We start from the raw sequence: 121,896 nt of genomic DNA, 5'->3' as shown, positions 1-121,896 counted from the left end.
GGTACCCAATGTGGTCGGTGTGCAGCTTGATTTTATATATTTTACAGAGGCATGATACATCAATCAAATACATTTAAGATATACATCTGTTTAATTCAGAAAGGCAGGGCAACTCAAAGTGGGGGCTTCCAGGCTATAGGTAAATTTAAATATTTTCTGGTTGACAATTGGTTGAGTTTATCTGAAGACCTGGGATTAATGGAAAGGAATCTTCAGGTTAAGATAAAGGATTGTGGGGACCAAGTTTTACTGTGCAGAGGAATCTCTTGGATAACAGACTTCAGAGAGAGAGCAGATTGTAAAATGTTTCTTTTTTTTTTTTTTGAAACGGAGTCTTGCTCTGTCACCCAGGCTGGAGTGCAGTGGCATGATCTCGGCTCACAGCAATCTCTGCCTCCCAGGTTCAAGCAATTCTCGTGCCTCAGCCTCCGGAGTAGCTGGGATTACTGACGTGTGCCACCACACCTGGCTAATTTTTGTATTTTTAGTAGAAATGGGGTTTCACCGTGTTGGCCAGGCTGGTCTTAAACTCCTGACCTCAGGTGATCCGCCCACTTCCGCCTCCCAAAGTGCTGGGATTACAGGCGTGAGCCACTGCAGCTGGTCTAAAATGTTTCTTATCAGACCTAAAAGGGTGCCTGGCTCTTAGTTGATTATCTCCTGGATCTGGAAAGAAAGGAAGGAAAACAAAGGGGGAAATGGATTCTCTATAGAATGTGGATTTTTCCCACAAGAGACTTTGCAGGGTAATTTCGAGGTATGGCAAGGAAATACATTTTGGGGTTAAATATTTTTTTCCTTGTCTCATAATGTTATGCCAGTCAGATTGAAAAGTAAGTCACAATATATAGGGTCAAATAGAACCCATCCGATGAGGATTATGATTTGTAGGGCATGACTCCTTAGACCCCTTAGGTAGGAATTTGAGCAAGATAGAAAAATAGAGCTTAGTCCTCATCTCAAATCTCATAGGACTTTACTTTTTATTTTTTATTTTTATTTTAATTTTTGAGATGGACTTTCGCTCTTGTTGCCCAGGCTGGACTACAGTGGCACCATCTTGGCTCACTGCAACCTCTGCCTGCTGGGTTCAAGCGATTCTCCTGCCTCAGCCTCCCGAGTAGCTGACAGGCACCCGCCATCACGCCTGGCTAACTTTTTGTATTTTTAGTAGAGATGGGGTTTCAGCATGTTGGCCAGGCTGGTCTCGAACTCCTGACCTCAGGTGATCCACCCGCCTTGGCCTTCCAAAGTGCTGGGATTACAGGAGTGAGCCACCTCACGTAACCCAGCACTTTACTTTAAAATCATCTGCCATTGAACTCTGAGTTCCTGAAGGACAGGACTGTAATTTATTCCTTGTTTTATTCTAGTTTAGCACAGTGCCTAGCCTGGCACGCAATGTTGATCATCAGCATGGTAGACAGAACAGTGGTCCTCCCCAAACGTCCCCATCCGAATCCTCAGAACCTCTGCGTGGATGTCCACTTCCTAACCTGTGAGACCTGCTTCTTTATATGGAAAAAGGGACTTGGCAGGTGTGCTTAAGTGAAGGATTTGTGTTTTTTTTTTTTTTGAGACTGAGTCTTGCTCTGTCGCCCAGGCTGGAGTGCAGTGGCATGATTTTGGCTCACTGCGAGCTCCGCCTCCCGGGTTCACGCCATTCTCCTGCCTCAGCCTCCCGAGTAGCTGGGACTACAGGCGCCCGCCACCACGCCTGGCTAATTTTTTTGTATTTTTAGTAGAGATGGGGTTTCACCGTGTTGGCCAGGATGGTCTCGATCTCCTGACCTCGTGATCCACCCGCCTCAGCCTCCCAAAGTGCTGGGATTACAGGTGTGAGCCACCGCGCCCGGCCTAAGTGAAGGATTTGAGGTGAAGAGATTCTCCTGGATCTTCTGAGCAGGCCCAGTGTAGTAATCACAGGGGCCCTTCTAAGAGGTAGGCAGGAGAATCAAAGTAAAGAGACAGAGACGCCATGATGGAAGCAGAGATTGGAGTGACGCAGCCACAAACCAAGGAGCGCCATCTAACTCCAGAAACAGGAAAAGCAAGGCGATCAATTCTCACCTGAAGCTTCCAGAAGGAACTATCCCCGCAGACACCTTGATTTTTGCCTCATAAGACTCATTTCAGACTTCTGATCTCCAGAACTAGCAGAATAAGTTTGTGTTATTTTAAGCCACTACATTTCCGTTATTTGCTACAGCATCCATGGAAAGTGAATATACTCAGTAAGCATGTGTTTGTTTAAGTGAAGGAGGCCCTGTGTGGGAGGGATGTCAGCTGGCTTGGAATGTTTGAGAGACAGTGTTCTCCAGAGCAGTCAGTGCTCACCAGTGACAGCGAGAGGGTCAGAGAGCCCTTAGGCAGTGACAGAAAGAACGAAAATGAGGAGATGGATTTGGGAGTCATTTCAGAAGCAGAATCTGCGAGACTTGGCTTAGTGAGCACGATAGGAGTCCAAGAAATGACAGCAACTTCTGGCTTGGGGGCATAGGTACATAGGGTGCCCATCAAAGTGAGGGAACAAAAAAGGCAGAGTCGGTTTGGTTAAGAAAAGTCATGGGTTGGGGCCAGGCTCAGTGGCTCATGCCTATAATCCTAGCACTTTGGGAGGCGGAGGTGGGTGGATCACCTGAGGTCAGGAGTTCGAGACCAGCCTGGCCAACATGCTGAAACCCCATCTCTACTTAAAAAAAAAAAAAAAGTCAGCCAGGCATGGTGGCGGGCACCTGTAATCCTAGCTACTTGGGAGGCTGAGGCAGGAGAATCACGAACCCAGGAGGCAGAGGTTGCAATGAGCTGAGACGGAGCCATTGCACTCCAGCCTGAGCAACATGAGTGAAACTGCCTCAAAAAAAAGAAAAAAAAAAAAAGCCATGGGTTAGGTTTGGACTTAGGCACGTGGGGTGGCCTGGAACCTCCGGAGAACAAAGTTTCTGCAGAAAGCAAGGCAACACACCGGGTCTGATACCTGAATGAGAGATTGGCAGGGGCTTATGATGGTCACAGGTAACCGATGTCCTGGAGATGAATGGGATTTCCTAGAAATTGTGATGTGAGATGAGACCTGGCAGAAAACACCAAAGTTTAAAGGGCAGGTGGTAGAAGCACAAACATTGGACAACGGAAATATTCGGGGGAAAATTTGGAGAATTTTTTGAAGGAAGCAGAGGTCAAAAGTACAAGGCTGGGCACGGTGGCTCACACCTATAATCCCAGCACTTTGGGAGGCCGAGGTGGATCACTTGAGGTCAGGAGTTCCAGACCAGCCTGGCTAACATAGTGAAACCCCGTCTCTACAAAAAGTACAAAAACTAGCCGGGTGTGGTGGTGCGTGCCTGTAGTCACAGCTACTTGGGAGGCTGAGGCAGAATTGCTTGAGCCCAGGAGGCGGAGATTGCAATGAGCCGAGATTGCGCCATTGCACTCCAGCCTGGGCGACAGAACAAGACTCTGTCTCTAATAATAATAATAATAATAATAATAATAATAATAATAATGTAGCAGTAAGGTAGGGCTAGCTGTGTATGAAAGTCATATCCCCTAAATGACGAAAATTTCCAAAAAGTCCAGGCTTTCACATTTAGGCAAAAATTCTTGTCAGAAGCAAAGCCAAAAGAATAGAAAGTATCGCTGCTTGTAATGGCAATGACCTTAATTAACTTTCTCCAATGTGCAGGATCAATGCCTTGTGTGGGGATTAATTTATGGCCTCAGTGGTTGCAATTGAGTGAGACTGAGAAATGAAGGCTTGGGGAAGCCAGGGGCAGCTGCATCCCAGCCTGAATACCAATCATTGGTTTAATAGATATGTTCCACATCATAGGTTTATTAATACCTTGTCTCCACTTCTAATCATTTCTGAAAGTGGGCAGGGTATAAATTAGAAATGGATTTGTAAATAAAATATTTGGTCAAAATGGAACAAGTCACACTGGCAGGGGAAATATTGCGATAGGCTGTGATTAAAATCCGTCTTTACCGGCACAGCCAGAAAAAAAAAATAGAGGTACACAGAGATCCTTGAAATTTTCAGTTTAAGGAGGAACTAAGCACCAAGCCACTGGAGCAGGTCCTACCGTGTGCTGGCCAGAGAGAGAGGGAGCCATCTCTTGGTTCTCCCAGGAACCTGGGCAGAGGCCAAGTGAGGATTGGTAAGGGCCCTCATCAGACAGGTGGGAAAACAGCAGCCTTGGTTCTAATTTAGGTTGGTGCAAACATAATTGCAGTTTTTGCCATTACTTTTTTTTTTTTTTTTTGAGATGGAGTCTTGCTCCATCACCCAGGCTGGAGTGCAGTGGCAGGATCTTGGCCCACTGCAACCTCCGCCTCACAGGTTCCAGCGAGTCTCCTGCCTCAGCCTCTGAAGTAGTTGGGATTACAGGTGCCCACCACCTCGCCTGGCTGTTTTTTTTTTTTTTTTTGTATTTTTAGTAGAGACAGGATTTCACCATGTTGGCCAGGCTGGTCTTGAACTCCAGACCGCAAGTGATCCACCCGCCTCTGCCTCCCAAAGTGCTGGGATTACAGGCATGAGCCACCACATCTGCCCAGTTTTTGCCATTCCTCTCAATGGCAAAAACTGCAATTACGTTTGCACCTACTTAATAGTTTTGATATGGTGTTAATTGTGGAGATTTTGCATTAATTTTAATTTTTTAAAAATGTCCCAGTCAGTGCATCCAAAACAACCAAAAGCAGGGCCTGAAGCAGAGCATGAACCCGTGTTGATAGCAGCAGTAAATCACAAGAGCCAAGAGTTGGAAACAACCCAGCGTCCATCAGTGGATGAGTGGATAAACAAAATATGGGAATACGTAGAGTGGGATATTGCTGAGCCTGAAAAAGGAAGGGAGTTCTGATACCTGGTACCGTGCAAATGAACCTTAAAGGCATTAGCAGTCGAGGGAAATGAGCCCGTCACAAAAGGACCAATACTCCATGATTCCGCTGATCCCGAGGTACCTAGAGGAGTCAAACTCCCAGAGACAGAAAGTGGAAGAGTGGCTGTGGGAAGGAGAGGACGCAGAGTTAGTGCTTGTGAGTTTCAGTTTGGGATGACGAAGAGTTCTGGAGATGCACGGTGTTCAGAGTTGCACAACAATGCGAGTGTATTTAACGTGATTGAACTCTACACGAAAATGTGATTAAGATGGTAATTTTACGTTATGTGTATTTTACCACAGTTCTTAAAAAATCACACTTAAGTCTGGATCTTGATGAACTAGTTGCTGGTCCTGCCTCTGCTGCCTTCTTTGCCTCACGGAAGATGATGGATGTAAAAACGCTGAGAAAGCCTGGGCAACATGGCGAAACCCTGTCTCTAAAAAAAAATTGCAGAAATTAGCCGGGTGTGGTGGCACGTGCCTGTGGTCCCAGCCACTCGGGAGGCTGAGACAGGAGGATCGCTTGAGCCCAGGAGGTCAAGGCTGCAGTGAGCTGAAGTCGCACCACTGCACTCCAGCCTGGGCAGCAAGTAAGACTCTGTCTCAATAATAATAATAATAAAATTAATAAAAAAACAAAAAACGCTGAGAAATTGCAAGTGTGACAGGACATCAAGGTGTGCTGTGGGTCAAAGTCACATAGTTCCAGGAGGCGAGGTGGTCGGATCACCCGAGGTCAGGAGTTCGAGACCAGCCTGGCCAACATGGCGAAACCCCGTCTCTACTAAAAGTACAAAAATTAGCCAGGTGTGGTGGTGGGCGCCTGTAGTCCCAGCTACTCAGGAGGCTGAGGCAGAAGAATCGCTTGAATCTGGGAGGCGGAGGTTGCAGTGAGCTGAGATCATGCCACTGCACTCCAGCCTGGGCAACAGAGCAAGACTCTGTCTCAAAAAAAAAAAACAAAAAAACACACAGTTCCCACAGCAAGGAATGAGAAGCCAGTAGCTTCTGAGGCCAACCAAGGCTTCAGGGCAGATGGCACTGTTTGTTCTGTGGTTGGGCTCTGGGTGGCCTTCAGAGCAGGGCCTGCATGGACCCTGAAGTGAGGCCTTCAGTCCCTGGCAAAGCCAACCATTTTCCCCTGTGGACATCCTTCTGGCAAGCAGCATTTGGCGGGTGGGGAGTAAGACGTTTTCCCTCATTGGTTTGGTCAACTTTATTTTGCTTTGCTGCGTTGCCTCTTTCTGGGGCAGATGCCAGGATGTGTGGCTCTCTGGCGGCCAGCCTCCAACCCTTTGGTTTGTATCGCAGTTCTGGCTGTGCTGAAGTATATCTTGGAAGAGTTAAAAGCCTGGGAAGCCGAATGTATTCTGTTTGGTGGATATTCCATTCAGATGTGTTTTGGGGGGACCGACCCATAGGCATCCATGGGGAAGTAGAAAATGCATGCCAAGGCCCCGGGCATGGTGGCTCACGCCTGTAATCCCAGCACTCTGGGAGGCTGAGGCAGGTGGATCACCTGAGGTCAGGAGTTCGAGACCATCCTGGCCAACATGGTGAAACCCCGTCTCTACCAAAAATAAATTAGCTGGGTGTGGTGGCCGGCACTTGTAATCCCAGCTACTCGGGAGGCTAAGGCAGGAGCATTGCTTGAACCCGGGAGGCGGAGGTTGCAGTGAGCTGAGATCACACCACTGCACTCCAGCCTGGGTGACAGAGCAAGACACCATCTAAAGAAAAAAAAAAAAAAAGAAAAAAGAAAAGAAAAGAAAAAATGCATGCCAGTCTGATTCTGCTAAAAGTAAAAATAGTAATAAAAGAATAATATTGGAGCCAGGCATGGTGGCTCACACCTGTAATCCCAGCTACTCCAGAGACTGAGGCAGGAGGACATCTGGAGCCCAGAAGTTTGAGGCCAGCCTGGGCAGCATAGCAAGACTCCGATCTGTTAAAAAAAAAAAAAAAAAAAGGCTGGGTGTGGTGGCTCATGCCCGTAATCCCAGCAATTTGGGAGGCCAAGGCTAGCGGATCGCTTGAGCCCAGGAGTTAGAGACCAGCCTGGGCAACATATCAAAACCCTGTCTCAACAAAAAACAAAAAAAAATTAGCTGGGTGTGGTCTGCGCACGCTTGCAGTCCCTACTACTTGGGAGGCTGAGGTAGGAGGATCACTTGAGCCCAGGAACTCGAGGCTATAGTGAGCTGTGATTGTGCCACTGTACTCCAGCCTGGGCACTGTACTCCAACGTGAGACCCTGTCTCAAAAAAGAAAAAAAGAAAAACACCAATAATATCAACCTCCAAAATGGTTATCAATGGGATGAAGTTATCGCTCTTCCTTCTTACTCATAAATCATGGCCCCAGCTCCCTGGCTGGCCAGGACAGTCATCTTCTGATTCTCCTTTACCTGGAGCAAGTTTGTTTCCTGGCTGGATCTTTGCGTCTTTGAGTGAGTCTCCTCTGACACCCCTCCTAGCCCAGCCCACACCCCCGAGATACCGCAGGCGAACTGAAATAATGAACTTCCCCTCAGCTTTTAGATGGGACCAGTAAGAGGTTGATATGGGGGCTGATGGTTGTAGTTTTCCTCCAGAACAGGCGTAATCACACATTTTTCATACAGGGTCAGATAGTAAATATTTTCAGCATTGCGGGATGGAAGATCTCTGTTGAAACTACTCAATGGTGACGAAAGCAGCCATAGAATGGGCGTGGCTTGGTGTTAATCTAACTTTATTTACAGACATTGAGATGTGAATTTCTTATCATTTTCATGTGTCATGAGATATTCTTCTTCTTTTTATCTGTAAATTATTTTATTTTTATTTTTTATAGAGATGGAGTCTTGCTGTGTTGCCCAGGGTGGTCTCAAACTCCTGGCCTCAAACAATCTTCTTGCCTCAGCCTTCCAAATTACTGAAATTACAGGTGTGAGCCGTGATGCCCAGTTCCTTGATTGTTTTGGGGGTTTTTTTGTTTTGTTTTGTTTTTTGAGATGGAGTCTCACTCTGTCGCCCAGGCTGGAGTGCAATGGCGTGATCTCGGCTCATTGCAACCTCTGCCTCCCGGGTTCAAGCAGTTCTCCTGCCTCAGCCTGCCGAGTAGCTGGGATTACAGGCACATGCCACCATGCCCGGCTAATTTTTTGTGTTTTTAATAGAGATGGGGTTTCATCATCTTGCCCAGGCTAGTCTTGAACTCCTGACCTTGTGATCCACCTATGTTGGCCTCCCAAAGTGTTGGGATTACAGGCGTGAGCCACCACGCTTGGCCTTTTTTAAAAAAAAAAAATTTTATTTATTTTTTTAACAATTTAAAACTGTAAAAACTACCTTTTGCTTGTGGGCCATACAGCAAGAGGGGGCAGGCCAGGTGTGGCCTATGGGCCATAGTTTGCCAAACCCTGCCCTAGAAGCGTGAACTCCAGTGGGTTCTCCGGGGTGCAAGGCAAGGATCCCATCTGCCGATCATGTCTGAACTCCACTTTGGAAGCCTGGGCAAGTACTGCGGGGTTTTGGAAGGCAGAAGAGTGCAAATCATGGCTCTCCATGTGGCCCTAAGTGTCTAACTGCTAAGCCCTGCTTCCTGATGTTCTTCACAAGAAAAATCCAACATCAGAAATCAGACACTGGCTGGCTGCTTTAGCGCTGTGTTGGCACCAGGTGCGTTGCATGCCAGGCTCTAGAAATAACCCCTCCTATTTTTAACACCCTTGCTTCATCAGAGGGTTTCTAGTTTCTCCCGAAAACAATCTCAGGGCCTAGAGATACGAGTTGGAATTCAGAGCCTCTAAGCCACGTGCGTTGCCCTCTTGTCCCCACAAAAGACCTCAACATACCCGGGTGACCGGCCTTTCCTTCTCATTCGGCGTCAGGGGAGCCCCTGATGTGACTGGGAATCCGAGCGATTTCTATGCAAGGCTCCAGGAAAGCATGAGTTTTCTGAGAGCTTTTTATTTCAAGCCACAGTCAGATTCTACCCAGTTAAAAATGCTTCCCAGGGCTCCTGGAAGCCAAGGAGGGGACGCTGGGCTCACCAGAGAGGGTGTGTTTTATCACCGAGAAAGAGACAGGCTGGCTATTTACACGGAACACCCAGCTGGCAAACACAGGTTGTCCCTGCAATGTTCATAAAGGACAACTGGAGGCAGCTTATCAGAGGCTGGTACAGTGGGGACACCTCTGAGCTCCAGGGGAAGTTGGGCCCCTGCAAACACCTGTCCACCTGCTGGCTCTGCCTCCCCCAACTGTGGCCAGGTTAGGACTCACGTCTTGCTCTATTCCCAGGGGAGCCTGCGGCAGCCCAGAGGAACTCAGAGAGAGGAAGCAGCCTGCGACTGTTGCAGGGGGGCAGATGGGAGCAGGGTGGGGCTAAAATTGCTCCCGCCTCCTCTCTGGAAGGTTCCAGGCCAAGACCCCGCTTCCTGGGGAAGAAGCCTGAGGGTCGCTAGGGCCGCAGGAGGGTTAGTGCTCGGGCTCAGCATCCATGCAGGACTCCCATGGGTTCCGGGGCATTCGAGGCAGGGAGAACAGCAGGAGGGCGAGACCGCCGAGAAAGAGGAGGATGAAGGCGGCACAGGCGCAGGCAAAGGACCAGGAGTAATAGTACTCGATCCAGACGGTGTCCTCACTGTCAATCATGCGCTTCACCGACTGCCGCATGACCTCCACCGAGACGAGGATGCAGAGACCTGGGGGCAGAGCCAGGCATGCTCAGGGACCGAGGGGCGTCTGCCGTAGCCACCAGCCCCATCCCAGCCTGTGTGCATGGAGGAGGCGGTGACCTTGCCTTGGGGGAAAAGCTGCCTCAAGGCAGGTTCTAGATGGGAACCTGCAGAAGGATCCATTTGTCCACCCACCACCCTATTCCTGCATCCCTCAGAAGGGCAACCATGTGGCCAGGTGTGGTGGCTCACACCTGTAATCCCAGCACTTTGGGAGGCTGAGGCAGGAGGATCGCTTGAGGCCAGGAGTTTGAGACCAGCCTGGCAACATAGTGATGAGCCCTCCGTCTCTACAAAAAATTAAAATACAATGAAAAATTAGCCAGGTGTGGTGGTGCACGTCTGTAGTCCCAGCTACTAGGAGGCTGGGGCGGGAGGAACCCTTGAACCCAGGAGTTCGAGGCTGCAGTGAGCTGTGATTGTGCCACTGCACTCCAGCCTGGATGACAGAGCGAGACCCTCTTCCTCATCCCCCAAGAAAAAGAAAGAAAGGTGACCACGTTTCTTTCCTTCTTTTGTTAATCATTCTCTGGGCAGTTTCTTTGGGGCCTTGAGGGTTGAGTCGTGGAGAGGAATGGACAAACCGCCAAGCTCTGTCTCCCTCCAACCCACCTGGAGTCGCTGATGGCCTGGCCAGGTTTGCCCCTGGATGGGGATGGAGCCTGGGAAATGCCCCTCACCCAAATCTCGCGGTGGGCATGAGGGTGGAGCGGAGAATCCCCCGCGACATGGTCCCCCGGCCCCGGCGCTCAGGCAGATCCCCCAGTCTACCTGCAAAGGCATAGAACATGGACGCGGGTCGCAGCAGATAGTCCCTCTTCTTCCCGAGGGACAGGAGGACACAGAGGCTGCCCAGGATGATGAAGCCAAGGCTGAAGATGGCGATGGCGGCTGCCGAGATGCTGTACTCTGCAAACACAAGGGACACCCAGCATGCGGCCTCAGCATGGGAGCTCTTGTCATGGCTCGTTAGGGACCACACCATGCACCACAGTGTGTGTGTCAGTGTCTGTGTGTGTCATTGTGTGTGTGTCAAGTGTGTGTCTCTGTGTCTGTCTTGTGTGTGTCATTGTATGTGTGTATCTGTGTGTGTGTCAGTGTCTGTGTGTGTCATTGTGTGTCATGCATATGTGTCAGTGTGTGTCTCTGTGTCTGTCATTGTACGTGTGTGTCAGTGTGTGTCTCTGTGTCTGTGTCATTGTACGTGTGTGTCAGTGTGTGTCTGTGTGTGTCACTGTGTGTCATTTTGTGTGTCATCATGCATGTGTATCAGTGTGTGTCTGTGTCACTGTGTGTCATTTTGTGTGTCATCATGCGTGTGTGTCAGTGTCTCTGTGCGTCTGTGTCTTGTGTGTGTCGTGTGTGTGTATCTGTGTTGTGTGTGTCTGTGTGTGTCAGTGTGTGTCTGTGTGTCTGCCCACTCACCCTGTGTGCAGCTGTCTGGGCGCAGGCAGGCACGGGTCTGTACTCCCGACAATGGGTGTGCGTCTGAGCTCTGCGGATCCTGAAAAGCTCCCAGAGCCCACCGCACCCTCCTGGTACTCAGGGAGGGATTTCTAGGCCAGGGAGGGACTCAGACTGTCCCTGCAGACTCTAACTATCACATGCCACCAAGAGCCACCACGGGGCTTCTGAGCATTTGTTCCACATCCACACCTCCCGTCACAACAGCTGCCCTTGTGTAGGGGCCTACCAGGAGGTGCTGCTTCTGCAAACGCTCCCTGGCCCCGAGGTGTGGAAGCTCCGGGCCCTGGAGATGGAAGGCGGCTGCCTGGGGCCTCCGGAGCGGGGAGCTGACAAGGCTGTTGTTCAAATGCACCACAGGCTTCTTCTCATCAGGCGTGAGGAAGTCAGTGCTTTTGCCAATGACTTTCTGGCCCAGTGGTGCACAACACAGAAGTCCCCTCTTGTCACCCCAGACCCCTTTCCACCCAGGCTCACCCTTCTGAGTGGTGAATTCGAAGATCTCCGAGCTCTCGCCGGGGTTAAAATGCCTGAAGTAGGAACAGTTCTTCTCTGCAAAGGAGGAGACAGACTGTGAGTTGAGGGGAGCAACCCGTAGCAAGGACAGAGGCCTGGCAGAGAGCGTGGTGTCATTCTGCTCGGCATGCAGGGGGCTCTGGCAGCCTCTCTTCTCCCCAGATCCTTAATCTGGGCTGAAACATCTGTCTTTGACCCTTAGAACAACATCTCAGTGGGATAATGAGGTTGCCTGCAGGGCTGGGAGGTCTTCAGGGAGCTGAGGCTGGATGAGTCTGCAGGGCAGACGGCCTGTGGGTTCTGCACCCCATTAGGCAGACAGGGTAACCGAGGCCCAGGCTCAAGCCATTTTTCAGGGTGTGCAGGGTGCACAATCAACAAAGAACCAAACAGCAGTCTCTGTTGGGGCCGATTCTGCCCCCCCAGGGGACACTTGGCGATGCCTGGGGTTATGGTGGTGGTGAGAGGGGTACACCTGGCACCCAGCCGGTAGAGGCCACAGACGTTGCTGAACATCCCAAGACACACAGGACAGGTCCTCCCAACATGGAATGATCCAGGCCAAAATATCAAGAGTGTCAAGGTTGAGAAACCCTGGATCAACCCCAAACCTGGGACTGTGTTTCTCATCAGAATCCAGGCACACCCTGGTTCATTGGTGGGACCTGGGAAACAGTGTTTTTCAAAAGCTTTCTGGGAGAGCCTGATGTGCAGCCAGGATGGGAACCCTGCTCCAGGCCCCTTAAAATGCCCTGCAAAGGGCTTTTTCCGAGTGGCCATTGGGATGGCCTGGATGCAGATGGAACCCCTACGAGGGCTGAATGTGACCATCATGTGGTTTCACTGGGTCCCTGGTCTTTGCGAGACAGCCCAGATGAGACCTGCCCCCACAAAGCCGCTTGGCCCACCTGATAATTGTCATAAAAGCTATGGAAAGTCTGTGGGCAGTAGGAACGCAAATCTGAATTTGATGAGGGAGAGGGGAGGGGCTCAGCACAAGGAAATTCATGCTGATTTAAAATATAATTTCATTTCCATTTTTCTCTTTCAGTCTCTCTCTCATAGCTAGGTATACTATAAAATCAAAGCACAGGCCGGGCGTGGTGGCTCACACCTGTAATCCCAGCACTTTAGAAGGCTGAGGCAGGAGAATTGCTTCAACCCAGGAGGCAGAGGTTGCAGTGAGCTGAGGTCGTGTCACTGCACTCCAGCCTGGGTGACAGAGTGGGACTCTGTCTCAAAAAAAAAAAAAGCACAGTCTTATTTCTTGCTAAATACGGTTTATCTTCTTTGCTCTTGATTTAGGAAGTGGATGAATGGGTTATTTTATATTATGTTTCCTTCCAAAACTAAATTAGTTTGCTTTTTATTTGTGGAGGCCCTTCATTGATTTCTTTTCCTGTGGATCAGTGACCCTTAAATAGAAAAACATCTCTTTCTCTAGTTGAGATGGTGTCTAGTTTGCCAATTCATTTCTTCACTTCCAGGCTTCATTTAGATGCTCATAAGGCGGTTGATGCCTAGTTCTTTCTGGAAATGTACCTGCAGTGATACCAAGGCTTTTCTTTGGGATGAAGACTTTCTTTAACCGGACCTAAATCATTCTTCTTGCACCTTAAGCCTGTGGTCTCATACCATGCCCCTCCTTCCCCCCAGAGCCAGGGCTGCTGCCTCTCCTGAGGTTGAGGAAGCAAATGACCCCTGGAGATGGGATCTGGTTTAGCAGCAGTACCCATTCCTGGCATAAACAGCCTTCTCTGTGTGCTTCTATATTTAAATCACTTTCCTTTTGAACCGCGTTACCTGGGGTGTCTGACTGCTGGTGGTGATGTCAGAATTGGTGCTCTGCTATTCTCTCTGGGCATCCGGTGCTATTTTAAAGCATAATGCAGATCTCTTCTATTTGTTAGATTATTGGCTGTAGATCTCTCGAATCACTGCTTCAAAATGGCCCATGCTATGTCATAAGTCTCCATGTGTCTCCCTCTGGACAAAGAAACATTTCTGTTTCTGTTTCATTCTTGAAGGGCCAATTTCAGTTGTCAGAATTGACTGAATTCAAGTGTATTTCATGGTCAGCTGCCTCCCTGACTGCTCAAAAGCCATAAGTTAAAATCCTTCCCAGCGGAGGGCCCTGAGATGAGGGCCATGGAGTGCCTTGCTGGGGGCACAGCTGTTTGCACCTGGTGGGTTGCTGAGGTGACTCTCACACAGGTAGCATTTGGCTCACCAAATCCCCACCAGATAAACGCCAGGCTCCGCCTGGCTGCTGGCTGCTTGGATAGAAATGATCTTAACTCAGACACAGGGGTAGGCTACGTGTCTGCAGGAGCCAGGTTGTGAGCTTCTGGGGGGATGCTTTTCTTTTGGTGGTCCAGGTACAGTGTTCCTCCTCCCTCTTCTCCATTAAGTGTCCTCAAATGGAGGGAGGGGGCCTCCAGTGGGTAGGATTCCTTCTCAGGGTAACAGGAAGCCTCAGCTTCACTCTTACATGGCTGAACTGGGGGCCTGAGGACTGATGGGCTGACCTCTCCCCTTTCTTGGGCTTAGCATGTGAAAAAGACCGGTGTCTCCTGCCCTGAACCTGAGAGAAACATCCACTCCTGGGCTATGTGGCTGCCCATTGGAGACCATAAACCCTTTCATGGTCTCTAATGGCCCCTGTAGGGGTGGGGGCACGTCAGACCCAGGCCTCATTTAGGACAAATCAGGCCAGGCATCTGCCCATGTTACTCAAGAGGGTGCAGGGTCCTGTTCAGATGGACAGACCCTACTATGAGCCCCTTCCCTCCCTGCCCTGTTCCTGGGTCTAGGTGGATATTATTTGGGAAACTGAGCATCCAGGGCAACGTAAAGAGGAAGGACATCCGAGGTGGACCCATCTTAGTCATGGGTCAAGAGGAGAGGGACCGTGACGGTCCTGTGCAGACTCTCAGTCTTCCTGCCTCTGCCTCTGGGATGCCCCTCTCTGCCCCGCTGCCCTGGCTTCCATCACACTTACACAAAGCTCAGGGATTGCAGCTTTGCTTCCGACTAAGTCAGCAAAGATTCCAATGCCAGGATGATGATCTGGGGTGTTAGGAACTCTGAGGTCGTGCCATTCTCCTTTGTCTCTGCAGATGGCTTATGCTGATTTTAATCTCCTTATTTCTGTAAGACTCAGCGGTTTAAAAATATTAAATGGGTTATTTATTAAAAATATGGTGAACTCAGCTCTCAGACTTGACTGGGGGATGGAATAGTCTGGCTAACCCAGTGTTCTGGTTAAGGGCATCAGTAACTGTGCAGAACCATGTGTAGTGTGCCAGTTTCAAAGAATTAGAGCAGAAGCCACATTTAGCTCCAAGCTGAACTTGAGTTAATAGGGATCTTTCTTTGATAGTTGGAACAGCTGGCAGGATTAGTGGATGCCTTGGGTTATCACTGAGAATGTATCAGTGTGCCAAGTGACTGTCCATGGAGACTTTCATATATTCAAAGATACTTTGTGGATTTGTCCAAAACCAAAGAAACTGGTACTTTAGGGGTGCAAGGAAGCCTCTAACTTGCATTGATGTCAGTGTTGTTTTTAGCCTTTTGGTAAAAGAAGTTCTATCAGCTCCCAACAGTGGTTTCTCTGGGCTGTGTCTCCTTCCACATCTCTGATTGAAGAATTTTATAAAATGGGCTGGAAATCTCCAAGACCTGACCCTAGAGCTTCAGAGCACTGCTCTTCCATGGGAGAAGCCTGGCTTTGGCCTAGGCCTCTGGCATGGACTTCTGTGGGTGGTGAAGTGAGCCCATGAAATTCCTGGGGTCAGTAGTATCATGCTCTTTTATACAATCCCAGTTCCCGCACTGAGAGAAGATGGACCAGTAGGGAAAATGGGGCACTAGGCAAAGTGGGCCCTGGGGCAACCTGCCTCCTTGCCCTAAAGAGGCAGAGTCTGAAAGAAGCAGCACTTCACCCAGCCCAAGGGCAGGGGATGGCCTCTTTGCGGGTTCATTTGGACTTTCAGAACACATAGTCTCTCCTTTGGGAGAGGCTCCTACTCTCATTCTGGAGGCATTGGAATTGGTCTTGGATGTTGATCTTGTACATGGAAGTCCTTCTAAGACTGTTTGGAGTCTAAGACTGTCTAATTTGGAAAAATTAGACAACTCTTGCCCACTGAGCCTCCAACATTTTAAGACTAAGTGGGACCTTGAGAAGTCTGCTCCACTGCACCAGCTTCTGGTCCAGCTGCCCTCAAACTATGCCATGTCAAAAGCTGGACTCCTTGTGTTCACTTGGGTCAGAGCTTTTAGGAGCTGTGTTTTCATGCACAATAGAGGGTGTGAGAAGGAACTGGAGGGAAAGGAGGCTCTGGATTCAAGACTTGAGTGGAGAACCTCTATTTGTTAGCTGGTTAGCCTGGGGAAGGCTATGCTCAGCCTCCCTGTTCCTACCTGTAGAATGAGACCCACCTGTAGAATGAGAACCACCTGTAGAATAGGAACCACCTGTAGAATGAGAACCACCTGTAGAATGAGACCCACCTGTAGAATAAGAACCACCTGTAGAATAAGAACCCACTCACTGGGTTGTTGTAAAGTAGTTAATGTATTGACTAAAACGGTGAATGTTAGGGTCTGAGTGTGAGTCCTGGCTGCTCTGCTCATCACCTGTGTTACCTTGTCAAATATCTCAACTCTCAGTGGTTGATTTTCTTTATCTGTAAGATTGGGATGATGATAATAGCATGGCCTTCACGGAGGTTTCTGTGAGGATTAGGTGAGCTAATATATGTATGTCATCCCACCACCTTCTGGCCTCCATAGATTTGGGGAAAAATTGGCTGTTCATCTTATTAAGGATTCCTCATATGTGGTGAGTTGTTTCTTTCCGTTTTTAAGATTCTCTGTCTCTATCTTTCAACAGTTTGATTATCATGTGTCTAGATGTGGATCCCTTAGAGTTTATTCTACCTGGAGTTCATTAAGCTTCATAAATTTGTCGATTTTTAACGTTTTTCATCCAATTTGGGAAGCTTTTGGACATTATTTTTCACATACCTTTTTTGCTCCTTTCTCTCTTTCCCTCTCCTTCTGGGACTCCCTTTACATAAACTTGATGGTGTCCCATAAGTCTCCGAGGCTCTCGTCATTTTTCTTTATTCTTTTTATCTGTCTGTTCCTCAGACTGGCTAATCTCAACTGACTTATCTTAAAGGTCACTGATTCTTTTGCCTGCTCAGATATGCCATTGAGCCCCTCTAGTGAATTTCTCATTTTAGTTATTGTACTTTTCAACTCCAGAATTTCTATTTTGTCCTTAAAAATAATTTCTGTGTCTTAATTGATAGTTTCTATTTCATGAGGCATCATTTTCATCTTTAATTGTTTTGATTGTTTTTTCTTTGGATATATTTACTATAGCTGATTTAAAGTTTTTGTCTAGTAAGTCCAATATCTGGCTTCCTTACAGATCTATTGACTTCTCCCTGCCCCATGTATGCCCCTTATCATTTTAGTTCTTTGTGTGTCTTGTATTATTTATGTATGTATTTATTTATTTAGAGACAGAGTCTTGCTCTGTCACCCAGGCTGGAGTGCAGTGGCATGATCATAGTTCACTGTAGTCTCTAACTCCTGGGATCAAACAATTCCCTCACCTAAGCCTTGGGAGTAGCTAGAATTACAGGCACATGCCACCACTCCTGGATATTTTGTGGGGTTTTTTTTTTGTTTTTTTTTTTTTTTTTGGTAGGGACAGGGTCTTGCTATATTGCCCAGGTTGATCTCAAACCCCTGGCCTCAAGCAGTCCTCTCACTTGGCCTCCAAAAGTGCTGGGAATACAGGAGTGAGCCACCACACCCAGCCAGTATTTTTTAAACAATATAATGTGGCAACTCTGGAAATCAGTTGTTCCCCCTTCTTGAAGATTTGTTCCCGTTGTTTGTTTAGTGACTTTTTTGAACTAAGATGGTAAAGTATGTGTTTTTTGTCATGTGTGATCACTGAGATCCCTGTTCAATTAGCTTAGTGACCAATTATAAATTTCCTAAAACGCTTGGCAACAATGCCTCTCCCAGTCTTTACTGAGGGGCTCTGTGCATATGACTTTCATGCTCAGCTAAGCCACCCACATCTCTGCCTTAGCCTTCACTTCCTGCTTGAACAGAGTCTCAAGATAAGGCAGAGAGTGCTTAGGGCCTTCTCAGGTCTTTCCTGAGCATGCATATAGCATTGTGCATGCATGTGGCCTCCTAGATTCCCAGGAATATGTTGGAGCTTTTCAAAGCAACTTATGGACATTTCAGTCTCCAGTTTTTTGGTTAGCCTGTTGTTTTCCCTAACTGTTATCTACTGCCTCAGACAGCCATGATGTTAATCAATCATCTCTAATTATTTTCAACAAACATCCCCAGGGAGAAAGACTATTTGCACTGGATGAGCTCAGAGTCAGGTCAAACAGAAACAGCTTCTCAAGTGGGGGTTTTCAGGGAATCACCAGACAGGTCAAATAATGACAACTCTCTGGGAATGGGCCTTTGATCCAACCCCATTCTCTCCCCTCCAGAGGCTACTGGGATGCTGATTTTCACTGTGATTACGGAATGTTGGTTTGCAAGGTTACCACAGAGCTGGGAAAGGGAAACAGGAATAAGGCAAGTTAAAACACCACAGAACTCACTGGTCCTCCTGAGATTCACCCATTTTTCTTGCTGGATTGCTGCAAGACTTTGGTTAATTTCCAGAGTTCTGAAAATGTTGATTCTGACCATTTCTGCCAGCCTTCTCATTACTATTATGGAGAAGATTATTTTTGGAGGTTCTTTTTCTATCATTTTTTTTCCTGATGTCTTTCAAAGTTAATATATGTAAAGCGTTTACAACAATATTTGGCACACAGGGCTACATGTATGTGCCATTATTATTATTGTTGTTAATAATAGATGACGGGCCACATATGAACCCACTTCCTCCCTCCAGAGAAGAGTGGTCCCAGGGAGCACAAGAAGGGCAGATGGGGAAGGAGAAAGATGTCCATTTGCAGAGAAAAGAGAGGGAAAAAGGCAGGAACATATTTTGGAAGATTACTGGGGGAAAGGTAGTGCTCAGTGTCACAAGTGTGGGAGGTGTGGTTCATAGCTGGTTAGGCTAAGAAGGCAAAGAGGTAGATCCTGTCAGGCTCAAGGCCAAGCAATGCCTGTTGGCCCCCTGCAATTGGTCCAGTCACCTCTCACCAGCCTGTCTCTTCCTTGTGTGGATTCTGCTCACTGCCCAGTCTTCTGCTCTGACTTTAAAAGGCAGATGGTTCCAAGGACGGGTGAACAGGACTGTAACAGCACGTCCCCATGTGTGGTCCCTGAAGAAGCTGCCTTGCCCTGCCCTGCCCTGCCCTGCCCTGCCCAGGGGAGTTGGCTGGAGGCTGTTCCTGTTTATGGGTGTGCTCAGCAGTGGCCAAGGGGCATGGGCATCCGGGCTATGCGATACCCTGCAAGCACATGGCCACACCTGTCACTCTCAGCCCTGGGACTTGGTGTTTCTACAACAGCTGGGCACTTATGAGTCTTCTGGGCCTCCAGTGGGGCTGAACAAGGGAGGGGATCTCTGGAGCAAGCAGGAGGGAAGGAAGAGGGAGCAGAGACAAGGGAGGATGGGGTCTGTGCTCTTTGCCTCACAAGCAGACTGCAAGATCTTTGGGGACTTAGCCCTAGTGTCCTTGAAGGACAGGTTTCAAGGAACACCTAGTCTGATAAAAGAGGAAATAATCCTGAAAACCAGGTGGGACATCACACTGACATCACTCTGCTCCACTGCCACTGTGGATGGGCGTCTGTAAGCCGAGGAAGGGATCTCACGTTGCTGAGAGTCAGTCCCATATTTTATAGAGGAAGAAGCAGAGGCTGAGATGAGCTTTGTCCTCCCTGGATGGTCATTTGAGGGTAGTGGGCAATGGCGATTAGATCCCTGGCTGCCTGGTCTCCATGAGCACTCTTTCCTCTAAAGTGCTGTATTTGCTAAGAATCCAGAAGCCTCTGCATTTGCAGAATAGAGGCTAGTCACGCGACTACCAGGTACTCCTGAAAAGGACCTTACCTTCAACGTGTGGTTCGGTCACACGGTAGGAAATCGAGGAATACGCTTAAATTACAGGGTGAGGAAATGCTTTGTAACTCTGACAGGGTCTGAGCTAAGACAGGATGCATAGAGGACTGAAGTCCTGACAAAAGGACAGGTGGAGGTCGGGCATGGTGGCTCACGTCTGTAATCCCAGCACTCTGGGAGGCCAAGGCAGGTGGATCACCTGAGGTCAGGAGTTCGAGACCAGCCTGACCAACATGGTGAAACCCCGTCTCTACTGAAAGTACAAAAATTAGATGGGTGTGGTGGTGCATGCCTGTAATCCCAGCTACTGGGGAAGCTGAGGCAGGAGAATCGCTTGAGTCCAGGAGGCAGAAGTTGCAGGGAGCCAAGATCATGCCACTGCACTCCAGCCTGAGCGACAAAGTTGTCTCAAAAAAAAAAAAAAAAAAAAAAAGAAGGTGGGGGCAGGTGGCTCACCTACAGCCTACAGCCATGTCCTGCTTCACAGACATTCAACCTGTGCAGCTGCTCCAGGCCCAGAGCCCACAAGGGCCCATGTGTGGTTTCATGTGCTGCTGTCACTGCCTTGAAATCCTTGGTAATTTGGAGCAAGGAACCCTGCATTTTCATTCTGCACAGGACCCTGCAAATTCCATCGCCTATGCTCTCTCCTCTCCTGCCTTGAGGCCAGGAACAAACCTGCCAGCCCCATGGGTCCCCCTAGCCTGAGGACACAGAGCCACCTAGCTTTTCTTTGCAGGGAGAGAGTGAGCAGGTGGGGCCCAGAAGTCCCTGGGCTGGTAGAGCTGCAGTTCCTTTCTTGAGCCTGCCCAGCTCTCTGCTCTGGGCAAAAAGCCCCAAGGTCCAGCCAGACAGAAATAGCTGGGACAAACGCCCTCGTCTTACAACCCAGCCCCAGCCACCAGCACCACACATGCAATTCATATCTTCTTCCCTGGGCAGAAAAGGCTGGGCGGCTGCCCTATTTCTAGGCAGAGAAACCTGCCTTCCTTCGCAAGGGCAACTTTGCCAGGGGGATGACGGGGAAGAGCAGGAGGTGGGGATCGGGACGGAGGGTGGGTACGTTACCCCCGGGCAGGGTGATGGGCCCGCAGGTCTTGCTGTCGTCCATGGGGATGCGCTTGGTACAAATCCGCCAGAGGCCGAAGTGGGCCGCCTCGCAGGTAGTGTTGTGGTGCTCCATGTGGGGGCTCAGCACAGCCCAGTGGTCGGTTACCACGGCTGTCATGGCCAGCACGATGCCTGCCAGGATGCAGAAGAGGGTCACGCGGACCTTCAGCATTTTGGTCTGGGACATGGTGGTCGCCGAGGCGTGGGTGCCCTGGGCAGGGTCCGGCGGCTGCGTCTCCTAGGGCAGGTGACAAGCCGAGCTTGGGGGGTGGCAGTGGTTGTCGAGCTGGGAGTGGCCACTAAGTTTAGTGTGCCTGGCTGAGCCAGAGTGGGCTGGCCTTGGGGCCGAGGGACGCGGGACGTGCTGAGCAGCTGCCCAGACGCGTCAGGGGCCTGAGGGAGGCTGCTATTAATGCCCATCTCCAGGCGTGGCACCGAGGACAGCTTCTGCTCGGGTTTCAGGGTTTTCTGCCCCTCTGGGAGCCAGAAATACCCCAGTGCGGCGGGGCAGGGTGGCAAGGAGAGAAGGCTCTGGATGGTAGATTGAGGCCTCTGTGAGTAGCAGCTCAGGGTGCCTGAGTTGGGAGAGGGCGAGAGGTGGGCAGCAGGGCCCCGGGGGTGGGGATCTGCCTGCTCTGGGCTGATGGGAAAGGGCAGCCCAGGCCAGGGGAGGAGACCAGGAGCTGCGGGCTGCACGGCTGTCCCGGGCTCCCACGGGGTAAGCCTGTTACCGGCAGGGCAGTGAGTAGGTTCTCATCCTGGGATCTGAGGGGCTAGGATTCTGTCTAATGACATCCCGGGAACCCAGTCCAGGGCCTGTGGAGTCCACCTCTTAGGCAAGCGTTTTAGCCACAAACCCCACGGCATCCCCCAAACCATAGGAAGGTTTTAGGTGGTTCCCAGGTCTGGCCTTACCCAACTCTGATCCCTCCACGAGAACATTACTTCCTTTTCAATTCTCTTTCCATCCCCAAAACTGGGTCCAGAGCAAAGCTCTGTTCGAGGTCAGTGTCATTATTGCCTGTAAAGTGTCCTTTGAAACAAAGCGAGAACGGCCCGAAGAGGACGAGGAATCCTGCTGGACTTGGTCATTCTGTTTTTCAGGGCACTGTTTGGTTTTGCCTTCTATTAACAGCAGGTGATAACGACTTTCCAGTTATGTTTGAATTTGAAAAATAAGTGTGTGAGTAAAAAAGAATGAATAGGTTGATTTATAGGGGATCATTAGGAGCTCATGGGCGTGCAGAGAACACAGAAAGCCCGGGATCGACCACCCTCCGACGGTCCTGTGCACCCGCCTGGCCCCCAGGCTGGTCTCCGAGGCTCCAGCCTCTACATCTCTCCTGGGTTGTGTCATCTCTTCCTTCTCGGCTCACAGGGTGGCCCTTTTTGGGTGTAGCCGAGAGGCTGACGCATGACCAGGAATAGCCTCCTGAGCTGGGTGGGGCCTTGAGCTTCAAAATCCTGGCCTCAGATTGACACGATTTACAGAGACTCTGCCCATGTGGACAGAAATGTTTCGGCCTCCAGCCTTAGAATCACAGAAAGTTCATGATGATGATAATCAGAACAGTGGCTCATCTTCAGTGAGTGCTTACTATCTACCAGGTACCCTGCTAAGCCTTCATCCATTGTCACAGTTACTCTTCACACCAATCCACAAGGGGACTACAACGGTTACTGCCATTTCACAGACAAGGACATGGAAGCTCAGAGACATGAAGTCACTTGTCCAAGGTCACACAGCGAGAAAATGAGGAATCCAGGTTTCAGGACCCAGAGCCCAAAGTCATAACGAATGGTTGGAACTGGGAAGAAACTTCATGATCTATTGTGACAGATTAGGAATCTGCAGCCCAGAGAGGAGATGTGAGGAGCCAGGACTACCTGGTGAACAGCCCCAGGGCTGAGCTGAACCCTCGCATCTCCAGCCACTGGCTTGTGCTTATTGCAGTTCCATCCAAACTTCCATATTTTTAAAATCAGTCTCTCATACATATTACAATCTCCTGAGAGCTTATCTCCCCACTGTTCTCATCTCTGCTTCCCTTCCTCCCTGTCCCCCCACCTCTGTGTTCCCTGTGGGTGCTAATCCATCACAACTGACTGATCACTGACTGACTGTTGACATATGCCACCGCCCCTGCTTCAGCTCGTGGAGAAACTGCCTGTCACCAGGTGGGTAGACCATCTCCATGGGGAATTCCCAGAAGCTGGGACATGGCTGCAGCCTCTGAGCCCTCTCTTGTTGTTTGTGGGGGCCCAGCTTCAGGATCCTGGCACCTGGGGATCTCAGGAGGTGCTGTACAGCTTGATTAGACCTACTGAGTGCCAGGCACCCAGCAAAGCAGTAGCTGGGGAGCCAGAAGAGGGTTCCAGTGTTTTAAGACAGAAAATCTAGAAAGAAGCTATTTAATTTTAGCATTACAAGTAAATACAGTGTCATTGGAAAAATGAAAGTGTCTTTTGAATTTCCTGGTGTGGTGGGGGTGGATGCCCTAAGCTCTTCGGTGCCAAGAGCCTCTGACGGCCTTGGAAAGCACCCTGAAAGGGCCCAGCCCAGAGGGTGCACCCAGCGCCAGCCATGATGACATTGCAGGCCCTTCAAAGATGCCAGGCCTTGGTGAGGACAGCAACCAGGAACTTCTGCTGCTCTTTCCCTCCATGGGGGGCAGGTTTGTGCCCCATGCAGGGGTCCAGAGTCCTCCGCCCCAGTGCAGTGAAAGCATTAAAGATTGATGGCCTCTGCCTTTTGAAGTCATCTTTGTGTAAGTCGCACCAGGAGACCCGCAGCTGCAGCTACTGCGGGCAGGTCCACTTTCTCTTCCCTGTTTACTGAAAGCTCCCTCAAATACACCTTTTCTGCTCACAGAGGTGCTGCCGCGCTGCCTGCCTGGTTCCCCAGGGGCCTGGAAGGGCCAGGAAGGGACTTCAGTAGCCACAGGCATTTGCTGAAAGTTGGGCAGGGCAACATCCATGTCCTCCCCCAAGATCTCACCCTTTCCAGGGCAACAGGGAGAGGAGCATCTCAGGGAGGCAGCATGCGAGAGGGGGACCAAGCTAGAGGGTGATGGAGCTGGCCAGCCCCGAGCAAATCCCTGCACTGCTTGGCTCCAGCTGTGCACGTTCCAGTAAGTCATTAGCCTTTCTAAGCTGCCTCTTGTAAAATGAAGGCAACGGGCCTGGCTGCGGAGCAGGTGGAAGGGCTGGAGGGAGTGCGTTGGACCAGCTTAGCCATAGTAGGCGCTATGGGCTGAATCATGTTTCCCCCAAGTTCATATGTTGAAGCCTAACCCCCAGTGTGATGGTGTGTAGAGGTGGGATCTTTGGGAGATAATGAAATGAGCTCATGGAAGTGGGGCCCTTGTGATGGGAGCAGTGTCTGTATTAGTCTGTTCTCACACTGCTAATAAAGACATGCCCAAGACTGGTAATTTATAAAGGAAAGAGGTTGAATGGACTCACAGTTCCACATGGCTGGGGAGGCCTCACAATCATGGCGGAAGGTGAAGAAGGAGCAAAGGCACGTCTTACATGGCGTTAGGCAAGAGAGCACGTGCAGGGAACTGCCCTTTATAAAACCATCAGATCTTGTGAGATTTATTCACTATCGTGAGAATAGCAGAGGAAAGACTCACCCTCATGATTCAATTACCTCCTACTGGGTCCTTCCCATGACACAGAATTATTACAATTCAAGGTGAGATTTGGATGGGGACACAGAGCCCAACTGTAGCAGTGTTCTCATAAGAGGAGACCAGAGAGTGGCCGTCATGCATTTAATAGAGTACTGAGTACTTGATTCAGCGAAGGACGTAATGGTAAGAAATCAATCGCCCTGGATGCCTGGTACTCACAGTGTTGTGGGAAATTTGGGGGGCTCTTTCCTGTTCTGTTCTCCAGATGTTGATGCTTACTTGTACCCCTGAGATGTTTTTATCCTATCTGCACCAGTCCAACTCCCTTTGTTTCGCAACCCCCCTCTGCTAGCCTCCACTTCTGGCAGCTTTTTCTGGCTGCCCTGCCACGGTGGCCATTTCCCTCCCCATTGATCCAGGACCCTCCTGAGGACTCCAGAACATACAGGCCAGCCAGGGCTTGGGCCATAGTTAAGTTGGGGCACAATAAGGCCCACGCTGGGATTTCTGTCCTGCCAAGCAGAAGACCCACTCCCTCCCCTTGAGGAGTCCACAAACTGTTAGGGCAGCTGAGATCATACTGGGAGGGGCTGTGGGGTCTCCTGGGACAGAACTCAGCCTACGTGGAGAGGTGTGGAGAATAGGAGCTCCAGGCAGGACATGGGCCCCTCGGGAGACTTGAGCCCGCAGCTGGGGTTCTCAAAGTGCGCCCTGTACACCCCTGCAGGAGGAGAGCAGGCAGCCCGTGATTTAAAGACTTTTATGTTTCTTTTTTTGAGATGCAGTCTCCCTCTGTCACCCAGGCTGGAGTGCAGTGGTGTGATCGCAGCTCACTGCAATCTCCGCCTCCAGGGTTCAAGCAATTCTCCTGCCTCAGCTTCTCAAGTAGCTGGAATTATAGGCATGTGCTATCATGCCCAGCTAATTTCTGTATTTTTAGTAGAGACAGGGTGTCACCATGTTGGCCAGGCTGGTCTCAAATTCCTGACCTCAAGTGATCCATCCGCCTCGGCCTCCCAAAGTGCTGCAATTACAGGTGTGAGCCACCATGCCTGGCCTAAAGATTTTCATATTTCTTTTCATGAGGATCTGAGTTATATTATTAATATAATTTCTTTAGGCCAAGGTCAAATTAAAAGTGACAATTTAAAGAAAAAGATGAAGCAAGTAATTGTACAGGTGGTGCCTAGGATGTGGTAAGCATCATGCCAGTGTCCCGGGGTGGCTGCTGTGTGGAGCACGCAGCTGTTAGGGAAAGCGCATATCCTTTCTGGAAGTGACAGTCATAGCCTGGAGCCCCAGCTTTGCTGTTGACTGTGTGTGTGCCTTGTGAGAGATGGGTCACCTTTCTGAGCCTGTTTCTTGCTCACAAAGAAGGGAGGATCATAACTACCTTGTAGGGTTATAGCGAGAATTAAATGCGGTAATGCATGTGTGCACATGTAACACGCACATGAAGACTGTGATGTATGTTACTTCACAAGAAGCTTCATGGGACTCTGAGAGGGCTGGGCACCTGCAGTGTTGGTGCCCATGGCTTGGGCAGCAGCAGGAAACATCTTATTGAGCAGGTCAGAGTCAAAAGATAATGATGATGATTTTCTAGCCAAGAGAATAGAAGTTTGATGAGAACATGCAAATCCCCATTGACTGTCCGCCTCACTGCTCTCACTCTGGGAATGCTTCTGGAGAAATCTGATGATGACAGTGGTTCCTGCAGAATGGGTAGTGATGGAGCTAGGGAAATATTATTTTGTGACTGTTGTTGTCATTCATTCATTCATTAAACACTTACTCATCACTGTAGGGCTATTAGAATGTGAATAAGACATTGAGTCTGCCCTCTAGGAGCCCACAGTCTGGTGGGAGAGTCAGGCATCAACTAACATGAGTCTGCTCTGATGGATAGCAGAGGGCATGCTGGGAACATTGGTGTTCAGTGAAGGGTTAACTCAGCAGGCCTGGGTTGTCCAAACCCTACACATTCCAAAGAAAGAACTGGCCCTTAACTGGCTCCTGGGAGATAACCTCTATGCCCTTGGAATACTCTACCTGATAAGAGTATTTTCACCTAGCTGGAGTCTTGGACCGCACCAGATAGTTTAGGCTAACAATGTGATTGATGGTAAGGGCCCTGGACCACCTCAGATAGTTTGACCTCTGGGATGGGGGACTGAATACTGAGTAGCTAAGGTCAGTCACATAGGCACCGCCCCTCAATAAAAAACCTGAACACCAAGTCTCACCTCAGATGAGCTTCCCTGGCTGGCGATACTTTGTGCATGTTGTCACACAGCACTGCTGGGAGAATGAAGTCTGTTCCACTCCCTTGGGGGAGACGACTGAACGCTCACGCCTGGTCTCTCTTGAACTCTGCCCTCTGCACCCCTTTCTTGTGCTGATTTTAATCTGGATTCTTTCTGCAGTAAACTGTAACCATGAGTATAACAGCTTTTCTGAGTTCTGTGAGTCCTCCTAGTGAATCATTAAGACCACTTGAGGGCAGCCTTGGGGACCCCTGGCCCACTAGGGTAGGGACAGTGACACTGGAGGGGGTAGTCAGGAGACCTCATGGGTGAAATGGAGGCTGAGTGGGGTAAGGACGGAGGAAGGAAGGACCAGCTGGCAGGGAAAGAGCAGGTGTGGAGGTTGTGGGGAGGAGAGGTCCAGACTCTAACCTGCATAAGTGGTTAGGTCTGGGCAGGTGAAGGGAGGCAAGGGGGGGGACAGAGAGACAGGGCTGGAGAGATGGGTAGGGATCAGACCTTGCAGAGCCCAACAAACCATGTCAGAAAATAGTGTACTTTTGTCTAAGAGTATCTGGAGCTGCAGAATGGGTTTTTTTGTTTTGTTTTGTTTTTGTTTTTGTTTTTGTTTTTTGAGACAGGGTTTCACTCTGTCACCCAGTCTGAAGTGCAGGAGGCGATCTTGACTCACTGCAACCTCTGCCTCCCAAGTTCAAGCAATTCTCCCATCTCAGCCAGGACTACGGGTGCCTGCCACCATGCCCAGCTAATTTTTGTTTTTTTTTTTTTGGTAGAGATGGGGTTTTGCCATGTTGGCCAGGCTGGTCTCAAACTCCTGGCCTTGAGCAATCCACCCACCTCGGCCTGCCAAAGTGCTGGGATTACAGCGTGAGCCACGGTGACCAGCGTGCAGAGGGGTTTTAAACAGAGCATTGATATGTCTACAACTACCTGGATGATATGATTTGACTGAGTCCCCACCCAAATCTCATCTTGAATTGTAATCCAAATTGTAATCCCCATATGTTAATCCAAATTGTAATCCCCACATGTAATCCTCACATGGTGGGAGGTGATTGGATCATGGTTTTCCCTCATGCTGTTCTCGTGATAGTGAGGAAGTTCTCATGGGATCTGGTTGTTTGATAAGTGTCTGGCGCTTCCTCCTCCTCTCTCTCTCTTTCCTGCTGCCTTGTGAAGAGAGTACTTGCTTCTCCTTTGCCTTCTGCCATGACTGTAAGTTTCCTGAGGCCTTCCCAGCCATGTGGAATTGTGAGTCAATTAAACCTCTTTCCTTTATAAATTACCCCGTCTCAGGTAGTATCTTTATAGCAGTGTGAAAATGGACTAATACTCTGGACCAGCAGCAATGCAGGCAATAGAAGGGGTTGAGATGGAAATAACAAAAGCCTGAATGAAGATAGAGATGGCAGTAGGAACCAAAGCAGGAAGGGGTCTACTGGGAGGACCCACAGGTGGGAGACCCAAAGGGATTTGGTGAGAGACTAAACATGGAAGGAAGGAGTTGGGATTTCAGACTCAGAGGCCTGGGTGGACAGTGACGCTACTGACAGACGAGATGAGCTGGAGGAGAAAAGACTGAGTGTTCAGGAGATGGGTTCAGGCTCAGGTACTGTATTCATTAGATACAAGCCATGCTTCTATCACAGTGAGACCCCCAAAGGCAGTGGCTTAACCGGGCAGAAGCATGGCATTCCTCTCTTTCAAGCAGTGTGGCTGGCAGGGTAATTGTCTCCATCCAGTCATTAACGGAACATGGCTGCTTTCTGTCTTGTTGCTCCACCATGCTCTGGGGTATCGTCCTTGTGTGCAAGGCCAGGGTCACTGACATGGCAGCTCCAGACCACAAGAAGGGGGAAAGAGTGGGAGTTCAAACCAAACAATTTCCTTATAAGCAGTGGACACACTGGTTGCACAAAACACTTAAATTGTTGAGAACTTATACCTCTGACCATCTCCAAGGGCCCCGGAGATTAGCTGGGTGGCCATTTAGCAAGCTAAAGCTCTCTATTACCATGGAAGAGGGGAGAACAGATTTTGGGAGACAAGGGCAGTCTACCACAGACACACCAGGAGGAGATCTGGAGCTTGGGGAAGGATCTGAGTTAGACATATGGACTTGGTGGTAGTTGTAATAGTGAGAGGGAATGAGGTTACTCAAGGGAAGTGATGAGGTGAAGAGGAGAGGAGCTCCAAGAGTGGAATCCGGGAGTTCTGTGGCCTAAGATATAAGGATACAGAATGGAAACCAAGCCAGCAAAGGAGAAGAGAAGGAGAAGGCAGAGAAATAGAGGAAACCAAGAGGGTAGGGTCTTAGAGGTCAGAAGCAGAGGACATCCCTAGAAGGCAAGAGTGGCTGATAAGTTCTGGCACTACAGAGGTCAGGATTGAAACATGTCCATTGGTTTTGACAACTGGCAGGTAAAAAATCAAGGCAGACTGCAGTAAATTGAGGAGTGAAATGGGAGGTGAGGAAGGGTAGACAACACGTGTAGAGCTTTTTGTGAAGTGCTTAGCTTAGAAGGGAAGGAGAGGCATGAGGGAAGTTTGGCATTTGCCGTGGTTTTTTTTTTTTTTTTTTTTTTTTGAGATGGAGTCTCGCTCTGTTGCCCAGGCTGGAGTACAGTGGTGCAATCTCAGCTTACTGCAAGCTCCACCTCCTGGGTTCAAGCCATTCTCCTGCCTCAGCCTCCCAAGTAGGTGCGACTACAGACACCCGCCACAACGCCCAGCTAATTTTTGTATTTTTATTAGAGACGGGTTTTCACCTTGTTAGCCAGGATGGTCTCGATCTCCTGACCTCGAGATCCACCCACCTTGGCCTCCCAAAGTGCTGGGATTACAGGCGTGAGCCACCGCGTCCGGCCTGGTATTTGCTGTTTTAAGACAGAAATGCAAGATTCTAGGGGAGGAGATGGGAATGACCAGACCTCAAATGAAAGGGCTGGCGATGGACAGAAAGAGGGAGGTGACCTCCCCCACTGGGATGGAAAGGACCGAGCAAGAGATGAGTCATGAGGGAAACCAGTCTATAGGTGGTGGAGCGGTGGGGAGGTGAGGGGATTGCCATCTAAAGGCTTCTGTTTTCTTGGTGACCTCAGAAGTGGGGCCAATGTCTGAGAATAGGAGATGGAAATGATGTGTGGAGGGTTTCGTGGAGGTAGTGAGAGTCTGAAATAGCTGTTGTGAGTATCGGGGTGCCCACTGACAGGGCTGTTTTAGTCTGCTCTTATGCTGCTAATAAAGACATACCTGAGACTGGGTAATTTATAAAGGAAAGAGATTTAATGGACTCACAGTTCCACACGGCTGGGGCAGCCTCACAATCATGGTGGAAGACAAGGAAGAGAAAAGGGACGTCTTACGTGGTGGCAGGCAAGAGAACTTGTGCAGGGGAACTCCCATGTATAAAACCATCAGATCTCATGAGACTTATTCACTACCAGGAGAACAGTATGGGAGAAACTGCCCCCATGATTCAATTATCTCCACCTGGTCCCTCCCACGACACATGGGAATTATGGGAGCTACAATTCAAGATGACATTTGAGTGGGGACACAGCCAAACCATATCAAGGGCATTGAGGATGATAGCTGGGGTGCAGCATAGTACCAGCCCCGTGCATACACATGGGATTGTGTTCATTGGCTCTTGCTTTTGGAACAAATTACCTCAAACTTAGTGGCTTAAACAATACAAATTTATTATCATATCAGTTCTGGAGGTTTTAAGTCCTACTGAACTAAAAATGAAAGTGTTGGCAGGGCTGTGTTTCTTCTGGAAGCTCCAGGGGAGACCCCTCAGATTTCTCACCCTCTAGAGGCTGCCAGTGGTCCTCAGCTTGTGGCCCCTTCCTTCTTTGAAGCCAGCAGTCCCAGAACTCTGACCTCTGCTGCTCTGTCAGAGCCCTCCTCCAACACTCCTGCCTCCCTCTTTCCCTTAGAGGGACCTTTGTCCTTCTGTCTGGGGCCACCCAGATAATCCAGGATAATCCGAGCATCTGAAGATTCTTAATTTAATCACACTCTCAAAGTCCTTTTTGTCATGTAAGGCCACATATTCACAGGTTCCAGGGATTAGGATGTGGACATCTCAGGGGACAACCATTCTGCCTCCCACAGGCACCAATTTACAAATCACTTGATTTTCTCTAGTGTTACCCTGAGGCTCAGGTGCAGAGATGGAGAAAATTTGAGAGGTGAGATTGGAAGAGGGTTGGGGATCTTCTAGGAGACAAATACTAGAAGAGAGCCCAAGGGAACTGAGGTGTTGGCAAAGGCGAGGTTAAATGATGCCTCACCATGGTCTGGACTGGTTAGGATGGCCCTGAAACCAGGAAGCATTGATAGATTGGGAGAAAATGGAGGAGTCAAGACCTGGAGGCTTGATGAGGTTGAAGAATGGGTGTCACGGTGGAGAGGGCATGGAGGAATCGGGAGCATTGGAGACTGTGGTCAGAGAGGAGAATGATGGCCCTGAAGATTACACTGGGACAGTTAGGGGTGATGACAAGGTCAAGGTTGGAGATAAAAGTCAATGGAGGTGAGAAGACCAGAGAACTGTGTGGTCAGGAAGTCAGAGTGGTTGGCCCCATGGACATCGATGTGTTGTGATGGCGGCAGTATTTGGGGTACAGAGGAAGGCTTTAGCCAAAGTGAAGTCTTTGATGAAAGTCAGGGAGAGGCCAGGAAGGAGCTGGGGAGATGATGGGGTTGAGAAAGGGCTCAGGATGGCCAACTTAGACCCTCAGAGGAGAAAACTTTGCCCCAGGAGGGTGGAGGAGTGATGGTTTGCAGGTGTCAGCATCCCCCCAACCGCCACCACCAACTCTCCTTGACTGCAATTCCAAGTGCAAGGACATGAGTTCATAACCATCTGTTATCGTTGACTTCTATTCCTGAGATTGCACCAGCTGTTTTGTTGCAAGCTGCAAGTTAAAAAATACCTGTCTCAGGTGTGTCTGCCCCGGCCAGTCCCTGGAGTCTAAGGTCCCTCAGATCCTTTCTCCCTTCCCATCTGTGTATCTCTTGGGACTGAGTCTGGGGCTGGGCTGCCGGGAGTGCTATATTGGGAACCTGGGCAGAGAACCTCTACAGAACGGGCAGCTTTCACCAGGGAGGACGCAGTGTCCTTGGGTGAGGGCAACTTTAGGGCCTTGGCGGCTGTGGCTCCGGCCGGCCTCCACCCTGCGGGAGGACAGGCCTTGCTCTCTTGGCTGCCCAGGGGCCCACACCCCACCCAGAAGAGCCTGTGTATCTTCTGGCTCATTGGTGAAAAGCCACCTCAATGACACCACCCAGAAGTTTGAAACCAGCCGTTGGTACTGGGGAGGTGGCCAGTGACCCAGATAAAAGCCAGAAAACCCGGCCTTGGCCAGAGCCTGGCCTCCCTGCCCCCTGGGCCTCCTTCTTCTTTTCTGGCGGCGGGGGGTTGCGGGGGAGGGGCACAGCGTACCCCAGACCCAGGGACATCTATTTACCCTAACTGCCCACAAAGACTAATGGGGGGCTCTTCCCCTGCCTCCCCACATCAAGAAGAGAACATTTTAAAAATGTTTTTATTTAATTAAAAAAAAGACAGAACAACCAACCCAAAACCAGTAGTAGGTACTGGAGTCACAGGTGCTTAACTGGCGAAACACACAGGGGTGGGGGCGAGGGGGCGGGTCGGGAGGAGGGAGAGAAGGTGGGCACAGGCCACCACATCCCCCCGTTGGGTGTCAGGTCTGAGATGCAGCGGGAGGGCCAGGAATGGGCGGCCCAGGGCCCAGGGTCCCCGGAGACCCAGCTGGCCGCGGGGAGAAGGCTGAGAAGGCCCGGGTGTCTGAGGTGGTTTTGCTCCCGGCTCGTCCCCTTCTTCCTACTCTTTCTTGGTCCCTAGGTGGGCCCTGCTTACTCTGCCTGGGACTGGGCAAGAGGTAGGATTCATTGGAACACAGCTTTCTCCATGGAATGATAGAAACTTCTGGGGCAGCGGGAGGGGAGGTGGCGGATGGAGAGGAACTAGAACAGCACGGCTGCCTTGCTTTTGGAAATCACAGAAGAAAAGTCTCGGGGCCTTGCTGGACAGCGGGACTGGGGAGGGCGTTCCCTGCCTTCGGCCTGGTCATGGCAGTGGAGGTGGTGACAGGGCTGGCCTAGAGCAGGTGAAGGCCTTGAGCTCTGGTGCTTCAGCATCCGCTGCTGGGCACACTTGGACATGCCATCAGATGATGCCAACCCTGATGGGAGCGAAGGCTCTGGAGCACAGCACACAGGGGCCCTGGCAGGCCTCATTTCAGATCCCCAGCACACGGCGACAGTCAGCTGGGGCCGCTACCGGTGGATGCGTCCTTTCCTGGGGGCAAAGGAAGATGGGATGGACGATGACATCATCACTAGGCCGAACGGACCTGGGTCTGAACCCCAGGGGGCCGAGTCCACCCATGGGCTGTGAGCAGGTAGCTGAGGCAAGGATGCGCTCGTTATTTCCAAGCACAACAGCTACCAGGACTACAGGCGACTGTTCCAGGGTGGATCAAGGAGTCTCAAAAAATAAGAAACAATTTTTCTTTAGAAAGCACATGTTTTATACAAAAGAGGGTTAAGTTCCATGTTCTGGAGAGTTCTTCTTCCAAGCCTGCACACGCCTCCACGCTCTTTGCTTGCTTCAGGAGGGGGAAGAAAAGAATGGCTGGAAAAACTGTAAAACACAGAAACCACTTCCTCAGCTCCGGACAAAGTGCTGAGATCTCCCCTCTGTAGGGAGGAAGAGAAGCCCAGCTCGGTCCGTTTATCCAAACTCACTCCACTCCGTCCTGTTAGGTGGTGGCAGAATAACTTACAATGACAGGAGTTGTGGGGCCAGTTGCTGCTACTTTTTAAGACAAAGAAATGAAGGTAAGTTGCTCTCCTGGCGTTGATTTGCAGGAAGTTATGATTTGTAACCACCTAGGAAATGGATGTTTGTTCTCTAGGGTTTTTATTGGCCACTGTTCACCCTTAGGTCTCCCTTTCTTGCACAGAAGTCCAGGCTCCTGTTGCCAAATGCCAGTTGGAGGGAGGTGTCTGTCCACCTCTCCCCCGGGACCCCCAACGCTCAGGGGACAGAGTTGCTCCTTGGGTCTATGACAAGGGGCACGGCAAGAGGTCACGTGGCCGCCATTCCCCTGACCGATGGAACCCTCCAGACTCTGAAGTCCAGTCAGTGGGTCTGTCCTGCCCATTCTGAGTGAGGCAGAAACTTCCAGAAGCAAAGAGGATAGCCAGCAACAGCCCCCAGCCTTTACCTGGGCCTCCTCCACAGGCCACGGCCTCCCCAGGTCGAGGGAAGCTGGCCCCGGGACAGCGCAAAGGCCAAAGCACCAGTTGGCTGCAGAGCTGTCTTCAGGATCATAGGCCACTGCCAGAGTCTTGGAGAGAGGGAGAGATGGAGAGGAAGGGAGTGAGCTTCGGTGGTCTGATTTCTGGCTCAACGACGCAGGAACCTCAGGTTCAAAAGCAGCTGACAAGAGCCCAGAGACCGTCTTCTTGGCGTCCGGCAGAGCCTTCTGGTGGCCCGACACCCAGGCAGGGAGGGAAGGCCCTGAAATCCCGTTTTTCTGGCAAGATTCGTTTCCAAGAGGAGATAATGGCTCAATTTTGTCTTCCCAAGTTGATCAAGGCCAGGCAGCCTCAGGAAAGCTCTGGGGCTTCCCGGGAGATTTCAGAGACCCTGAGGCATCAAAACACCCTTTTTCGGGGAGGGGACAAAGTCAGCCTTCAGCTTCTTCTGCAGCCCCGGGTCCGGTCTCCCAGCACAACCTTCGTGCAAAGCCAGCCCACGCCACCTCTGGAGGCCAGGGAGGGCTGCATTTGGCTTTAGTTCATTGTTCGTCGTCTTGAGGATCACATGCCATCCTGTGTGACAAAAAGAGCCGTTCTGGGGAGAGGCTGGAGCGGAGAGAAAGGGCAGGCGGCTCACACAGGGGTCGTCCGTCGGTTCAGCATGCTGACGTGGAAACCTTCCTTCAGGTCCTGCTGGAAAAAGTCATGCACCTGCAGGAAGCTGGCCTCCTGGTCGGGGCTGTAGCTGGCTGCGGTGGTCACCTTGAGGGGCTCCCTGGACAGCGTGTACATGGACAGCTCCCCCATGGGGATGGCCCCTGTGATCTTCAGGCCCATGGGCGACACGTCCCTGGAGGGCGAGGCCTCGGTGGACCTTGAGCTGGACCTCGAGCGCCGTCGCCGGTACCTGTAGCTCGGCATCCTGGCATAAGGAGAAGAGGAAGACGCCTTAAGGAATTCCCGTTTGGTCTTAAACCTCAACTCTTTATTTTTCTCAATGTAAATGTTTACAGCCAGGACGCCCACGGTCTCAGCCACAATGAAAGACAGAGCTCCAAAGTAAAAAGACCAGCCGTAGTTGTAATGGTTCTTTTTGTCTTCGTCCCGCTTGTCACTCGGGTCACCTGTGTTGCTGGAAATGTAGACGATGATACCGATGATGTTACTGAGGCCTGAAAGGGAAGCGGGGAGCGGGGAGCGGGGCCAGGGAGGGAGAGAGGCAGAGGTTAGACCCACAGTGGGACGGGCAGTGTAGGGAACAGGTGGACACTCCCCTCTCTGATGAGTATTTCTTTATTCTGGTTGCTAATTTTTCTTTTCAGTAATTAATGTTGAATGGGTAATAGAGTACAAAGTTCAAATGAGGTATACAATAAAACACACTCTCAGCCCCCAGTTCCCCTCTTTAAGGCAACTACTGTTGTCTTCTTTCGTATGTCCTTCCAGAAAAAAAATTTCTCTCTTCACACACACACACACACACACCCCTATTATTTCCTTTGCACAGTACTCTGGCTGCTTAGTTTTTCTCTTAACAGTACATCTGAGAGACGGTTCTGAATCAGAACATGGAGAGCCATCCCTGTCTTTCTAACTACGTGCGGCACCGCCATACAGAAGTCTCACGACCCACCTAACCAGGCCTTTACGGGAGATGTCTGGGTGCTCCCTGCCCTCTGCTGTGACAAGGTTGCCTTGGACACCCTTGTGTCTACAGCCTCACATGTGCACATGGGTACAACCACGGGGTGCATTCCTTGCAGTGAAACTGCTGGGCCATGTGCATTGAAACACTTAAAATACATTTTTGTTTGGGAATAATTTTTGATTTACCGCACAGTAGCCAGGTCCAGAGAGTTTCATATACTCCTCATCCAGCTCTCCCTAATGTTAACATTTTACGTTATGTGGAACATTCGCCGCCACAAAGAAAACAACCTGGTACATTACTTCAGACTTTACATGGATTTGTTTGTTTTTGTTTGTTTGTTTGTTTGTTTTTTGGAGCCAGAGTCTCGCTCTGTCGCCCAGGTTGGAGTGCAGTGGCGCGATCTCGGCTCACTGCAACCTCCGCCTCCCGGGTTCAAGCAATTCTCCCGCCTCAGCCTCCTGAGTAGCTGGGATTACAGGCGCCCGCCACCACACCCAGCCAATTTTTTTTTGTATTTTTAGTAGAGACGGGATTTTATCACGTTAGTCAGGCTGGTCTTGAACCCCTGGCCTCATGATCCACCTGCCTCGGCCTCCCAAAGGGCTGGGATTACAGGCGTGAGCCACCACACCCGGCCTCGTTTGTTTTTTGAGACAGAGGCTCAGTCTCAGTCTGCTGCCCAGGCTGAGTGCAGTGGCACGATCTCCGCTCACTGCAACCTCCGCCTCCTGGGTTCAAGCGATTCTCCTGCCTCAGCCTCTTGAGTAGCTGAGATTACAGGCACGCACCACCATGCCTGGGTAATTTTTGTATTTTTAGTAGAGACAGGGTTTCACCATGTGGCTAGGCTGGTCTCAAACTCGGGACCTTACGTGATCCACCTGCCTCAGCCTCCCAAAGTGCTGGGATAATAGGTGTGAGCCACCACGCCCAGCCTTTACTTGGATTTTACTGGGTTTGTACTAATGTCCTTTCTCTGTCCCTGGATGGATTCAGGATATTACATTGCATTTAGTGTTTTAAATTTAGTCACTAAGTGCCCTCTGTAAGGGTACAAATGTCCCAACAGCCTATCATGAATATTATCAGACTTCTGGTTCTTTGCCAATATGGGAAGTGAAAAATAGCCATTGTTGTGTTTATCCAATTCTCTCTTATTCTAAGGGAGGTTGAACAGAGCCACACTGGTGGGGTTTGAGTTCTGGTTCTACCAAATACCAGTGTGTGACTTTTGGCAAATTACTCCCACTCCTTATGCGTCAGTCTCATCTGTAAAGTGGGAGTAACTGTGGTCCACACCTCACTGGGCTGGTGTGAGGATTAAATGAGCTGATATATACAAAGTGCTCACAACAGCACCCAGCACACAGGGCGCCTGACGTAAGTTCAATTACCATCCATTGCGTTTTTTTTCTGTTTTTGTTTTTCTTTTTTGAGACGGAGTCTCGCTCTGTCCCCCAGGCTGGAGTGCAGTGGCGCGATCTTGGCTCACTGCAAGCTCCGCCTCCCGGGTTCACGCCATTCTCCTGCCTCAGCCTCCTGAGTAGCTGGGACTACAGGCACCCGCCACCATGCCCAGCTAATTCTTTGTATTTTTAGTAGAGACGGGGTTTCACCGTGTTAGCCAGAATGGTCTCGATCTCCTGAGCTTGTGATCCGCCCGCCTCAGCCTCCCAAAGTGCTGGGATTACAGGCGTGAGCCACCGTGCCCGGCCCATTGCGTTTTATCATAAAGTGCTGTGTTGTGTTTGTCTCTGCACCGTCCACGTCCTCTGTCCATTCTCTGTGGCACCCACCCTGTGTGGAAGGGTTAGAATATCTTCTGCTAAGGGGTCCAGCAGTCCTGCCCTGAGCACACCAGTCCTGGGTTTCAACTCCTTGTCTCTTCTGTTGTGTTCTGTAAGAACCCTTTCCAACATGGTTTTTTTTTACCCTACTAGTTCGCTTTTTATTTATTTATTTTTTTTGAGACAGAGTCTTGCTCTGTCGCCCAGGCTGGAGTGCAGTGGCGTGATCTCAGCTCATTGCAACCTCCGCCTCCCAGGTTCAGGTGATTCTCGTGCCTCAGACTCCCAAGTAGCTGGGATTACAGGCACCTGCCACCAAACCCAGCTAATTTTTGTATTTTTTGGTAGAGACAGGGTTTCACCATGTTGGCCAGGCTGGTCTCGAACTCCTGACCTCCAGTGATCCGCCTGCCTCGGCCTCCCAAAATGCTGGGATTACAGGCATGAGCCACCGCTAGTTCACCTGTCTCCCCTCTGATCTCTCTCTTGCTGCTTCCCTAGCTTTGTGTTTTCTTCCCCTCTCTGTATTCAGCACGAGTTGGAAAAGGGTTTCTTAAATAACAACTCCATGAATTCCAGTTTCCCAGAGAAGTCTTGTGTCTTCTTCTGACTTTCCCAGCCTTGGAAACTGTCCCTCTCCTGTGGCACCTACCATTTTCCACCTCGAGTTCTTTAAGAGCCTGTCAGACCTCCCTGCTAGGGCTGGTGGCCTGAAGCCAGGCCCCACACATGACTCAGTGCCTGCTGCCCTGCTCAGTCCCCATCAGTGCCCCATGCGCCAGGGAATAAGCCAATGTCCCCTTGCTGGCCTCCCCATTGCTTCCTTGCAGCCAGCCGCGGCCACCTTCTCTGCCTGGACTCATTTTCTTCGGCTAGGGCTCTGGGTCCAGGCTCCAAGTCCCTCTGGTGGCACCAAGCATCTGGGCCTGCCTTTGAAACGGCTCCTCCTGGGGGCACGGGCAGCTGCAGGGGGCACCTCGAAGGGCTTTGGAGGCTGGCAGCCCTGGGCACAGCATGTCTTTGCCACTGTGCGTGTGACTTCAAGGAAGCCACCTGAGCTGCTGGACCGCCTGTGTGCCTCCTCCGCAGGAGCAGGGATGGTGGGGTTGGGCTCACAGAGCGCTGGCATGGCCACTGTGGTTTCTGATGTGACTGGAGTATTCTCTCCCTGCCGTGGGGAGGACGCTCTGGGGCAGTGTTGAGGGGTCACAGCCGGGACCTCCTAAACGGCTCACACCTTTTGAAAAATGACTGCTTCAAGGAGCAGGTGGCGGGCACTGGGGCAGGAGAGAGAGAAAGGAGGTGGGGGGAAGAAGGGAAGGGCGGGGGGACCTGTCCAGGAGGGAGGTTCATGCTTCTCCCAGGAGACCCTCAACACAGGCTCCTCTTCCCAACACACACACATGTGCACACACACACCACACTCCTCACACACACCATAGTCCTCACACACACAAACACACCACAGTCCTCAACACACACTCCTCAGACACACATATACCATAGTCCTCACACACACACACCACAGTCCTCAAATACACACACGCACACTACACGTCTCAGACACACACACACCACAGTCCTCAAATACACACACCACACTCCTCAGACACACACACACACCATAGTCCTCACACACACACCACAGTCCTCAAATACATACACACCCCACAGTCCTCAAATACACACACATACACCACATTCCTCAAATACAGACACACCCCACAGTCCTCAAATACACACACATACACCACATTCCTCAAATACACACACACCATGCTCACACACACAAACCCACCAGTCCTCAAATACACACACACACCACATTCCTCAAATACACACACACCATGCTCACACACACAAACCCACCAGTCCTCAAATACACACACACACCACACTCTTAACACGCACAAACACACCACACTCCTCGCACACACAAACACCATAGTCCCCAAATATACACACCACACTCTTCACACACACAAACACACCACAGTCCTCAAACACACACACCACACTCCTCACACACAAACACACCACACTCCTCACACACACAAACACACCACAGTCCTCAAATACACACACACATCCCACACTCTTCACACACACAAACACACCACAGTCCTCAAACACACACATACACCACACACACAATCACAGTTCTCAAACACATACACACACCACACTCCTGACACATGTACAGGCCCCACAGATCACTCGCAGATGCACGCACTCCACACACACGTCTATTTATTGCGCTGGAAGGAAACAGATGCTGGAATGGTGTAGAACCGGGGCCCGGCACCTTGGCTCCCCAATGGCGGCTGCAGAGCTGGAGCCAGCCCCTCTAAGGCTGCAGTGGCTGCGGGTCCCAGGATGTGAACGGAAGTCATCTACCCTCTCCAGGAGAAAGGGCGAGGGAATGCAGGACAGGACAAGGGTGCTCTGGGAGGCCCACGTGTGCGGCACCACGCCAGGCCTGCCCATCTTCAGCCAAGGTGGCATGTCACTGTCACCCACAGCTCTGTGGCTATTCCCCGATGGCACTTTCCGGGGACATCGGGCATGGCTCTGAGGTGCTGCTGCCTTCTTGTAGCCAGGAGGGTTGGGGCAGTCGGGATGGGCGGGGGCCGCCTGCTCTGCCGAGCTTCCCCGCTCACTCTTCCCAGGGCACCCTGGACTTCTGCTTCCTCTGCAAGACGGCCACTCATGCCCATTCCGGGCCCTCGCCCTGTCTTTACCTGGCCAACTCCTTCGAGTTTTGGCATGATTCCCGTGGGCACCTCCCTGACCGCCTGACCCAGCCAGGCTCCTGTCACAGGCTTGTAAAACTGCCAGCTGAACCCCACCCACCACTTTGCACACCTGGACTTATTTTCCGGTTGAGGTGAAATTCATGCAAGATAAAAGTAACCCTTTTGAAGGGCACAATCCAGTGGCTTTTGGCGCATTCAAAATGTTGTGCAAGCATCCAAAACATTTCTGTCACCCCAAAAGGAAGCTCTGTTTGGCAGCTGCTCCCCATTCTCCATCCACCCCCAGTCCTGAACATTGGGACTTTACAAGTCAGTTGCATGTGGCGATGTTATGTCTGCATTCCCCTCTAGGATGCACACTGCCTGGCAGTGGGGACCACACGAGACAGGCACTCCTGTGTCCCCAGCTCCCGGCCCAGCACCAGCCCGGGCGGGCGGCTCACCTGCAGCCACGAAGAGGATGCCGGCACTGAGGACGATGTTGTTCTTGCGGCTGTAGATCCTGCCAGCACCGATGCACAGGCCACCCAGCAGGAGCAGGATGGTGCTGAGGATGGGGAAGACGCTGGAGGCTCGCACGATGCCTGGCCGGGGAGGTGGGGGGCACAAAGCAGAGGGCAGTGAGATCAGGTGCCCTCCCGGGCATGGCTGCGTATGTCTCCCAGGAACCTTGCAGCTCCAGGCCCTTCCCCAGGATTTGAGATTCCCATCAGGACCTGGAGACTCGAGGTGGGCCAGTGCCTGGGGAGGCTCAGGGCCATTGGATCAGATGCAAGTGGGGGCTCCGGGCCTGCCCTTCACCCTGGAGTCACATCTGTCTACCTCTTGTTTAGTCTCTCCCTGGGAGTGGGCACCAGGGAGACCAGAGTAACAGCCATGAAAGCAACAAACCGCATCACATTTTTGTGGCACTGCACAGCCCCCTAAGCCCTTGCATGAACGCAGTCTCCGTGAAGCCCCTGGAAGGCTGGGAAGCAGTGTCCACAAAGGGTGGCCCTGGTCAGTGGTTGAGAGCACACGCATCGGCATTAGGTGGGTCTGGGCGTGGGCCCTGCTGTGGCATGCTGGCTGTGTAGCCTTGGCCAAGTCACTTTCCCTCTCCAAAACTCAGCTTCCCATCTGTGGAATGAGGTTCCTCATAGCACCAGTGTCCTACACATGTGCTTGGTTTTGTACATGTAAGGTGCATAGCACTGGGCCTGGCCATTCTATACCTTGATCATCATCATCATCATCAGCCCCTAGGTGATAGACAAGGATGTGGGACCTCAAAACCGGCCTGAAGTCGCAGGGGAGGTGTGGCTGGGCCGAGAGGGATGCTCGTGACCCACAGTGTCCACAGAACCAACTTTGTAGCCCTGACACCAGGGCTCTGCCACTGACTAACCTCGCTCTGCCACTGATTAGCTGACCGGGGACAGCTGACTTTGGTGACCACCTCAGTCCCCTTTTATAACTTGGGAATAGTAACATCTACCTGTAGGGAGTTGAATTGCAGCCTCCCTAGAATATACCTGTGTCCTAACCCTTAGGACCTGTAATTGATCTTATTTGGAAAAAGGGCCTTGGCCAGGCGCAGTGGCTCATGCCTGTAATCCCAGCACTTTGGGAGGCCAAGGCAGGCAGATCACCTGAGGTCAGGAGTTCGAGACCAGCCTGGCCAACATGGTGAAACCCCGTATCTACTAAAAACAAACAAAAAAAATTAGCCGGGCATGGTGGTGGGCTCCTGTAATCCCAGCTACTTGGGAAGCTGAGGCAGGAGAATCTCTCGAACCCCAGAGGTGGAGGTTGCAGTGAGCTGAGATTGCGCCATTGCACTCCAGCCTGGGCGACAAGAGTGACATTCTGTCTTAAAAAAAAAAAAAGGGCTGGGCGCGGTGGCTCACGCCTGTAATCCCAGCACTTTGGGAGGCTGAGGCAGGTGGATCACGAGGTCAGGAGATTGAGACCATTCTGGCTAGCATGGTGAAATCCTATCTCTAGGAAAAATACAAAAAATTAGCCGGGCGTTGTAGCCAGTGCCTGTAGTCCCAGCTACTTGGGAGGCTGAGGCAGGAGAATGGCGTGAACCCGGGAGGCGGAGCTTGCAGTGAGCCAAGATCGCGCCACTGCACTCCAGCCTGGGTGACAGAGCGAGACTCTGTCTCAAAAAAAAAAAAAAAAAAAAAAAGAAGAGGTCTTGCAGATGTGACTCAGTTAAGAATCTCAAGCTGAGATCATCCAGGATGAATCCGGTGGGCCCTAGATCCAACGACGAGCATCCTTATAAGAACCTTAGGAGAAGACACAGGGGAGAAGGGGCTGTGAAGACGGAGGCAGAGACCCAATGCTGCTGCCATGGGCCAAGGAGTGCCAACCACCTCCAAAGCTGGGAGAGGAATGGTCCTCTCCTAGAGCCTTCAGAGAAAGCAGGGTCCCCCAACACCTTGACTTCGGGCTTCTGGCTTCCACACCATGACAGTGAATTTCTGTTGCAGGTCACGCAGTTTTGATCATTTGTTACAATGGCCTTGGGAGATGAACATGCCCCATTGGAGGGTTACTGTGAGAAAATGTCAAGCACCCAGTAGGGGCTTAGGGTGCCCCTCCCTTAGCATCTGGGCTGGGAGGAAGGCGAGAGGGAGGGAAGCAAGGCTTGGGAAAGGAAAGCCCAGAGCTCGGCCTTTCCCAAGCACCTGCTGTCTCCCAGCCCCGTAGAAATCTCGGCTGCATGGACCCTTGGTGGCCCCCGCAGGGGACAGTGAGTCGGGCCGCACTGGCAGGCGCCACCCTCCCCAGCCAGCTGAGCGGGTTTCAGGGCTGTCAGCCTCTCCTCTGAAGGCAGGGTTTGTCTCCTTTTTTGTGAACGCATCAGTGTGTGTCCCTGCTTCACAGAGAGGAGATTGTCTGGGGGCATTAAATGCAGTTCTTCTCTCCGGTGCCTCCTCCTCTCCGATTCCTCTCTGCCTTCTGGCAGCAGCGGGCTCTGGGATGAAGTTTCCTGTGTTTCTGAAATGTGCCTCTGAGCTGTGCTGGCCAGAAAAGTTGAGGTCAGTCATCCCCTCAATGCCCTCGTTCTGCAGACAGGTCAGAGGAATCCGAAAGAAGGAAGTCCATCCAGCACTTTGGGAGCCCGAGGTGAGTGGATCACTTGAGGTCAGGAGTTTGAGACCAGCCTGGCCAACATTGTGAAACCCAGTCTCCACTAAAAATAGAAAAATCAGCTGGGTATAGTGGCGAGTGCCTGTAATCCCAGCGATTCAGGAGGCTGAGGCACAAGAATCGCCTGAACCCGGGAGCAGAGGTTACAGTGAGCCAAGATCGCGCCACTGCACTCCAGCCTAGGCAGCAGAGCGAGACTCCGTCTTAAAAAAAAAAAAAAAAAGCCCAGTTGCTCTAAGATCACTGGATGCCCAGGCTTGGCTCAGAGCCATCCATCCTGCCCAGATAAGTCACACAAGCACCTATGCCTTGCCACACAGACTCATTCCTGAGCTGTGGATGTGCAGATGCCAGCTGGGATTGCCACGGACAGTGGTGCAGGTCGGGCACAGCGCAGGTGGCTAAGGGGTGGAGGGATGAGTGAGGCTGAAGTCCAGCCCGTGCCCTGCTGGCCATATCAAGCCCTGGCAGAGGATCTGCATCTGCCAGGAGACAAGACACTTCCTTCTAACTCACCCCCGGGCACACTGTGGACTCCCAGCAGCCCTGACACCAGCCCCCTGCGGCCTGGCACAGAAGTTATCCACCTAACTGGAAATGCAGACTTGGAGAGGGGCACCAGGCCCAGGGCAAGGTGGGCAGGAAGCCCTGGGACCAGCAGAGCCTGTGGAAGAGAAGGTAGGCAGGATGTGGGGTGGTGACCCCCTCAAATCTTGGGCTGTGAACCTGCAAATCAGCAGTGACATCGTAAGAGCTCAGAGGCCTTCAGGGGGCTCTGCAACAAACAACACAAGCCCAGCTTCTGTGGAAGGCTTCAGAAAGCATGGCTCGGGGCGGAGTTCCTTCTTGAATTGTCAAAGACTGGGTGGGAGCAGCGCAGCCTTGGATCTACCAGGGTTGGTGCTCCACGCCCACGCAGATGAGCTGGCCTGAAACAGGCATCCTGCAGGCAGCCCCACCATGGAAGCTTCTGCTGCCTTCTCCAAAACACCCATTCTCCACCCGGAGGCAGAGCCCTGTTTTCTTTGCTGCTGTACTCCACATGTCTAATACAGTGCCTGGTACATAGCAGGCCCACAATAACTTTTTTTTTTTTTTTAAGATGGGGTCTTGCTCTGTCATGCAGGCTGGAGTGCAGTGGCACGATCGTGGCTCACTGCAGCCTCAACTTCCTCGGCTCAAATGATCCGCCCACCTTAGCCTCCTGAATAGCTGGGACTGGAGGCATGTGCCATCACTTCTGGCTAATTTATTTTTATTTTTTGTAAAGATGAGGTCTCACTATGTTGACCAAGCTGGAACTCCTAACCTCAAGCGATCTTCACGCCTTGGCCTCTCAAAGTGCTGGGATTACAGGAGTGAACCACTGCATCTGGCTGCAATAACTTGTTAAATGAATGAATAAACGAACTCTCATGAACCCTCACTTCTTGCAAATATCAGCCGCCAGAGACCTCCCTCCTGTGCTTCTACATATTTTGAGGAGCCATAGTCTGGACAGGGACCAGAAGACAAAATATTAGAAATCAGGGTGGCCCTGGAAACACATGCCAGTTGTCTGTGGTGATCATGACCTTGGCCTGTCTCTGAAAGTTGCTCAGCCCCTCCGGCTTCAAGCTCACAGGCACCTGCACTCTGGAGATAAAAGGATGATCAAAGACACATGCAGAGCTTGGTTTTAGGGCCAGATATCCCTGTTTCTGCAGCCACCGAGTGGAAAAACACCTCCCTGTTGGGAAGTCAGTTCAGCCCCACCCCGCCCTGACTTCTGCCAGCAGCAGAGACCACAGGCCCGAAAGCCGTCAAGCTGTCTCTTCCATGTGCATCTCTGAGCTTGTTAATGAACCTGGCTGCTTTCCCCACAGCGTACGCTTAAGGAGAACATGGCCTTCCCCAATGAGCTCTAATTGCGGTTGTGCTGTCACCATCATTATATCTGGGAAAATCACTCTGCAGCCCTCCCCGCCTTGCGCCCTCCCCAGAGGAGCTGGAACAGCTCACTCGTTTTTGTTTTTCTTGCTCTTCCAGATCCTCACTCCATCCTGCCCTGGGCCAAGCTGACTGTGTGGACCAAATCCTCGGGCTTCCGCCTCTGGCTTTTGGAGAAGGGTCTCGGCGAGGGAGTTCTGCCCAGCTGCAGGTGAAGGGGTGGCATTGCTTCCCAACAGCCGCAGCTCCTGCCAGGCAGCCCTGTCCCTACTGCTCCCTCCTCCAGGCTCCCATGCCTGCCCCCCTCACCTATCCAGGCTGAGGAGGGTAAGGGCTCCCGGCTATTGCTGGCCCCGGGGTGCTCTCCAGCCCTTGTGGGTTTCCCTTAACCTCACCCGCACCTTTGTAAATAGTCCTTCCGTAAACATCCTTCATTCATCCTGTTTGACTGTAACATCTACTTCCTGCTGGGAGATTGGGAAGCCATGTGGGGTGACCTCTGGGCTTCTGCATCTTGAAGCCAATCCATAAAGAGACCCCAGCACTCCGGGACCATGAATGGGACAGAGACAGGCGAGTAAAGAACAACCAGCACCAACGCCCATAACCTCAGGGGAGCTCCAGTGGGAAATGGAGAGGGAACGGTTTGTTTCTCTAATGCCTCTTTCCTTACAGTCCCAGGGTTGGGCCATGGGCACATCTGCCCCCAGAGCTTTAAGAACCACCTGATTGCCCTGGATTGGGCAGAGAAAGGCAGATTCTGAGTTGGGGCTGATTTTCAACTGAGCCATCCCAGCTAGGCTGAGCACCAAGGGCCTCTGTGGCTGGTTGTGCAGACGTGCACTGTACAACTGGAAGGATGTTCATACCATAATTTATGCAGGTGACATCCCTTGAGTTGTGCAGTGTGCAACCTGCACAACCATCTCTGGCGGCCCTGTGGAAATCTCATTTGCTTGGTTCAGTGTGGGCCCCCGGTAAGCAGAACGAGAGCATAGACAGGAGGAGGAGGAGGTGAGGGAGGAAGGATGGGAGGCAGAGCGGTGGCCAAATTAGTTCATGTTCTGGGCCTGGTCGCAGCAGCCTGACACTGCCCCAGGCTCTATGGGAACCGCGTGCTGTTCTATTTCACCAGATGACTCAGAATCAAAATCCTTTCTCTTAGAAAAAACGATCCATAAGCAGGTGCAGAGTGAATTGTGCTCTCTCTGAGGATGCTGGTATTGATTCTCCATCAACAAGGCTGGGTCTGAGCCCCAGGGGTGCTGCTGTGAGCTGCTCTTTGTGTGTCTTGGTTAATGTGAAAGGGGAAAATGACTCCAAAATGGTGCAATTTTTCTATTTGCAGGCTCCTCCCTGGCTGCTGCCAGGGAGGTATTCACAGGCCCAGGGATGAGATCTGGACTTAGTGTGGGGGCTGGGTTTGTCATTTGGGATTGAGCTTGTGCTGTGACTTCCGGGCTTCAGTCTGCGGGCCACATGCAGTCACTGGACCCAGGAGCAGGTGGGGGCTCCCATGGGCAGAGGCGGTGCTGAAAAGACTTCAGGACCATATATCAGAGGCTGCTCCCTGGCACCTTCCTCGCCTTCTCCCCTGGGTCTCCCAGCACCCCAAGAGGCTGTCTTGGTGTGTGACTGTATCTGATTTTTCAAGACTGGAATGGAAGAGAGTATGCAGGAGAGGGTGGGGAGGCCCCATTGTGCTTAGAGAGCCACACCCCTCAGGGAGGCCCAGCCTGGGCAGAGCCTATATCTTTAACCTTCCTTGCTCCAGCCCCAGCTCCAGCCAGTCAGTAACTTTGAAGCCTGCCATGCCCAGCAGGCTTTCTGCTCAGGTCTCTCTCCCCAGGGCACAGGCCCATCTCCCCAGGGTACAGGCCTCTCAGCCAAATAACCGCATTGAGATACCCAGTATGTCATGGCAGTGATGAGCAAAACTCCATCCTCCAAACTCACAATGTCTGAATAAGTAAGACAGTGAGTGGACCATCCCAAGACAATCACCCTCTCCATGCCCAGTGTCTCTCTTTCCTCCGGCCGCCTTCCCCCACCCTTCCGCCTCCCCACAGAAAGAGAGTCCAGGCCTCCTGACACTCACGGAGGAGGTACTCCGAGCTGTCGTGGTCGTAGTCATTGTCCTCTGGGAAGTGATTGATCCGGAAGCAGTGCCCTTTATAGATCCCTGGAAGGAACGAGAGGAAAAGAACACTGTAAATGCTGTCTGGGTTCACTCATCCGTTCACTCCAGACACGGTTGCCATGTGTGTGAGCCTCTGTGCAGGTCCTGGGGACAGACAGAGAAGAAAGGCAGGCTCCAGCGTTCCAGTCTGGTGGGGGCACGGGAGAGACACACAGAGAATGGCTACACCGGGAGAGATATGCCCCAAAGGTGACCCTAGTTATGGTCCAAGGGTGGACGCACGTGAGAGTAATGGGACCCGGCATGAATAACCATTGAGACAAGAGGTGCCATGCAGAGCTGCCCGGGGCAAGCAGGAGGTCGGATCCCTCTACCCAAGGGACTCTTAGCCGCATCTTGAAAAAAATAAAAAACAGGCTGGGCACGGTGGCTCATGCCTGTAATCCCAGCATTTTAGGAGGCCGAGGTGGGTGGATCAGGAGGTCAGAAGATCGAGACCATCCTGGCCAACATGGTGAAACCCCGTCCCTACTAAAAATACAAAAATTAGCTGGCCGTGGTGGCGAATGCCTATAGTCCCAGCTACTCGGGAGGCTGAGGCACAAGAATTGCTTGAACCCGGGAGGCAGAGGTTGCAGTGAGCCAAGATCGCGCCACTGCACTCCAGCCTGGCGACAGAGCAAGACTCTGTCTCAAACAACAACAAACAACAACAACAACAACAACAACAACGAATTTGCCCACTGGGAATGGGGCACAGGGGGCTTTCCAGGCAGAGAAGCAAGACATGTGAAGGCAAGGGTGGGGTTGAAGTCTGTCTGTCTGTGTCTTTCCCTCTCTTAAACCATAGTTATGGCCGGATGCAGTGGCTCACGCCTGTAATCCCACCACTTTGGGAGGCTGAGGAGGGCGGATCGCTTAAGCCCAGGAGTTCGAGACCAGCCTGGGCAATATGGTGAAACCCCATTTCTCCTAAAAGTACAAAAATTAGCTGAATGTGGTGGGGTGCACTTGTAATCCCAGCTACTCGGGAGGCTGAGGTGGGAGGATCACTTGAGCCTGGGAGGTGGAGGTTGCGGTGAGCTGAGACCACATCACTGCACTCCAGCCTGGGCAACAGAGCCAGACCCTGTCTCAAAAAAACTCAAAAAACCACAGTTATGGTGACTCCTTCCTCAGGTACACAGCTGGTGCAGATTCCAATCCCCTCACTCAATGCGGTTGAGGGAAGAGAGGATGGAGCAAGAGAAACTTCCAGAAGGGCTGAGACCATCATCTGCTTGGTTTCTTCCTCCCTACTCTGAGAAGTGGCTCTCATGGGGTGGGGGGCCAGACCCCTGGGTAGCTTCGTAATGTAGGACAGGCCAATCCTCCCTTCCAGAATCTTCTGCCCTGCTCTCCTAGTCCTCTGCTACCCTGAAGTCTGAGAATGGCCACCACAGAACTGGACATTGGTTGCCAGGGGCACAGGGTGTTGCCGCCACGTCCTATCCATGTCAGACAACCCCTTCCCCCGGGTCAGCCCCCCTGCTCCTGCAGCCTGGGAGCCACAAGCTCATCTTGACACCAAAGGAGCAGTTTCCACCTGGGGCCAATTCCTTTCCTGCAGCGGCTGCAAGCGCCCCCTGTTGCCTCAGTCAGTCAGGAGCACAGTCCTGGCGGCAGGGTCCGGGTGCACGTCCACCTCTCATGCTTCCAACCAGGAGAGGTCCCTGGCGAGCTGGGAGCACGCTGCCCTTCTACCTGGTCACCAAGAAGCTGATTACCAGCTGCCGTCCCCAAGCTCTTTCCTCCATTGGGCCCCTTCAGCTGCTGCCTCCAAGGAGCTGGAGTGTTCAGTGACAACCCTGATTCCTGAAGGTCCATGGGCCCTGGGGGCCAGCGGTGGGGGGCAGGATGGTGGGGAGGCAGAGGGAGGGTCTCAGAGGTGATGCTAGGAGTGTCCTCTGCATAGGATCCAGCATGAACAACGTAGTTATTAACTCCTCGGTCTCCTCATCTGTAGAATGGGCAGAGCCACAGCCCTTATATCCTGGGGATCTTAGGAGAATTACACCACGTCATACTTGAAAGGCACTTAGGGTGATTCCGGGCCCATGGTGGTGGCTCAGAGTTGGGGGGTTGCTGCTGTTGGATCTAGAAATGACCCACCCTCGCTCCTTCATGAGTGGCTGAATTGGTGGAGAACCATGAGGGTTTGTGAGCAAGAGGAAGGAACTCCAAGACAGGCTGGCCTCAGGGTGGTGGGGTGGGGACACAAAGGCCAGAGTGGGCCGGCTACATCCCCTCTCACTCCTGGCTCTCCCATGGCAGGCTCAGAATGTTCCTGGAGACCTGGAGTAGGCATTTTGCCAGCTGTGGGTGGGTGAGACCAAGCTCTTTGCTGTTCCTCCCCTTCCCCACACACCTTTTTTTGGGCTACTTCATAGGTCTAAGCAAAATCACCAAGTCACACATGCATGGTGGGACCAGTGGCAATAAGAGGTTGAAAAAGAAAAAGGAGTCCCTCTTTCCCGATTTGCTCTGCAGCGGCAGGCTGCTAAGTCCACCGTGTGTCTTCTCAGATGCTCCTTCGTGGGCACACCCTTCCACGTATATACGCGTGGGGTTCTGCCCATCTTAAAAAAAATTACACTTGTCTTGAAATAATTGTAGAGTCACATGCAGTTGTAAGAAATAATACTGGAACACCTACCCTTTATACTCAGCTTCTCCCCATGACAACATCGTGCAAAACTGTAGTGCAATATCACAACCAGGACGCTGACATTGACAGTCAGGATACAGAACACTTGGTCACTGCAAGGAGTCCCCACGCTGCCCTCGCACAGCCCCACCCAAGCCCTCCTGCCCGTCCCCTCCCTGACCCAAGGCATCCAGGAACATGTTCTCCATGTCAATAGTTTTGTCATTTTGAGACTCTCCTACAAATGGAATGATACAGCATGTAAGCTTTGGGGACCGGCTGTTCTCACTCAGCCTAACCCCCTAAGGATTCATCCAAGCTGTCATGCGTATCGGTAGTTTGCTCCGTGTTATTTCTGAGCGGAATTCTGCGGCATGGATGCTGCATTGTTTGTTTCATCTTTCACCCACGGAGGGACACCTGTTGTTTCCAGCTATTACTAACGAGGCGGTGGAGAAGGGCACAAGCTGTCTTCAGCCCCGTGGAGAGTGAATGAGATTGTTCTCTGTCCCTAGAGCCAAGAATCTGGGATATTTCCCCTAAACATCCTAAGTCAACACCTTCAGCTATTTCTTTCTTTCTTTCTTTTTTTTTTTTTTTTGTTTTTGGAGATGGAGTCTCGCTCTGTCGCCCAGGCTGGAGTGCAGTGGTGCGATCTCGGCTCACTGCAACCTCTGCTTCCTGGGTTCAAGCAATTCTCATGCCTCAGCCTCCCAAGTAACTGAGACTACAGGCACGCACCACCACCACTGGCTAATTTTTGTATTTTTAGTAGAGACTGGATTTCACCATGTTGGTTAGGCTGGTCTTGAACTTCTGACCTCAAGCAATCCACCCACCGTGGCCTCCCAAAGTGCTGGGATTACAGGTGTGAGCCACTGTGCCCAGCTACCATTTTTTTACTGGCGGTTTCAAGTGCCTTCTCCCTGGCTCCCTCCTCTGGGCTTGTTCCCAACTCTTGGTGCCTGGAGGCACAGCTCCACCACCAAACCCAACGTTCAGGCTGGGTCTGACCAGCTCAAACCACATTGGCACTTTCTTCTCTTCTCTGGACTCCATGCTTCTGTTAATGGGACTGGGTATCGCTGTTGACTCGGTCTCCTAGGATTTTTTTTTCACAAAAGTTGCCTCACCTCCCCCGAATCTGTTTTTGTGGAGTAGAATGCTTGGCGCTAAGGACTTCACATTTATCCCTGTCAAATTTAATTTCGTTAGCGCTGGCCTAGGGCATTTAGTAAGGAGAAAATGAATAGCTGATGCAAGGAGTAAGAAAGAAAGCCATTTTCAATCCACTTCACATGTGTTCGCTCTCCATACATGGGCCATTTGCTGTGCTATCTATTAAGTGATATTTAGGGTGGCTAATTGTGAGATCCTGGCTGGCTGGGCTGCAGGAATGCTGAGGTCGCGAGGTGGAGACAGGGGTCGCTGGGCTGTGCTCCCAGAGACACTGTGGCCCTCACCTTCCTGAGGGCCAGGAGACCACTAGCGGGAGACTTTGTTAGTCACTCGGCCTCAGGCAAGTTACTTCTTCATCTAGAAAACCTAGGAATTGGACCAGAGGGAGACGGTCCTGCTTGAAGATTCTATGACTATTTTGTAAATAACAGGCACGGGGTGTGTGCACAGGTGTGCATGCCCCTTCATGAGCAGGTACAGGCTCGTCTGCACACGTGTATATCCCTTCATCTGCACATATCAGGGGACACTTTCATTAAAAGAATATTTCTTTTTTTTTTTTGAGACAAGTCTCACTCTGTGACCCAGGTTGGAGCGCAATGGCATGGACTCGGCTCACTGCGACCTCCACCTCCCGGGTTCAACCAATTCTCCTGCCTCAGCCTCCCAAGTAGCCGGGACTACAGGTGCATGCCACTAAGCCTGGCTAATTTTTGTATTTTTGGTAGAGATGGGGTTTCATCATGTTGGCCAGGTTGGTCTTGAATTCCTGACCTCAGGTGATCCACCCGCCTCGGCCTCCCAAAGTGCTGGGTTTACGGGTGTGAGCCATCACACCTGGCCTCATTAAAAGTATATTTCTATGGGCACAGGAAGCATCTGGAAAGAAATATCCCCACATGTGTCCAGTGTTTTATTTCTGAGCGATAGAGTAATGAGCAAGTTACATTTTTCTTCTTTACATTCCTCTGTGTTTTCTGAATTTCCTACAGTATCTGAAAATGAACCAATAAAACTAAGAAAAGAGACCAGATTCTTTGACTCCGAGTGAAAATGAGGTGGTGTGTCTGAAATGACAGCAGATGCACTTGGACATGGGAGCTGGGAAGCGAGGTGTGAACCCTGGGGGCCAGAGGGTGTGTGGGCAGCATTTGAGCCTCTCCTTCCATGACCTCCGTGAAGGTCATGCCTTGGGGTCATATCCCCAAGTACAGTTGAATGGCCAACCCCCAGGACCCGATGGGTTCCAGGGACATAGGAACATTGGAAGAGTCCAGGCAAACGGGGTGAGCTGGTCACCCTGTGAGCCATTTCAGGGGCACTAAGCCTCCATATGGGCCACCTGAGGCCATCGTCATTAAGGGAATCCTGGAGAAAAGCATGTCAGAGGGCAACTTGCTGATGGTGCTCATTCATATAATCCTTTGTCATTTGCAATGCATTTTCAAAAGCATGACCTCATTTGATCCTCACATTCACAGCTGCCACAGGCACCTACTGAGGGTGTATGGTCACCCTTCTGTCCACCTCGTACCTCTTGGCCTATCTTTTACCCCAGCCACACATGGCTGCCGCGAGCGACCAGCTCTGTGCAGGTGGAGCCTGCTGACACCTCAATTCAGCTGCACCAGTTACTTCTTGCTTTCTGCCCACAGCACTGAGTAGGTTGCCTGAGGGAACGACTCTGCACTCGCGCACGTGCAACTGGAAGTTTGAGGGATTAACCACCCTGGGGGAAACCTTTGAACAGTGGAGGACGGGATGGGAGCTGGTGGATAAAGGTCCCCAAACGCTGTCCCTTGGTGGGCAGTTCTGAAGTCCTTTCTACACTGCTTCTGAAGGGGTGGGTCCCAGCAGGACCAAGCCAGGTGATCATCAGCCCAGGACATCCTTGCATTGGCTCTCCCCTCCCCGATGCCTGGTCCCTAGGATGGCCACCCAAGATACACCCCCTGCATGCCAGCCCTGGGCTCAAGCTATGATGAAGGCTGGGCGTGTTGCATGCTTCAGCCCATTTCATCTCTGCAATAATGCTCCTTTGAAGATGGAGAAAGAGGCTTAGAGATGCTGAAAGACCTGCTTCCACAAGGCTCACAGCAGAACGATCAGGCATTCTACCCTAATGTAAAACAAAGTCTTCTCTGCTCCATTTGACAGAAGAGGAAAGTGAGGCTCAGGGAACACCTGGTCCCCTGCACAGGGCACCCTGGAATCCAGCCTCTTGATTCCTTGTCCAGTGCTCCTCCCACACCGCCCCAATGCAGCCTTTCCAAGAATCCTCTATAGAAGCAGGGCTGGGGCTCTACAGGAGGTGAGGCCCAGCTGGTTTTTCTCCCCAAGACAGAAAAGGAAGAGAAACCAGATAGCCACCAGGTGCACTGGGTTAGCTTCAAGGAAACAGCTGTCAGGTGATGAAGAGCGGGGTATTGGGAGTCTCCAGGCCCTGGGAAAGAAGGCAGCCTCGGATTGGCTGGGGCTGTGGAAGCCAGGGAGAAGGCGGCCCAGCAGCACAACTCCCCTTTAGGATCTAGGAGGGGACGACTGTGCATAAAAAGGAAAGAGAAGGAAAGAGGGCAAGTAGAAGATGATACTGAGTGGGACCTTTCCTGTTCACTCATGCATCACTCATTCATTCTCAACAGACTTTCACCGTTTGCTCATCACTCAATCATTCATTGCTCGACAGTATTGTCACTGTTTACTCATCTCACTCATTCATTCATTCATTCATTCATTCATTCCTCAAGAGCATTTTACAGAGCCCATAGCAATGTTCTAAGTGCTGGGGCTGCCAGTCTGAGTAAGACGGAGTCCTGGCCCTCACGGAGCTCTCATTCTGGTGGAGCAGGGCAAGGCGGGCTGTTGACACAAGAAGATAAAATAAATGAATATCAGCATCATTTTAGGTGGCGCCATGAGTGAAGACAGGGGAAGGGGTCTGAGGCGTGTTAGGCTGTGGACTCTTGTCCTAAAATTGTGGCTGAGCTCAAAGCTGAGATGATGAAGGTGTGGAGTCCACTTCCAGGAACACACACCCCTGCGGGGGCTGCTCACATACGTGATTTCAGACCATCCTCCATGATCCCCACTCTCTCCAGGCAACACTAGAAGAGGAGAGGGAAAGAACCCCAGACTCAGTCCAGGGACCAGCAAGAAACACCTACTGAGGCCACACAGACCAGAGAAGGCGGTGAGGGTGAAGACCACATCTGGGCCAAGCGTCCAGGCAATTTTGGTTGAATTAACTTAGGAACTGCAAAATAATCAAACAACATGTATTGTTCTAGAGAGCCAGCAATGCGAACTTTACCATAATTTAAAGTGGCCATCTCCCAACTACTCCAAATTGGAGAGGTTTCCCTGGACTGTATGCTGTGAAAGGGGGTAGCTGTACTCAGGTAACAGCCCTGGTCCAAGGGCCAAATGGACCATGTCTGTGTCTCAGAAAGGGGCACACTGCAGGAGCTCAGAGCATGCCTGTGTCTCTCTGTCCTCCTGCCAATCATCTGCCATCACTACTTCTCCTCAAGGTTTTCCCAGAACTACTCAGGACCTGGCCCTCTCCCACACCACCCCATTTCCACAGGAAGGAAGGGAACAGCCTAGAAAGACTGGAGGGCTCTATGTTTCCAGGAGGCTGCAGACCATCCCGGAAATGACCTGCCTGGGACTTCATGGAGGAGGTGGGGAACTGAGGGGTAACAGGACTTTAGCTGGGCTGATAGGTGATGGGGGCATGAAAGAGCTCTGTCCTCATGATAAGAGTGACAGCAAATATTTACTGTACTTAGCACCTATGATGTATCAGGCACTATTTTGAACACCTGACATTTATTAACTTAATCTTCATGCTAACCCTATATGGTAGACAGGCTAACACCCTTTGTTACTAAGTGCCCTAACTGGGATCTGAACCCAGGCTGCCTGGCTTCAGAGTCTGTGCCCCTACTTCGTACACCAAGGAGGCAGAAGAACACAGAGCTCCAAGACGTTCTGTGTGGCTTCAGCATGATGGGGAAGCACATGTCCCCAACACTCCTTAGGATTAGACTCTGGGGCTGAGGGTATTGGCTGATGCTTCAGGCTGTGTTAATCCTTCACTAGCAGGCAGAGATGCTGAAGCAGCGGGGATGGCAACCCAGGGCCCCACACCACTGGGACAGCGAGTAGTCAGGGAGGGTAGGCATGGGGACAAAGGCAGAGCTTGGCTGGGGAGCAAGGTTAGGATTTTTGAGAAGGGCTGATGTGTGCAGAGAAGGCACCACTGTGTCTGGTGCAAACAAAGGGGGCAGTCGGGGCAAAGGTGTGAAGGTTCCCAAACCACAGCTGTCCTGGCATGGTTGGGTAGCAGTGATGGGGGAGGTAGAGGAAGAAGGAGCTGGGATGGGGGTGGGGTCTTGCATGGTGGGCAGAGGACATGGGAGTTTATTGTACAGTCTCCACGGTGGGGATGCAGTAGTCTGAATATTTGTGTCCTCTACCCCCAAATTCATATGCTGAACTCCTAACCCTGAGGTGATGATGTTAGGAGGTGATTAGTGGAGCTCTCACAAATGTGATTAGAGTCCTTTTAAAAGAGACTCTGGAGAGCTTGTTTGTCCCTTCAACTACATGAGAACACAGCAAGAAGGCACCGTCTATAAACCAGGAAGCCACCCTCACCAGACACCAAATCTGCTGGCGCCTTGATCTTGGACTTCGCAGCCTCCAGAACTGTGAGAAATAAATTTCTGTTGTATTGTAAGCCACCCAATTTATAGTATTTTGTTATATACTACAGATACACTATATTTTGTAGTTTGTTAGCAGCCTGAATGGATTAAGGGAGGGCGTGACTTCAGGTTGGAAGGCCCAGGGAGGTACCCTTCTTAAAGGAAGCTGCATGGGATAGGAGCAGCAAGGAGATGTAAAACCAAGAAATGCAGCCCAGAGCAATGATAAGCGATGTTCTTGGTTTGGGGAGACACTGGCTCCTATCCTTGGACGTGGTTTCAGAAGAGGGACTGGAGGCCAGGATGGAAGTGACTTGGCCAAGATCATTCCAGCACTGAGAGGCAGGGTGCATTAGTTTTCTGGGGTTACTTTAACGAAGTATCATACACTGGGGGGTTCCATGACAGAAAGTTATTGCCTTACAGTTCTGCAGGCTTGAAGTCCCAAGATCAAGGTGTTGATGGGGTTGGTTCCTCCTGAGGGCTGTGAGGGAGAAAGCTCTTCCATGACTCTGCCTTGCTTCTGGTGTTTGCTGGTGATCTCTGGCGTTCCTTGGCTTGTAGAAGCATCAACCCCATCTCTGCCTTCTCTTCATATCATATTCTCTCTGTGTGCATGTGTCTATGTCCAAAGTTCCCCTTTTCATAAGGGCCCCAGTCATACTGGATTAGGCCCCACTCTAAAGGCCTCATTTTTTTCTTTTTGAGACAGGGTCTCACCCTGTCACCCAGGCTGGAGTGAAGTGGCGCGATCTCGGCTCACTGCAACTTCCACCTCCAGGGTTCAAGTGATTCTCCTGCCTTAGCCTTCTGAGTAGCTGGGATTAAAGGCATGTGCCACCATGCCTGGCTAAGTTTTGTTATTTTTAGTAGAGATGGGGTTTCACCATGTTGGCCAGGCTGGTGTCGAACTCCTGACCTCAAATGATCCACCCACCTCGGCCTCAAAAGGCCTCATTTGAACTTGATTACCTCTGTAAAGAGCCTGTCTCCAAATCAGGTCACATTCTGAAGTACTGGGGTTAGGACTTCAACATAAGAATTTTCGGTGGGGATGGGGTAGGGTGCAATTTAACCCATAACCCAGGATTTGGAGCAGAGGCACCGGTCAGGCCCACCAGCCAGTGCTCCAAGCTGCTGCTGACAAACTCGAGGCTCCTTGATTCCCCATGCCTCAGCTCTTTGCCCAGCCCTGCCCCCTGCTCCCCGCAATTCTCCCTTAGAGGTCCCCTTCTTAATTCCTCCACTTCCACACCGAGTGCCAAAGAAACCCCCTAATAACTGTGATTTCCTAATTGGCACACTCTGGTCTCCTACGGGCTGGCCTCTTTCCAGCTTCAGCAAGCCAGGCTGTTGGGAAACCTCTCCATGGGTTCCTGAGCGAAACTCCAGGCGTGGAGAGGCAGTCTGGGCTGGTTCAGGCTTTCTCAGGGAGCCCTAGCTTCCTGGCCTGCTAGTGGCTCTCCATGAGACCCTCGTAAGCCACTGTGACCTTCAGTTCCTTCATTGAACTTACATTTATTGAGCACCTGCTGTGTGTGAGGTGCTGGGGACTCAGAGATGTAGCAGAGTGTCTGCTTGCTAGAACCTGTTTCCTTTTCTTACGGTGCACACGGCTACACTGTATTTCCCAGCTTCCCTTGCAGTTTGAGGTGGCCTGTGACCCAGTTGTCCAATGGAATGTGAACTGAAGTGACGTGAGCCACTCCTGGACAAGGCTCAAGAGCAGTGGGGGTGGCCCTCCATCTCCACTCCCTCCCAACCTGCCATGGGATGAAGGAAGCCTGGGTCCCTGAATCACTCTGTGGAACACAGGTGTCCGTTGAGAGGGCCACCCATTTGGACTGTTACATGAGCAGGAAATGAACTCCTACTATGTTTAAGGCATTATACATTTGGGCATATCTCTGTTAGAGCAATAATCAATAATACAAGAGGAGAACAGGACAGACATGGTCTCTGCCCTTCTGAAGCTTTCTGGTTCCATAGGTATTCAGTGACGACTGAGGAAAGGGCTTAGAAAGAGTCCTGAGTTTCCGACAGCACATCACCGAGAAGCCTGGCCCAGGCTGCAGAGTAGAGGTCAGGGAAGCCACTCCTCATTCAGAAAATGGGGGAAATATTTTTACAACCTTTCATATCTCAAGTGAGACCCAATGAGACCCATGTTGGTCAAGAAACCTTGAGAAGGCTAAATCGTGATGATGTCATGAGTGTGAGTATATGGTTTTCAACTCCTCATTTCTCGGAGATGTCTTTAGACTAGACTGTTCCAATTAGAGTTAAGAGAGGGGCTAAAAATAATAAATGCTTGCCATTCAGATCCTGGGAAGTTTCTTTGGGCAAATGAGGACGACTATCACTGGCAACTGCTAAAAGATTCACACAGGCTTATTACTTTTTTGATAGTTTAGAGTCATTGAGGTGCCTTGTGGTCCCTCTAGAATCTGTTTGGGTTTGTTTTTTGTTTGTTTGTTTTGAGATAGAGTCTCGCTCTGTCACCCAGGCTAGAGTGCAGTGGTGCAATCTCAGCTCACTGCAACCTCTGCCTCCTGGGTTCAAGCGATTCTCATGCCTCAGCCTCCTGAGTAGCTGGGACTATAGGCACCGGCCACCATGCCTGGCTAATTTTTGTATTTTTAGTGGAGACAGGGTTTTACTACATTGGCCAGGCTGGTCTCGAACTCCTGACCTCAAGTGATCCACCCGCCTTGACCTCCCAAAGTCCTGGAATTACAGGTGTAAGCCACTGCATCCAGCCTCATTTCTTCTTTGATAGCTTAAAGTCATTGAGGTGCCTTGTGGTCACGCTAGAATCTGTTTTGGGTTTTTCTTTTGAGGTGGACAAGGTTCACCCACTCAATCCTTTGCCCATTCTTTCTTTTAGTTTGGTATTCATTGATTGACACCAGGCCCCGTGGATCCTGCCTGGGAGAGCTTATGACCTAGCTGGGGAGGTGAGCGAACACAGTAACTAGAACAAGAGAGCCAGTGACACTATGAGACAAGGAGCAGGTTTGTGGAATTTCAAAGAATAAGGGACAAGTGCTGAATGGGGTGTCTGGGAAGCCTGGGGAGGTGCTGGGGTTCACACAGAGTAAGTAGTACTTGGCATATGGCGGCCCAGGCGAGACGAAGCCCAGAGGCATGTTTGGCATGAGCTTCTGGAAGGGACCTTGCCTGGGGAGGTGACGGAGACAGTACTGAGGCTGAGTAAGCAGGTGGGGCTGCAGTCCTGGAGGGAGCCAGAACCGTCCTGTAAGGAGACTGGATTTCATGCCATCAGCCGAGGCGCCCTGGGAGCTTTCCTGAAGCTGGAAAACTCATGGCTCATGCCCGGAGCTCTAGACCCTCCAGGCTCTGAATGTCTGTCATTCTGTCCCCAGCCTGGCTGCTATCATCTGGCCTGTTAGGGCTTTTGGATCCCACCCTGGGGCCCTTGGGTGGCCTCTTTTAGTCCCAGAGGAGCCTGGCTGCCTCGACACGGCAGCCCCTGCTCACCCACGAGGAACAAGCTCTCTCCTCCTCACTGCCCCTCATGGTGGAGTGCCTTGTGAAAAGGGACACATTTCAATTCTGGCTTCAAGTTGGCAGCTTCCTGAGGCTGCCAGAGGCTCCCAGGTGGGGAGGGGTGGTTGATGGGATAATGTCGGGCCCCTTGGACTCAGCCTGCCTCACCTCTCACCTCTGCCAGCCACAAGGAGAGAGCCATCCTGAGGAATGCTGGGCCGTGAGCTGCACTGTTTCAGACCCAACAGAAGATAATGGCTTCCATAGTGACTCGGGCCCATTGTTCCTTCTGTCGGCTCATCTGTAGAACCAGGCAGTGGGGCAGGAGCCCTGTCCCCAAGACCCCACCTGTGTCTAGCAGTCCAGGGAACTACAAGGTCCGAAAAGGTGTTTCCTTTCAATGGAGCAGCCTGGAATGGGGCCAGTGGAGGATTTGGGAGAGAGGTCACCTTTGTGATCAGCAGAAGGGAGACGGCACTGGACTCTGATACAAAATCCACTCGGGGACCGAGGCCTGTCTGCAGCCCATTCTGGTTCCCTTAGGAAGCAGGATTCTTGGAGAGAATCCATTTCTACCTCTAAATTCTCTCTGTGAACCTGGAACCTGGAGATCAAAGCTCGTGTGGTAAGCGGAGACATCACTCTGGGTCCTAGACTCTAAGAATCTTGTGTTGTGAGCACCTGTGCAGTGATTCAGAGGGGCAGAAGGTGGGTGGAGAGGGAGTGGGCCGTCTGCCTTGCACTACACCCATACTGAGGTTCTGATGGTCCTCAGGGGTGTACCACTGGGGAGCCCCTTTCTCTGGGAATGAGTCCTTCACACAGAACTTCCCCCATGGCCCTGCATGACATGGCCCTGCCCCCAGCCAAGGCTCCTGGGCAGACCTCTGGCCCAAGCTGGACCAATCAGAGGTTCTCTTGGAAGTGTATATTTTGGATCAGAGACAGAGGAGACCCATGGACTAAGGGACTTTTGGGAGTTTTTAAAATGGTGTTCTTGAGTGGTCCAGGATGCCAGATATGGAGGCTCCTGCCTCTTTCCTTCCTTCATCTTGGCTGTTAAGCTCTCCCTTCCATCCTTTGGGACGCTTCCACATCCTTCCGATACATTCCTCTTTGGGACGGGGCAGGGTGCCTCACAACTGTAATCCCAGCACTTTGGGAGGCTGAAGTGGGCGGATTGCTTGAGCCCAGGAGTTTGAGACCAGCTCGGACAACACGGCAAGACCTTGTCTCTACTAAAAGTACACAAATTAGCTGGGCATGGTGGTGCACGCTTATAGTCCCAGCTATGTGGGAGGTTGAGGTGGGAGAATCAACTGAGCCTGGGAAGTCGAGGCTGTAGTGAGCTGAGATCATACCACTGCACTCCAGCCTAGGTGACAGGACTGAGACCCTGTCTTAAAAAAAGAAAGTCCTCTTTGTGGATCAAGTCAGAGAAGTTGGTTTATGTGCTTGCAACCGGCAGAACTCTAACCCCCAACCAGCTGTACCTTCACTGGGGGAGGGAGATTCCAACCTGTTTTTCCAGGGCTCCAAAGCCCAGGCTCTACTCCATGTCTCAGCGCAGGTCTGCAACACTTTCTAAGACACGAAAATAAGCATGGGTTCCCTGGAGACCACAGGGCTCCAGGGAAAGGAAGGATGTTGTATCGGGGATGAGGATGCTGAGCACCAGCCCCACGCTGCGTGGAAGCTTGTGGCTGGTGCTCATCTGAGGTCTCATCTGGCTCAGCGAGTTCTTCAAGAACCCACAGCACCAGCCTCACGCCTCCTCCAACACTTTGTTCCAGAGAGGGCCAGGATTTTCCAGGCTTCCTGCCGAGATTCATAATTAAACGGAGCCGGAGAGATTTCCCCAACCAACCGCTCCTTTTCTCTCCTAACACAGGGGAATGGGTATTCAGTTATTGTCTCTGTGATTTTTCTCCTTGCATCTACTGGATAACTGCTGCTTGGATGAAACCTCAGTACTAAGGGTTGTTGTTGTTGTTGTTTCTTTCTTCATTTCTTTCTTTCTTTTTTAATGAGGAACAACTAGGGAGCTGTAAAGGGCGAAACAGCTCTCTGCAGATTTCAGCTTTTCCGTTGGTTTGCCTCTGCAGATCTCTGGGAAGTTATGCTCCAATAACCTGAGAGTTTTAATTGAAGGGGCTGGGCAAGAGAGGGAGCATCATAGTAGATAATCATAAACTTCTAGAAGGGACCCTTGGGATCATCCACTTCACCCCACTCACTTCACATATTAAGAATTTGCTGCCTGGAGAGGTGAAGGGCCATTTCCATGGTGATAAGCTGATTGGTGGCATAGCCAAGCTTTGACTGTTGGTCACCTGACTTCAAGTTTAGAGCTCTGTTACCCCCTGTCCATTGCCTGCTCTAGTGCAAGGTTCTCTACAGGGGGTGATTTTGCCTCCCAGGTGACATTTGACAAAGGCTGGAGACAGTTGTGATTGTCACAACTTGGGGTTGCAGGGCGAAGTGCTACTGGCAACACGTGACCAGGGATGTGCTAAACATTCTACAATGCACAGGATGACTCCCTACCCTGCCCCAACAAATAATGATTTAGCTCCAAATGTCAATAGTGCAGTGGTTGGTGATGAATAAATGTCCTGCACAGAACTGAGTCTTCCCCTTCTCAGCCCATGGCAGACATTACTAATCAATCACAGTACTTTTCTCCCCTGATCACAGTCTGAATCCTCAACACAGTGCTCCATTCAGGAGCTACTAGTTGATAAAATACCTATCGATCATCCTTTGGCTGGATAGCATAGAGACAGTACGTTCTGAAGTCATTCTGCTTGGGTTTGAGTTCTGGCTTTGTTACCACCTATTAGCTGTATGATCTGGGGTCCTAATTCACTTCTCTGTGCCTCATTTTTCCCATCTGTGAAATGGGGATCACAAATGGGGATAAACCGAGGGTGATTTGGGGGATTAAACAATTGTATGCATTTTTTAAATGTCACTGTGCCTGTCCCATGGTATGTACTTAAAACATGTTTGCTGTTGTTATAATCAGCCCTGTTCTAATAACAAAGAGTCAGCTGGTCTTATTGTCAGAAGTGAGCAGGCCAGGTTTGCCCCCTATCAGGACTGACACAGACTCTTCCTTGTCCACATATACCCATAATACTGTGTCTTCCAAAAGAAGCAGAGCTCCCCTGACTCTTAGAAGGCCCAGCAAAGTAACCCTGTTTTTCCCTGAGCCTCATGACTAATGGACTAATAAGTGTTGGCTTTGGTTGAAAACTATATTCCCTGCAAAGCATGTGCTAAGCTCTTTCCATTTACTCATTAAGCTTCAAAAACAACTTATGAAGGGGGAGCTTCTATACACCCATTTTACAGATGAGAAAGCCAAGGTTCAGAGAGGGCAAGTAACTTGCCCAAGGTAGCACAGCCAGGATTCTCTCACCTGCTTCTGTCTGATCCTACAACTAGTGCTGTCACTGCTATGATTCCCTGCCTCCCTATTCTATTTGAGGATGGAGAGAGAGAGAGAGAGAGAGAGAGAGAAAGAGAGAGATGAGAGGTGGAGAGAGCCAGTGTCTGGGAGGGCACACACCTGCCAGGTCTGCCAGGTCACCAGTGCTTTCTGGCAACCAGGCCAGGATGAGGGAGCACACATGCATTTCTGGAGTACCTCCAGGGCTGAGAACAGTTCTTCCAGGGCAGCCAGATACCAAGTTCCAACCCAGTTTTTAAGATCCCTCTCACCACCTCCCTGATATGGTTTGGCTATGTCCCCACGCAAATCTCATCTTGAATTGTAGCTCCCATAATCCCCACATCTCATGGGAGGGACCCAGTGGGAAGTAATTGAATCATGGGGGCGGGTCTTTCCCATGCTGTTCTCGTGATAGTGAATAAGTCTATTAGATCTGATGGTTTTATAAAGAGCAATTCCCCTGCACACGCTCTCTTGCCTGCTGCCATGTAAGACGTGCCTTTGTTCCTCCTTTGCCTTCTGCTATGATCATGAGGCCTCTCCAGCCACGTGGAACTGTGAGTCCATTAAACCTCTTTTTCTCTATACATTGCCAAGTCTCAGGTATTTCTTCATAGCAGTATGAAAATGGATGAATACACTCCCATACCTGTGGTCTGGAGCACCAGGTTAGAATTCTCCATCACTTGCCAGCACCCTAGTGCTTCTTGGTCACTTGGTGAGGAGCCGCCAGATCATGGGCTTAGGCAAGGCCTCAGAGCTCCTGGGCTAATCAGTCACACCTGGTGTCCATGGCCCTGCATCCCAAGCCCCATGGCACCCAACATCCTGCCTGCGTCCTGCCCACTGGTGGCTTTCCAGGAAGAGCTTTGCCATGTTGGGACCATGTACCTTCCATTCCTTATGGAATCACAAAGAAATGTCTAGTTCGTCTCCCCCATGAGGGCCCCTGAAGTCCTGGAAGAGCAGCTGCAGACTTGGTCGTCTAGTAGAACCCTGAATTCAAATCAGCGCTGACACATTAAGAGGTTGCTGGGTGCCAGGCACCATGCTAGGCCCTGGCTATGGTGGTGAAGGTGCCAGAGTCATCCCGTCCATGCCTTTGAGTAGCATGAGGGGGCCTGGGATAGCCTGTAAGCGGGTCAGGGAGGCTACTCAGAGGAACCCACAGTACAGCTGCGCCTTGAAGGAGGAGCAAAAATTAGCAAGGTAAGATGCAGCGGCTACGGCAGACAGAGGCCCAGAGGGGTCAGAGCCTGTCTGAGGCGGCAAAAGGAGGCTGGTGGGGCTTGAATTAGAGAACCAGGGGGAGGGGACAGGGGTGGCAGGGCCTCAGGGGCCTGGGAGCTGGAGGGAGCCATGTGGGGGTGTGTATTAGTCTGTTCTCATGCTGCTAATAAAGGCATACCCCAGACTGGGTAATTTATAAAGAAAAAGAGGTTTAATGGACTCACAGTTCCAAGTGGCCGGGAGCCCTCACAATCATGGTAGAAGGTGAAGGAGGAGCAAAGGCACATCTTACATGGCAGCAGGCAAGAGAGTGTGTGCAGGGGAACTGCCCTTTATAAAACCATTGATCTCGTGAGACTTATTCACTACCACGAGACCAGAACAGGAATAACCCACCCCCATGATTCAATTACCTCCCCCCAGGTCCCTCCCATGACACATGGGGATTACAGGAGCTACAATTCAAGATGAGATTTGGGTGGGGACACAGCCAAACCATATCAGGGTGTGAAGCTAACCATCTGATATACAAGATTTGCTTTTTAGGAAGGTCTGTTCTCCTCCAGGATGGAGGACAGAGTGGAGGCAGGGAGGCCAGTCAGAATCCAGGCTCTGGGAAAAGAGTCTTACTCAAGGTCTTCTGCTGACTTGGAGCAGAAAGGGAGGATCCCCAAGGATAACTTGTGCCCCCATCGCTGTCCATCTTCAGACTAAACATCCCTCCCCCCGTCCCGAAAGCAGTCCTGGCTTAGGGACACTAGCACCCTCCCAAAGTGGCCTTCCCTGCACTACTTCACTCAGGGCCTAGGGACCTTGGCCACTGGCCCTCACTTGTCCTCCTGTGTCTCTCCCTCCTCCGGTCAGTCCCAGAGACCATGCCCACATGGCAGGATCCATGTCCCAGAGCAGGCGCCCTGCACCCTTGCCCCCTCTCCTGGCTCCAGGCTCCTGAAATCCCAGGCACAGATCACTCAGCCTCAGCTTCCTCCTGGAGTTTTGGAGCTAAGGCTTGAGGCTTTTGCTTGCATTTAAAAAAAAAAAACAGTAAATAAAATGTAAAATCCAGCTTCCCTCCTTCCACAGGCACAGGACAGCCCAGGCGTGGGGCTTGGTGGGCTGGGACACAGTGAGAACAGGCTGGCTGGGAGGGAGACGGAGCAAACCCTGGGAACAGAGTGGAACAACAGTCATCGTGAGTTAAGCAGGCTGTTTATGGGAAGGATAAAAGTTAATGGGAAGCTATACTCCAGCTCCCCACCATCAAGCAAGAGAAATGCTGTAAACGACACAAGGAAAGAGAGGAGAGTCCTGAATGCAGCGATTCTGCTTGCAGAGAGAGCCTGGGGAAGGCTGCGTGGAAGCCAGGTGGAAATAGGCAGTGGGGAGCCACATTCATCACCTGATTAGGAGGGCAATCGAGATTTGGACACCACTAATTTCATCTAAATGCTCTGGGTGGCTTCTTCATCTATTACCCACCATCCCCATGCCAGGGACGAGCTGAAAGCCAGTTGGGGAGGAGGCGTTGGCTCTCTCTCTAATTCGTCTAAATAAAGCCCTTCCCTCGGGAGGCCGCGCACTCAGACAGCCCGGACAAGGAGCCTCATCTATCCTAATAGATCACAGTTGCTCTGGCTTTTGCCAGTTGATATGGTTTGACCCTGTGTCCCCACCCAAATCTCATCTCGGATTGTATTCCCACGTGTCAATGGAGGGAGCTGTAATCCCCAGGTATTGATGGGGGGACCTGTAATCCCCATGTGTTGAAGGAGGGAGGTGATTGGATCATGGGGGCAGTTTCCCCCCGTGGTGTTCTCCTGATAGTGAGTGAGTTCTCACGAGATCTGATGGTTTTATAAGTGCTTGGAAGTTCCCTCTTCGCTCGCTGTCTCCTGCCGCCTTGTGAAGAAGGTGCCTGCTTCCCCTTTGCCTTCCGCTGTGACTGTAAGCTTCCTGAGGCCTCCTCAGCCATGTGGAACTATGAGTTAATTAAGCCTCTTTCCTTATAAATTGCCCAGTCTCAGGCATTTATTTACAGCAGTGTAAAAACGGACTAATACACCAGTCTTCTGAGATGGATACAGAACACAGGACCGAAGTCTGTGGGGGCGGTGCCCTGGGGTCAGGGAGCTATTCCCATGCTAACTACCACAATGACCACCACCACCACCACCACCACCAACTCTACTGCCAACTATTACAGTAATAGCAGCTAATACTTGTTGAGGTCATCGCCGTTCTATGTACTTCATATTCTAACTCATTCAGTCCTCACTGCAACCCTCTCATGCAGGTGCTGCCATTGTCAGCCACTCCATTTTACAGATGAAGAAACTGAGGTCCTGAGAGGTTCAGTGAGTTGCCCAGGATTGCCCATCTAGTGCAGGGCTGGGACTAGAACCCAAGCCATCATCCTTCAGAGCCTGAGAGCCTAAACCACTCTGCCCCACCACCTCTCAAACTACATGAAGAAATACAAGCAGGCACCAGCTGGCAATTCAGGAGCTGAGGGAGGCCTAGCCCAAATGGTGGGATGTTCTTTGAGCTCCCGGACCATCTCAGGAGCATCTCCCCTTCACCAGCTTCTGTCCTAGGCTAGGCACCCATGCTCCAGTTAACTGGTGTGTCTGTTTGGAAAGGGGCTCATGTGAGAAGGCAGGGTGGGGGTGAGGAAGCAGGGCATGCAGATTGTTCCCAAATGAAACAGACTTGGAAACTGAGCAAGAGGCAGGGCATGAATGGGCAGCCCCAGAGCGTGCCCAAGGCCCAGGGTCTGGCCCTGGGTGAGCTCAGCCAGGCACTGACAAGGAGCTGCCTGCCTGGGGGCTTGGGAGGGTGAGCGGGGAACACTTAGGGCAGTGGATGCACCTCCTGAAGGTGGGGAACTTGGCTTCAGGCCAGCGCCCTCAACTAGCAGTTTTCAGTCTGAGGCTCAGGAGTGCTCACGTTAAATAAGTATCCCAGGGATGGGTGCGGTGCAATTCCAGCACTTTGGGAGGTTGAGGCAGGAGGATTGCTTGAGTTCAGGAGTTTGAGTGAGACCCCATCTCTACAAAAAGCAAATTTAAAAAATTAGGCATGGTGGTGTGCACCTGTAGTCTCAGCTACTCAGGAGGCTAAGGCAGGAGGATCACCTAAGCCCAGAGTTGGAGGCTGCAGTGAGCCATGACTGCACCACTGCACTTCAGCCTGGGGGACAGAGCAAGACTCCATCTCTTTAAAAATAAAAAAGATCTCCAGTGGTCTGCAGGATGTCTGAGGCCTCACTGTGGGGAACTCTGCTTCAGATTGGGGGCCTCAACATTTGCGGCATAGATGGAGTCTTCCTCCAATGCCACTCTATCCAGAACAGCCCTGACGTGTCCTGAACCCTGACATTGCAAGGCAAACAGTCCAACATCCTTGAGCTTTGCAGTTCTTCTCACATGTGGTCCCTTTCCTGGTTCCTGTGGCCTTTCTCTCTCACGCCCTCCTAATCACTCCCTGACTGGTCCTTTCCAGTCTCTCTCAGGATCTCCTCCTCCTTCCCTTCCTTCTCAGGGGTGTGCAGCTTCTCCTCTGTCCTCAATTTCCATTCTCATGCTCCTGTTGGTGACCTCTGCACAGGTGTGGGTTTTTTGTTTGTTTGTTTGTTTGTTTTTGACAGGGTCTCACTCCCATTGCCCAGGCTGGAGGGCAGTGGCGTACTCTTGGCTCACTGCAACCTCCACCTCCCAGGCTCAAGCGATCCTCCTGCCTCAGCTTCCTGCATAGCTGGGATTACAGCCGTGTGCTACCACGCCCAGCTAATTTTTGTATTTTTAGTAGAGATGGGGTTTCCCCACATTGGCCAGGCTGGTCTCGAACTCCTGACCTCAAGTGATCTGCCCGCCTCAGCCTCCAAAAGTGCTGGGATTATAGGTATGAGCCACTACACCCTGCCTGGTTTTAACCATTCTCTTTGCACTGCAATTCCTCAGACTCAGGCATCCCATCCCCGGGGACATCTCCACCTAGAAGTCCAACAGGGGCCACAGGGCTCAGCATGGCTCAAACTAAGGTGTCATCCTGCCCTTTGTAACCCTCCATCTACTCTCATTGCCTTCTTGCTCCCACCCTCTGGGGGTCCTCACTGGAGGGCGTCTTGACTCTTCCCTCTTCCTCATCCGGCCTGTATTTCATCCATCAGCCGACCTTGGAATTCCACATCCTTGATGCCTCAAATCCACCCCTCTTATCCATCCACACTGCCCTGCCCTAGTTTGGGTTTGCATAACTCTTCCTTTTTACTGGTATCCCTGTTGCTGCTTCCCTCAAAACCACCTGCCAGGACAATCTGGTGACATAGGACTTTGACCACAGCACCATCACTGACCTTCCACCTCCCACAGCATAGAGTTTGGTCATGCCAGCCATCACAGCTGGTTCCTGCTGACCCTGAGTCCTGTTGCTGGCCCCACCCTCCAATAACCCTGAGCTCCGCAGGGAGCTCATGCTGTTTCGAACCATCTTCTAGCTTGGGCTGTTCCCTTTGTCCTGCCCTCGTCCCCTTATAAACTCTCAGAAGTCATCAGGGCAGGCGCTGCCCCTTCTAAGAAGCCCTCAGGGACCTGTCCCCCTCTTCTCTTTTGCATTCTCGTAATGGTCTGTACACATCCCTGTCATTGTAACCTCCTGCATTATTTCTAAATTGTGTCTCCCCGTGAGCCAGGGGTCTGGATCTGAGACTGACTTGTCTTTAAACCAAACCTTCTATTTAGTCTCTGCTCGATTCATGTTGGTTGAATTGCACTAATGGGCTGGGCACGCTGGCTCATGCCCATAATCCCAGCACTTTGGGAGGCCGAGGCAGGCAGATCACCTGAGGTCAGGAGTTTGAGACCAGCCTGGCCAACATGGTGAAACCCTGTCTCTACCAAAAAATACAAAAATTGGCTGAGCGTCATGGCGTGCCCCTGTAGTTCCAGCTACTGGGGAGGCCGAGGTGGGAGAATTGGTTGAACCTGGGAGGCGGAGGTTGCAGTGAGCCGAGATCACACCACTGCACTCCAGCCTGGGTGACAGAGCGAGACCCTGTCTAAAAAAAAAAAAAAAAAAAGAATCGGACTGATGTTCTTTCTCCAAAGAGGGCTCTGAGGGACTCAGGATCTAGGAGGCCAGGGGAGGCACTGCTCTCTCCTGGCTCCCTGGCTCTGTGTCTGCGTGCAAAAGGCAGAAAAAAAAATCCACTCTGCCTTCTGCCCTCTTTACCACTAGCGAGTAAGATACCCAGGAATGCCATCAGAATGCCCAACCACGGAGCAGAGAGGCATTGGCAGAGCATGCGGTGCCCCATCCACAAGATGCCACTGGAATGAGCTGCTTGTCATCAACCTCCTAAGTCAACCAGTCGCTCCTGGAAGCATGGCTTGATTGTAATGTGATAAATATTAATGTCCTAGAGGCGAATCCAACGGGCCACACTCAAAACCAGGGTTTGGGATTCAGTGGAACCAGATGTCAGACTGGTTTCATGTCACTCAGTTCCAAAATCAAAGTAAAAATCACCCCCTCACAAATAGGTTGAACTGATGGCAATAAGGAAAAATGGAAAAACCTAGAGGTCTCTATAGATCCCATTTTTTTTTCAAGATGGAGTCTTGCTCTGTCACCCAGGCCGGAGTGCAGTGGCACGATCTTGGCTCACTGCAACCTCTGCCTCCTGGGTTCAAGCAATTCTCCTGCCTCAGCCTCCCGAGTAGCTAGGATTACAGGTGCCCACCATCACACCCAGCTAATTTTTGTATTTTTAGTAGAGACGGGGTTTCACCATCTTGGTCAGGCTGGTCTCGAACTCCTGACCTCATGATCTGCCTGCCTTGGCCTCCCAAAGTGCTGAGATTACAGGGGTGAGCCCCTGCGCCCGGCCTAGATCCCATTTTTAACACAACCCACACTGTCATAAATTCCTGTAGTCCTGATATTTCAGAAATGCTGGCCTACTCCGAGAAGATGCTGGCAAACCAGGCCTGGACTCATGAGGCCTCCAACCCTGCAAGGTTCCATTCTGCCCTTCCAGTGCCTCCCTTTTGCTTAGCTGGGGCTGAAGAGCCCGACCTTCCTCAGGCTTCATGAGAGGCTGCCGTGTGATCACAAAGCTTTCATTATTCATTAAGCCATTTTCCCTCCCAGTCGAGGTCTGGATCCAGACATAGGAATAGCACATCCTTCAGTTCTCCAGCAGAAACCCCCTCTCAATGGACAGAAGCCAGAGACACCCATTTCCAGAGGTGCAAATAACAGCTGGAAAATGAAGTTTATCACGGTGCCACGACCCGGGGCAGTGGCGTGAGGGCGCCAGGGCCACCTCCACGGAGGCCTGAATATTCTACATCTAATGACTCTGAGTAACCAGCTTTTCACTGTTAGATACCAGATTGAACTTGATTTGAAATTGGCCCGGGGGGAAACTTGTTAAAGAAAAAGAAAGATCTGAGATGGATCTTTCTTTGCAAGGTAATTTGCAAAGCAGTTCTCTCCAGCTGCATCCCACAGCCATAGATTTCCGGATATTCAAGGGGGCGAATGGCTCCAGTCCTCCTCCTACCAATGCCCCCATTCCCCCCTTCACCACCCTGCCTGGGAAGACCTCTCACTCCCTCCCCCTCCACTACCACTGGCCTCTGAGAACGTATGGAGGAGGCGCTGAGTGCTAACTCTGTACAGGTGCAATGACATTGATGTTGCTGTTACATCAGTGAATCCTCCTGAAAATCCAGAAGATAGGGACTGCTGTTCCCATTTCACAGAGGAGAAAACGGCAGTTCTGGGAGATGACCAACTGGAGAAAGCCGGGACCTGAACATCATTGTATCTGGTTCCAAAGGGCATGCTTTCTACTTGCATGACACCCAGCTCCCAGGCTCCGTGGTCACCAGGACTGGGCCCCTGGGGGGCCAGGGTGGCATTCTGGCTGACAGCAGCATGGGCTGCTTGCTTAATCCCTCTGTGCCGCACCTTCCTGCTCTGAATAGCCAGGATAATGACAAGATCTATCTCCCAGGGTGAGGGCAAGGCAAACACGCGAGGTCCTGACACACACGGTGTGCTGAGGCACCTTTTCCATGCGTGTCTGCTAGTAGCGGAGGCGCAGTTTTTTTTTTTTTTTTTTGGAAATAGGGTCTCGCTCTGTCACCCAGGCTGGAGTGCAGTGGCTTGATCATACCTCACTGCAGCCTCAAATTCCTGGGCTCAAGCAATCCTCTCACCTCAGCCTCCTGAGTAGCTAATACTATAGGCATGCTCCACACTGGGCTAATTTTCTATTTTTAGTAGAGACAGGGTTTCACCATGTTGCCCAGGCTGGTCTTGAACTTGTGGCTTCAAGTAAAGCTCTCACCTCGGCCTCCCAAAGTGCTGAAATTATAGCTGTGAGCCACCGCACCTCTGGTCTCTTAAAAAAATGTTTTTTTTTTTTTATGTGTATATTTGAGGGTTACAACATGATGTTATGGGATACATATAGAGACAGATGGATAGTACAGTAGTTACTACCCTGAAGCAAGTTAAAGAATCTCATTGGCCGGGTGTGATGGCTCACGCCTGTAATCCCAGCACTTTGGGAGGCTGAGGTGGGTGGATCACGAGGTCAGGAGTTTGAGACCAGCCTGGCCAATATGATGAAACGCCGTCTGGTGAAACGCCGTCTTTACTGAAAATACAAAAGTTAGCCGGGCATGGTGGCGGGTGCCTGTAGTCCCAGCTACTTGGGAGGCTGAGGCAGGAGAATCGCTTGAACCCTGGAGGCAGAGGTTGCAATGAGCCGAGATCGCGCCACTGCACTCCAGCTTGGGTGACAGAGCAAGACTCCATCTCAAAAAAAAGAATCTATCATCTCACATGGTTACTTTTTAAGCACTTTTGTCCCTGGGTGAGCCCCCTTGTGTGTGCAAGAACAGGCGTGGGAGTGCCCTGGTGACCTGGCAATGGAGGAGATTGTGAGTTGTCCAAGCCTGGCCCCAGCTAGAGGGTGAAGCAGTCTTCTGCCCCCAGATGTATGAACTCTCCTCTGGGAAGATGAAGCTCTTCTTTGGGGTGTGGCCATAGGGAATGGCCTCAGTGGCAGGAGCAAAGCCTCTTCCAGCACCAGTGATGACACAGCCCTGCGAGCCAGTGGCCCTGCCTACCCAGCCACTCAGAGCTTCGTCTCCAACTGAGCCTTAATTCACAGGACCGCTGCCAACGCTCATTAATAAATGATGGAAAACCTCTCAGCAAATGCCAAGCCCCGAAATGGTGCCATGAGGCCCCCACCACAGGCCTCAGGCCCACACGAGCCACCGTCAGGCAGCCTTGGAGTCCCCTGGCTGGGGATTGGGGTGGCTGAGCCCCAGTGGATGCCAGCTGAGCACCACAGGTGCCACCCTGAGGGTTCTCACAGCCTGTCCCAACCCAGTGGATGAGCCGGGCCAGCTGCTGTAGACACAGCGCACGCTAGGTGCAAGGTGGGCGCTCCCTCTGGGAAACCCACACAGAGGGGCCCGATCTTCCTGAGAAGTCCCACTTGGGTGATGGTTCTACCTGGGGTTTTATGTATGGCCCAAACGAGGGCAGATCCAGATTCTGTTGGGTCCTGAAGTTTGTGTAAGCAGACAGGCCCTCATAAAGAAAAATAACACACAATCACAAGTGCGAAATGACACTCAGGAAGGGCCCATGATGCTTTAGTGTCTGGGAAGTCCAGCTTTGGGCTCATCCAGCCAAGGCCCTCGGCCCTAGGACAGAGAAACCGGTGCAAACGCAACAGCCTCTCCGGCTCTGTTACCTTCTCAGGAAGCCTCCACCAGGCCAGGGGCTCTGAACCACGCTCTGGGGAGCCATGGGATGCCTCGAAGGGGCCCACATGGGCAGCTCCCACCTGACCCTCCCTCTATCCAGCCATGGCAGGGTTGCTTCCAGCTGTTTTCTAGACATAACCCCCTTCTAGAAAGGTGGGTGTGCTGGTGGGTAGTGCCAGGTTTGTTTTGTGCTGCTGGGAGGCCTTTCTTATTTGATGGATCCCCTGCGCCTGGGAGAACCAGTGCTAGGTTGAATGAATGAATGAATGGTGAATGAATGATAGGTGGGGATAGGACCTAAATAAGCTCTTCTGATCTCAACTTTTTGAAACTTCCCATACAGAGATTCTTGGATTGATCCAACATGGGGTCCCCACCCGTCTCCTCCCCAATCTATGGGACCTATTCATTCATGTAGCAAACATTCACTGAGGGTGCTGACTTGGTGGGGCAATTAGGTACTCAAGGGTGAGAAAGGAGGCATCACAGCCCCCCCCCCCCAGGAGCTTGGCGGAGCAACCAGGTACCCCGTGACATGACATAACACATTCAGCCAAAGTCTGGGCACAAACCCCGTGCTCCAAGAGTCCAGAGAAGGGAGGTGTCACCACCAACTGGAGATGAGTAAGGCTTTGTGGGGAAGGTCACCTTTGAGTGAGTCTTGAGGGATGGACAGAGTGAGTTGGGTGGGCAGGCAGCTCGCATTCCAGCAGGCATGGTGGTAAGAGAGGCAGTAAGTGTAAACCAGACAGTGAAATTTCAAGTTGGACTCTCCTTTGAAGTGGTGAAGAGAGGTCGGCCTGCAGATCCTGCCTTCACACCTCTGGCTTCTGTACACTTCAACATCAGGGCCAGGTGATGCCCTGAAATGTACAAGGTTTCCGGCCTTTGGCTGGAGACACGCCTTCCTGGTGGGTCACATATCAGAGAATCATGAACATGTGGTTGGGAGTTGTCAGGTCTTACTCAGGGTTAATATCTGGGGGCTGAATCCTGTCTGGATGGTTCCCCATCAGGATGGGGGGCAAAACAACTGACACACATCCTCGCAGGCCCGTATCCTTACCCATGTGAGTAGGGAGGTGTTGCCAGTCTACTGAATACCCAACAGGAGAACAGACTCAAGCAGCTAAATGGACCAATTAGTGACCACCCAGGAGCAAAGACATCTGCCACCGACCTGCATAGCCCCCTGCCCCACTGCTTTGCTCAGCACTAGGAGGGGAGAGGGGGCACTCCTCTTATGGGATCTGGCTTCTGGGAAGAGGAGAAACATGCCTCACACAGTACAGGAAGGAGAGGTCTTTCGGAAGTGTTTTTTTTTGTTTGTTTGTTTGTTTGGGGATGGCAATTCATCTTCATCTTTCACCAGGCAAAGCTGCTGTGATTCTTACCATTTGGGAGAAGGGGAAGGGGCAGTGGAAACGGTGAGATGGGTAGGACCTGCCGAGATCAAGCTGGAGCCCAGGGAGGCTTCTGACTCCAGGACCAGGTGCCTTCCACCTGCACCACCCACCTGTGTTTTCCTCTGTGCTGGAGATTTGCTTGCAAAAGGGAGGGAGGGAGCGCCATTCACCGAGCTCCTAGCAACTGCCAGCGCTTTACGGTTTGACTCATCTAATCCTCATATCAGCCCTTTGAGTCTGGTATTAATGTACCCCTTTTTAAAATAAGGAGACTTAGGCCGGGCGCGGTGGCTTACTCCTGTAATCCCAGCACTTTGGGAGGCTGAGGCGGGCGGATCACGAGGTCAGGAGATCGAGACCATCCTGACTAACACGGTGAAACCCCGTCTCTACTAAAAATACAAAAAATTAGCCGGGCATGGTGGCGGGCGCCTGTAGTCCCAGCTACTCAGGAGGCTGAGGCAGGTGAATGGTGTGAATCCGTGAGGCGGAGCTTGCAGTGAACTGAGATCACACCACTGCACTCCAGCCTGGGCGATAGAGCGAGACTCCGTCTCAAAAATAAATAAATAAAATAAAATAAAATAAAATAAAATAAAATAAAATAAGGAGACTTAGATTTAAAGAGTGCAGAAGAAAATTTCGTAAGATCAACTCTCCACCCCTAGTGAGGGACAGAACCAGAAATCAAAGTCAAGTTCATCTGACCGGAGACCACCCTTTGCACCAAAGCCCCTTCCATCTGTGGTAGGCAGAGTTCTAAGATGGCCCGAAAGATACCCACCCGCTGCTGTGTGCCCCTGTATAACATCCTCCCCTTGAGTGTTGGAGGAACCTGTGAATATGATGATTCAATTACGTAATATAAGACTCTGTTGTGGCAGATTGGAGGGGAAGAAATCAGAGATGTTCCTGTTGGCCTGGAAAAAAACAAATAGCCATGCAGTGAACTGCCAAGGGGGCCACGTGGCAAGGACTGTGGGTAGTTCCCAGGAGCTGAGAAGTCCTGGCTGATGGCTAGCAAGAGAATGGCAGTCTTTGTCTCATAACCACAACCGGGTCAATTCTGCCAACAACCAGTGAGCATGCAAGAGGTCCCCAAGCTAAGAAAGGGAAGCCGCCTGGCAAATATCTCAATTGCATCCTTGAAGACTTAAGCAGCGGATGCGGCTAAGTGTGTCCAGACTCCCAGTCCACAGAGACTGGGAGATAATAAATCTGTGTTGTTTTCAGCCACTAAGTTTTGTCAATTTGTTAAGAAGCACAAAGAAAATGAATGTATTTTTCACCCAAAGTCGCTCATTTTGCCTTCAGGACCCCAGTCCAGCCTTGGAAATAGTCACTGACCCAGAAAGAAAGAAAAAATTTTCATGTTGCTTCGACAAAAGTGTTTCATCCGAGACTCAGTTTCCTCCACTGTCAATCAGGAAAGGAACAGTACCCACATTGGGAGGTTGGTGGGCGGTTCAGGGAGGTGACACATACATGTTCTTAGCCTACAAAGGGAGTTCTCAACACACCGTTGCTAACAAAATCAACTTTCTTTTATTTGAGGCTACCCCCTCTTGGAGAGCAGCATGGGAAACACTTCGGAAGCGTGGTTAATTCGGCAGTTATTTGCAAGGCTGAATTAATCTCCTTGTATTGGTTTTCTGGGGCTGCCATGACAATGTACCACAAACGAGCTGGCTTAAAACAACAGAAGTTTATCCTCGAATGGTTCTGGGGGCTAGAAGTCCAACATCAAAGTGTCAGTGGGGCCATGCTCTCTCTGAAGGATCTAGGAAGGATCTGCCCCATGCTTTTCTCTTAGCTCCTGGTGTTTGCTGGCAACCCCGAACATTCCCTGGCTTGTAGCTGCATCACTGCAATCTCTGCCTCCATCTTCTGTGTCCTTCTCCGTCTGTGTCTGTCTCTTCTCCTTTTTTTTTTATAAGAACCCAGTCTATTAAACGAAGGCCTATTCTAATGGAGTATGACCTCATCTTAACTTGATGACATCCAAAAAGACTCTATTTCCAAATAAGGTCAGATTCCCAGGTTCCAGGCATCAGGGCTTTGACATATCTTTTTAGGGGACACAGTTCCATCCATAATTCTCCCTGAAGCTAAAGATGCCGGGAATAAAAAGCTCTTAGCAGCTTCTGTTTCTCTTCTCATTTAACTCTCTTGCCTTTTTTTTTTTTTTTTTTTTTGAGGCAGAGTCTTGCTCTGTTGCCCAGGCTGGAGTACAGTGGCATGATCTTGGCTCACTGCAACCTCCACCTACTGGATTCAAGTGATTCTCCTGCCTCAGCCTCCTGAGTAGCTGGGATTACAATCACCTACCACCACAACTAGCTAATTTTTTTGTATTTTTAGTATAGACAGGGTTTCACCACGTTGGTCAGGCTGGTCTTGAATTCCTGGCCTCAAGTGATCCACCCACCTTGGCTTCTCAAAGTGCAGAGATCACAGGCGTGAGCCACCGCGCCCTGCCTCCTTTGCCTTTTCAACGCCTTACGTAAGATAGAACTAGAAATGGGAAGCCCCCACCAAGAAATTTCAGGAAGATTCTGGTCTAAGAGAGGCAAAGAGACCCCTCTGACGTCCCATATCTCCTTAGAGCCTCTGGAGAGCAGCAGAGACCATGAGCTGCTCTGTTGCAACCGACTGGTGACAGATCCAAGGGCCGGATGCATTACTGAGGTGAGGCGAGGCGAGGGGGCAAGTGATGGGGATGGGCGGGGAGGCCCTGCAGGAGGCCAGGCAGACACGCGGAGCCAAGAGGCAGATGCAGCAACATCCCTCATGATGGAGCTGGATTTCCAAGAAAAACAGAAACTCTGCTTCCTCACTTCAAAGAAAAGCTGGTGCCGCAGATTCAAGGGCCTTTTCCTCTCCTGCTTGCCGGCGGCTGTTTGGAGATGAGATACATGCACACAATAGTTCTGATGACCGGACTGGCCGAGTCACAGGACACCCTGGAGCAGACAGCGCTGAGCCTTGATGCGTGTGCTCCAGCCTGGGTCTTCCCGCCATGGCAACAGGACAGGATGAGCTCCAGGCAGATGGAACTGCAGACGCTGTGTGATGGCCTCACATGCTCCCAGGTGCAGTACACGGGGATTCATGCAGCCAAGCTGGGTGCTATCAGGGTGGTAGCTCTGTGACCACACTGTGTGCAGTTGCATGTGTGTGTGTGTGTGTATATATATATATACACACACACACACACACAAAAAGGATGTATAGCCATAAAGCACACTCTCAAGGGCTCCCACTCTGCCTCCTTTCCTGGGTGCATACCTAGAGTATGCACACACTGGGACCATGCCCAGTCTCGAGCATGCCAACATCGTGCATGAACCGGCACACAGAGACCAACAGTAAGCTCTGCTCACCAGCTGAATGCACCGCTGAGATCGCTTCTTTATCCCAGGAACCATGCTTCCCAGGCTCCCTTGCCCTTGGCTTCTGGGTAGGTTTGGTCAGTAGGAGGCTCTGATGGAAAAGAGGGCCGTCAAAAGGGGAAAGTCAGGGTATTTCGCCCCCTCTTCCTTGGACAGTGTTTCTGCAGCTGCTGCATCTCCTCTGGGGGTCTAGTTACTTCTGGAAAGCCCCTCCCTCTGTGGTCCCAACCTCCTCCGGTAAAACCACTCTCTCATTTTCTCTCTGAAAGGGGCTTCCTGCAGCCCCACATCTCAGTGCCTGATGCTTCTCCTGTTTGGCTTCTCAGCTCTTCCATCACCCGAGTGATCAACTCCCTCTATTAAATTTCCTCTGTCTGAAAGACACAGAGTGGTTTCTGTTTTCCTGGATGGACCCTGACTGAGAGAGTAATGATAATGACCATTTAGTAAGCATTCAGAATGTACCAGTGACTCTCACTAGGTGAGTTCTGTGAATTCTCACATGGGTAGAGGATAAGGGTGATATGTTGACTCTATTGTGTAGATAAGGAAATGAGGGTCTGGGAATCTAAATAATTTGTCCAAGAAGAAACCTCCACTTGAACCCAATTGCAATAGAAAGAATACAAACTTTGGAACAAATCCCATCTTAACCACTTAGCAGCTGTGTGACCTCAGGCAAGTTACCTAATCTTTCTGAGCCTGTTTCCTTGTTTCAGAAAATTTTCATCACCCCAAATGGAAACCCTGTACTCATTAAGCAGTCAATCCCATTCCCCTCTCCCCTCAGCCCCTGGCAACCACGAATCTGCTGTCTTTTTTCTGTAAATACACTGGATATTTCGTATAAATGGAATCACTCAAGATGTGGCTGTTAAGAATTGACTGTGTCCCCTCCCCACACCAAATCCATTCATGTAAGTCCTAACCCCCAGTATCTCAGAATGTGGCCTCATTTTGAAATAAAGTCATTACAGATGTAGTATAGTTAAGGATGATGTCATTAGGGTAGACCCTAATCCAGTATGACTGGTGTTCTTATAAAAAGAGAAATTTGGACAGAGACACATGCACCCAGGGAAAACGCCATGTGAAGAGAAGGCGGAGACGAAGGTGATGCTTCTACAAAGCCAAGGGACACCAAAGATTGCCAGCAACCACTGGAAGCTAAATTCTCTCTGTAAATTGGAGATAGTTAAAGAGTGAAGACATTAGTTAAGACGCAAGCCTTGTACCATCTGCTCCAAGCGATCTGTGCCCTCCCCCTGGAGCTGGACTTATCCGCCTCACTCATATGTCTTCTGCTCTTCCTGTGTGTCCTGTCTTGCTCAGTGACATCACCCTTCCCCATAATGGGCTCTCATTCTTGCATCCAGTCTATTTCCAAGGCACCATCTCCTTCAAATCCACCATCTCCTCCATTCCACTGTCCTAATTCAGGACTCATCCCCCCGGGCTGGAATTTTCCAGTGTTTCCCCAACAAGTGCCCCTGCCCTAGCCTTGCTCCCTCCGCTCCGTCCTGCATAGGAGAAGCCACATGAGCTCTCCAGACACACATCAGCTCTGAATGTCCCCTTGGTGAGACCCTCAACCCACACGGCTGGGCCAGGAGGGCCAGAGGCAGGCTCCTAAGCAGGTATGATGGAGCGAAGGGCCCTTTTGCTTCTGTTCTCCTACCTCCCTGTCCCCAGCTTCTGGCCTCCTCTCATAAGAGGCTTTCTGTTTCGATAGTACCAGATTTCTTAGGCATCCGGGAACAATCCCTCTGTCCCATGCATCCCAGGAGCTGGCTCAGGGCCGGGGGCCCCTGGTAGGCACTGGGTAACTATGGAATGCCCCGGAGCAGGCATGATGTTTCTGGAACTTTGCCTGTGTTCTGTCTGGAACCTTCTTCTTCTTCTTCTTCTTCTTTTTTTTTTCCTTTTTTAAACAAACTTGTGTTCATCTTCCTAAACTGGCTCACATGACTTACCATCTAGAAACTTCCCTGACCACATCCCTTGCCTCCAAGGACCTTCCTCTTCCCACTCTGTGCTACTGCCACTCCTTGGACGTGCACTTAACGCATTTCCACACAGAATCGTAACAGATGGCCGTCCCTCTGTCTCCCTTCTCCCACTGGACGCTGATTTCTTTGAGGAACAGGACAGGATTCTACTTTTCATCTGGGTGCTCCATAAAATGTCTGCTGGATGAATAAAGAATGAATAGGAGACTGCATGTGTGCATTCAGGAAGGAAGACGTGTGCCTCTGTATATTCCCCTGCCTGGGGAACTCTTACACATTCTGCAAGACAAGAGTAATGTTGCCTCCTCTGGGAAGCCCCCCGGGACTTTCCCAGGCTGATAGAGGCCAAGCCTCCCTGGAATTGAGTGCACTAAGACAAATGACACTCTAACATCACAAGCCTCACCCTGACACTCCTTTCTTTTCTTGCTTTTTGTTTGTCTCTCTTGGACAATAGACTCATTACTGAATTGCTGTCTGTTTTATTCTCTGCTATGAAGAAAACTTTCCCTATCACTTCGAATGCTGCTTGAGCAGTAGCAGACACTCAATATTAATATTTGCTGAATGAATGAATGAATGAATCTGGGAGTGCCCAGGACTCAGCCTGGGATTTAGTTTTCAAATCCTCAATGAGCATTTTCTGGATTTGAATAGAGACTAAGAAAATGCAGGTAGGGAGTTGGAAACAGATAAGGCAGGATGAGGGCGGGTGGTGGGAGCCCCCCAGAGCAGGGTACCAGGCAGTATCTCCCGATCACAGCTGCCCAGGCTGGGAGAGAGGACGGTCTCAGAGAAGCAAGGCCATTCTTTGCCCTTGGGTCAGACCCTCCTCACCCCAACCATGTCAGTCCCCTGCCACCCTTTGGTCTGGTCTCGTTGAGCTGGTGTGCTCAGCTCAGTGGGGCATTTCCCCAAGGATGAGGTCGAGGTGAGCAGAATGACACTGGGCTTGTTGTCAGCACAGACTCCCAGCCTGGTAACCCTGGGGACCCTGAGGCAGGCTCAGGCTCGAGGCTAAACTCAGGCTCGGGTTCAAGTCAAACTCTGCCCCTGCTGCTTCGCCTTCTGGGTGAAGAATCCAGGGTGACAGAACCCACCTTCCTGTGGGGTTATGAGGATCCCATGAGAGACAGCACAAGCAGATGGCGAGGCAGGAACAAGTGGGAGGTCATGTCATTCTGAACAGCTCCGAGTCTCAGAATCTGCAGATACAGGAGTATCTTTCTCCTCCAGAAGGTCAAACCCTGTTCCCAAGAGGCTGGGTGCAAAAATAAGTGCTGAATGAATGAATGAACGAGTCCCCAGAACATAGCACAGGGCTAGGCACACACATTCTCGACTAGTATTTGCTGGATCACCTAGGACTGAAGAAAATACAGGCCAGCAGTTGGGGATGAATGGGGGCGGGTGCAGGCTGGTGGCAGGCCATCTGTGAGTCTTTGTCATCCCAGACCTATATTTGTTTTTTGTTTTTGTTTTGAGACAGGGTCTTGCTTATTGCCCAGAGCTGGAGTGCAGTGGTGGCTCACTGCAGCCTCAAACTCCAGGGCTCAGGCAATCCTCCCACCTCAGCCTCCTGTGTAGCTAGGGCTAAAGGTGTGCACCACCATGTCCAGCTAATTAATTTTTTGTTGTTGTTAGAAACGGGGTCTCATTATGTTGCCAAACTGGTCTTGAACTCCTGGCCTCTAGTGATCCTCCTGCCTTGGCTTCCCAAAGTGCTAGGATTACAGGTTCAAGCCATTGCAGCTGGCTACTATTTTTAATTTTTACTGAAGATAATCTACAGAGAGTAATCCTAAGGGTGCAGTTAGATGAACATGTGTCTACACCCGTATAACCAGCACCCTGATCAAAATATAGAACATTGTTCACACACCTTGCACCCTCCCAGACAACAGCCCACAAAGGGAGCCACTGTGCTGAGCTCCGCTGCCTTGCATTCGTTTTGCCTGCTTTTGAACAGGGTATGAATGGAAACACACAGTATGATCAGCCTGTTTTTCTATCTGCTTTGTGCGAGCTGGGAGTCACCACGTGAATGCCAACAACCAGAACCTGGGTGTGAAAGTGTGCCAGTGGGTGGCAGCCCCTGCAAAACATGGGTTCCAGGGCTTTGAAGTGCATGGTTAATGTCTTCTTAAAGGATCTGTCTCGAGCAGAATGATTTTCACCTTCTTTGCGGAGAGTGCCCCATCTGAAGAGCCGCCCTCAGTCTGACAGCAGAATCCTTTCTCTTTAGACTGCATGAGTCAGACCTGGGGCCTGGCATCGTGCGTTGTTCTGGTCACGACGCTGTGCCCACCTCCTCCAAGAAGCCTGCTGTGCCAGCCCAGCCCACAGCCAGCATCTGGCAACCACGGGGACACACCTGAGGGGCGGGTCCTGCTCTCTTCCCATCTAAACTCCTCCTCCAGCCTGGGTAGCCTTCACTGTGGCCCCAGATTCCTGGGGTCACCATGGGTTATTTTGGATATTCGCAGCACACTGAGCCACCCCACAACCTCGCCTTTTCCCCAGCGTGCAGCAGGCATGTGACTGTTTTTAGCATGGGGCTGAGAAAGATCTTGCCAGGGGCTTTGGGGCTGGAGACCTGGGTGCAGGTGCTGGGGGGTGTCACAGGCTGGTGAGTCTCCCACAAGGGGAGTGCCATCCATGCTGCATTGTGAGGAGGAAGTGAACTCTGCAAAGTGCCTGCAGAGATTTTCATGTCATAGCTACCACTGTTATCAACTGGGAAGAGGTATAGCCGAATGAAGAGAATGGAATCTGAAGCCAGACAGCCTGGGTTTCAATTCTGACTTCACCACTTGTTGGCTCCGGGGCCTTGGGCAAGCTGCTTAACTTCCCCGTGCCTCAGTTTCTGCATCTACACCATGGAAGTAGTGCTAGCACCTGCCTCACAGGCTGGCGGAGGATTAAGCAAGTTAATCTATATAAAGTGCACAGGGCAATCCCTGGCACCTAATAGGAACCACAGTAGAGTTTGCTCTCATAGCCAAGCATGGTGGCTTGTGCCTGTAAATCCAGCTACTTGGGAGGCTGAAGCAGGAGGATCGCTTGAGCCCAGGAGTTTGAAGCCAGCCTGGGCAACAGAGCAAGACCTCATCTCTATAAACAAATTAAAATTAGATGGGCATGGTGGTGCACGTCTGCAGTCCCAGATACTCAAGAGGCTGAGGTGGGAGGATTGCTTGAGCCCTGGAATTCAAAGCCACAGTGAGCTATTGAGAGGTGAAGCCAGCTGGACTTCCTGGGTTGAGTGGGGACTTGGAGAACTTTTCTGTCTTACAAGAGGATTGTAAAATGCACCAATCAGCACTCTGTAGCTACGATTGTAAAACACGCCAATCAACGCCCTGTAGCTAGCTAGAGGTTTGTAAAATGCACCAATCAGCGCTCTGTGGCTAGCTACAGGTTTGTAAAATGCGCCAATTGGTACTCTGTAAAAACACACCAATCAGCACTCTGTGGCTAGCTAGAGGTTTGTAAAATGGACCAGTCAGCACTCTGTAAAATAGATCAATCAGCACTCTGTAAAACGAACCAATCAACACTGTAAAATGGACCAATCAGCATGCTGTAAAACGGACCAATCAGCAGGACATGGGCGGGGACAAATAAAGGAATAAAAGCTGGCCACCCTAGCCAGCAGCGGCAATCCGCTTGGGTCTCCTCCCACTCGTGGAAGCTTGTTCTTTCACTCTTCACAGTAAATCTAGCTGCTGCTCACTCTTTGGGTCCGTGCCACCTTTAAGAGCTGTAACACTCACCGCAAACGTCCATGGCTTCATTCTTGAGGTCAGCGAGCCCATAAACCTATCAGAATGAATCAACTCTGGACACACTATGATCCCACCACTGCACTCTAGCCTGTGTGACAGAGTGAGACCGTATCTCTAAAAATTTTTTTTTATAAGAGTTAGCTCTCTTTCTGCAATAATATACCTGAAATCTGATTAAATCATAGTTAAGTAATTAACTAGTGTGAAATTATAGCTGTTACAAAGATAAGTTGAGATAACATATGGAAAGTTCTTGAGATAATACCTAATGTGCTTGGTGCATAGCAAGGGCTCAGCAGGCATTTGCTCTTATTTTTTAAACTATTCATAATTCTGGACTCTAAACAGAGGAGCCAGCAGGAGGGTGTTGAATGGATAAGCAGCTAGGGCGGAGGGGACCTTGCCGGGCTCGCCTGAGCACCGTCCTACTCACGGGCGGCTCAAGAGGCCACTGGTGACAAACAGAGTGGGTCTCCTGTGGTTCTCTCGGCCCCAGCACCCCCAACCCTGACCCAGTGCTTTGCACAAAGGCTTGTATGTTTCAAGCCACAGTCTAGAGAAAGCAACTAGGTTTCAAAACAAAAAACCAGGTAAATTTCCTTCCCTTTCCTCCAGAGATGGGTAGACCAAAGAAGAACCCAAAAAAACTGCTTGCAAGAATATGAAGGGCTATTAAGGGTCGAAGATGATTGCTTTGTTTTCAGCTATAGGAAAGACTGAGCAAGAAGAAAGGAACAGACATTACTACTGAAGGTAGCAAATTTGATTAGAACTGAGGGATAATTTTGTAGTCCTAGTACTGGGAATCTCAGCTGGAGGATGCTGGACTTGATCAGCATCTCCTTCCATATTCCCTCGCGCTTCTGCCTTAACTGAAACTCTTGCTAAGAACAGAAGGTAACATTCTGAGCACCTGGCAACAAAGACACAAGGGGAAGCTTGTGTCTCTGCATTGATGGACATTTGAAGGGTCAACTGACTCACTGCCACAAAGAGTGAGGGATTGTTTCAGGGTCGCACGAGTCACATTGGAAACTGCCTTTCCTCCAGTATTCACCATGCAAAGATTTTTTTCTTTTTATTTACTTTTTCTTTTTTTTGTTCTTTTAGAGGAACCTCTGGAAGAAATGCAAAGATGTTTCTAACAAGGCCGGGTGCGGTGGCTCACGCCTGTAATCCCAGGACTTTGGGAGGCTGAGGCAGGCGGATTGCCTGAGGTCAGGAGTTTGAGACCAGCCTGGCCAACATGGTGAAACCCTGTCTCTACTGAAAATACAAACATTAGCCAGGTGTGGTGGTGCACGCCTGTAATTCCAGCTACTCAGGAGGCTGAGGCAGGAGAATTGCTTGAACCCAGTGAAGGTTGCAGGGAGATGAGATTGTGCCACTGCACTCCAACCTGGGCAATAGAGTGAAACTCAGTCTCAAAAAAAAAAAAAAAAAAAAGAATTTACACAAAGGGAATTGTCAATGGAAAATTTTTGAGGTAAAAGAATCTTTTATTTTAAAGAGTTTGAAGATTTTTGGTGCAATGAAGCCTGCTTAAGCTTGCCACAGGACAGTTTCCTAGGGAAATAATTTAAAAAAGCAAGCGTCTTCTGCTCAAACCTCATCGGAGTCACATATTAAGAAATCTTGAGCCATCTGACTCAGGCAGAAAAATTCTCCCTGAGGGGCCTCTCACGACACAGCTTTCCGATTAAGTACTTAGGTTTACACATGTGATAAAGGTTTGTAAAAGCATAGATCTGGGTTTTATTTCCTTCTCACTTACTTTCATGGTCAGTTTTAGCACTTTTATTGTAGGAGATGGATTTCTAGGGATGGAAGCCCAATGTGGAAATTGTGCTGACAGGAAATAAAGATTCAACTGTGGTTGGCTTGCAAAGGCTTTGATCCAGGAATCAATTTGGTTATAAGTCAGAAGTGGCCTGTAATAAAATGCTGGCAAGAAGTCGCTGGGCATAGTGCCTGGGAGCGTGTTCCTGGATGCATTTAAGAATAAAAAGAACAGGCTGGGTGCAGTGGCTCATGCCTGTAATCCCAGCACTTTGGGAGGCCGAGGTGGGCAGATCACGAGGTCAGGAGTTCAAGACCAGCCTGGCTAACATGGTGAAACCCCATCTCTACTAAAAATACAAAAATTAGCTGGGCATGGTGGCACATGCCTGTAATCCCAGCTACTTGGGAGGCTGAGGCAGGAGAATTACTTGAACCAGGACCCAGGAGGTAGAGGTTGCAGTGAGCAGAGATTGCGCCACTGCACTCCAGCCTGGGCTACAGAGTGAGACTCCATCTCAAAAAAAAAAAAAAAAAAAAAAGCATGAAAAGAACAAACACCGGCCGTGTCAAATCGGCATACACACCCATTCATCTGTCTGGAGACTGGGCTTGGGATGCTTTTCATCTAAATATCGGGTTTATATTTTTTCCTCTCTGCATCACAGAAGTTCGAAAGAAGAAGGAGATCAGATAAGTCACTCCTCATTCCCATGACCATCAGTTTAACATTTTGGTGAATTTCCTTCCAATATTTGTTCCCAGCTTGATAAAGCAGCCACTGGTACAGTCACATCTGTTTCGTACCAGATGATCTTCAAAGGTTCCACATCTGTGGGTTTTTGGCTCACTCAATTTGCCATTTAATAGAATTCTCTTCATGTTTAATAACCCTCCTAATAATCACAGAGTTAAAATAATACATTTTTATCTAGGAAATGCTTCAAGAACTCTCAAAAGACTGACTTGAACAGGAAGCAGGAGAGGGCTTGCGTGGTTTACAAAGATGGCAGACTCAAAGGGAAAAGGGGAAGAATTAATTAGAAATACAAGGAAGAAAGAAAGGAGAGAAAGAGGGACGAGAGGAAGAGAAGGCGGCACTGGGGAATGGGGAAAATGGGTTTGGGTTGCAGAGGATGCTCACACAAAAAGGAACCTCAGGTTGGCCGTGTGGGTGTGGTGACTGGGACTGTGCGAATGGCAGCAGCACAAAGAAGACTGGAGACACATCAGAAACCACCAGGGTGAGGGAAGGGGGTTGGCTGGAAGGAGGGTGCGGGGCAGGCCTGCAGCCAGCAGGGAACTCCCCCAGAGACTGAACCTCAAGGCCGCAGGCCACAAGGTAGAAGACGGGAGATCCTCCAAACGGTTGAGCAAGTGAGGACACTCTGCCCACCAGGCATCTGGCCTCCACTCACGCTCAGGAATCCGCAGGCAGAAAGACAACCAAAGCCATTTTTCATGCAAGAGGAGTTGGATATCAGGAAAAATCAGAGCCCCTTTGTATGACATGCCAAACTGCTGAAGCGAGAAAATGTCTCGGGCGAAGGCTCAGATGCGAGGCAGGGACAGCGTGCTCGCCCTGGGGAACCTGGGCCGTCAATGTGCACTTGTTATCAGGCTTTTCAGAGCTGAGGGCCGGAAGCGAGTACGGGGCATCCCTCCCCCATCGCATGTTAATGATGAGCTGGTGACATGGCCTTGGCCGGACTGTCCGGCCCCTGGAAGGGAGCCTGGGTGTCCTGAAATGTCCTCAGGGAGTCTTTGGGGATCTGTGTCCTTTTCTTGCCTGTGCTTTGGTGTGTGGGGGAGGGGTGAAGTGGGCAGGAGGAACCCTGGGAATTAAGAACCGAAGCCCCCCTTCCTCTGAGACCCATCTTCACTCTGGGTCCCCTCCCCTGTCCCCATGTACCACGTATTTTTTGGGTTAGCAGATGAGAATAACTACATGCATTGAACACATGTTATGCCAGCTCCAAAGCAAGCACTTAGATACTTTATCGCGACTCCTGCCAGCAAACTTGCATAGCAGGTATCGCTAACAACCCCATATTGCAGAGAAAGCAACTGAGGTTCAAAGGAGGTGCAATGACTGGCTTAAGGCCCCACAGCTAGTAGGAGGCAGATCCTGGATTCAAACCCTGACTCACTCTGGGATCTGGGCCCTTTATCACCATATCCTACCTCCTCTCCAAGATGCCAAGCAAAAGAGTTGCTGTTTATTTCAGGTCTATGGTGAGACAGATGTGCGGGGAGCCCTGTGCGTATTTCCCATCTGATTCTCCTGACAACCCTATGGGATAGGCCTCCTTAGGGCGTCCGGGAGGAGCCCCTAACGTCTAGGACGTGTTCTGTTGCCCTCTCCACATCGTGCCCTGTATGGTGTCTGTCCTACTGCTGGTGCCCCAGGGTCTCCAGAACCAGAGAGTAAATACCCTGGGGGCTTTCTGTGCCCACAATGCCCGGCCTGAAGCCAGGCACTCAGCAGGTGCCCCACAAACACCTAAGGACGACACAGTTTTAAGTAATTCTGCTCTCCAAGGCAGCCCCTGGCCCTGCAGGTGCGTGTGGTAGCTCTCAGAAAAAAACAAGAGAGAGGTGAGGTCTGGTTCTGCACCCAGCTCTGCTCCCTGCCCCGTGGTGCCTGGGCCACCCTCAGGGCTTCCCATGTCCAATCTCATTTAATCGTTCTGATCATCTGATGAGATGGGGGAGGGGAGGGTCTATCATTATATCCCCATTTTACAGATGAGAAAATAACTGAGGCCCAGAGAAGCTAAGGAGTCTGTCCAAGGTCACAGAGCTAACACAGGGCAGAGCAGGATTCAAATGCAGGTCTCATCGATCCCCCACCCACAACCCCCGTCCTATTGACCATCACACAGACTTAGTTCAGATGTCATCTTCGACTCCCTTCTGCGCACGAAGCTCCTGGAGAGTCAGAAAGTGGGGCGGGCTGGATCCGTGGGGCGGGCTGGATCCATGGGGCTTCAGGTATCAGGGAATGAGCCTGACTTTATCACAGAGGGATGTGTTCTCACCAGAAGGTACTGAGCTGGGGAATGATGTGATCTGGTTGATATTTTTACAAGCTCTTTCTGGCTGTGTGTGGAGAGCAGGGAGAGTGACCAGTCAGGACTCTACAGCGGGCATCCAGGCGAGAGATGACAGAGCTGGGAGTGCTCTGAGATGGAGAGAGGTGGAGGGAAGGAAGGCAGTGGGCGTGTGTCGGAGGTGGAGCCCATAGGCCTGGGGAGGGTGAAAGGAACCCCGAGGGATACTGCAGGAGAGGGACTTCTGTCTCTGCTAGGCACAGAGCAGGCTCTTGGCAGCATTTGCTGGATGGATGAACTGGTGACTGAGTGGGCTGGAGACGGAGGGGGCGGTGCTGTCCAAGCGAGACCACACTGGCGGGAAGCACAGCCGACGTGTGAGGTTACCACCAGCAGGCTCCTCCTTGCCAAGGTGTCAGAGGGAAAAGAGGCCACAGCCAACAGTGTTTCCAAGAAAAGGAGCCTGAAGTCACTGTGTCCTGTGTGGTGCCTCTGTGGGAGCACGGCCGCTGTGCTTCTCACAGCACTTTCACAAACATCCTTGGCTTGGATGTTCACAGAACCCTGGGGGTGGGGCGGGGCAGGGAGGACTCAGGGATAGAAAGAAGATGAAGGCAGGGAGGAGGGACGATGGGGAGGAGAAAGGAGGAATGGAAGATGCAGGGAGGGAGGGACCAGGAAGAAAGAATAAAGAGAGGAAGGAGGGAGGGAGGATGGAGGGAGGGAAAGAGGGAGGATGGAGAGGATAGAGGAAAGCTGGAAGGAGGGAGGGAAGTTGGAGGGAGGAGGGTGGAAGTTAGAGAGAGGGATGGAGGTGGGAAGGATGGAGGGATGGAAAGAAGTTGGAGGGAGGGGAGGATGGAGGGAGAAGGGAGGGGAGGACGACAGGAGGAAAGAGGAAAGACAGAGGGAGGAGGGAGGGGAGGACAGGTTTTATTTGCCAATTTGACAGCCGAGCAAACCGAGGCTCTAGGAGGTTGAGTGACAAGCCAAAGACTGTCCAGATGGTGAGTGGCGGAGTCAGGACCAGGCCACAGGTCCCCTGACTCCAATCCTGATGGTTTTCACTCCGGTGCCTTGTCCTCCTCTACCCTGGCCCTGGCCCTGAGACACTGGGAGGTCACCTGACGCGGCAGGGCTCTCGGCAGGTGTCGGTAAGTGACAGGGAGATGCGAGGGTCAGTCACAACCCCCACGAGCGCTGTCTCTGTTCCTGAGTATCAATCTGGGCACTCAGTTCCCACCCCTGAGGCTACTGGAAGTTCCCCAGTTCCTCTCTGCCTCCTTGGGGCCAGGCTAGGGCACTTGGCAAAGTCACTGTGCCAGAAAATGTGATGTTGGGAACACACACCTGGGTGGCTGCCATCCCCAGCCCAGCCACAGCCTGGGTGCTAGGCCCTCTTTCAGCTCCCAGCTGAGAGCCTCAGTCTCTGATTTTGCAGTTCACAGGAGCCATTCAGAACGCCCTGCCTCTGAGAGGTGAGGAAATAACACCGTGGCCTCCACTGGGGGGTGCTCAGCTTCTTCCATTCCTGGACCCTGCAGGCTGGTGAGCTGACCTGGGGCAGCTTACAAAATTTGGGCAACTTATGTCTTCTGGGAAAAATTCCATGGTTCAGGAAACATGGAAATAGAGAGAAAGCGATGATATGTTTTGAATATCTATAAGGTGCCAGGCACGAGAAGGGGTATTTTCCATGTTTTTTCTCATATAACTTCACAACCCCAGGGTTGATTCTATGATGCTCCTAACTTAACAATGAAGGAAAAATTGCTCTCTGAACAACAAAGTTCAGAGAGGTTAGGCAATTTGTCTGAAGACACACAGCTGACAAGTGGGAGTCTGGACTCAAACCCGGGGCCATGTGGCTTCAATGCTGACCGTCTGATGCTGCTGCTTCCATGTGGACTCATGGTGGGGAGGAAAGGGGGAGCTGGAATGAAGATCCAGCCCCTTCCTGTGTCCCTGGGCCCAGGAGGTGACAGATGCTAGTGGCAGGTGAGCCAGGGAGACTGATGATTTTTACTCATTTGGTTTTTCCCAGGCTCTGTCTGGAGCTGGGCTTGAGTCAAGAAACTGCCCTCTACCTTTCCACATTCTCCTTCAGAAATGGGGTGATAGCGGTGGAAGGAGGAGAGGCAGTTAAACAGCATTTCCCGACACCTCCACCTCTGTGGGCTTGCCATGGTAGCAGGCAGGCCGTGTTGGATGTGGTGACGTGGAGAGCTTGCTCTGGGTCTACAGTCCTCAGAGGCAAGTCACGGCGTCAGGGTGGGAGGGAGGGAGGGGTGCAAGAGCAGCTCCAGTTAAAGTCCAAAGCCCTTGCAAGCCCATGCACCGCAAAGCCATCTGATGCGGCGGCTTCCACGTGGACTAATGGGGGAGGAAAGGGTTTGACTCAAGCCCAACTCCAGATAGACCCTGGGAAAAGCCTGCAGAGAGCCTGGGGCCTGTGGGGGCGGAAGTGGCTGCTTTGTAAAGGCTGTGGTGCTTCACCAGAAGGGTCCCCTGTGCACATTCGGGGTTGGCAGCTCAGTCTGTCATTGTCTCCACCTCATAGGCTCACACCCAGGAGCCTCGAAGAATGCAGACACCAGGGACCACTGATTCCACCCAGAGGTACCCTAACGAGCACTCTGCGCGGGGGGCATCCATAGATATGTGCTGGGCACCTTTCCATTCACTGCCTCATTATCCCACTTTCCAGACATCAACAAGAACTCAGAGAGGTCACCTAACCTGCCCAAAGCTACACAGCTGCCTGGAAACTGGGGTTTTGAACTCTAGAGGTCCAACCCCAAAGCCTGGCCTCTTTCCCCTACCCCATGCTGCCTTTTCAACAGAGTCCATTTTAACAGAATGTCCCTCGAATAAGGGGCATCGTTTTTTCTAGGCCTCTGTTTCAGGAAGAGCTGGGCTTCTATTATGAAATATTCCCCTTTTATTGTATGCCCCCTGTGAACACACCTCTGGCCACACTCCTTTCTTTGTCCTGGCCTCCAGGAAGCTCAGCGACAAAGCTGTGGCCTGCCTCGGCCCCCAGCTGGCTTCTGCAGTCGGTACTGTGGACACTAGCTGGACGCAGCCATCATCTCTCATTTTCCTACTTGATTTTTCTATCCGCCCCAGTCCCTCATCTCTTTATTTATCTTGTCCCTTTCTTCCTTTTATGGTTGAAGGGGGAAGAAGTAAACAAACAGTAAAATCACGGGATGTCATTTTCACAGCTTTGAAAAGTTTTTCATTGGAAGAAGTTGATAATGCTAGAAAAAAAGTCCTTTGTCTGGTACCATGTCCTGCCTCGCAGTTCAGAAAAGAGAGTCTCGCGCAGCACTTCCCGGAGTCTCATGGGGATACAGAACAAGAATTGGGGGACGGGACGTTGGGGGCAGATCCAGGCAGGCCCTCCCTGGCCTCTCCCTGGAGCTTAGAACCAGTTTGTTCCCTTTTTGAAGCTGTTTCCCAGGAGACCAAGCCCATGCACCCGCTGGAGAGAGCATCCTTGTTGAGGGGAGGCTGTCATGGAGGGCAGTGCCGCTTCTCTGAGACTGTATGCAGGTTAACCGCGATGGAGGCCCGAGGCACAGACACCACGGGAGGGAGTTTCCATCGCTGTTCTGCACCTATTGCTGCCGCACGCTACGGTGGCTGTGTGTTGCCCAACCTTTGCCCAGGTACGCACCCAAGGGGAGGTTATGCTGGGACAGAGCCCCAGCCAGGCAGCCCCACAGCCACTTTCTGCTCCTGAGCCATGCCACCTTGCGTAAGTCACTCTGCCTCACCTGTCTTGAGCTTCCCTGGCTTGCACAGCATAAGAACTGGGCAGCATTGTGGTTCTCAGCTCCATGGTGGACGCCTTCTGGGCATTGTGGGTAGGGAAAGCATTACTATTAATAAAGGACTGGGGCTGGCCCCTAAAGCATATGCCAGGTCATCCCATTGATAGGATCGCTTCCCCCACTTATGTTACATGTGCTTTCGCTTTTTTTTTTTTTTTAATGGAGTCTTGCTCTATTGCCCAGGCTGGGGTGTAGTGGCGAGCTCTCAGCTCAGTGCAACCTCCGCCTCCCAGGTTTAAGCAATTCTCCTGTCTCAGGAGTAGCTGGGACTACAGGTGCCTGCCACCATTCTGGCTAACTTTTGTATTTTTAGTAGAGTTGGGGGTTTCACCATATTGGTCAGGGTGGTCTCGAACTCCTGACCTCAGGTGATCCACCCGCCTTGGCCTCCCAAAGTGCTAAGATTATAGGCGCGAGCCACTGCACCTGGCCTCTGTTTTTTTTGTTTGTTTGTTTTTGTTTTTGTTTTTGAGACAGAGTCTCACTCTGTCACCCAGGCTGGAGTGCGGTGGTGGGATCTCAGCTCACTGCAACCTCTGCCTCCCACATTCAAGCAATTCTCCTGCCTCAGCCTCCCGAGTAGCTGGAATGACAAGCATGCACCACTACGCCCGGCTAATTTTTGTATTTTTAGCGGAGACGGGGTTTCACCATGTTGGCCAGGCTGGTCTTGAACTCCTGACCTCAGGTGATCCACCTGCCTTGGCCTCCCAAAGTGCTGGGATTACAGGCGTGAGTCACCGCGCCAGGCCCCATGTGCTTTCTCGAAGGGAAGTGAAGTGACTGGAATTCCAGCTACAAAGAATCATGCCTTCCCCCTCTGCCCTTTGTCCCTGCAACCCTAAACGATGCTTCCCCTAGATTCAAGAGGTTCTCCATGGGGGCAGTTTTGTCCTCCAGGGACATATGCAAAGTCTGAGCCCATTTTTGGTTGTCACAGCTGGAGAAGGAGGAGCGCTACTGGTTCCAGTGCGGGGAGGCCAGGTATGCTGCTAAACACCTACAGCACAGAGGACAGCTCCTGTGACAGAGGATCCGGCCCCAGTGTCAGCAGTGCTACAGGTGAGAAACCCTGCCCTGCTCCGAGGGGCAGCCGATGCTGAACCCATAACCCCTGGTGCTCCTGAGTTATGCTCTATGGAACTGTCCAGCACTACTTTAGGCTGTGGGGTGTCAGGCAGTAGTGTCAGAATCTGGCACCCCCATGGGCATACCTTTAGCTTTCTTTCCCACAACTGTTCCTTCTTCTGTCTTTCCCTACTTGGCCATGGTGCTGTCGCCTGGCCGGCTGCTGTGGCCCCAAATCTGGGAGGTCACCCTTCATTCCTCATCCCCTTCTCCGGGCCATCCCTCCACTTCTCCCATCTCTGCTGCTGCCACGTAGCCCCAGGTCTCCAGTCTGCCACAATGTCCAGATGGGTCTCCTGGTAGCCTCCCCTGCCTCCTGATATCTCCATCTCCAAATGCAGTCAGAAGGTCTGCTAAAAACATAAACCAGATCACCGTACTTCCTTGCCCGAAGTTCTGCAATAGCACCGATCTCATGTGAAATAAAGCAGGCTTCTGACCCTGACCTCAGAGCCTCCCCAGCCCAACCCCTGACCTCTTCCTTGCTCCCTCTCCTCCATCCTCACCAGGTTCCCTCCTGCTCGGGGCCTCGGCTCGCCCTTTCCTCCTCCTAGAAGGTTTTCCCTCCAGGTCCTTTTTCTGGTTCAGGTTTTGGCTTAAACATGACCTTCCCTGACAATTTCCTGTCCCCTTGACCAGCCAACAGCGGCCCCCTCCAGCCGCTCCCCACACGCCCCCTGCTCTGTTTTCACCGTAACATAAATCTGCACCTAGAAGTGCCAACTGCCTCATACATAGGAGTATCAATTCCAGGACAGCAGGGACCTGTCTGTCCTTTCTGCAGCTGTGACCCTGAGCCCTGCATGTCTAATACAGACCAGGTGTTCAGTGAGCCTGTGCTGGAAGAATGAATGAGGGAACAGCAGCACACCCAGCAGGCGGGTGACTTGTAGCCCGTGTGTGTGTCTCAGCAGCAAAAGGGTCAAAAGTCACTGAACTAAGTAAGCTCCACAAGGCTCTTCTGGCTGGAAACCCCTCCTCAAGGCTCTTCTGGCTGGAAACCCCTCCTCAAGGCTCTTCTGGCTGGAAACCCCTCCTCCAGCAAGGACCCTCCATGAGGCCACACCGACCCACCGTCAGCGTGGAAGCTATGGGCAGAGGCTTTCCGGGGTTTGTATGACAGAGAGTGAGAGGTGGGAGGAGTGTTCCAGAACAGTCAGGCCCCATTTTCAGATGAGGAGACAGAGGCCCACCAGGCCCCCTCCCCTGCACATTGCTGTTCCAGTTTAGCTGTGGCTTCCTCGCCTCTGACACTCAGGGTCTGGTGACCTGAGGCCCCTTCCTACTCGGCACTTCTGTCACTATGTCCTGGAAATCCTCAGAGTCTGGGCTGTTGGTGGAGACTGACACAGGGGATTTATTTTAAAGATCTGCTGATTTTCCTACTGAGACTTTTTGAAGGGCCTCTTCCTGAATGATTGGAGAGTAAGCACCAGCTGTGAAGCAGACACAGGGCGAGAACATGTCTGTGATGGACACATGTCTGTGTGCCCCCAAAATACATATGATGAAGACATAATCCTCTGTGTAAACAATGCTATTTGGAGACAGGGCCTCTGGGAAGTGATTAGGTTTAGATGAGGTTGTGAGGGTCATGATCAGACCAATGCCCTTGTAAGAAAGGACCAAAAAACTGGTGCCCTCTCTCTCCACCATGTGAGCATTTTAATAGAATGATCTGGCCCCAATGTCAGCAGTGCAAAGGCTGAGAAACCCTGCCCTGGTGTGAGGGGCAGCTGATGCTACACCCATAACCCTTGGTGCTCCTGAGTTATGCCCTGTGGAACTTGCATGAAGAAGCCGGCCATCTGCAAGCCAGGAAGAGGGACCTCACCAGGAACTGAGTCCAGCGACACCTTAATCTTGGACTTCCCAGCCTCCAGAACTATGAGAAGTTCACATCTGTGATCTAAACCACCCAGTCTATCATATTTTATGACGTCAGCCCAAGCTGACTCCAACAACCCCCTTACCTGCCCCTTCCAAATCTGCATGGTTCCAATATAAAGGATTTCCCCTGACTAGTGGACAGAAGAGCTCCTATGTTCCACCTTGGCCGTGATCCGGGGAGTGAGATGCAATACTCAGGAGCTGTGCACGTCTTAAGCCTCATTTTCTACAACTATAAAAGGCAAATAATTAATATCTACCTTGAGGTGTTGCTGGCAATTACATGCACGAATGTGAGTCCTGCATGAAGGTCTTCCATAGTGATGGCTGTGATAATTAGCACCCAAGGGCGAAGGGGGTCCAGGGTGAGGATTCTGGCCGGTGGTACTTAGCGCGTCAGGGAAGGGGTGCCTGTTCTGACGCTGTCACTCACCTGGGCCTGACTGGACAGGCTGCCTCTGGGTTATTTCAAGAGAAAATGAAAGCAAACACAGATAAGAAAAGTTTCAAGCCCAGCACCAGGCCTGGAGTGGGTGGAGAAAGGCTATTATTTGATGAAACCTCTCTGAATGGTCCTATGTAGGGAGTGTGGTTTAAGACAGAGCCATGTAGCTGACCCACCAGGAAGGAGTTTCAGGAAACTCTTTGGAAAAAGCCTCCCACCTGTGGGCACCTGGGCGGGGCTCGGGGCAGCTGGGGCCCCTTGGGAGACATCCATGGCTGTCTTCTCAATCCCCTCCCCAGGGTGCAGGGCTAATGCTTCCTCTTCCTCAGTGTGCCATGGTGGGAAGAAAGGTTGGGTACACTGGTGTGCAAGATGCTGCCCAGGTGAGACACGTGAACATGACTGGGGCAAAGAACTCCTTCACTCTCAGGTTCCAGAACCTTCTCCATAACTTCCCCCACTAGTACCCAGCACAGAGCTGGCACAAAACAGGTGCGGGGGCCACCCCTGGCATCAAGTCTGCTATATTAAGGCCCTGGCAGAGCTGTGGGCATGCTGGAGGCAGCTTTCTCCATCAGGTTGGGGGAGGGGCACGGCTGAGGCGCCAGGACCCTTCTCTTTGGGTGGAGAGCTTTCCTGATGGCAGCACGGGGACTGGGTGGCTCTAGTGAGTTCTCTAGAGTTGGTGTGGGTGGCAGGGCTTTGGCATGTGGCACAAGCTGCTGCCCTCTGGGCCCAGAGTCTCCTCTTCCCTTCCACGTCTACACGGGCTCTTCTGTCCCTGGCAAGAGTACATGTTCCGTGATGTTTGCTTACATTCTGTACCCACTGAATTCCAGAATGCATGAGATTGAACAAATGTTGGTTGGTGATGCCTTTGATAAACCTTGAAGAAAGGTTTACTACCCCTTTCCTATGTCCTCAGGCTTGGCTGGGTGTCACCAAAGATACAAAGAATGAGGTGAGTGTCTCAGAAGGCAGGGAGATGACTGACTGTGGTGACCAGTCTAGCACACAGTGGAAGGAGAGAAAAAAGAGAAAGAGATAGAGATAGTGACACAGAGAGACTGAGAAACAGATTGGGAGAGAGACATAGACAAAGACTGAAAGAGAAAGAGGAAAAGGGAGGAAAGAAAAGGAGAGAAGAGAGGAATGGAGAAGAGAGGAAGGGAAGGGAGGAGGAGGGAAGGGGAGGGGAGGAGAGGAAGGAGAGAAGGAGGGAAGGTGAGGGGAGGAGAGGAGGGAGAGGAGGAGGGGAGGGGAGAGGAGGGAGAGGAGGAGGGGAGGGGAGAGGAGGGAGAGGAGGAGGGGAGGGGAGAGGAGGGAGAGGAGGAGGGGAGGGGAGAGGAGGGAGAGGAGGAGGGAAGGGGAGAGGAGGGAGAGGAGGAGGGGAGGGGAGAGGAGGCAGAGGAGGAGGGTAGGGGAGAGGAGGGAGAGGAGGAGGGGAGGGAAGGTGAGGGAAGGGGAGGGAAAGAAGAAGAGAGGGGAGGAGGGGAGAAGAGAGGAGAGGAGGAGAAAAAGGGAGAAGGGAAAAGAAGGGAAGGGAAGAGAAAAGAAGGGAAAAGGTGTGTTACGCAATTTATGTATCCGTTGTGCATCCTCACTTCTAATGCCTTCATGCTGCCGCCAGCCCAACCTCAGAGCTGGGCTCCACTGGGTAGTCAAGTACTTGGTCTATTTTTAATGGCAACCCAGAAGCTGTTTGGGAAAAGGCAGGATGATCTGGTGAGAAGAGCTTTGTAGTGAGACAAAGGCTCCAATCTGGCCCGGCTGCCTCCTACCTGGGCGCCTCTGGGCAAGTCCCTGAACCTCTCTGCACCTCCCTGGCTCATCTGCAGATGGGGGTGAAGACAGCGTCCTCCCAGGGCTGTCATGGGCAGGCCACGCGGTAATGTGCACAAGGCTCTGCACACTTGAGTATTTTGGACACTTTCCAGCAGAGGGGCAGGCAGAAGGGAGAGACTTTGATTTGAGGGGTAGAAAGAGGCTAAGACAAGGTCAGCCCTGTGAAGCTGGGAGCAACAGTCTTTTGCACGTAGCCCTGCCAGAATGCATGGATACCTTAAGCACACAGAGGGCTGGGCTTCCTGGCCCGGCAACATCATTTATAAGACACGAACATGCAACTGAATCTGTTGTTTGCCAGTTGCCAGCAAACCCTTCAGAGTTCTGCCTTTATCCTCGGAGTCTTATTAGCTGCCTGCTGCAGTGTTTCTTTAGTTTCAGCCCAGAGGTTTGATTTTTTCATTTTCTTCTGTTCATTTTGCTTTGGAGGTAATGCTTTGGAATACTTTTCTAGAGAACAGGTGGAAACAATGCATCTTATACATGAAAGCCAACACGGAGGTAACCCTCCCTCCGTGTCCCCAGAAAGTGGCCTAGGGTTAAGGTGCTGTCCAGGCCTCAGCTCTGGCTACTTGCTGGCAGGTGGAGGCATCGTAGGAGGTGAGGTGTCAGGTGGTTGAGAGCTGTTGGTCTAGGGATGTGCTTTTTATGAGAAAAGCTGTCAGTTCCCACCCAGGTTGAGGGACTGTCACAATGATTCTAGCCAAGGAATCTTGAACCCACTCTCCCAGCCCTGGGTCCCACAAGGATGTTCTGGCCCTCAGAACCACTGAGCATTGGGGAATAACACAGGCAGCCCAGTTCTTTCGGTGAGGTCCCCCAGATGGCTCCCTCTGCTAGTGGAGCCAGCTGCCCAGATCAGCTTGGGGCTCTCTTGATGAACACCGAAGTGCAAATGGCTCGAGGCAGCTGGCAAGATGCTAAGTGCAGCATTAATCCTAATTAGCATGAGGAATTAATAAAGGAAGCCAGGTTTGCTGGCGGGGAGGAGTTAGTTTCAGAATTTCCACTGGGAAACTGGAAGGCCCTGGGTCCACACATGCCTTCGGGTCGTGCCAGTAGCATGACTTATGACTTACTGTGCCAGGCAGTTGGCACCTGATGGAACTTGCTTGTGAGGTGGAATATGGGGCATTGCAGCCCCTGCTCTGTATCCAGCTCAGGTGCTGTGGCAGGTAGTGACGTGGGTACATTCTCCAGAGGAGAGGAGTAGGTGTTCGTGATCTGAGCAATTGCACACTAAAAATGATGTTTTTCAAAAGAAAAGAGGAGGGTGTGATCATGAGCCCACTGGCTCTTTTGTGTGGCTGTGTTTCTCGAACTACTGATTGCACATTTCTGTTACCTGCAGACTCCACTCAGCCCTGCCATTAGGCTCCAAATTGCAAAGGGCAAAGCAGCCTCTTTTGGGAGTGGGGGTGGGAGACAGAGGTGGGCAGGATCCCCGATGAGATGAGAACAAGCATGGTCTGGAGGGGAAAAGGGGGCCAAGTTGACTTCACTAAGCAGATCCAGCTTCACAAAGCCTCTTTTCAGATGACTTCAAATGCGGCCAGAAAAGGGCTATGGTTTTAAGAGCTCCTTGCCAACCTCCACCAAGAAACAACCGCGGCTGAACTCTGTGCAGGGGTTGGAACTGCAGTAAGGAAGGCTAGGTGTGTGGGAGAACTTCCCGAACAACCGAGGGGCGGAGTTAACACGCGGGGAAAGGTTACCGAAAAAGAAGGAATTCTGTCCAAGGGTTTTTGAAAAATCAAAGGAAAGCCCCCACCAACTCCCTCCACCCGGTCCCCGATCTGAGCGCCACGCTTAAGCAGCAAACCTGTGCCCAACCTTGCTGGGACCAGGTGGCCCCTCCCCAGCCACCTGTTAGTTCAAGTTCCGCAGCCGGGCAGAAGGGCGCCCGGAAGGCGCCGAAGCCGAGCGCATTTTGGCGTTGGAGGCATCCAGGCCCCTCCCCAGTAGGGAGCTGTCCCCACGGTCCCGGGGCTGAAATCCTGGTCCCCTAGCATTCCAGCCTCATGACACCTACTACTCAGCCTCCAGTCGCATTTGGGGGTCGCAGCGCCCAGCTCCGACGAGATGACCACGCCCCTCCCAGTCTGTTCCCGGTCCGCAGATCGGTCCTGCACACCCTAGTTTCCTACTGAGGTCTCCGCAGCCTCCCTGCTGAGGGGCCGCGACCGAGGTCGCTGTCTCCGTTGGGGGAGACTCGGTGTCGCTCCCCTTACCACCCCACCGCACAGCGAGGAGCGGGCCGGTGACTCCGTGGGAGACGAGGCGGGCGTCGGGCTGGGCCTACCCAGCTACCCTAGATCCGCTAGGAACTCAGCCCCTACCCCGGCTCCGACCGCGCCCCCGCCCCTACTTCTGCCCCTACTTCTGCCCCCACCCCTCAGCCCGAGCCTGTAGAAAGCGCCCAGCGGCACCGACGCGCCCCGCCCCCGGCCGGCCCCGCCCCAGGATGGCCAGTTCCCATAGCAATAGCACAGACACCGGTTGCCAAGCAACCCCTCCCCCCCTCCCGTCCGCTCCCCCCAACCCCAGCCTCCTCCCGCCCCCTCGCCAGCCTCCACCTCCCCCGGGGGTGCCGGCGCGGCCCCTGGGGATCGCTCGGGTCCCGGGCTACGCGCGCGTGCTTGAGTTTCGGTGTGTTTCATTGTGTCTGTGGGCGAGGGGGTGTGCGCGTGGAGAGTTTGTGGGATCGGTGTGCTGGGGAGGTCCCCAGCCGAGAGGGACCAGAGCTGATGTACAGCTGGCCGCGAAGGGACCCGCCCGCCAGCTCCGGCTCCTTTGTGTCTCGCGCGGAGCCAGCGCCGCGCCCACCCTCTCCCCGGCCCGCGCGCCGGGCAGTGTGTGCGCGTGTGTGTGTGTGCGCGCGCGCGCGCGCGCGTGTGTATATGTGTGTGTGTGTGTGTGTGTGTGTGGGGCGGCGAGGGGTCGGGGCTGGCCGTACCTTCGATGCAGCACACCCGCCACAGACCAGAGTGGGTGAGGTCGCCGCGGGCGCGGCGGGGCGGGGGCCCGTCGTCCATGGTCAGGTTGGTGCCGTTGCAGATGTGCGCGCTGGAGTACAGCCAGTAGTCGGTGCCGATGGCGATGGCCATGAGCGAGAAGGCGGCGAAGGCTCCGGCCGTGGTCAGCAGCATCTGCAGCCCGCGGTCGCATCGCACCATGGTGGGCGCCTCATAGTCCGCCGCCCGCCGGCCCGGCCCGCCGCGCCCGCCCGCCCTCCTCCCTCCGCGCGCCGCTCCGGGGGCGCCGGGGTTGGGGGGCCGAGGGCCGGGGGGCGGCGCCGCGCTGCGCGCTCCGACCCCGCGCCCCGGGCGTGCCTGCGCTCCGGCAGCGCTGGGGCTCAAACTCCGAGGCGCGGCGACGAGTGCGGGCTGCGCGGCCGCCGGGCGGGCTGGCGGCGGCGGCCGGGGGCTCCTCCCTCTCCGCTCGCCCTCCCCCCTCGGCCCGCGCCTCCGCCCTGCGCCCTCCGCGCCTCCCCCGCCGCCGCCGCGCTCCGGGTCCGCGCCCCGTTTCTCTCGGCGCCGCCCCTCGAGCCTCGGCCCCCGCCCGGCTGTGCGCTCCTCTGAGCTCCCCTCTCTCCCCAGCCAGGATTTTCTCCCCCTCGCCTCCCTTCCCCTCGCCTCCCCTCCCCTCCCTTCCCCTCCCCTCCCCGCGCCCGCGCGCGCTCTCTCTCTCTCCCAGAGTTCATTCACATTATTGGAGTGAAGGAAGCCGAGGGAAGTGTTCCCCAGGAGGACCGAAGGGAAAGCGCGTCTCCAGCCACCTCTCTTACCCGCCCAGGACATCCAGCCTCCCCTCCGACGGCCCTGCGGATTCTTTAATTTGTGGAGGAGGGCGTGGGTGGGTGTGTCCCTCCTTTCCCCTCTGTGCCTGTTCACCTGGTGATGAAGGTGAGTGTGGGAGTGCGTGTTCAGGTCAGAATTCCTGAAACCCCAGATGTGGGACACAGCTGCCAGACCCTGCAAGCCACGCCAGGCCCGGGCCAGGCCCCACCCCAACCCAGGTGGTTCCTGCTCCTCCAGATCCCCTTGCAGGGCCTGGAAGGACCCTGACTTGGGGTTGAGGGAGAAGGGCGATGACAGCGAGAAGTCCTTTGGGGAGAACACAGGGTCTCTGCTTTCTAGAGTGGTGGCAAGGCTGAGATTGAAGATGGGGCGTTCCTCTGTGCTCACATTTCTGAGGGTCTATTACTGCTAGAGTCCAGGGACACTCCAGTTGTGTTAGATTCCAACACTCCACCCGCCAGCCTTTTCCCTTTCTCTCCCAACCTTTCGCAATGCCTTTATTTCGTTTTGCCTTTTGCTCTGCTCGAGCTTAACCGGCTTTCCCTCCCCTGGCCTTTATTGTCAGCCTCTGACCCCAACCCCTGCTGGCTTCACTTAATTGCCTTTGCTGCTGGCCGTGATCCCAACCTGGACACACTCCCTTCTCCAGGGAGCCGGTCCGGACTCCTCCTTCCAGACCCAGCTCCAAACCCCTCCCTCCAGGAGGTTCTCAGAGCCCAGCATCAGGAGGTGCAGCACCCTTTGACATGTCCAGGTGGTCCTGTTGTTGGCATCCCTGGCTGCACTGGACCCCAGGATATGGAAAAAGGTATAGGGAGTGCTGCTATTCTTGCAAGACGAAGCTTAACTTTCTTTGTGGCACCTTCCCTGGTCCCCACTCCCCGTGTTGAAATCACTGTTCTCTGTCCCACAAGATTGTGAGCCTTTCCTGTGACTGGCATACATGGTAAGGGCTTAGCAAATGTTTGCTGAGTGAGAGTTGTTTCTTGCCACTTGGAAAATTATAGTCTGATTGGGAGGAATAGATCATATACATAAAGGGAAAAAACAAACATCACAAGGTGACAGAGCCTGAGGACCAGGCTGGCTGTGACAGTGATTGTTGGCCCCTTCTGCCCTTGGGGTGTCTATTCTGCTTTCCAAGTCACAAAGGACGAGGGTCATCATCTCTAATTTACTTTAACCCACCTGCCACCGGATCTGGAGTTCTGCACCCAGCAGGTGCCCAATGTATGTCTAAGTGGACCAGAAGGTGTGAGATGGTTTGCTCTGACCCAGAACAGGGTTACCCACCTCCAACCCTAACAGCCACTAGGATTAAGTCTAGGTTCTGTTCTCAGAAACTCCAGGAAAATGAATCCCAAGTTCTTCTCTCCTCCTCCTCCTCCTCCCCTCCTCCTCCTCCTCTTCCTCTTCATCTTCCTCCATCTCTTCTTCTTCTTCTTCCTCTTCTAACAAATCATTGTTTCAAATTAAATCATAAATGGAAGCGCAATGTAAACAAACCAGGTCTCCTACCAATTAGCCTTGTAGGTAAGGGCTGGCATGGCTCTGGTTGAATGAGGGGCCCAGGGCACTGGTACTCACCCACCCACACACGCACTGCAGCCCCCAAAGCACCTCTCTAGACCCCGGGTTCCACAAAGCATGGTGTGAAAATCCATATCCTGAGCCAGCCACTGGGTTACTCAGGAACATCCCCCTCCACCCTGTCCTACTTGCAGCCTTCCTCAGGGACTTTGGGAGAAACAAATGAATGTAAGTTGCATGAACCTGATCTTCGGGGGTGGAGAGCAGCAGCTTCCCCCAATCACCTATTAGATGGCAGAGATGACAGGTGGTGGGTCCCTCCTCCAAGCAAGCAGTCCTCATGTTCATCCCAAGGGAGACAAAACCAAAATCTTCCTTCATCAGAACCTTGGTAGACCAGCTCTCACTCCTCCACTTGCAGAAAAGTGTGTGGGAGAGTTGAGAATGCACTGGACCAGAAGCCAAGTCAGTCACCACCTCATGCTGGCTCCGGGACTAATTAGCAAGGTGATCTGGATGAGCCGAAACCACCTGGGAAAAGGATACCTCTCTAGTGCAACTTGCCGAGTTTTTCAAGGGTTGGTTGGGCACGGTGGCTCACGTCTGTAATCCCAGCACTTTGGGAGGCCAAGGCAGGGGGATCACTTGAGGTCAGGAGTTCCAGACCAGCCTGGCCAACATGGTGGAACCCCGTCTCTACTAAAAAAAAAATTAGCTGGACGTGGTGGTGCTCACTTGTAATCCCAGCTACTCGGGAGGCTGAGGCAGGAGATTTGCTTGAACTCGGGAGGCGGAGGTTTCAGTGAGCCAACGTCATGCCACTGCACTCCAGTCTGGGTGATAGAGTGAGACTCTGTCTCAAAAAAAAAAAAAAAAAAGTTGTTTCAAGGGTCAAAAAAAAGCAACCTTGGGCCGGGCGTGGTGGTTCATGGCTGTAATCCCAGCACTTTGGGAGGCTGAGGCAGGCAGATCACGAGGTCAGGAGATCGAGACCATTGTGGCCAACATGGTGAAATCCTGTCTCTACTAAAAATACAAAAATTAGCTGGGCGTGGTGGCACACGCCTGTATTCCCAGCCACTCCGCAGGCTGAGGCAGGAGAATCACTTGAACCCAGGAGGTGGAGGTTGCAGTGTGCCGAGATCACGCCACTGCACTCCAGCCTGGCGACAGAGTGAGACTGTCTCAAAAAAAAAAAAAAAGCCCCTTTTCGTGTGGTGTACGCTTAGCCACCGTTTGTGGACTGGGCAGTAAATTCTGGCTTTTCTGCCTTTTTTTAGAGACAGTAAGCCCAACACTGTCTAGGAAGCATATATTACATCCACTTTAAAAAATTTGTTGTGGTTTTTTTTTTTGAGATGGAGTCTCACTCTGTCACCCAGGCTGGAGTGCAGTGGCACGATTTTGGCTCACTGCAACCTGTACCTCCTGGGTTCAAGCAATCCTCCTGCCTCAGCTTCTTGAGTAGCCAGGACCACAGGTGTGTGCCACCATGCCGGGCTAACTTTTGTATTTTTAGTAGAGACGGGGTTTTGCCATGCTGTCCAGGCTGGTTTCGAACTCCTGGCCTCAAATGATCCACCTGCCTCAGACTCCCAAAGTGCTGGGATTACAGGTGTGAGCCACCGTGCCCGGCCTACATTCACTGTTAATTCTCACTTATCACCCCCTGACAACACCAGAGGAATCTGAGGTGCAGAGACCTGAGTAACTTGCCCCAGGTTTCACACCTGGAGGATGGTGGGGTCAGATCTTAGCTCAAATCTCAGTGACTTCAAGGCCAGAGTTTTTCCAAGGACGCTAAACAGCCTCTTTGCCATTGTTAAGTACTGCTGGGCTGTGTCATTATTATTACCTATTAATTCAGGGGGACCCCAACGGGAGCTCCGCAGTTTGCCTTTCTGTTTGCGGACACCCACTGGCAGCTGCACTTGGTCCTGCGGTGATGAGGGTGTAGACTGTGGAGTCGCATAAGGACTTGACCGCCGGCACAGGGAGCTGGAGCAAACCCAAGACTGGCTGAGACCATTCATCATGCCTGGGTGAGCACAATTTAAATCTGGAAATTTCTGCTCAGCCAGATTACAGAACTCTAAATGACAGTATTTAACTGCTGCCTGAGGACCCTGGAGTTTCTCCCATGTGACGCTTCCAGAATCAAGGGAGGGATGTGCTCTCCTCTTGCCTAGGAGGAGGTCCTGGACTGGTCTTGTTCTGGAGAGACTGGACACTTGGCATCCTCTCCCACCATGAACTGCCCCCCACCGCCCATATAAATGTTACTGCTGGGGGTGTGAACAAGTAAACGTGTATTATTACCTCCCTTGCCAGCTGAGGAGGTGGCGATATTTGCCAGTCACTTGGACCAGTCTCCCAAACTATCTTTTTCCACCCGTGGTGGTGTCTTTCCTCCTTACTGAATCATTTAGGTAATTACCTCAATTCTTCACTTTACTTTGGCTGTGAAGACAGAGTCTTAATGAGCCCAGAGCCCTGGACAATCCCAGCTCCAGGGTGAGGCAGCCGGGTGGCGGCTGTGGGAGGGGAAGACGGTATTAGGATGCTCACATTGCATAACCTGCACGTCCAAGTGGCCAAGCTGGCTGCCATCTGCAGCCCGGGCGAGAAGACGGGAGAGGCCCTCCACCAGCCAGGGGAACGCAGTCGCTTTCTGCAGTAGCTCCCAAAGCCTTTAGGAAAAGCTTTGTTTTACCCCTTTGTCCTCCAGAAATAATGACCTTTGTGTGTCAACTTTTGTAGTATCTCATTTCTGAACCCAAAGCAGATGGTTCTGGTGATTTCAGAAGGCTTAGTGAGGGGATTTGAGGAGCCTGGGTGAGATCTCAGGTGAACTGACACAAAGCATGATTTCTAGTTTCTATAGCCAAGGCTTGGGGATGAGGCTCAGAAGATTCCGGGGCTCGGCTCGGTGTGGAGGCTTATCTGCAACCCATCCAGCCTGCTCAGCCTTTAAGAAGAATGCCTGGAAATCCGGGTCCTACCAGCCTCCCCTCCATCAGATTATGCACGCTGCAAGGATGACTTTCTTTTTTTTTTTTTTTTTTTTGCTTCAGTATTTCAGTAGACTCCTTTGAGGGAGATCAGAAAATGCTACATGGCTTTATGTATTCAAGTTTATTCCGTTTCATTTGCTTATCACGGATATCCTATTCAAGGTGATGGAAGCTGGATACACAGCATTTTTTTTTCCAGCTCAGCTGCGATAAAACAGTGGCACACTCACCATCTCCATGCCAGGCCAGGACCTAGAAATGCAGAGAGAAGGGAGATAGCATTTCGTGAGTGTCCTCTGGGTGCCAGTCATTGAGTCTCTCCTTTCAGTTATCCATCACAACAACCACATAAAGAGGACACTTTTATCCCCATTGTGTAAGTGGTGAACTCGCAGCTAAACAGAGAGCAAGTGGCTGAACCAGGATTTGAACCCAGCTCTGCCTGGAGCACAGCTGGGCTCCATCTGCTACTACACTGCACCCCACTCCCTAAAGGGCACAGAGGCCTCTTTGCCCGTCTCTTCCTCCCCTGCTCCTCCTCACATATTTATCCAGATGAAATCAAGTTCAAATGATGATCAAAGTCACATGAGGGGCCAGGTGTGGTGACTCACGCCTGTAATCCCAGCACTTTGGAAAGCCGAGGTAGGTGGCTTACTTGAGGTCAGGAGTTCAAGACCAGCTTGGCCAACATGGTGAAACCCCCTATCTACTACAAATACAAAAAAGTTAACCAGGTATGGTTAGGTGAGGGGGAGGGAGGCGCCTGTAATCCCAGCTACTCAGGAGGCTGAGGCAGGAGAATCACTTGAACCCAGGAGGTGGAGGTTGCAGTGAGCCGAGATCACACCACTGCACTCCAGCCTGGGCAACAGAGCGGGACTCCATCTAAAAATAATAATAATAATAATAAAATTCACATGAGGGTGGAGAGGTTAGGAAACAGCTGTGCTTTTTAAGCTGTTGGCAGTGGGTCTGGAGTTTGGGGTTTGGAGAAGGCTCCCCATTTCCTGGGCAGATAGGAGTGAGCTGGGCTGATGGCAGGCAGGTTCTAGAAGCTACCAGCCTTGGGAGCCCACCCTTCTCTTCCTCCCTCCTGGCTATTACCCCCAGCACCTGCCCTAATGCTGGCCAGAGTGGAGGGCGGAGGGCCAGCCCCTGACCCAGGTACCCAGTGGCCCCTCTGAGATGCCTCTGGCCTCTGGCTGCTACCCTCTCCTGGGCATTTTCCATTTACTGTGATGGCAGAAAAACCCAGTACCCTTAAACAGTAAACAACACAGTGAACTGTGAGTGAAGTCCGTGTGGGCTTAGCCAGACCTGTGTGTTTGCAAACCGGATCCCAGTATGGACTGTGCCCTGCAGGCGGCCTCTCTTGCTAGAATCTGTTCTGGAACTAGCCCGGTTGATGAGCATGTTGATATTAACGGCCTGGCTTGGCCAAAGCTTCCGGCCCAGCACGCTTTAGCATCAGCTGGTTATTCTGAGAACATTCTTTTCAAAACACTCTACAGGACAAACAGGCCGAGAGGTTCCTTTGTCCACAGCTGGCCTCTGAAACTGAGCAGACTCTCAAAGGGTTGAGAAGAACCCCGAGGAGGCTATCGTCTGCACTCAGAGGCTGAAACGTTTGAAAACAGGTGCGGGAGGGGGCGGGGAGGATGGTCAGTGACAGCACATTCTTCAGCAAACATGTGTCATTTGTGCTTTTACCAGAGCGGAGCTTTTAATTCCTAAAATATAACAGCCTGGTGCAGGGGCTGGAAGAAGAGGGCGCGTTTTATGTGCAACTCTGCTAAGGGCTTGGTTGCTGAATGAAAGGTTTGGTTCCATGGAGGTTCAGGTACCTTCGCCTTCAGAACCACACCTTCCTTTTCATCTCCAGCCTCCCTGGGCTCTCACCTGGCTGCTAGGGGGTCGGGGGTGGGTTGGTCTCAGCCCTCCTGGAGCTCTGCTTGCTACTGGGTGGGAAGGCTTGCTCTATACTGCAGACATCTTTCTGGATTGAGGCTATCAATTGACTCCCTGCCCTCTGCCTCCTATGTCCGTGATTCCTGCTTGTCACAGAAGAGCTGCTGGGTCTTCGTTGCTTTTATCTCCAAAGCCTTTTGATGAGGTAGAAAGGAAAGGTCATCAGATTCAGGCTGACCTGCGTTTCCACTTCTGCGTTGTCATTTGCAGCTGTGTGGCCTAGGACTAGTGGCTGAACCTCTCTGGGCCCCAGTAAGACGGGAAACCAAACACTGGCCTCATTGCGTTGGTTATCATGCAGAGTCAGTAAGCCCAGGGAAAACATTCACACAAAAATGCTAATAGCTGATGGTTACTGAGCTCTTTGTGTGTATCATGCTCTATTCGACGTGCTTGGCCATACATTAACTTATTTGATTTTTTCCAAAATACTTTGAGATAGATACTGTTATCGACCTCATTTTACCAAAAGGTAACGAAGGCATGGAGAAGGTAAATTGCTTGCCAAGCGTTGCCTGATTTTAAACCTCTGCGATCTGTATACAGAACCTGTGCTTATAATTTTGATTTAAATACTTACTAAATAAACAATAACTTTTATTATGTTGCTCGTTAATACTCCCTGACAACTAAGTTGAAGCTACTGCTTATCCTCAACTGCCAACAACCACTGATGTCACTGGACTCCAGCACCCTTCGTAATACAGACCCATTAATTTATCTAATCCAGAAATACTGTTGTTGTTTTTTTTCCCCTTTTAGCAGAGCCCTCCCTATTGGTTCATATTGTCTCCTTGGAACCTATGTGGGTCTTCTTGGGGATGAAGACATTATTGAAATTTTTGCTGGTTGGGCACGGTGGCTCACGCCTGTAATCCCAACACTTTGGGAGGCCGAGGCGGGTGGATCACCTGAGGTCAGGAGTTCGAGACCAGCCTCGAATTATTATAAAATAATTCCAACACGCTGAAACCCTGTCTACTAAAAATACAAAAAATTAGAAAAAATTAGCCGGGCGCGGTGGCAGGCGCCTGTAGTCCCAGCTACTCGGGAGGCTGAGGCAGGAGAATGGCGTGAACCCGGGAAGCGGAGCTTGCAGTGAGCCGAGATTGCGCCACTGCAGTCCGCAGTCCGGCCTGGGCGACAGAGCGAGACTCCGTCTCAAAAAAAAAAAAAAAAATACAAAAAAAATAGCCCAGCGTGGTGGCAGGCACCTGTAGTCTCAGCTACTTGGGTGGCTGAGGCAGGAGAGTCGCTTGAACCTGGGAGGTAGAGGTTGCAGTGAGCGGAGATCGCACCATTGCACTCCAGCATGGGCAACAAGAGTGAAACTCCATCTCAAAAAAAAAAAAAAGAAAAGAAATCGTTGCTGTCAGTTGCCAAAACTCTCTTCAAATTCTTTTCTTGTCCAGGAAGTGGCGGCAAAGTGTGGTATACAAAAAGGGCTATGGCAAGCAACTCAACTCTTCCAGGCCCACTCATCCCAGCAATCCATTGGCAGAGTGGCACCTGCTTTGGTAGAGCTGCCATGAGATTTGAAGAAGACATTGGTGCCCTGCTGACCCAGGCAAGATGGTCTGGCATCAGCAGATGTCACCAGGAGATGTACATAACACAAAATAAGAAATCGAATTTACTCATGAGTGAGCAATGCTTCTGGGGCCTTGGGGGCCTCTTCAAGTGGTCTGCAGGATCACTGGGGTGTCTGCCCAGAAGCACTTGCTCCCTGCATGACTGTGGTGGGCCTCAGGGCTTCCCCATGCCACCCTGGCCCACCCAGGGCGGTGCCAAGCAGAGTGAGTTTTCAAACACTCGCATCTGGCTCTACTCTCAGCTGAATCTGATAGCAGACCATTTCCAGATAAACAGGATGGGAGACACATTGGCTTCCTAGAGGAGATACTTTAAATGCTCTAGATCCTTTAAAAATTCAAGGAGAGGAAGGGCGCGGTGGCTCACGCCTGTAATCCCAGCACTTCGGGAGGCCGAGGAGGGCGGATCACAAGGTCAGGAGATCGAGACCATCCTGGGTAACACAGTGAAACCCCGTCTCTACTAAAAATACAAAAAATTAGCCGGGCGTGGTGGCAGGCGCCTGTAGCTCCAGCTACTTGGGAGGCTGAGGCAGGAGAATGGCGTGAACCCGGGAGGCGGAGCTTGCAGTGAGCTGAGATTGCATCACTGCACTCCAGCCTGGGCGACAGAGCGAGACTCCATCTCAAAAATAAAATAAATTAAAATAAAATGAAACAAAATAAAATTCAAGGAGAGATATTCTTTTTTTTTTTTGAGACGGAGTCTAACTCTGTCACCCAGGCTGGAGTGCAGTGGCGCAATCTCAGCTTACTTAAACCTCCGCCTCCCAGGTTCAAGTGATTCTCCTGCCTCTGCATCCCAGGTAGCTGGGATTACAGGCATGCACCACCATGCCCGGTTAATTTTTGAATTTTTAGTAGAGACAGGGTTTCACCGTGTTGGCCAGGCTGGTCTCGAATTCCTGACCTCAGGTGATCTGCCCACCTTAGCCTCCCAAAGTGCTGGGATTACAGGTGTGAGCCACCGCACCCGGCCTCAGAGAGATATTCTTTGACTGGTGCTGTATCTGTTGGGAGTGTCATCACCTGGGGAGTGGTATGGCCCATGACTCAATTGCCCTCTTGCAGCCTTGGTACCCAGAGGTAAGGACTGAATTGCCCTCTTGCAGCCTTGGTACCCAGAGGTGAGACCTTGAGGCTGTTCTGCAGGTAAGGGAGGTAACAGTTCCAAGGTCCCAGTTCTGTGCATGGCTGGAAGCAGCTGCCTGGCCGGCTGCCTTGCTGGGCTGCTCTGCATACTCAACACCAGCAGTCTCTTGTCCTGGAAGATGGGTTCGTGATGGAAGATGATTAATAGCAGCTTGACTTTGTTAAACAGTTACATGTGCTGGGCACCCTAGGACAAGAAAAATGTTGTTATCCCCATTTTAGAGATGGTGCAACTGAGGCTTTGGGAAGGCAAGTAACTGATTCCAGGTCACAGCAAGTAAGTGAAAGAGCAAGGACTCCAGTCTAGGACTGCCTGTGTCCAGGGGACATAGTCTTCCCATAGCTCAATAGTTTTCAACCCCGGATGCCCTTGGCAATGACTTGGGAGATTTTAGAAATATATGCCCCACTCTCAGGTATTCTGACCATGCTGGAGTGGGGCTGGGCATTGATATTTTTTGAAGCTCCCCAGTGGTTGCTGATGGGCAGCCCAGGCAAGATCAAGGGCACAAAGCCATGATGCCTTTGGACCCAAGATCTCCTGGAAAGTGTTTGATTTTCACCAGAATTCATCTTTGGCAGATACAGCCTGGCTCAGACTCTGGTAACTATCAAGGAATGTGGGGCTGGGGGTTCCTGGATCCATTTGGCTGGCTCTGCCACAGTGAGTACAGAAGACAGCAGTTAAGCTGGTGTGACCTGGGAGATTCCATAAGGTTCTTATTGCTACCTCTAGCCCTGCTGCCCAGCCAACTCTCTCTGTCCCCGGTGTGGGTCACACTGTCCCCAAAGGTGGGAAATGCCCATCAGGGAGAATGAGGGAGGCCTCTGGCTCTGCCTTTAGAAGGCTTCCTGGGAGGGGAGAGCTTGAGATGCAGGGGCCAAGCCAGCACCCTCTCCTTTACCAACTTGTCCCACTGGGAATTGTCGCTGAAGAAGACTCTTAGAGGCTGCCGTGGAGAACTGGTCACCACCCAGGTGGTTTACCTGGGGAGCTGGGGAGCTTTGGCATCAGACCAGAAGACTTGAAGGGTGAGAGTGAGAGAGAGGCTGGTGGGGGTGCCTGTGAGGTCCTGTATCCTGGCTGCTCTCTTGGGATGCTCCAGCCCCATCCCTGGGAGCATCACAGAGCCAGGACCGGAGGCTGCCAGCCTGTGGCTCCTCCTCCCTCTTCCTCGGCCAATTCCCAGCAAACCACCCGCTGTACTTGCCAACGGAGCCAGATGCTGCTTTGGGGAAAATACCTTCTGGAGTTTGTTGTCTGAGCCCTCCTAGCTGACACCCACGGTGGAGAAGACGTGTCAGGATAAATGGAAAATCTCTTCATAAATATTTGAAAAAAAGGCAAAAAGGAAAAGAAAAAAAGAATACCCCCCAACTCCCAGCGTTTGGGAGCATCTTCATGATTGTGGTACCAGATGGAGGAAGCAGGTCATTAGCGTTCATCAATTTGTAGTGGGATCCCAGCAAGAGGGCCTTTCTGCGGCTGCAGCCAGGAGCCCCGTGCTCGGCTCCTGGGACTGCGGGCACCAAGGGGCGCCTTGGCTTGCTCTGTGTGCCCAGGGGAGGGACAGGCCTGCTGGAGCCTCTGATGGGAGCCGTGGGGCAAGCACAGATGCCCAGCTGGCTGGCGGGGGAGGGTGACCTGCCCTTTATCCATAATGCATAATTGTGTCTTTAAACCCAGCTGCTTTGGGACTTGATTACAATTGGAGCTCAGGAGCAAGTAGCTTTTAGGGGAGCCCCTGGGAGACGAGTGAAGAGGCCCCGGGGGGTTGAGGTGCTAAGTGGATAGTGCTGGTGCCCACACAATGTGGGGAGAGCAGCACACCCCAGCAGGAAGGCCCAGGGGATGGGGACCTGCCTCCCAGAGAGGGGCTCAGCTGGGGAGACAGGACACTTTCATGCTGAGGCAGCAGTCAGGAGTCCCAAGGCCCCTGTGGAAAAGGGCCCTTCTCAGGTCTGGTGATCAAAGAAACTCAGCACCCAGGGAGAGCACTTGGCCTTGCTCGTGACAGCCCCAGTTCCTGCCATGTGCATCCCTGTGTGTTCCTGGAGCCGGAGCTGCTGCTCTCAGTCCCAGGAGAGCCTGGCCTTTGGGCTCCTCAGACACTTTTCTGCTTGTCCCCCTGCAATGTCACTTGCCTTCCTCCAGGGTCTGGTCCTTGCCTGTCTTGGATCAGGACAGGCAGACTCTTCATACTGGAGGGGGGGATGGTCAGCCGGGCAGGGCCTGGGATGGGGCAGGGTCTCTAGGAGACAAAACCTTGCAGAAAACCTTCATAGGTAGAGAGAAGTCGGGTTCCTAAGACTAAGTGTTGGTGGCTGTGGTCAGCTTGTAAAGGCAGACGTGTTCTGAGGCCTTCGAAGGGTGCCATGTACCCCTCAAAGGTCCCCTCTGCCCTGGACCTCTCTGCCTGGATTGTGGGGCACACAGACAAACCTCCCACTTTTTGACCCCCTGTAGTTTCCAGAGGGGGTGGCCCTCATTGCAGGGTGGCAGTGTGGAGAGGAGGCTGCCTGTGACCTAAGGTGTGTATGGCAGGATGGGAGGTCATAGCAAGCTTGACCAAGATGTTTAGAGCAGCATTTGTTGACCTGCCTCCTGCTCCATGCTGGAAATATTCATTGCTTCTGGAAGGAGGTAGACCGGCCAGGCAGGATGCCTGAGAGGGGTGCGGGCCTGGAGGTCGCGCTGTGCCGCCTGGCTCAGTGATGGTATTTATTTATCTGTCTCTGCCTTGGCTGGCAGAGGCATAAGAATGGCTTCAGCCTCGAGGCTGGATTGCTGTTCACCTTTGGAATGTTAAGTCCGCTTTTAACTATGACTCAGCTTCTCTTCAGTTTATTCACTGTGAGTCACCTACCTGACATGCTGTGTTATGGACGCATCCCTAAATGACCAACTTAGAGAAACTGGCGGTGAATACAAACAGCTACCACAGAAGGCTGGTTGAAAAGCCAGGGCTTTGTTCTCTGACCCAGCGTTTGAGTTACACTTGGTTCTCCAATCAACCAGAAATCGCCGGGTACTCACTCATTCATTTTCTCAGTTGGTGGATGAAGTGGGTTGAATTGTGACCACCCAAAAAGTATGCCTGAGTCCTAATGCCCAGAGCCTGCAAATGTGGCCTTATTTGGAAAAAGCGTTTTTGCAGCTGTAACCAAGTTAAAGATCTTGAGATGAGATCATCCTCAATTAGGGTAGGCCCTAGGTCCAATGACAAGTGTCCTTAGGAGAGAAGGGGAAAAGACACACAGAGGAGAAAGCAGAGATTGGAGCAAGGTGCCAGCAAGCCCAGGAGCACCGCAGACTACCAACAGCCCCCAAACTGAGGGAGAGTCGCGGAACAGGTTTTTCCTAGAGCTTCCTCAAGGAACCAACCCTATCTGCACCTGGATTTCAGCCTTCTGACTTCCAGAACTGTGAGAAAATATGTTTCTTTTTTTTTTTTTAAGCCATCCGGTAATTAGTTACTGCAACCCTAGGAAATGAATACAGTGGCTATCCGAGGGCCTTCCGGTGCCAGGCACTGTGAGCACTACTCAGAATGGAGCTGTGGGCTGGGCACTGTGGCTCATGCCTGTAGTCCCAGCACTTTGGGTGGCCGAGGTGAAAGGATGGCTTGAGCCCAGGAGTTCCAGGCTGCAGTAAGCTGAGATTGCACCACTGCACTCCAGCCTGGGTGATGGAGCAAGGCCCTGTTTCAAAAAAAAAAAAAAAAAAAATACAGCAGTGAACTGTGTAGGTGTGACCCCAGCCTTCATGGAACCTCCCATTCAGAGAGGGAGACAGACTCAAAAGGGGAATTGCATAAAGAGGAATTGCATGACAAGGCTTCTGAGCAGGAGGCAGGTGCCATGGAGTCTATTTCCTCCTTCCAAACCTACTCCTTCTCCAGCTTCTCCATCTCAGTACAGCACCACCATTGGCCTGTGGCTCAGGCCACAGACCACAGGCAACTCATCACCAGATCCTGCCAGTGTTATGTCCAAGATGCATTTCTACCCTGTCCACTGTTCCCTGTCTTGCTGCCGCCTCCTGGCCAGGCCACCTGCTTCTCTCCTCTGGATGCCTGGAAAACCCTCCTCCAGCGACACTGTCCTTCTCCTTCACAATTGCCACCTACATTCCCTCAATGCGTTCTCTCCTTGGCAGCCAGAGGATCTGTGCAAATGTCAATTACTTCACTTGTCTGCTGAAAACCATGTCAGAGAGTCTTCCCGTGCACTGAGGGTCAATATGAATGCCCACACCTGGCCTGTCCTATGTGATCTGGTCCTTACCTGCAACTGCACCTTGAGCTCAGGTTCCCTTTTCCCTGAGAGGCTGCCACACTGGCCACTGTCCCTCCCTCCAATCTACCAAGCTCCTTTCCAGCTCAGAGAGAGTTCTTCTTTCTCTCAGGTCTCAATTCTTGGTTTCAAGTTCAAGTTCAGTCTCAAGTTCAATCTCAGCTGAAACATCACCTTCTCAGAGAGGCTGTTCCAGACCAGTAGTCTGGATGGCGTGCTCCTCTCTTCATAGCTCTCACCCCCATAATCAACATCAGGATTTGCATGTCAGTGTGTCTTTGCATGTCAGCCTGTCTTTCTCATACCTGGCAAACTCCAGGAGGGACCCAGGTCTGTTTTGTTCAATTCTGAAACTCCACCACCTAACGCATAGGGCCTGGCATACAGAAATGCTCAATAAATTATTCGTTGAGTGAAAAAGTAAATGAATATATTTTCTGAGCTATATGGTGAGGAGAGGAGTAAAGAAGAACCAACACTTGTATGGTAAACGCCGCAGCTCCCGAGATCCTACAAGTTTGATATGACAGCAGAGTTGGAAATGTAATTACTTTGTTTTTCTCTCTCTTCCAAATGCCTTGTTTTTAAAGTTGGGTGTTTTGTGTTTTTTTTTCCCCCCTGTGTTAAGTAAATGTGTGTATTAACCCTAAGGCAGCAGAAAAGGAAGGGTTTGCAGGCTTAGTGAAAGCATGCTGCAAAAGTCAGACCCCAAGAAGGGAAAAGTTCCCATCAAATAGAACATCTGAGGGAAGTTAAAATGCACTTGCAGAAATAAATTGGTTGCTGTAGCAACCAGCTCTAGTTCTCCCCCAGAATAAAAACACAGAAAGAGGAGGGGAGGAGGGGGATGCTAGCTAACTCTGATCTAGGCTTAAGAGAAGGAGCTGTCCAAATAGAATTATGGGACAATATTGTGAACCGTGTCACGTTACCAGCATAAAATGACGTTGTGCATGCTTGCCTCGATCTGGCAATGGACTCTCTTACTGGGCTTGATTCATCATTTCCGTTGTCTTCCTGGCTGGCTCCTGTGGGTGGTGGAGTATGTGACGCCTGCCAGACAATGCCTCTTGTCACTCTCAAAGTCGTACACCAGCTCCTGTGTTGAAGTGCTCCTGGAAGCCTGCACTTTAGAGAGACCGCGTGGTGTATCCTTCTGTAATGAGTAATCGACTTCTAACAGACCCTCCTTGCAAATTCAGATTTTTACCTATATATGGTTTTCTAGAGTGGCATCCACCCACTTGTGCCAGGAGAGTTCACTGAAGGTACCAGAGTGGGGAGTGAACTCGCAGGGGTGATTCTCCATTGCATGTTTGGGGTTCGTGAAGAAAGGCAACCCACTTATGGGGGAGAAGGGCAGACACAGGACCCTGGGTCTGGGCCAGGGTGGGTCGTGTGCAGACACCACGGCCTGGATAGATTTTTCGTGAAGTGCGGTGGTCACGGTGAGGAGGCAGCCCAGCCTCGGCGGGTTTTCTCTGAACAGATGATTTCCAGTGTGTGATTCCAAAGAAGCACTTTTAGGCAGTTCAGTAACCACTTACGATAGAGGCAAAAAGGTGCAAAGAATTGGTGGTCCATGAAGTTTGTAGGTTCATCTCATTCATTCATCTTTGCTCAACATGAAGGATTGAATTCTTACTGTGGTGGACAGAATAATGGCCCCCCAAGGCTTCCCCCTTCCTTATCCCTGGAACCTGTGGATATGTTATGTTGAGTGATAAAGGGGAATTGAGGTTGCAGGGGGAATGAAGGTAGCAAATCAGCTGACTTTGGAATAAGATTATCCTGGTTTGGCCTAAATGGAATCGGAAGGGGCCTTTAAAAGTGGAAGGAAGAGGCAGAAGAGGAGGTCAGAGTGATACCATGTGGGAAGCACGCACCCCACCGTGGCTGGCTCTGAAGATGGAAGATGCCATGAACTGTGGCATGCAGGCAGCCTCTAAAAGCTGGAAAGAGCAAGGAAACAGAGTTTCCTGAGAGCCCCCAGGAAGGAACACATCCCTGCCAGGCTGGATTTTAGCCCAGCCAGACTTGCACTCCTGATTCTACCCCTGTTAGATGTGTGTTGTAAGCCACAACGTTTGTGGTCATTTGTGGTGGCCCCGGGGCACTGATTTATCCTCTAAGTGCCAGGTCCTGCACCAGGTTATGGGAGGTCAAAGTCAAATGAGACGTGGTTCCCACCCTCACCAGGCCCTCAGTGCCGAGAGAGGGCAGTTGGCAAATCAGCAGCTGAGGTGTGGAAAGCAGGTGTGGGGTGATCTGGGCGGCTGTGGTGGGGGCAGAGGGCTGTGCTTGGGGAAGGCTTCCCAGAGCCGACTTTTGAAGAATGGACTTGAAGGGTTGTCCCGTGAAAGAGGGCCTGGGGAAAGCCATCCCAGACAGTAGGGCCACTGGTAGGGTCAGAGGGGCTGGAAATGCAGCGGCTGCAACAAGAGCCGGCCGGCCCAACAGCTGAACTGGGCAGCTGGAATCTCACCCTGAGAGCTACAGGGGATCATCTGGAGGGTTTTGAGTGCAGAACTGACAGGTTTTGATCAGCCTGACCACAGAAGTCAGCCAGAAGCAGAGCGTGTCAAAAATAGAGCCATGTGGATCAAAATAAAGGCTTGTGGGGCCCTGGGCTGAGAGGGAGCAACCTGCCCAGGGGACAGCATGGTGAGCAGCACCCCCAGACCTTCCCCTCCACTCTTCCTCATCCAAGTCTGGATTGCTTAGGTATTGCTGGACCTGCTGCAGAGAAATCGGTAGGACCCACGGACTGGCCCTCTTCCCCTCGCCTCCCTTGTGCTTTTCTCTTGCTCCTGGGCAAGGACACCCAGGGAAAGAGGCAGATGGAGGACGAAGTTGTGGTCACAGGCAGGGCGCTAGGCCTGTCATTCTTTCATAAATTAAATGTAAGCTGTAAAAATTGATTATTTAAGGAATAATTTCCATTATTTTCTAATATAAAAAAGCAGGGACATATGCTGTGATAAATTACAGAGTCAGAATGAAGAGAAGAATTTAATTAATTTCACGAGCTTGCTGAAAACGCCATCCCTGTGGAATCAGGGGCTGCATTGGGCCCTGCCAGGCTGCAGCTGGCTTTGCATGGCACTTGACCCCCCCACCACAAGCTGGGGGCCACCCTGGGCAGAGAGCCCTTCCCTGGTGGGCTGAGGCCTGGGCTGCCGCATGGTGTGGTGGAGGGCAGCAGGAACAACAAGTCAGGTCTCTTGGTGCTGCCTGGGGGCTCGGCTGAGCCCTCGGGATGGCTGTGGCTTCATGTCTGGACCTGCATGACAGCTGGTTGGGCAAGTTGGGCTGACTGAGCAGGTGGGAGATCAGTAGAGGACCAGAATCTGGGCTTTGGAAGGTCGAAGTCAAGTCCAGACACTCAGCTAAACCTCCTGTCCTCAGCCCAAGCCAAGGGACCCTCCCCTTCAAACACACACATTCTTGGCTTTGTAGCCAAGCAAGGCAGGTGGTCTTCAAGTAGGAGCCCAAGTTCATTCCTCCTGTGACTGAGCTCAAGGACCCCCCTACTTCTGTCCTAGTCCTCATGAGCAAGCCTCCACCATCCTTTCTAGCTCTGCTAACTAGGTCCTGCCTTGCCACTTCTTTTCCAGTTCTGGGGGGTTCCTGGGTGATCATGATGGCACTAACATTTTATTTCATGCCCCCAGATACTATATTACATGCTCTGTAAACATTGTCTCATTTAATCCCCTTGACAACCTCACTTTGTTCCCATTTTACAGATGTGAAGCCTGAGGCACAAGGGCTTAAGCCATTTCCCCCACTAACTTGTAGTGCATGGCAGAGTCAGGATTCAAACCCAGGTCTCAGGCCAGTTGAGCCAGTCTCTTCCCTCTGTGGCCATGGCCTGTCCCAACCTCTTCTCCATGGTCCTCAAGAGTCCTCATTAAACAAGTCCTGGGGTGGGATTGCTTGAGCCAAGAGGAGAGACTTCTGGTTTGGCGTGGCCACTTTCAGAAGCAGCGTTTCCTAGCTTCCTTCAGAGCTGGATCATCACCCCACCAGAGCTTCCTCACATGCCACTGCGTGGTTCCCAAATTGAACAGCAAAATGAGGATGAAAGGACTGGCATTTCTCCTGGTTCCCAGAGCTCTTCCTTTCCCCGATCTTTCTCTCCTGTCTCATCTGGCACACACCTCTCTCACCTGCACCCTCTACTACCAGGCCCAGAAAATACAAATTTTCCTTCTCCAGAAGCCCGTTCCTTCATTCAGCCCTGCCACAAACGCTGATCAAGCATTTGCCATTTGCTGGGTGCTGAGCTATAGATAGAGTCAAAGGCCTAAATCTGCCTCCCGGAAGTTCCAAGCAAACAGGTGACAATTCTGCATGGCGAGTGTGCAGGGGCTGAAGGATTCCAGAGAATCAGGGTTCTTTCCCTGGTCTGGGGAGGCAGGGGACACTTCTTGGAGAAGGGGATATTTACAGAAGCTCCCAAAACGATGAGAAAAGCATAGAAGAGCTCTTGGGCCAGGGGCAAGGCATGTGCAGCTGCCCGCTGGAGGGAGGCTGGAAGGAGCAATGGCGTGGCATCTTTTCTTGAAAGCCAGGGCAGGCCGTTGAAGGACTTTCAAAGCAACGAGAGCGAACCTCCTTTCAGAAAGATGAATCCAGTGCCAGCATGGAGCACAGATCAGAGGGCTGTAGAGAGGAGGCTTCGGGCAAGAGAAGGTGCTGGCTTGGGCAAAGGCAGAGGCGGTGGGCAGGGAGAGTTAGGGAGAGATTTGCACTTATTCGAAGATGGCTTTGGGCATTTTTATCAGGCAGAAATTTCCAGGAAAACTAAACTAAAAAAGGAAGCAGAAGACAGAAAGCAGCCATTTGCCTCCTAGACCCCTTCCCAATCCCCGTGGTTCTCAAAACTGGCCGGCCATGTGTATTTCCATGGCCAATCTTGAGCTTTCACGGATGCATCCCTCAGAATAGAGTGAGCAGCACCTTACCGACACTTGTGTGATTCATGATCCTGGTAACGGGCGCTCGCCCAGGAAGCTGTCTTGGCCTCTGCAGCCGTTGGCGTCTAATTGATTTAATACATCAGCTAAGGAACTGCTGTTTCCTGAATGAAACCTAAAATTGCATTGACTCTACAGCTGCAGCTGAGAAGGACTTCACTCCAACAGTGCAATAGCCCTATCAGCCCGATCCCAGGTGGCGCTGAGATCGCAGGGACTGGCGTGGAGTTAATAACTGCCCCTTTGATCTGGCATCTTCTGCTTCTCCCCGTGGGGACGCATGAACACAGGAGAAATCAGGGAGCAGTGTTGGAGGCTCTTTAATGGGTGACAATGGCCACTTGTAGGAAAACAGGTTTCCCCTCCACCCCCATCCCACCCCCCACACAGCAGGGTGAGGATAATGAATGTTCTATGAGCAGCTCTCGTCTGAAGGGAACTAATTGATTCCAATTTTCATTTTACCGGATCTCATAATTCTTTATCATGACTTCCTTTACGACTTAGAGGGCTTTGGCGCTGAACTGCTGTGTAACAGGAGGGCTGTGTGATCCACACGATAATCATTTATTCACCAGCAGGACAAATGTGCCTTGTTGTCATTAAGAGGATGCACGATTCTTACCCCTGTAGCCCTTCTTTTCCCATCTGAGACAGGTGTGTCAATCTCCGAGCTGCGGGAAAAGTCATCTTCCCCTCTGACAAGGAAGGGAACGGGAGGCCTCCAAGGAATTTCAGAGACGAATCTGGAATCTCAGCCTCCTCTCCTCAGACATTCCAAGACAAATGGAAGGTTTCTGGGAAAATCGTGCTTTGAGGTGGATCCCTGGTGGCAGGTGGCTTGAGACAAAATTCATTTAAGGAGAAGGGACATAGCTACATCTCTACACGGGCAGGAGTTCACCTCCCTAAAGCTGGCTGGGCAAAGTTCCAGAAAGCCAGGTTATTCGGCAGGTTTTGAAAGACAGGTCATTGCTGTTCTGTCCTCTCTGCAAAATCCACAAAAAGTCAGCTCCTCCCTGCAGCTGACTTCACAGCTTCCCGAAGGCACAGCCTCATTCACTCACTCACTCATTCACCCTCTTACTCCACACACATTTATCAAGTCCCTGCAGCGTGTCCGGCACTGGGAATATACAGATGAATAACACTCATGGCCCTGTTGTCAAGGAACCGACTTTCTGATAAGGGAGGAAGGAAAAAGCAAGCAAATGAAAGAGCTACAGAGCTGGGTGCAAGCAGGGAAAGAAGCAGTTACAGGGGAGGGCGGGGTGAGCTGGGGTCTGGGAAGGCCTCCCAGAGCTGGGGAGCCGTTAGATCATTCAGGCAGTGTGGGGTGGAGAATACAAAGGCTTGTAACCAGAAAACGACTTTAGGGAATGGTTAGCAGCTTACATGGCTGGAGTGGGAAGTTCAAGAGGAGGAATGGCTGAGGTTTGGTGAGCTAAGTCACAAGGGCTGTGTCTGCCAAGCTAAGCAGTTTAGGTTTTGTTCTGAAGGCAGCGGGGAGCTGGGACCAGGACAAGTTCTGTTTTATTCTATTTTGTTTTGTTTTGTTTTTGTTTTGTTTGTTTGTTTTTGTGAGACAGAGTCTCCCTCTGTTGCGCAGGCTGGAGTGCAATGGTGCGATCTCGGCTCACTGCATCCTCCGCCTCCGGGCTCAAGCAATTCTTGTGCCTCTGCCTCTCAAGTAGCTGGGATTACAGAAATCCGCCACCACATCTGGCTAATTTTTGTATTTTTAGTAGAGACGGGGTTTCGGCATGTTGGCCATGGCTGGTCTCGAACGCCTGGCCTCAAGTGATCCCCCCGCCTCAGCCTCCCAAAGTGTTGGAATTATAGGTGTAAGCCCATGCGCCCGGCCCAAGTTTTTAAGCCAAAAAGAAACATTATCCAACATGCAATGTACGCATCTTAGAAAGATCCCTCTGGCTGCATGGGGAGAAGCTTCGGAAGGGAAGATTGGATAGGGGTGCATGAGAATCCGACCTATGATGTAGTCAGTCATGGTGGCAAGGAG

General features: G+C 51.6%; 2 protein-coding genes across 2 annotated transcripts, besides 18 other annotated features; both read right to left on the bottom strand.

The window, feature by feature from the left end:
• Positions 334 to 695: a silencer, noted in NCBI's record as "fragment chr17:65061048-65061409 (GRCh37/hg19 assembly coordinates)". NCBI's record gives its function as "represses an EF-1alpha promoter that drives an FKBP-Casp9 reporter gene in an ReSE screen in both phorbol 12-myristate 13-acetate-treated (for megakaryocytic differentiation) and untreated K562 erythroleukemia cells {active_cell/tissue: K562 | K562(+PMA)}" and the evidence as "EXISTENCE:reporter gene assay evidence [ECO:0000049][PMID:32094911]".
• Positions 8,830 to 21,073, bottom strand: CACNG1 (calcium voltage-gated channel auxiliary subunit gamma 1). The gene is made up of 4 exons (NM_000727.4): positions 20,738 to 21,073; positions 11,557 to 11,631; positions 10,387 to 10,524; positions 8,830 to 9,582 (listed from the first exon to the last, which is right to left on the bottom strand). Exons 1-4 carry the CDS (start codon positions 20,964 to 20,966, stop codon positions 9,356 to 9,358), a joined length of 669 nt encoding a protein of 222 aa, NP_000718.1. The 5' UTR covers positions 20,967 to 21,073; the 3' UTR covers positions 8,830 to 9,355.
• Positions 11,576 to 12,420: an enhancer, noted in NCBI's record as "H3K4me1 hESC enhancer chr17:65049323-65050167 (GRCh37/hg19 assembly coordinates)". NCBI's record gives its function as "activates a minimal SCP1, AML or CMV promoter by ChIP-STARR-seq in primed H9 embryonic stem cells {active_cell/tissue: H9 hESC(primed)}" and the evidence as "EXISTENCE:reporter gene assay evidence [ECO:0000049][PMID:30033119]".
• Positions 13,625 to 13,704: an enhancer, noted in NCBI's record as "active region_12620". NCBI's record gives its function as "activates an Ori minimal core promoter by ATAC-STARR-seq in GM12878 lymphoblastoid cells {active_cell/tissue: GM12878}" and the evidence as "EXISTENCE:reporter gene assay evidence [ECO:0000049][PMID:35858748]".
• Positions 13,775 to 13,904: an enhancer, noted in NCBI's record as "active region_12619". NCBI's record gives its function as "activates an Ori minimal core promoter by ATAC-STARR-seq in GM12878 lymphoblastoid cells {active_cell/tissue: GM12878}" and the evidence as "EXISTENCE:reporter gene assay evidence [ECO:0000049][PMID:35858748]".
• Positions 16,303 to 16,503: a silencer, noted in NCBI's record as "peak2948 fragment used in MPRA reporter construct". NCBI's record gives its function as "represses an SCP1 promoter by STARR-seq MPRAs in K562 erythroleukemia cells {active_cell/tissue: K562}" and the evidence as "EXISTENCE:reporter gene assay evidence [ECO:0000049][PMID:32103011]".
• Positions 29,824 to 30,153: an enhancer, noted in NCBI's record as "active region_12618". NCBI's record gives its function as "activates an Ori minimal core promoter by ATAC-STARR-seq in GM12878 lymphoblastoid cells {active_cell/tissue: GM12878}" and the evidence as "EXISTENCE:reporter gene assay evidence [ECO:0000049][PMID:35858748]".
• On the bottom strand, positions 32,229 to 100,920 carry CACNG4 (calcium voltage-gated channel auxiliary subunit gamma 4). Its single transcript, NM_014405.4, has 4 exons — positions 100,496 to 100,920; positions 47,355 to 47,438; positions 40,627 to 40,767; positions 32,229 to 35,161 (listed from the first exon to the last, which is right to left on the bottom strand). Exons 1-4 carry the CDS (start codon positions 100,713 to 100,715, stop codon positions 34,623 to 34,625), a joined length of 984 nt encoding a protein of 327 aa, NP_055220.1. The 5' UTR covers positions 100,716 to 100,920; the 3' UTR covers positions 32,229 to 34,622.
• Positions 36,703 to 36,903: a silencer, noted in NCBI's record as "peak2947 fragment used in MPRA reporter construct". NCBI's record gives its function as "represses an SCP1 promoter by STARR-seq MPRAs in K562 erythroleukemia cells {active_cell/tissue: K562}" and the evidence as "EXISTENCE:reporter gene assay evidence [ECO:0000049][PMID:32103011]".
• Positions 53,333 to 53,622: an enhancer, noted in NCBI's record as "active region_12617". NCBI's record gives its function as "activates an Ori minimal core promoter by ATAC-STARR-seq in GM12878 lymphoblastoid cells {active_cell/tissue: GM12878}" and the evidence as "EXISTENCE:reporter gene assay evidence [ECO:0000049][PMID:35858748]".
• Positions 58,930 to 59,430: an enhancer, noted in NCBI's record as "H3K4me1 hESC enhancer chr17:65002313-65002813 (GRCh37/hg19 assembly coordinates)". NCBI's record gives its function as "activates a minimal SCP1, AML or CMV promoter by ChIP-STARR-seq in primed H9 embryonic stem cells {active_cell/tissue: H9 hESC(primed)}" and the evidence as "EXISTENCE:reporter gene assay evidence [ECO:0000049][PMID:30033119]".
• Positions 59,431 to 59,931: an enhancer, noted in NCBI's record as "H3K4me1 hESC enhancer chr17:65001812-65002312 (GRCh37/hg19 assembly coordinates)". NCBI's record gives its function as "activates a minimal SCP1, AML or CMV promoter by ChIP-STARR-seq in primed H9 embryonic stem cells {active_cell/tissue: H9 hESC(primed)}" and the evidence as "EXISTENCE:reporter gene assay evidence [ECO:0000049][PMID:30033119]".
• Positions 79,980 to 80,239: an enhancer, noted in NCBI's record as "active region_12616". NCBI's record gives its function as "activates an Ori minimal core promoter by ATAC-STARR-seq in GM12878 lymphoblastoid cells {active_cell/tissue: GM12878}" and the evidence as "EXISTENCE:reporter gene assay evidence [ECO:0000049][PMID:35858748]".
• Positions 82,159 to 82,660: an enhancer, noted in NCBI's record as "H3K4me1 hESC enhancer chr17:64979083-64979584 (GRCh37/hg19 assembly coordinates)". NCBI's record gives its function as "activates a minimal SCP1, AML or CMV promoter by ChIP-STARR-seq in primed H9 embryonic stem cells {active_cell/tissue: H9 hESC(primed)}" and the evidence as "EXISTENCE:reporter gene assay evidence [ECO:0000049][PMID:30033119]".
• Positions 86,341 to 86,917: an enhancer, noted in NCBI's record as "H3K27ac-H3K4me1 hESC enhancer chr17:64974826-64975402 (GRCh37/hg19 assembly coordinates)". NCBI's record gives its function as "activates a minimal SCP1, AML or CMV promoter by ChIP-STARR-seq in naive H9 embryonic stem cells {active_cell/tissue: H9 hESC(naive)}" and the evidence as "EXISTENCE:reporter gene assay evidence [ECO:0000049][PMID:30033119]".
• Positions 86,341 to 87,495: a biological region, named in NCBI's record as "H3K27ac-H3K4me1 hESC enhancers GRCh37_chr17:64974248-64974825 and GRCh37_chr17:64974826-64975402".
• Positions 86,840 to 87,134: an enhancer, noted in NCBI's record as "tiled region #13644; HepG2 Activating non-DNase unmatched - State 20:ReprD, and K562 Activating DNase matched - State 20:ReprD". NCBI's record gives its function as "activates a minimal TATA promoter and a strong SV40 promoter by Sharpr-MPRA in HepG2 and K562 cells {active_cell/tissue: HepG2 | K562}" and the evidence as "EXISTENCE:reporter gene assay evidence [ECO:0000049][PMID:27701403]".
• Positions 86,918 to 87,495: an enhancer, noted in NCBI's record as "H3K27ac-H3K4me1 hESC enhancer chr17:64974248-64974825 (GRCh37/hg19 assembly coordinates)". NCBI's record gives its function as "activates a minimal SCP1, AML or CMV promoter by ChIP-STARR-seq in naive H9 embryonic stem cells {active_cell/tissue: H9 hESC(naive)}" and the evidence as "EXISTENCE:reporter gene assay evidence [ECO:0000049][PMID:30033119]".
• Positions 88,240 to 89,193: an enhancer, noted in NCBI's record as "H3K4me1 hESC enhancer chr17:64972550-64973503 (GRCh37/hg19 assembly coordinates)". NCBI's record gives its function as "activates a minimal SCP1, AML or CMV promoter by ChIP-STARR-seq in primed H9 embryonic stem cells {active_cell/tissue: H9 hESC(primed)}" and the evidence as "EXISTENCE:reporter gene assay evidence [ECO:0000049][PMID:30033119]".
• Positions 89,194 to 90,148: an enhancer, noted in NCBI's record as "H3K4me1 hESC enhancer chr17:64971595-64972549 (GRCh37/hg19 assembly coordinates)". NCBI's record gives its function as "activates a minimal SCP1, AML or CMV promoter by ChIP-STARR-seq in naive H9 embryonic stem cells {active_cell/tissue: H9 hESC(naive)}" and the evidence as "EXISTENCE:reporter gene assay evidence [ECO:0000049][PMID:30033119]".
• Positions 100,921 to 121,896: the final 20,976 nt, after the last annotated feature.

Source organism: Homo sapiens, chromosome 17, assembly GCF_000001405.40.
Source record: "Homo sapiens chromosome 17, GRCh38.p14 Primary Assembly".
Lineage (NCBI taxonomy): Eukaryota > Metazoa > Chordata > Mammalia > Primates > Hominidae > Homo > Homo sapiens.
Note: the sequence above shows the minus strand (reverse complement) of the source record. Positions and strands in the feature narration are given on the sequence as shown.

Bases quoted from the DNA above. Each gene is read 5' to 3' on its own strand.
- CACNG1 (NM_000727.4), bottom strand. From the start codon at position 20,966: ATGTCCCAGACCAAAATGCTGAAGGTCCGCGTGACCCTCTTCTGCATC. The intron at 11,632-20,737 runs GTAACGTACCCA...CCTCCTTTGCAG, and splicing joins GCCCATCACCCTGCCCGGGG to AGAAGAACTGTTCCTACTTC. The intron at 9,583-10,386 runs GTAGACTGGGGG...CTCTGCCCCCAG, and splicing joins CATGTTCTATGCCTTTGCAG to GTCTCTGCATCCTCGTCTCG.
- CACNG4 (NM_014405.4), bottom strand. From the start codon at position 100,715: ATGGTGCGATGCGACCGCGGGCTGCAGATGCTGCTGACCACGGCCGGA. The intron at 47,439-100,495 runs GTACGGCCAGCC...CGTTCCTTCCAG, and splicing joins GCGGGTGTGCTGCATCGAAG to GGATCTATAAAGGGCACTGC. The intron at 40,768-47,354 runs GTGAGTGTCAGG...CTCCCCGGCCAG, and splicing joins CAGCTCGGAGTACCTCCTCC to GCATCGTGCGAGCCTCCAGC.